At 32.6% G+C, this 144,179-nt stretch overlaps 2 protein-coding genes and 1 long non-coding RNA gene across 5 annotated transcripts; 2 read left to right on the forward strand and 1 right to left on the reverse strand.

Moving 5' to 3' along the window:
- Nucleotides 1-32,351: 32,351 nt before the first annotated feature.
- LOC127708223 (WAP four-disulfide core domain protein 6A-like) lies at nt 32,352-48,722 on the forward strand (the record flags this gene model as incomplete). The annotated part of the gene is made up of 6 exons (XM_052213067.1): nt 32,352-32,456; nt 39,378-39,480; nt 40,873-40,922; nt 42,445-42,478; nt 47,755-47,919; nt 48,556-48,722. Coding segments are annotated over exons 1-6 (588 nt in total), but the record flags the coding sequence as incomplete, so codon positions are not given.
- Nucleotides 48,723-55,646: 6,924 nt separating this feature from the next.
- LOC127708339 (kielin/chordin-like protein) lies at nt 55,647-108,050 on the forward strand. Of its 3 annotated transcripts, XM_052213192.1 has the most exons (20): nt 55,647-55,775; nt 57,080-57,191; nt 59,441-59,499; nt 61,106-61,135; nt 61,536-61,571; nt 70,998-71,019; nt 71,615-71,704; nt 73,168-73,284; nt 74,199-74,510; nt 77,411-77,586; nt 88,848-88,917; nt 90,190-90,282; nt 92,606-92,689; nt 94,436-94,747; nt 97,734-97,889; nt 100,712-100,890; nt 103,146-103,212; nt 104,149-104,205; nt 105,944-106,063; nt 107,826-108,050. In XM_052213192.1, exons 1-20 carry the CDS (start codon nt 55,728-55,730, stop codon nt 107,999-108,001), a joined length of 2,316 nt encoding a protein of 771 aa, XP_052069152.1. In that variant the 5' UTR covers nt 55,647-55,727; the 3' UTR covers nt 108,002-108,050. The 3 variants fall into 3 exon arrangements, with proteins under 3 accessions (XP_052069152.1, XP_052069153.1, XP_052069154.1); XM_052213193.1 differs by lacking the exon at nt 92,606-92,689; XM_052213194.1 differs by lacking the exon at nt 90,190-90,282.
- Nucleotides 108,051-128,188: 20,138 nt separating this feature from the next.
- LOC127708354 (uncharacterized) lies at nt 128,189-134,253 on the reverse strand. The gene is made up of 3 exons (XR_007985249.1): nt 133,946-134,253; nt 133,494-133,593; nt 128,189-128,320 (listed from the first exon to the last, which is right to left on the reverse strand). It is a non-coding gene; the product is annotated as an uncharacterized LOC127708354 (long non-coding RNA).
- Between the last annotated feature and the right edge of the window lie 9,926 nt (nt 134,254-144,179).

Consider the following 144,179-nt stretch of genomic DNA (forward strand, 5'->3'; position numbering starts at 1 on the left):
AAAATGAGCGAGACCGGGTGCGCAGACATTGTTAACGTCTCCTGCTACGCATGTATTACCCTCCATTTAAATCCACGCTCAGTCAAAATGCCACAATCGGGAATAGGACACAATCAACAAAAACATAGATTAGACATTTATTCCTGTATCTAAAGATCTAAAAATATCTAATAGATATAAGAAGATGTGGTATGAGTGCCAATGAGACAACTCTCCATCCAAGTCAAAATTTATAAAAATAAACCATTATAGGTCAAAGTACGGCCTTCAACACGGAGTCTTGGCTCTCACCGAACAACAAGCTAGAAAGGGCCCCAAAATGACTAGTGTAAAACCATTCAAACAGGAAAACTAACGGTCTAATCTAAATTAAAAAGAGAAACGAGAAACACTTATGAACCACATCAACAAACGACAACTACTGAACGTCAAGACTGCTAATGAGTTGAAACACAGACATAGTTTATTATTAGCTATAAAACCAGTTTTATTCCACCATTTTCTACATTAGAAAATGCCTTTACCAAGTCAGGGATGTGACAATTGATTTCCATTTATTTGATGTGTTTGAGCTTTTGATTCTGATGGAGCAGTGTATGTTTAGGAAGTACACCCCTGCTAATATGGAGCAGTGTATGTTAATGGAGAACATCCCTGCTAATATGGAGCAGAATATGTTTAAGGAACACTCCCCTGCTAATATAGTCCGTACATTGTCCTGAATAATTCAACTTTACTCACGAATATCGACTGTTGTATTATCTTTTTATCGATATTTGTTTTTCTTTTGTCTTGGCATTGTCTTTTTTTTTCTACTTATAAATTAGAATGTCGTTTTGGTATCATCTGCTTTCCTTTTTTCACCAGAAAGCACAACACAACAAATCAGGATGTTCCTAGTTTAGACAGCTTTTTGGACAAGTTTATAAAACTCTATGTCATTGATTTGATTAAATCTATTCTTCATGTAGATACTTATGACAAGAGTACCATAATGCTATCAATTCAGAGGTTTTGAAATCTGAGTGTAAACGGACGAACATGAGTGTCGCAGTCACAACTATTTCACAGATGATATCGGATATGTTCCTTATGTCGTAACTACAATACCCTCCCTTTTCACGAATGTGACTTACCGAATTAGACTATTTACCGGATTTGTAATAACATAAGAAAAACGACGGGTGCCATATGTGGAGCAGGATCTGCTTACCCTTCCGGAGCACCTGAGATCACCCCCAGTTTTTGGTGGGGTTCGTGTTGCTTAGTCTTTGGTTTTCTATGTTGTGTCATCTGTACTATTATTTGTCTGTTTGTCTTTTTATTTTTGGCCATGGCGTTGTCAGTTTGTTTTCGATCTATGAATTTGACTGTCCATCTGGTATGTTTCGTCCCTCTTTCAAAGTTATACCAGATGCTTAAAGAGAAACAATTGCTTTGATCAAATGATTGATATAAGTATGTTTAACCGCATAAATTAAACACAAACTGTTGTTAGAATTTGTATAGGGCATTGCATCTTCAAACCTTTCAAACCTTTAAAACTAATATCTTAAGACTCTGATGAAAACGTTTTTTCCATACCCTAAGCGATATTATATACATTGGCTACAGCAGAAGTGAGAAAACCATCAATGAGACAGCAATCATGCAACGGATATGACAATAGGATATTGTTCGTCAGCATTCTGTCTGCAATAAGTAGATGAACAATATGCTTAGATTTACATCGCCTCGGACAAATTAAATTAGAATTAACAGTGTGCCTTTCAACGATCTACCACCATCAATGAGTTTTATCAAATCAAAAGCAATTAGATCGGAGAAAAGATAAAAATGAACCTGTTACACTACTGTCCTAGGTTAAGGGAAGGGTTGAACGCTCCCAAACATGTTTAATCCCGCCACATTCTGTATGTGCCTTTTTCAAGTCGGGTGACTGTAGTTCAGTGGTTGTCGTTGGTTCATGTTCGTTATATTTGTTTTTCGTAAATTGTTTTTTTTTATAGAAAATAGGCCTTTAGTTTTCTCAATTGAATTGTTTCACATTTTTCATCTCGGGGCCTTTTATAGCCACCTATAGGTAGGGTGTTTTTCTTAATGTTGAATGCCGTCAGTTGCCTATAATTGCTCACATTCAATTTATTTGAACTTTGGTGGATAGTTGTCTCATTGGCAATGAAACCATATCTCCTTATAGTTATATTCTAGATTCGTGCTTATAATATTTTGCATGACATCATATTCGTATTGTATTTTTGTTTTGTAGATCTTTCCCCAGGAATATAGAAAAATGAACGCAACGGAAGGACAAACGCTAACAGCTACTGCTATAGTTTTGTATGTGTCAGTTTCCACAGTATCATTGGGTTTAAATATACTCACTATTGTAATCCTTATTAAATCAAAAGAATCACGGAAGCAGAAATGAAAGAGCCTCACATTATGTCTAAGCATTAGTAACATCATAACTAGTATATCCGTTATTGTGCCTGGAATTTATACAGTTCTGAATTTACTAAATATATATATTCAATTTATTTGTTCCGTTTTTGTTTTACTTTCATCGACAGCACATACATTCGCTCTGGTGCAAGTCCTTTTCATCTGTATTGAGCGATTCCTAGCCATCCGTTCTACACGAGAAACGAGCAATTGGAGAAAGAGACTAACGTTCTCATATATAGGCTCTTTTGTATTGATTGCTACTTACAATGATATTATTTTCGGTTTATATGGCAAACCGGAATCAACATCATACAAACTTGACACTATTTTCACTGATAAACCCTGGATATATTAACTCTCAATGGCCACCTGTAGACGTTGTACATATATATGTATCGTTGTTTTTTATGGCATCGTTATGTTCAGATTAAAAAATAAATTGACCACGGTTCACCATCAAAATGCATCAGCCGAACTTTCAATCTTGTCAAATCACATGAAACAATACAAGCGATCAATTATCACGCTAGTTATACTGATAATAGTACTTACAGTAGTTGTCTTATCTTCTGTTGTGACAAATATAATATTGGCTAGTAACGACGACATAGAACTACCGCAATTTCAACATTTTACAAATATAGTCTCCTTGATTAATCCACTCGTAGAACCTGTCTTATACGTCCTGCGAATAAAGAGTACCGCAAGGCAATTGTGAGCAAATTTTAAAAATCAGTTCAGAGAAAATGACAACTTGGTATATCATTCATTTAAAAACAAAGTGTACACAAATGAACAACTTTGGACAATTGCTCCTGTCAATTAGCTAAAAGAAAGCACACAAATTTCATATAAATTTGGAACCATATCACAATCCCTTACGTTATATCATTACGCAAAGTGAGAAATAAATGCTTGATGTATTGATAGTTGAATGAAGATTAATCGAATGAAGATATTTCCTTTCCTTCACCATAAGTAGCAGAGTTAAAAAGAGAGAGAGAGAGAGAGAAGAAGAAGATAGCTAGGGTGGATAACACATACGTCAGTGAAAGGAGAAGAAAAGACTTCACGTAGTAATAGTCGAAAGACGATTGGTCGAATGAAGTCATTTCCTTTCCTCCCCCATAAATAGCAGAGTTAAAAGAAACAGAAAAAGATAGCAATATCTAGAGACGATAAAACATATCTCAATAACAAAAGAGAAGAAGAAAAGGCTTGATGTATTAATAGTCGAATTAGGACTGGTCGAATGCAGACATTTGCTTTCTTCCCAACAAATAACAAAGTTAACAAAGAGAAAAATATAGCGATAGCTAGGGATGATAAAAACATACGTCAGGTGAACATCGTGAATTTCTATTTGTTGTAGCACAAGATTATATAAGAGATACAATGTATAGTTTCTTGTATATTATGCTTATAAATATCCGACACTTTGACAGCAATGTAGGGATATAGATTAAGTGGGTAGTTGCAAACGTATGATATCATTGTACATTTGTGCTTAAGTTGATCACGTTGTTCTTGCATATCTTAAAATGTAACGATTGCATTGCAAAATAGAATCGCTTATCCCTCTATGTAAATTTGTTATGAAAGTTGAATTGAGCTTCATTATAAAATGTACTAAACTAAATGTGAGGAATAGATATTGGTCAGAAAATTTCAGATACCATAATTTTTCAAACCTTGAAAAAGTCAATCTCATACTATGTACATGTATTTATGATTAGAACGTCTGTAAAGGTTACATAAAAGGCATTTGGTCGATGTACAAATTCAGATATCCATTTACTTAATGAATTGAATTACATAGCATTTAAATATATATATATAGATACATATAAAGATTGAATATTGTAAAATACTGAGAAATAGTAAAAGAAACAAATAGGAATAAGATTGTGCTGGGTGTCTTTAAATAAGTATATACTTTATTCGTACAAATGTACCAATCTGGATAAGTAGTTATACTGATATGTGGGGCATTCGTCCATTTTTGTTTTGTAAATATCACCAGCCAAGATTCAATTTTACCAGATATAAGACGATTTCATCAGCTAAAATATAAATTTCCAAGTCATGTTTGTACATAGGTTTGAAATGATGATGATTATGATTCAGTTAATCAGATGTTTAATGTGTAAAAACAATGGAAGTGAAATTCATTTTTCATTTGTTTACATTTGTTGTTCTGGTGTCACGGCAGGAAATGTGGGCAAATTGTCATAGCTTACCTTTTTCGTTTTAAATTAACAATCATATCTCGTAGTGAGAATTATTTTTGAAACCAAACATCAACTTTTCATCACCTTGATGATTATGAACAACGACTAAACAAATAAATACAGCTCTTCACTGACCGGCGATTATGCCATCTGCCATCTTGTGGGGGAATAAAACGTCAATTTGTATCTCTCTTAATATCAATTCGTACCCTTGATCATTGATGTATTATTGCAGTTTTAATACAAACAACAGATTTTATATTTTATAGTTATACCTTGACGTACACAAATATATTATTAATATTTAGATTGAGGTGATGAACTATGTTGTATATAATTTACCTATGCATATATACTTGCGCATATCGTCTGCTAAATCAATGCGCACGCAGTAGTGTCCGATTGCTTTGTTTATTGATTGACAAGTTATTTATTGATATTATGAGCTCTATTGCTTAGTTTAAATATTTTCTGTTAAAGACAATACACTCATCATAGATACCAGAACTGCAATTATGTACGCCAGACGAGCGTTTCGTCTTCAAAAGACTCGATAGTGACGCTGGAAAAAAAAAATTTAAAAGGCCAAGAAAAAATAGTACTACGAAGTTGAACAGCATTTAGAACCCAAAATGTCGAAAGGTTTTGCCAAATAAAGCTAATGTTATCTATTCCTGGGGTAGAAAATCCTTATTCATGTCAACACTGAAGTGCTGACTACTCGGCTAATGATACAATCAGAGCACAACTCGAAATGATTTCAATTCTATGATTTTCAATATCTTAATAATGTATAGTCCGGATTCAAGGAAAGGACAAGTAACCATTTGAACAAGTATTTCACGTGACACTACCAATTTTGAATATAAACGGGCGAGCACTTAGTAATGGTAGATAGCCTTAAGTTCTGCTGGCGGCAAGATAAAAAAGAGAACATAACGCAAACCTCAATAAAATTGTAAACAAAGCATTACCAAGCATCCAGAAGGACATTCAACATATACGACATACACTTAGCACAGGGTTTATAACCTCTTCAAGAAAACCCGTTGTTATTGATGCTCTACAGTATCTCCACGGTGAATGTGTTGTTGTACCAGTAGACAAAGCCTCTAACAACATTAAAAAACTTGATGTTCACAACAACACTGGGAATTACACATAAACTTTATATCTTTCCTGAACTAGGAGATTTGTGAAAATCACAAATCATACCTTCTTCCATTTGATATTAACATAGAAAAGGACAAATCGGCTTTTCATGAGCGTGTCAGTGCAATCAATATAATGTGAAGGATTTTATTTTATATTAATTTTATGAACCAACCCTTTTTATAATAGCTGTGTATTCCCTTACATCGGATATTGTCGACAGTGTACTGTAGATTGGAATCAATGTAGATACTGAATCGAGTGTCAAAGTAATGCACCTGGATTTTGATAATGATTTTGTCTTTGTATATTGCTAAGTGACATCAAAACACCTGAGATCAACCCCCTTTCCCCACCACTCGTTTGCTGGAGCTCGTATTGCTCAGTCTTTTGTTGTCTATGTTGGGTTTTGTGTACTGATGTTTGTCTGTTTTTCTTTTTCTTTTTAAGCCATGGCGTTGTCAGTTTATTTTCGATTATGAGATTGAATGTTCCTATGGTATCTTTCGCCCATATTTGACAAACTGCATTACTGTATTATTGTTCCGTTGTTGCGAGTGTCTTGTTGCTCAGTCTTTAGTTTTCTATATTGGGTTTTGTGTACTGTTGTTTATATTTGTTTTTCTTTTTTAGCCATGGCGTTGTCAGTTTATTTTTGACTATGTGTTTGAATGTTTCTTTGGTATCTTTCGCCCCTATTTTACAAACTGCATTAATATATTATTGCCCAAAGTTGCAAGTGTCGTGTTCCTAATGTATGTACTTATGTGCGTTGCAAAAAAATAGAAGATATTGTCCATAATCACTTAAACCATACGTTTTGTTTTTGGAATCCAGATATAACGCAATCATGCGTACCATAGATAATAAAACTGCAATCATTAATAATTTTGTTGATATTTGTCGCTCAGTTTAATTACTTTGTCATAAACATGATAAATGATTCATATATTATGTAGGAGTGTCCGATCATTTAACTTCACATTCAGATATATTGATGATGATGATGACTACAGACACGACTTCCTCTGCCTCATTTTTAGACTTTGAGCCTCGAATTTGACATAATCGGTTATTTGAGTACCATAATCTATGACAAACGAGACGATTTTATTTTTGAAATTATAAATTTCCCCCACCTTAGCAGTAATATACCAGCTGCACCTGCATAGGGGATACACACTTCCCAACTCATTCGGTATTCAAGAGCTTGCAGCTGCTTCTCAGACTTTATAAAACGTCATCATTGTCTGAGCAGAAATTTGATGAACCAGAGTTATGTCAAAGAACGTCTCGTTTTTTTCTAAAAACGTTCATCGGAAGATACTAAGACCTTGTTGATAAATATTCCGTATCAAATTCACAAATAATACATGATGGTCTTGAAGTATAGATACTAGGTACTGACGTTGTTTATCATCTTAATCAGGTGTTATAGTGTTTTTTTTATTTGTATTTGTATATTTTTAACCTTAACTATTTAGACATTTTTTTGGGTAATATCATTTTGGCGTGGCTCGGTGTTTATGCATCCCGCCATTGTGTTATTGTCATATTGTCATTTTTTGTATCCTTGTCTTTCATTTTTGCTTATGTACGTTGGCTATAGAGTGTCTATATGCAATTTTGTTTTTCTTTGTTGATATGTTTTATAGTGATAAAGATTATGACGCAATGTTGACTGCTGTAACCCAATTTTAGTCATTTCTACCTATAATGTCTGATTGTTTGGCTCACACATTGTTGTCAATAAAATGGAATTCGATGGACCTGTTTTACAAGTGAGAGGTCTAGCTAGCTATAAAACAGGTTTAAATCACCAGATTCTATACAAGGAAATGCTTGTACCAAGTCAGGAATACGACAGTTGTATTCCATTTGTTTGAAGTGTTTGATCTTATGATTTTGCCATTTGGTAAGGGACAATCCGTTTTGAATTTTTCTCGGAGTTCGGTATTTTTGTTATTTTAAATTTTTCTGCAAGATTAAACTTGACGTCAGACCAAATACGCGCACGATGTGTTTTCAGTTTGAATTGTCGAAAGGGTAAGGTTTTGTAAGTTAACTTACTTGATATGACTCATCAACGAATGTGATCAGGAGTAAAATGACCGTTGTCACTAGTGAAACAAGAACATGCAGCTGAACCTTTCGGAACACAGCAATTATGTATGCTAAATATTTAGTTTTTCTGCGTAGTGTTTTGTTGTCTATTGTATTTTTGAGCAATATTCTTCAGCATAAATCATAGATACCTCCCTATCTCAAAGATTAGTCTATACCTATCATTACTTATACCTCTACCGAACGCATTGCAAATACAATTTTCAATTACAAAACGTATTGAAGGATCTCAATATTGACTTTTTCACGTCTAAACTTCCAGATTGCACCTGTGCTAGTTTCCCGTTTATATATAATCCGATTGGCCGCGTTATCACTGGTGATCTACACAATGTCAATAACACTTCTCTGTGTTATTCAAAGGCCCAAAATATCGTGAGTCTTAGTCCATGAATTGGAAACACAACTTTAAAATATTGAAGGCTTCAGTCGAGGATTATGCCAGGCATTTGCTAAACGCGAGAAAGGAGACGTTGGTACTCTTTACGAATGGACTAAGGCTGTGAGGTCGTTGATACAAATCAGAATTTAAAAAAAATGGGTCTATGAATACACATGCTACACCTATCTTTAAAGACCCAAATATTGCAAAGAATCTGGTCTACTTCTATGATAAATTTGCTTTTCCCCCGCAGATAAAGCCCGAAACAACATTGTTTTTGTGTGCAAATCACATTACATAAACTGCTTAATAAATGAAATAGGTATTGACAATAAACTTGGAAACTAAAAATATACCCCAACGACACTTACCGAGGATAAGCATATATCAGTTCCTTTAGAATTGCACAAAGATGAAGAACTGAATCTTCCTTCACTGTATTGCATACCTAAATTAAATAAGTGTCCTTTCAAACAATGTTATATTGCTGGGTCTATCGAATGCTCCACAAAACATCTTTTTAACTTATCAACATTAATTTCATCAGCAATCAAAGCCGGGCTTCACAGGTATTGTGAAACTACATATTCTAGAGGCGGTGTAAATAAGAGGTGGATATTGCAAAATTCCAAATGTTTGTTAGACTCTAATACTTTAATATAAAGACTCTTTCATCCTGCAATATTATAAAACATTTGACTGATCTTCATTATACACAAGTATTCCCCATTCCAAACTAAAAGACAAATTGAAAGAGTTGGTTCTGCATTATTTCTTAAAAAACAAATAGCCAAGTTGAACGTAGATTCAGGTATCTTGTCAAAGTGAGGGGTAAATTGTACTTTATAAAAAACCATTCTGATATAAAACAAAAACAAAACAAAATCTCTGAAACTAACGTATCAAGACGCTTGATTTCTTGATCGACGACATATTTGTAAGATTTGGAGGAACATTCCAGCAGCGCCTGCATATAGAGTATATATCTCCCAATTGATATAATATTCCAGGGCTTGTGTTTCCTTTCATGATATAATTTATGTCAATCTTTTAAATTCAAATGGAATCCAACATCCACGTATTTCAAAATTTTTAAATAATTCATGTCAACCATTTCATGTGTTAGTGGTGCGAGTTTGTAGTATTTTTATTTCGAGTGGTGCGAGTTCTGTCTCTGTGTGACACGGGTGCTCCGAGAAGAAGAAAACAATCTAAGGATTAAACACATTTCTTCGAGTTTGTTATATTTTTTTTTTTTTTTGAATGGTGCGAGTTTGATGCAAGTTATAAAAATTAGTGAGAGTGTTTGAGTTTGGCGAGTTGGCCGTGTGCCGAGTTGTCATAAATTGAAAACGGTAAGGAACCAGCTACGGAACTTTATTTGGGGTTAAATTAATTAAGCTACGCTAATTAAAGCAATTACTACATGAAGCTATAAAGTACATTACATACACTAACTATTTATTATCATATTATACTTCAGACGATCGTCGGCTCGGAAATAAACCGGCTAACAAATTTTGGTCTCCAAATGTAATAGTATATAGATTCTTCGAGTTTGTTATATTTCTTTTTTTCTTTTTTTTTTGTGGTGCGAGTTTGATAAAGTGATGCAAGTTGTAATAATTAGTGAGTGTTTGAGTTGGGCGAGTTGGCCGTGGGCCGAGTTGTCATAAATTCAAAACAAATTGAATGCAAAACCATTTCCGCCTGCTTACAAAATGTAGACGGTAAGGAACCAGCTACGGAACTTTATTTGGGGTTTAATTAATTAAGCTACGCTAATTAAAGCATTTACTATATGACGTTATAAAGTACATTACGTACACGAACTATTTATTATTATATAATACTTCAGACGATCGTCGGCTCGGAGATACACCGGTTAAAAAATTTTGATCTCTAAATTTGACAGTATAGAAACACGCTTTCCTGTCGTGGTATCCATATTAACAAATTGACGTTTTTTTAAATTTTTGTATAAATATTACAACCGTGCATGGCCTTAAAAGAGTATTGATTGAGAAGAAATCTACACATACCATGTCTATTGTTGGGGGAAAAAATCACATATGGAGACGTACCAGTCTACATGCCTGGCAATCTTAGTATTAATGTACAAAATGCATGTGTTACTTTTCTGACATTTTACCGTTTTATTAAGCCAATTAAGGTTTTAACCAAATCTTAATAAAACTCAGTGTATAGCAAGGTATTGATTTGGCTTGGTCACACTGAGAATCATATTTCTTTATTTTTCTATATTTTTTTTTTGTTCTGTTCCTTTGCTTTTAGTGAACGCCCGTCAATTTAAAGGGAACAAAAACTAAAATATTTGAAAATAAGATGAACCGATGCAAAAACATTAAATTTTGAACGGAAACAATTGTTTGAGAGAAAAACACTGCCATTGCCTGATGTCTACAGCATATATACTGAAACTTTTTTGTGTTTCTGGGATAAACTCATCTGTTTCAATAAAATCAAATCGCCCCGGTCACAACCGGTAACGTTAACAAAGGTTCCTCACATATTCCTTTCGAGGATATAACCTACCATTTCCCTTTTCCATGAGCCAACATGGGAAGTGAAAATCTAAGCGCATATGCCTATATCTACAACCTAACGCAATGAGAAACAAACTGTTTGCTGCTCTCTATAAAAAGTAAAATCACAAAAATACTGAACTCCGAGGAAAATTCAAAAAAGGAAAGTCCCTAATCAAATGGCAAAATCAAAAGCTCAAACACATCAAACGAATGGATAACAACTGTCATATTCCTGACTTGGTACAGGCATTTTCTTATGCAGAAAGTGGTGGATTGAACCTGGCTTAATAGCTAGCTAAACCTCTCACTTGTATGACAGTCACATCAAATTCCATTATATTGACAACGATGCGGGAACAAAACAAACAGACACAATAGGTAAAAAAGTCAAAAATAGGGGTACAGCAGTCAACATTGTGTTATCATCTTAATCACTATAAAAATAAACAAATGTAACAAAGAAGCACAAAACGACATACATCAAATTTAACATCCTCATTTTGCTTTTTTATTATACGACTTTATTTATCTATGTAAAATCCACCCATAAAGGATGGAAGGTTTTTTAAGTACTGGCGTAGAATTGCGCGTTTGACGTCACACAGGTAGAGCTGAATTAATGTTGTCGTTCAAATTATGACGGGATACATATGTACAGAGTCACATCAACTGGATATCACAAAAAACAGACTAAACAGTAAAAGTAATATTAATAAAATAAAAATAATTTTGTCGTTCAAAGCATGCCGGGATACATAAGTACAGAGTCACGTCAAATGGATATCACAAAAAAAAAAACCAGACTTAACAGTAAAAGTAATATTAATAAAGACAAATAAAAGAATCAATTTCTCTGCGTTTCAATTTCAAATATTCGCTCCGGTCGCAACTGGTCACCGTAACGAAAGTACCTCACATATTCCTCTATTTTCTATGATATTACCTACCAATTATCAAGTGCAGCGCCATACAGGTGAGGCGAAAATCTTTGTTTAAAGCAAAATTGGGTTCAATAGAATTTGCATTCTTACATTTCTTTAAACCCTCATAACTGTCATTTGTTAGTCGATTTTCACTGTAGTTAGACGATATACTTTCGAATTTTGCGTCAAATGATATTGCACAATAAAAACACATTTAAACTTATTAGTATAGATAATTACACCTGTATTTTAATGACCCAGTCACCGATTAGAATTACGTGACTATAGCGATTCTCCTAATCACACGGACTGTTCGCGGTAACAACCTAGTACTTCAGAGAGCCACATCCAGTGGGTGATAAACATGTCGATTTCTTTATATTTTTATCATTTTTCTCTGTTCGAATTGCTATCCTGGGGATGCTAATTTTATATCAAGCAGAGTGTTCACTCTCCTTCTCATATAACCTCCTTGGTCTGCCTAACAACATAATCGTTTAAAATACATCCTTGGTATACCTCAGCTGGGGTGTAGGTCTAAATTTAATCGAATAACTATGCAGCAACGGATAGAGACTTTAAGGCCTTTTATGTTCAAGGATGTATGAACAATATTCTTTAACTGCTATAAATGTCAATGTTTTTTAAATGCGAACTAACGAAATATTAACAAATATGTGTGCCATATATTCCACAGAGATCGAATACAAATTCCCGTCATTATGGGACATAATCTTCAATGATATAGTTTTTCAAAAAAAAAAGTAAAAAGACAATATATATTTTGTGTAAAAGTCATTTTCGATCACAAATAAATCTTTCTATGAGAAAATTTGCTCTTTTTTTTATGATTGCAATAGAGTACCTTTGATATCAAAATATGAAAAAAATCGATCTTTTTCAATATTTAAAATTGCCAAACGGAAGCTGAAATCGTACTATGTGCCCGTATTCTTTGCACACAGCACCTAGGCTGTCGTTCCTCCTCTGGTACGTGTCGAAAAAAACTTACACATGTACATAGCTTTATAGATCTGAATTAAAAAAAAAAATTTAGTGATAACAAACAAGATTTTCTTTTCAATAGTGAACATTCATTTTGAAGTTGAATCAAATTCTATGTTCAGGGGGGCATTTTGTTTTGTGTTCGGAGTTCCCCTTTTGATGATAAGCCCACAGTAGCAACAACATCATTTTTCTATACATTGTAAACAAAAAAAATTATTACAATGTCATTGCAAGTATTCAAGCATCATCGACCACCGGTTGCTGATTGGAGAAAAGTGACAGATAGCCACGCCTACATTAAACTAATGTCCGATCAACTGCCTTAAGAAACATAGATTACATAAATCAAACATTGATAAAGTTACAGAGATTTGGTTGCGTATTCAATATTAGAAAACAAAAGATAATTTAGTTATCATTGTGTAATAAAATGTCCAAAGTTAATTGTGGGAAATTGTTGTGTATACCCCCGACCCCCCAAACCTTTTTTTTTAGACTCTTTATTTTAACTGATAAATACAAAATCTGACCGTACTGCAATTTTCGCGATTTTACAAAAGAAATTTTATACATCGACGTGTAAATCTCAAGATCGTCATTTTTAAAGATTTGGCAGAGCTAGATAATAACATTTCCACCTACCTTGTGCAGAACAAAATCAAAAAAATTTGGAATTTGGAACAAATTTGGAATAGTTCTATATCCGTACCAGAGTCATATAATACAATTTGTATCTATACATTGTAAACACAAAAATTGTGTAAATCCCAAGATCGTCATTTTTAAAGATTTGACAGAGCTAGATAATAACAGTTCCACCTACCTTGTGCAGAACAAAATCAAAAACATTTGGAATTTGGAACAAATTTGGAATAGTTCTATATCCGTACCAGAGTCATATAATACAATTTGTATTGTATTTCTCTAACTGTTCAAAAACACCAGCAGTTATTTTAAATATTAAAAATCAAATAGTTCTTTTACCTGTATATGCAATCTAAAAACAAATCCTGCAAGTCTTTGATTTAGTTTCAAAAGACGAATAATGCTCTTTCAAACAGTAAATTATCAAAAGACAACCTGAAGACAGCTCAAGGGTAACATAGGGTGTCTTTTATACTATCCTCCAGGGGAAATAAGTTTTCCATAAAGTATTTAATCCTTTATTAACATCCGTACTTGTACGTGCAAAACTCTGGAATCATTCTTGATATTTACCTGAGAGATCATAAAAGACAAATCTAACAAGACTTTTAAAGGTGTTTGCGAAAATGAAACATAAAATTATTTTTTTTTGGGGGTACACAAGAAACAAATTGAAGTAGGAAATTTGATCGAATGAATGAAATTAACTTTTAAAAAAAACAGTGCCCATTTTTCTAAGTAAAGTAGCCAATAACACGCATATCGAGTTACGTAGATGCAAAAAAATAGTTATATTGAAAATAATTATAATTTCAATTTCATAAATTCAAGGATTGAAGCTAGAAAACGACCTAAAATACGGTTCATGATTTCCCATGTACATAAATTCATACAGATTTATCATATTTTTATCTATAAATTACAATCCGAAATACACAGACTAAGTCTCCGCTCTGATCGTTGGCTGTTCAGCGAACAATATTACATGAAATGCAGAATAATATCAATCGAAAGAAATCAAGAAAGATTTAATGTGTAGAATCAGAGCATCCCTTAAATTCAACAATCAAGTTATTTTTGGAAAACAGCAGCATACATATTTTGATTTATAAATACGACTTATGTATTTTTCCTAACAAATAGTAATGGTTGTCTTGGCAGCTTTCTCTTCCCGAGGATAGCATGCCCTAGATAAATAAAATTCAAATGCATTTTATGCTTTAGAAAATAAAAAAAAATTAACTGGATGTTGCAGTGCACTTTTTTAGTTCCTACAAAAGGTGTCAAGTTGGGAAAGAGGTAATAATTGAAGTGAACTGTATTGGTTGACATGGACAATAGAGGGAGAATAGATACTTGACAATAATTGGAAATTTAAACTGTGTCACTGAGTGGACCGTATCAGGTGAAACTCAACTGTTTGTCAATTTTATCTTCTTCTGCAAGGATGAAAAAAGTGCACAGCAAAATTCAGATAAGTTTTTAATTTTCTAAAATATTAAATGCATTTAAATTTTATTTACCTAGAGCATGCTATGCCTTTAAACTTTTCCAGATGCACAGGTTTGTCTGTACTCAGAGTAAATTTTGAGATGAAAACGCAGCTGTTTTAGCCGAAGGGTCCACATGGACCGTAAACAGTTATGCTATTGACAGTATTATACTTACAGATATATATATCTGGGTAAACTGTTCTACGATAACGATTACATATAGCAAGTAAAAGCCCAAAACACGAATGAATAATGTAATGTGTAATTTAGATTATTTACAATAAAGTATTTGTATATGGGTTTCTATTGTATACACTTAATTTCAGTTCACCCATCAACTACTACTGGACCTATTCTGGTAAAATCAACACAAGACATTAACACACAACAGTCCACAGCAACACGAATACATGAATTGTGTGCAATGCATGACAGTACTTAATCACAATATGTGTCGACTACAGATCAACAGTTCTATCAAGACGAATTGAATTACAATTTGATTGTTATCACAGAATTTGTGTTGACCAGATGTAGCTAGGTCACATATATAAAATGTGTCCAGGATTTATTTTTTTTTATTATTATTATTTTGTTTTATTCATATTTTCTATTCTATTATTACATGTCTCTAATTTTTTTTTATGTGCATTGAAAAAATTAATTTCTGGAAACTAATTGACAGTTTTCTGACAGAATATCTGTCTAAAAGTTGTTGGTAAACTTTGGTCGATAGATTTTGTTTTTCAAATTATAATAGTTATTTCAAATTTCTGCTTAAATATTGTTTTTCTCTTTTTTGTCGTGTACAGTGTTAATTACGATAAAGATTCAAAATACTGTTAAATTGAATTGCAGAGCAACTGCAAAGCTACAAATTCACGAAAGCAGGAGACGAAAGAAGACCGCGCAAAAATAATCTGATCAGTACATCGAAATTACTATTAAAACAAAGTGTATGGGCTTGCTAGAATCGTCAAGAATGAACATATGGTCCTTCTGCTGCCATGGAAAATTTCAAATGCAGCAACTCGCAAAACAGTTTGAACTTGGGAGTTTGATAAATTCTCTTAGACTGAATGTATTTAAGACACTGTATATTTCTGTTGTCTTATTTTAGTTGTTACATGTATTTAGCTTATTTTAGTTGTTACATGTATTTAGTTTATTTGAAATATTGAGTATACTAAACTTGATCTTACCTCCTATAGATTTCTGTGGATATGATTGGTTAAAGGACTACACTTGGTGACTACATATATTTGATATAGGGTATCCTAAAAAATATGGGGGTAGTTACCATATGGGGTTAGTAAGGAGTTACTTCCTTTTCAAAAGAAAAAAGAAATTTGAAAGGTTTCAACAGACGAAGATATTGATAATGAACGATTGAAATAAATTCATAAAACAAATTTAAAGCTAACAAAATTAAGTTGTTATTGTTGGCATTTGTTTTTGTATAGACAAATGGAAGTACATGTAGGTTCTTAAGACTCAGTATTGAAGACTTGATAACTTTGATAGGCCACTAGTCTTAATACCACACGTTAAGTAAGTCGGTAAGGTGGGGTTTACTTATTAAGAATTTTGTGTTGTGGGCTGATCTTTGATAATTTCTGTTAATTTTACTCACAAATGTGTAAGACTTAGGGCAATAATGGTCAACAATAAAACACCGTAACAAAGAATGATCGCAGTTCATAGTACTTATCCTGGCATGCAAATGATATTAAAATAATTTCCATTTGCTCTAAATTCTGTGGCTGGTATTCGTAGATGATTTTATTCAGCCACTTCAAAAGCAAAATATGAATTGACGGCACCATTGTTACAAGAACAAAGTTGCAGAACTGCATTGTAAAAAATGTGTATATATAGAAACAGCTTAGTTTCGTTTGTAACTATAAATTGTTCACCCCAAGTGGCACAAGACGCATTTTTTTAAAGAATGACAGAATATCTTCTACATAACATTTTGTTCGTTCTAGGGTATATAATTGGCACTCTATTGTAACATAAAAAGACCTATTGACATGTAATAAACGTCAGATTTCAACCTTCCAATTGTGAAGTATACATGTCTTTGAAGCAACAATTGTGCACGTCATTACTTTGATTTAGGGTGACGATGCTACCAGTTTAAGGACAAGGGCTAAACGCAGTTTTTATCTAGATCTAAGACACAGTCGTCATGTCCTTTTTCTTCTATTGTGACACCCCCTGGTGGGACTTATTCTCGGGTTTTACAACACGACGGATGCCACTAGTAGAAAATTAAATGTTTACCCTTCCGGAGTAACCTAGCTAATTTAACGTTTTTTGTGGTATTTTTGTTTACTTTTCTTTAATTCATTGTGTTCTCTTATCAATACCTTTGTGACTTTCATTAACTTTTTTTAAACTCTTGAAACTATAGTTTAGGACAAAACAAGAAATCCTGACATAAAGGCTGAATGTTTGGTAAACATAATTGATCGATCAGTAAATGTCATTCCCTTTAATAATGTAGGCGGTGTTTTGTATCATTTAATAAAGAATAGTACATGCGCTTTTTACTCTTCATTACCAACATTTTCTTCAACATACAAAATGACTTAAGATGGCCAATAGTAGAGTTTGACATATTGCATAGAACCTTTGTCTATTGTTAAAATGTCTTTTGATTTTGACGTTTGGTAGCTGTCTTATTGAAATATATATCCCACATCTTTTGTTCAAACTAAGAAGTGATAACCTGAAAGTGAAGTAATATTTTCATTTGACATTTCTAGGAAATTCTTATTTTATTTTGATTATAATTGAACAGTACATTTCAAAAGAAGGCTTTTATTGAAAAAAGAGACATTTTATAGTAAGAATTTGAATATCTTAAAAAAAAGAGTTCAATAAAGACTTTGGTCATGTCTTCTTTGACTGTCCATGACGTTAAAATACTAAATCCCTGGGATGTGTTTTAGTTGATTTTATTATTAATTGTTTTTGGCTTTTAACTAGCTGTTAGTAACTCAAATCGTACTTTCTTGTTTATTTGACCTGTTGATACTGATTGTAATGCTTTTTTGTTATTTAATGTTATTCAGGGTTATATCTGGTCTATATACCAGCTTTGACAAGTGTTTGGTATTACTATAATTTTTCACTTCTTCGTACTATGAACATCAAAATTATTTATTTTGTAAAAATATTTACTTTCTCCATTTTAACTGTACACGTATACCTAACAATAAAATTATTTTCATTCACCTGTGTTAAAAGTAATTGCAAATGGCTCATATTTTTGTTCAAGCATACTGTTTTTCTTAAATTGTTTAACATTTCACAGCGGTATAACATGTTACTCTAATTATTCTTCCCTTAGTTTATTTATTTTGTATTTACATTGTATCATAGATCAAATTTATTTGTTCAGTGTATGTTCACTGGTGTTAATATGTCTTTTCATTGAGTTAAGTCAATTCAATTGATATTTTATAGTGTGTCGTTCTATGTTGTGATGTTACACTATTGTTTCAGATAAGGGTGAAGGTTTGGTACCATTAAAACGTTTAAACCCGCTGCAAATGTTTGCACCTTTCCAAAGTCAGGAATCTGATGTTCAGTAGTTGTCGTTTGTTGATGTGGTTCATACGTGTTTCTCGTTTTTATATAGATTAGACCGTTGGTTTTCCCGTTTGAATGGTTTTACACTAGTAATTTTTAGGGCCCTTTATAGCTTGCTGTTCGGTGTGAGCCAAGGCTCCGTGTTGAAGACCGTACTTTGACCTATAATGGTTTACTTTTATAAATTTTGACTTGGATGGAGAGTTGTCTCATTGGCACTCCATACCACATCTTCTTATATCTATTTGATAATTAAATAATTGATTATTTTTTAGATCAATTTAGAATAAATTGTTGTCAATCAATGAAACTCAGTGCTTGGTTCATTTACAGACGGAGTTATCTCTATTGTCGATGTGATCGGTCAACCTATGTCCACCATCTTCCAGAGAAAAGGTTATAGCCTGATGACTTATGTACACAGCGGCCCCATCTAAAACAAAAGAGATATCATGAATTTAATGTCCCCATTTTCAACAAAAATAATTATCACTTGTTACGACTCATTTCGACTTCCGAAGACTACGTTTTCCAAATGAATGCATTAAATTTGAGTTGCAAAGTGAAAAGAGTGTTCCCAATGTACATATATGTGCATATAACTTCTTTCCTTATAACATGCAGCTGTTTTCGTCAACCGTTTGGCTTTTAAAAATTAAACATCGTCGATTTTAATTCTTAAAGTATTCAGAGCGACTAGAAAGTTATTGAACTTCTCTTCTCTTCTACCTTTTTTCATCCCAACATTCGAAATTTGGCTGACTGAAATAGATTGTCAGGACAGAAAGAAATACGGAATCTGTTTTTCTATGTCTTTGGGTTCAATGTGTACAAACACATTTTGTAGTCCAATTTTTTTCAAAAGACACAACAACTTCGTCATTATATAACAGATACATGTCAGTTGCAATTAAATTACAACAACATTGTTGTGCATAGATTCTTGCAACGTTCATCTCTTGTTAGATATTATTAAGTAAGTTTACCATTAAAACAATATATATCATACCGCGTTCTGGACAGAGCGAGCGTAAATTTAGACGGGTAAAGAATATAGGTTGATAGAACGTAAGGTACTTATAATGACAATGAAATTGTGAGGAACATTGTGGGTGGTGCATGTATAAAACTTTGGAACCACTGACGTTAATCTGTGAACTTGAGATACATAAAAACGAGAATAAACTTTCAAAGACACCTTTATAATGAAATCCCTATTTCTTACTACAAAAGCAAAACGAAAATGGTGGTGTGCTCTTCATTTAAATGTGGGTACATTATCTGTGAATATATGATAACAACTACATTGCTCACAACTCGTGTTTTGTCATAATCTTCATGACGTGCGCTTCTAAATTGTGTCATATATAAAAATTACTCCCCTACTTTTTTTAAATTCTAAGGTGATCTAAATAACCATAAATGGAACAATAAACCATATTATTATAGCTCGGTAACCGGCTCTTGACGAACCAACCTTTCGACACTCCATTAAAAAACTAAATTTTCAGGAATCACTACATCTCCTTATTTATACATGCATTAACATTCCAAAATCACTAAAATTCTTAAATTAATTATAAAATTTAAATATAACATAAGAAGTAATGATGTCACATGGTTACTTACATTTTAAGCGAACATTTCGTTTCCTTTTTATGCATTTTGGGTGCAGCACATTGAAGTACGAAATGCCCACAGCGATTGCATCATTCTTTAGACTTCCATCTACTGATTTAAGACAGTTTAAAAACACATCGTCACAATCACAAGAGCTCCTGTGGAAATTAAATGATTTAACAGCTTACATTTGTGAATACCAATGAATGTGTACTTGTTGCTGTTTATTGTCTTCAAGATGTGTTTAATATTTTGTAGTTGTTGTTGTCTCAATTGTTTTCTGGTTGTGTTTAATTTTGCTTTAATTGTGACTGTTTTGATGTTTTAAAAATGTGCTTAGTTTTCTGCAGTTGTTGCTGTTTTATTTTTCGCAAGACGTCTTTTTCTTAATAAATGAATAATCTCTTCATAGATAACAGGATTAAAAGTTTGTACGCCAGATGCCCGTTTCGTCTACCAAAAAGTCATCGGTGAGGCTCGAATCAAAAAAGTTAATAAACAGCTGCGCCATGAGCGCATGATACGCCCGTCGTCTTGTGTGTGAATTTTTATGCAATAAGCATAAATAGTTTCTGACATACGGCGTGACATGCGAAAACCCCCCTTTTTTTTTACAATAAACTCAATATCTCTAAAATAAAATTTTGAATCAAAACCAAAAAGTATACAGATCTTTAGAATACTATAACTAAGAAGTGTGTAAAATTTTAAGCAATAATCATAAATCGTGTTTGAGATACGGCGCGACATGTGAAAACCCCCCTTTAAAAAAAAAAATCAATATCTCAAAAATAAAATTTTGAATCAAAACCAAAAAGTATACAGGTCTTTAGAATAATATAACTAAGAAGTGTGTAAAATTTTAAGCAATAATCATAAATCGTTTTTGAGATACGGCGTGACATGTGAAAACCCCCCTTTAAAAAAAAAATCAATATCTCAAAAATAAAATTTTGAATCAAAACCAAAAAGTATACAGGTCTTTAGATTAATATAACTAAGAAGTGTGTAAAATTTTGAGCAATAATCATAAATCGTTTTTGAGATACGGCGCGACATGTGAAAAACCCCTCCCCCTTTTTTAACAAAATACTCAATATCTCTAAAATAAAATTTTGAATCATCACCAAAAATGTATACAGATCTTAAGGTTAATATAACTAAGAAGTGTGTAAAGTTTTAAGCAATAATCATAAACTGTTTTTGAGATACGGCGCGACATGTGAAAAACCCCTCCCCCTTTTTTATCAAAATACTCAATATCTCTAAAATAAAATTTTGAATCATCACCTAAAAGTATACAGATCTTAAGATTAATATAACTAAGAAGTGTGTAAAGTTTTAAGCAATAATCATAAATTGTTTTTGAGATACGGCGCGACATGTGAAAAAAAAAAACACACACCTGTTTTAGTTACTAAGTCCCGTAACTCAAAAGTTTTAATCTTATTTTCACCAAAAAGTATACAGATCGTTTGACCATCATAAGAAACAACTATGTTAAGTTTCATGAAATTTGGATAAGTCATTCTCAAGTTACGGTGCGACATGTTTACGCCGGACAGACGGACGGACAGACGGACGGACGCCGGACATTTGTATACCATAATACGTCCCGTTAAAAATTTGACGGGCGTATAAAAATGCCAAATAAAGTACGAAATTGAAGAGCATCGAGGACCCAAAGTTATGACAGGTTTTGCCATATAAATAGCGGAATAGTATTGTTAACATGTTTTAACGAAAAGTGACTACCAACTCACAATTTACATGTTACCTAGTGAAGAATGACTTTTTATGATTGCGCCAATGTTCGCAAATATTTTTTAGATTTCCCATATCAAACTTAATTTGACTGTGGTTGGACTCTGGTTTGGATGATACCTTTCGGCCATATAGCTCCTCAAGTATTCGGGAATAGATTTATTTATACATCCTTAGCTGTAATTTGTTTTTTGGAGGGGTTATAACTTTGAGTATTCCTGATGAAGGTAAACACGATAAGCGCTCGGACGCACCAAATTTGTAAAGTGTTATTTTCAATAACTTCAAATTTTGCATCTGACATTTTGACAAATGCCTTAAAATCTTTTCTTGGTTGCTATTGCAAACTTAAGGTAGTAAACAAAACTGTAAGTACAATTGTTTTTTCACGGATGCGTAAAATGCCTTTCTAACTACTTTCGCGGCAATTTATTTTCGCTACTTTCGGAAGTTGTCACTGTGTATTTATATTTAGAATACAAAAACTCTTCAAAGATATCAGGCCTATAATTTTGTACGCCTACGGCGCATTTCGTGTTCTACAAACACATCAATGACGCCTCGAATAAAATAACATAAAAGGCCAAACAAAGTACGAAGTGGAAGAGTAAAGAGGACCCAAAATGTCCATAAGGTTTTGCTAAATAAATTTAAGGTGAGCAGAGAATATCAAAGTTTGACATTTTCACGACAGTTTATATTTCCAACGTTATTTTCCTTCCGCAAAAAGTTTCTAAAATTAATAGGTCGTGAAATGAATCGGTTTATGGTAATACAAGTTAATACTTTACTTTACACTTACACTCTAGAAATTCCTATATTCAATATTCCATATTTCGACCGATTTAAAAGATATAGGACAATAGTCATGAGTTCTGCAGCAGCTGTTTAACTGTTCCAAACTTCGAAGATTATCATAGTTGTTGGCCCTGTCTCCTTTGCCACACCATTTAGTGTCTGAAACAACACCAATTGTATTTTTTAAATGCATGCAGTACATAAACACTACAATTAAAAAAAAAATATAACGCGACATAACTCTCGAGACTTAAGCTTTGAAATTGAAACATTTAGTTATATTTATATTTCTAAATTTAAATTAAAATTTAAAAGAATAGCCTTTAGGAAGAATTAAACATTGATAGGTTGTGTCGTACATAAGAAAATCCTGACATAAGTATTTTAAAAATTGTAGATGGAAATGAACTCTCATGCCTTAATTTTCCCTTCTTCGATTTGAAATTGTTTTTAATTTCCTTCAAAATTATTAACGCAATTACAACTATCTTTTAGGCGTGACAGGTTTTTTTGCCTTCTTAATTTTAGTTAGTCACATTACGACCTTCAACATTGAGCAAAACCCATACCATCAAGTACGCTATACCAGTTATGTACTTACATGATCAAAACGACAGTGCAACTTGTGGAGCAGGATCTGCTCACCCATCAGGAAAACCAAAAATCACCACGGTTTTATTGGGGTTTGTGTGCTAAGTCATTTGAATTGTAAACTGTTATATGTCTTTTGATCGTTTTTCGTTTTTATGCTATTACATTGTCAGTTAGTTTAAACGACTTGCACCAAAAACAAATGTCTGGTGAAGTATTGTGAGGTTTATTTTTTATTTTAAGATGTTTTATACAGTTATCATTCATTCTTCATCACACAGTTTATTTTTCAAGTGCTTGTATGTTTAAAATATGACACGAATATATCTGTACTTTACGTCTTTTGCGATATTGTTTTGGTTATACATTAATTATACATGTAGCACTGATCGTTATTTCAGAATATTTCCATTTATTACATACTTGGATGAATTACGTCCCATGATGCATTGGACGCAGTGAAAAGGCACACTGTTAGAATAGTTGAGAAAATGTTTACCATTTCCTATCAATATTCTTTTACCAATGTAAATTTGCTCTGTAAATCTGTGTATACATACATTTGTACTATAAAGCTTTCGCTGAAGACCGAGTTTGATTCAAGCAATTACAATTTTAGGATTGTTACTGTTCAGTTGATTTTCCATTGCCCATGCTGGACATTAAGAGTAGGAAAAACATATTAGAATGCGGTATTAAATATGTGCTGCAACTCATAAATCAAGTTTTTTATGGAGATGATTGAATGAGCATACACAAAAGAAATACATGATAGTCAGCTAATAACAAGAACAGTTAACTCCCTTTGCATGGATGTTCAAGTTTTTATCATTAAAAAGAATAACAGAATTATGCTACAAATACAACTTCTATGTATAATCCTTTTTTGTTAAGATATATTTTTGTTAAAAGACAGATTGCTGCTTGATATCAAATCAATAAAAAAATAATACGTTTAGCGCAGTAGATCAATTTAATAGCTCAGCAGGCCACTTTTCATTCGTAGTTCAGAAATTTATATGTTTTAATTGATATGCCATAATTATATTTCATATATACTTTAGTTTAAACTTATTAGTCTCTTACTGTATAAACAGTCAGGAACCTGTAATTCAGTGGTTACCATATCTCTTAATTTTTGTATGTTACGTCAGTTTGGATACACACAAAACATAAAGATCTTAGAATTTACATGGGACTTTCAATAAAAATATAGCCAGGTGACTTACTTCACAGGTACCCTTTTGTTTTCATCCTAAAATAGAGTTATATAAAATGTACTTACTGCAGGAACAAAAAAATCAAATTCTAAACTTAACAGTTTCATGAAAAGTAAAATGTGGGCCAATCTGATTCTACCATAAATAAACACATTGATCATGTTGCACCCACCTAACATACGGCTAAATCATATACCATTCGAAAGCACATAATCTGCACTACCTTTTTTGCCCGGTCGTCAAAAATTCGTATGGTGCAGTTTCTGTCAAATCACAACGAAAGGTCAAGGACGGACAACTTCTAATTTTACAAGAAGTCAGCATTTTTTGCATATTCTGTCTTCTGAATAATGATATTTTGTATGGACATATGGAAATCTGTTAGAACAGATGTTAATAGCAACTTATCAAAAGCACTTTGAAATATTAATGTCGGATTTTTAATAAATAGCGCTGTTTTCCAGAAATTCCATTGAAAATGACAAAAATGCATGAAAATCAAATTTCATGTCTGTGATTCAACTGTTATTCACCATAAAACCAAATAACATATTTTATTTAGTGCTAAGGATGCTTTTGACATCATTAAATTACTGCAATTACGCTTCTTGTTAATGAAACAGCCAATTATAACAACAATGCAGTTGCCCAAAATACCGCCATCTGCAAGAAAATAGCTTTTTTAGCTGTTCTTTGTTAAAACAATTTGTATGTAGTCGATATTATGTTGAAAAACAACAAATTTTAAAACTGCAAAAATGTTAAAGGATAGAATACACAGAAAGTTCGTGCATATAGGGAAAAAGTTTGGGAGCGAAACTTTGATAAATCAATATTTCAATATTTGTATGTTTTCTTGGTTGCTTATACTGCATCTTGCATTGAATGAGGAAGTAACAACTATTATAAGCTAGCCACGGAAATGTTCTTCATGCCTGGCCAATATATTTAATCCTATCCAACTATGTAATTTCTTGTAAATAAATTGAAACCCTCGCAATTATATTTACTTACATTAATGTTTGAATTGGGAAATCTAGCAATTCGCAAAAACAATACATACATTTCCATTAATCAAATTTACTCCCTGAATAGTTTACATATAAATACATTTTAATATAAAGATGATTGATTGATTGTTGGTGCATGTTTGACGCAATTTTCGGTTTAGCACTTTTGGCTTCTAAAGTATTTTGCGGCGATCAGTTTTAAATGATGTAGGCCCATGGAATGCCCAAGGAACCACCGACCTTCGGAAGGAAAACTTGCAATCCCCATCAACAATACATTAGTTATAGCTATTAGTATCAAGGACGAAGTTACTGTGTAGGTGTCACAAAACAAATATACCAATCAGCATTGATCACCTTTTGTAAAAGTAGGAAACCTCTAACCAAACACAGCAGTGTTAATGTTGATGTTTACTTTAGCTAAATGTTACAAGTAAAGTTTCTTAATAGAAACAAACATATAAATGCATTTGAACCACTTTCATTTCAAATTTAATTGGCATGATTTTGCATTAAAATCTCAATGTAGATTTGCCACATAATATTTTCATTTTAGGCATATTCTAAAATATCTATACAATTGTGAGAAATATAAAAAATTGTGGTTGAATTTATCCAGTTTTTTTAATTGGTATTAAGTCATCTGATCTTAAATTATGTTCGTGGATATTTATTGTGCACTGAACCCTCTGTTATTGATCTGACAGCGACTTTTTGCGATTTTCTCACTTTATTTTCATATTTTTCGGTTCAAGTTTCTAATGGTGCGAATTTCTCACAACAATAATAAGTGATATAAGTTGACATGAAAAAAAACGTACAAAATGTTATGTATAAGTGTTAAAAACATGGGTTAAAACAATCTGACTAAAATTAAGATCAATCACGACTCGCCTGCTCATATATCGCATGAGAATAACGAAATCAGAGAACTACATTTTAATAAGATTAGGGTTAACTTAATGAGATAGCTTGAAAGCAGGTATGTTCTGGTAAATTTAAAGCGATTACAGTTTTTAGCGCTATTTGAATATGTCTATTATGAAACAAATCTCTTCACGTATAACCTCTATATGTGCATTTTGAACTTCCATAATTCTGCCAAGCAATGTCGAAGGAATATTGCTCATTACAATTTTGAGACTAACATATGGATATGTGAATGGAAAGAAAAAAAGAAAAAAGGACGTAAGGACAAGATGATTCCTACATTTCCGCTATATCATATAAGATAGATAGAGATGGAGAGAGAACTACAAGGTCTATCACAACTGTTTTCCAATCGTTTGATGTGTTTCAGCTTTTGGTTTTGATATGTGATAAGAGACTTTCTGTTTTGAAATTTCACTTGGAGTTCGGTAATTTATGTTGTTTTACTAACTTATTTTTTGCATCAATATCTGAGTTTTAAGTTCTGTTGTCTTTTTTCGCTCAGCTTTGAAATTTATGGTTTTCTTTTCTTTGATTGAAAGAAGGGATAAAATAATATGGAGGCAGTCTCAAACCATGGTCGAAGAAAAACAGATGACAGCATGACCATGGCGAAAAAGTAAGACAGACAAACAAATCTTCTTAAAACACTATACCGAATTGTGTGAACAATACATAAACCAGTATGGTGATTACAGTTATTCATGAAGGTTATTCAATGTTAATTAATTTTAATTATTAATTTTCAGTCATATTTAATAAAACAACTAAAAAAGTATATTATAATGGGTTAACATTAAAAGGAATTCGCCGGATTTGACATTGAAAAGCGCATGGTACAGACAGTTTTCTTTCGAACATTGAACGAGCATAATCTTCGTAACATGTCTTTCCACATCGGGAAACTAATTTTTACCAAATATACTTCTTTTGTTCCTTAAAGTTCTTCCATAACCTTTTTTTAAATATGGTTGATCATTATCTGCCGATATTAGCAATATTATCTAGCAAAAAAAGCTAAATTATCCCTATTGCAGATGGTGTTTTTTGGGGCAACTACACAAGCTTCATTAGAAGGCTGCATCTGGACCTACATCATATTCATTGCAGTTTAAAATGATGAAAAAATTCCCTCGGTCCATAAACAATAAATCTATTCTATTTTTGACATACAAATATTCAAATTTCAGAAAACATTTAGATTTTATTGCAATTTTATCATTTTTGGAAGTTTTTTCAAGAAATGCAATGCTTTGTTAATATAGCGCAATCAACATTTAAGTTTGCACTTGATTTGAAATCATGGTAATAATATTTTATAAGTTTTAGACCAATTTTAGGGAATAAAATGCCATACAAGTAACTGAAAATGGCATTTTGTGTAATTATAGCAAACATTTGGAATGCTCAGTTTAGACCTTTGACCTTGACTTAACGAAAATTGCACCGTACGAATTATTGACGACCGGGCAAAAATGAAAGTACAGGTAATAAGCTTTCGAATGATATATAATATAGCCGTATGTTAGGTGGGTGCATTAAAGTCGTTAACTAAGCGTCTTTTTGAAAATTGTCACTCGCCTATTAGGGATTGTGATAATCTCTTATCTATGCACCTGGCCATGAACTACATGTATGTGACCTTCATATTATGGTATATGGTCAATCTATCTAAACACCTTAACACAAAAAATGAATATTATATTACTCTAGGATTATTTGTTTCTAAGACTGCGCACGAGCAAGACGCTTGGTTATCCAAACAGTTCGAATCGCTTTCGTATAGCAAATGTAAAAACTATAATTTGATATGCTTGAGTTATGATTTCTCTAGTTTATATTTGTTTTAAAAAAATTCTTATCTACAGTATGTAGTGTGTGTATGTGAATTGATCACTATCATCGTCATTACTATTGCCGTCGTCGTCGTTTTAATCATCGTTGTCGTCTGACTATTATCATCATCATTAAAAATATAACACGACAATAGTTTTACACATGACGACGGATATGTTCCTAATGTCGTAACAACAATCCCGTCTTCTTTTCTCCGAATGTGACCTACCTAATTAGACATATCACCGGGTTTGTACTTGCACGAGCAACACGACGGGTGCACTTGTGGAGCAGAATCTGCTTACCCTTCCGGAGCAGCACACGAGATCAACCCCGGTTTTTTGCTGACTTCGTGTTTCTAAGTCTTTAGTTTTTATGTTGTGTTTTGTAAACTGTTGTTTGTCTTTTGGTCTTTTCCGTTGGGGTTTTTTTTTGTCGCCATTGCATTGTCAGTTTGTTTTTGACTTATGTTTTGGAAGATTCCTTTGGTTTCTTCCGTCTCTCTTTAATCAATTATATAGGTCAATTTGAATATAGTAACTTAATAGAAAAACAAAGGGTATGGAGTATCCATCCATGACACAAAATCAGTACATGCACAGCAAAAAAAAAAAAAAAAAAAAAACACAAAAAGCAAAGAAATAGCGCTTTTATTACTGTTCTTCATATCAAAGTCACAGTGAGGCCTTGAATATAGTAACTTGCATGAATTGTTGAGTAATAGTTTAAAAGAACTCGGGTATCGCGTCTGAAAGAAAACAAAATAAAAAAACCTACCTGTTAAACTAATCTCCTACAGGTATATTGAAATCTAATACCTTTATGTTCAAATATCGTAGTTACAGTTAATAATATATAACTAATCATTGATCCGTGCTTCGTATAAAAATACTTTCTTAACACTTCTGTCATCCATGCAAGATATGCATGATATAACTAAAACGGGATAATGTATTTTTTACTAAAATTGATAAGAAATTAAAGTACAAAATGTATGTTAAAACATTTTAAATTGTAATAAAACACATTTTATTTACTTCAATATACATAATGTATTTTATTTTTTTTACTATAATTATATTAATACGAACTTCAAATATTAGATTATAACATTTAGGATTTAGACTTTTACTTTTTTGCACTATGATATAATTATGTCTTTTTCGTTAAACAAGTTTACATTGTTGTTTAGGGGTTAGCTGAAGCCCGACTGCGGATGTGGGATTTTTTCGATGCGTTGAAGACCCATTGGTGGCCTCGGGCTGTTTCTTCTCTTTGGCCAGATTGTTATCTCATTAGGACATTCCCCGTTTATATTCTCTGTTCTGTACTTTATAAATGTAGAATACCGAGTTAAATTCACTGATGAATATTGAGTCTAACATACGGTGCACTGTCTATCTCCGTTAACTATAGACAAATGATAGGGTTGAATTCACTGATGAATAGTGAGTCTAACATACGGTGCGCTTTCTATCTCGGTTAGATACCGAGTTGAATTCACTGATGAATATTGAGTTCAACATATGGTGCACTTTCTATCTCCGTTAACTACCGAGTTGAATTCACTGATGAATATTGAGTCTAACATACGGTTCACTTTCTATCTCTGTTATCTGCAGAGTTGAATTCACTGAAGAATATTAAGTCTAACATATGGTCCACGTTCTATCTCGGTTAACTATAGAGTTGAATTCACTGATAAATATTGAATCTAAAATACTTTGCACATTCTATCTCAGTTAAATACACAGTTGAATTCATTGATGAATATTGAGTCTAACATACGGTGCAATTTCTATCTCGGTTAACTATAAGAGTTGAATTCACTGATGAATATTGAGTCTAACATACGGTGCACTTTCTATCTCTGTTGTCTACAGAGTTGAATTCACTGATGAATATTGAGTCTAACATATGGTGCACGTTCTATCTCAGTTATCTACAGAGTTGAATTCACTGATGAATATTGAGTCTAACATACGGTGCACTTTCTATCTCTGTTATCTACAGAGTTGAATTCACTGATGAATAGTGAGTCTAACATTCGGTGCTCGTTCTATCTCGGTTAACTATCGAATTAAATTCACTGATGATTATTGAGTCTAACATACGGTGCACTTTCTATCTCGTTTAACTATTGAGTTGAATTCAGTGATGAATATTGAGTCGAACATACGGTGCACTTTCTATCTCGGTTAACTATAGAATTGAATTCACTGATGAATATTGAGTCTTACATACGGTGCACTTTCTATCTCTGTTATCTACAGAGTTGAATTCACTGATGAGTAGTGAGTCTAACTTACGATGCACTTTCTATCTCGGTTTACTATGCTACCGAGTAGAATTCACTGATGAATATTTAGTCTAACATACGGTGCACTTTCTATTTCCGTTAACTATCGAGTTGAATACACTGATGAATATTGAGTCTAACATACGGTGCACTTTCTATCTCTGTTATCTACAGAGTTGAATTCACTGATGAATATTGAGTGTAACATACGGTTCACTTTCTATTTCCGTTAACTACCGAGTTGAATTCACTGATGAATTTTGAGTCTAACATATGGTGCACATTCTATCTCTGTTAACATTCATTAATTTTTATGATCTGGATTCCTTTTAAAGAGAGGCGGAAGATTCTAAAGGAGAACCAATGCTTATAAATCAAAAGAGAGGCGGAAGATAATAAAGGGAGGACCAATACTCATAAATCAAATATAGACTGACAAAATCAGGACAACAAACGACGAAAAGACAAAAAATAGTTGATTGTGTGCTGATTGATACTTTAGTCTTAGACGTGTTAGATACATGAATTTTTATTATTATTTGTTACTGGTTTTGAACTAATTGTCAATAACAGCGAGTACTCTCAGATCTGTACTTAGTATCTTTTTGTTGTTGAAGGGATGCACAAGTAAACTGCCACGCCCGGTCTGTGTTCTTCTGTTTTGTATCGATCTGATGAGTTAGGCCCTAGCAACTGATTTTTATAGTTTGTACATATGTTGTACTGTTACACCACTGTCCAACGTTGGGGCGAGGGGTAGACGCCCACGGGGAGGGTTGGACGCCCGCAAACATGTTTGAACCCGCCACGTTATCAATGTGCCTATCCCAAGTCAGGAGCCTGTAAATCAGTAGTTGTCGTTTGTTGCTGTATATGATATTTGTAGTTCGTTCATTGTTGTTTTTACTAAAATCAGGCCGTTAGTTTTCTCGTTTGAATTGATTTACATTTGTCATTTCGGGACTTTATATAGCTGAATACGCGGTATGGGTTTTTCTCATTGTTGAAGTCCATACGGTGACCTATAGTTGTTAACTTCTATGCCATTTGGTCTCTGGAGGAGAGTTGCTTCATTGGCAATTATACCTTATCTTCTTATTTTTATATTTTCTCTAAATTGTTACTGTATTTGGAGAATTGTGTTTTCGATGCACATTGTACGAGTACGTGCACAGCATGTATGTGTCTCTTTATTCCAAACTTCGAATTTCATTTTTGGGAATTTCTACTATAAGTGCCATTAAAATAATACGTTCAGATGATGGTATTGTCATTGACGGGTTGAAACTGTTTATTGAACCTCTATGTAGAAGTTTAATGTCCTACATTGTACGAGTAAAGTTATGTTAATTTGTACCAGCTAATATTTAAATATATTGACAAAAAGTAATGAATTATGATACGTAAGTATGTTTAAGTACGCCTAAGTACGTCTAAGTACGCCATAAAAAAGTTCTGTGACACCTTATAATCATGATTATCCATATCAACCTTGACTAAATGGTTATTTTTTCCCATATTGCAGATTAATATTTCAATATTTTAACAACATTTTCTAATTTATCATGCACACAATTGGTAATGGCAACTAGTTAAATAGAAAATAAAGTGATATAATTGTTTGAACTTACCATTATTGCCAAACATTATATGCATTAATCGGATAAATTTGTACGGACTGGATAAATAATGTGTTACCTCTTTTGATGAACATTGTGTGTTTAAAGGACCATTCTATGCAGTTTATTGCTCCATCTAAACAATATGGGTCCGAGGAGAGCTTGGGCAATACTGTTCAATGCATTGGTGTTCTGTGCACTTCAATATGCACAGGTAAGTGACTTTTAAGGAAACATAAGTCTGACTTAAATCACCGACACGTTTTCGTTATCTATTTTCATAAACATATTCTAAGCTTCTAAGTTACTAAGCTTATTTTTATTCTGTTTCATTCGAATGTTTAAAAATCATTATAGAAACTGACTTTTACAAACGATTTTTTGATATAACGAGTTATGTCTCATAACACATTATATACCCCTTAACTAGTTGTCCTAAAAGGTACCTAATACAGCACATTATCAATTAACTTTCCAAGTTCAGTTACTGATCATTAGGAAGGACACATTCAACCGAGTATGCTGAATACTAGGGATAAAAAAAACAACCCAGACTGAGACGTCGACAAGCTTACTGAAAATTACAATATCACAGCTTTATACGTTTAATTTGAAGTTCTTACCAAATAATTTTAAATTTATGAAGTTGATTATGCAGGTTGACCTTCAAAATTGCAACAAAGAGGAAATAACTCTTGTTCAAAATAAGTAAAATGAACATAATATATTTGACGTTAATAATGAAAATGCCCAATTCACGTGTATAACGATAGAAGTAAACATTCGACTATCTCATATACTATAAGAACACTGAAAGACCCCTTTTCAATTATTCAGCATGCTTTAAAAAGGTATATATCTGAAAAATGCAAAGACACCAACAAGGCCACACAATGAATGTATTACATTGAGTTTAGTACGTACGTGCTGTAACCTTTATCAATACAAACTGTCTCGATGTATGTTCTCTTGGTAGCGTGTTCGCCTCGAGTACGGGAGGTCGTGGGTTCGAACTCCGACCGGGTCAAACCAAAGACTTTAGAATTAGTATTAACTGCTTCTCCGCTAACCACGCGGCATTAAGGAGTAAGAGCAAAGACTGGTGGGCTCGGAGTCAGAATAATGTGTCCGAGTTAGGTGACATTTCTTCCTGCGGACTGTTACATTGTTAACTAGCAAGGAAAAAAATTAGGCTCAGCGTGTCGGTTTAGTACAAAGCAGGATTAATATATATATTACATTAACATGTTCTCGTCCTGAAAATGCATATTAATTTGACAGTGGACGTTAAGCAGCCATCCATCATCATCATCTTTATCAATAAAAACGTAAGTCTTGGGAGATAATCTAATAATCTATAATAATCTAGAGAAATGCAACATAGATAAAAGTGAAAAAGACGACGTAAAAGTTCCCCGACCTTACATTCTGTCTCAACATCATAGCAAAAACTCTACGGAAACTCATTCGCCACGTCACAAACAAAGTTTTATACGGTAATTCACTGTACAGATCAACATGTTTACTGTCAATGAATTAACATTTCGCAAATTGCACAGTTGCATTTTAATTTTGATCATTTTTGCTTTCCAGCTTTACGATTCATAGCGTTATAAAGTTGTTGTGCATACTGAAATCGATGCCATACATTTATTTGATGGCCATATTATTATCTCTACGTCGCCCGCTTTAAACAAAACAATGTTTAATTGTTCACTCGTTATTACATTTTGATGGACGGATGGATGTTTGGTGTTTAACACCATTATCAACACTGTTGGGTTTTTTCGTGGCGGTCAGATTTTATGGGTGAAGTAAGACGGAGTTCCCGAATAGAACCACCGACCTACGGTAGAAAAAACTGACAGTCCTTGTCATTGAAGATTGTAGTCGAATGCACCTACAACGTACAGGGCTCGAACTCACAAACTCAGTGTTAACACGCTAGTGGTACAGTAGTTCACTTTCAAATATTCGGCTTTGAGCGTTCCTGATGAAGGTTTTGTGTTTTCACCAGACAAAAATTTTATTAACTTAAAAGTTGATTTTAAGTGTTCTAAAATTACGCTCATATTGCAGTGGAAATCTACCTAAATCAAAGTAGACACATTTGAGGTCGTTCTTTTGACACTTAATGACATTTTTCAGTAGTCTAAATGGACCTTTTCTATCATAGGAGATTTGTGTACTCCCCATATATCGCACCAATACATTAATATACTACTAACATAAGTATCATACAGACTAAGCACTATAAAAATATTTAAACATAGAAATGAAGTAGTTCTCCTCATACCGAACATATCTTTTCTACCTTGTTCTGCACAATGTTTCTGTGTATTAAGAAATTTGCAATTATAAGGCAGTAATACATGTACATCTAAATAACAAAATTGTTCCACAATATCCATTGTTTGATTGTTATAGACCCATGTCTCATTAGGCCGTACAATCCCACCCTTCCGAAATACAACAATTTTTTGTTTTCATTGTATTAACAGACAAGCCCCATTTTTCTGTGAAAAATTGACAAAGTATTCAACATTTCCAGTAAACCTTCTACTGTTTCAGACATCAAAATCATATCATCAGCATACATCAACAAAAATTATGTTATATCTTAAAACTCTAAGGCACAATTGCCATTAGCAATAAATTCATTTTCAAAATCATTCACATAGAAAGAAAATAAAATAGGAGAAAGGACTTCCCCTTGCATTAAACCAAGGTTGTTACAAAAGTAATCAGAGTTTAGCCCATTGAATCTAATACAGGTTCTAACATTACTATACATAGATTTTAAAACAGTTAATAGGTTTCCCCTGATACCTTATTTGGAAATTTTGTACCATAAACATAAACGATCAATTGAATCAAAAGCTTTTAAGTAGTCACAAAGCAACAATATAATCTTTTATTTTTTTTACAGAGTGTATTTTGAATAACAGAGTATAAACAAAAAACAGCATCAACTGTACTATAACCATCATGAAAACCAAACGGTGCTTCAGATAATATATCATTAAGAGTTGCACAATTTAACAATGTTTTATTTAGTATTGTGGTGTAAAGGTTGCTGACAAGGCTTATATCACGATAGTTTGCTTCACCAGATTTGAAAATTGGTACCAAGATAGCATCTGACCATGCTGATTGGAAATATCCACTATTTAATACGGCGTTAAAAATAGTACATAAATGAGGCATAATAAAATCATTGTATTCAATGAAAAATTCATTCAGCAAACAGTCTGGATCATGGTTTTTGTCACTTTTAAGTTCATGAATTGCCTTTAAAATTTCATCAGCAGTAATATCTGCATCTAACTCATCAAAACACAGTCGTTTTTAATCATTTCAAGTCTATTGTTGCTAATCGGCACACTTGATACAAGTTCTTTGAAATATTCAAAAAAGTCAGTAATGTTTAAATCACATTTCCTCTGATTTTTTTTTCCTAAATAATGCATAAAATTTTCTTGGATTGTCTTTCTTTAGTTTACACAACATATAGCCTTCCTGTCGTTTGTAACTACGTTTGAGCGTACATTCATAATTCTTATAACCTTTTTTGGCACTGTGCAAATCAATATGACTATTATATGTGTTTTTACAGTTAAAAGTATGTAATCTTTTACAGTATTCAGCATATAGCTCTTTACACTTCTGGTAAAACCATGGTTTATCAGTATTTATTCTCTGTGTTTGGCACTTGCGCTTTAAGTTCGATTTTACTTTTGGCATTTGTTTAAAGAAAGGAGCTGTCACATTTGCTAAGCACTGAGTGAAGTTATTTACGCACAAGTCCATACCATCCTGAGACAATATGTCCATGTTATCTATTGTTGAACTAAAATCATCCGCATTAACTAGTAGGGCATTATAACATTAGTCCCTAAATTCATTATTCCATTTATAAAATTGAGATTCTTCACCATTAAATGTGAATTGATATCATTGCATTGCATAGAAAAGTCAGTTTTAAATTGAACATGTAGGGGTGCATGATCACTGTATGTGGTAAAATTACTTGTAATAAATTTTAAAACTTTTCCAATGTTATTTGGCTTAGCTAACAAGTAGTCGTTTACACTCATACCTCTTGTGCCGCTGTATGTAAAATCATCTGAAAGTCCATCAGGGTGACGCCCATTTATAATTCTAAGTCCACTGCTCTTACACAAATTTGGTAGTTTTGTTCCATAGTCGTTAGTTCCTGCATCTGGGTTATTACGGCATGACAAAGCCTCGTCAGCAACATATGTAAACAAATCACCAACCCTATCTAAAATACTATCATGTAATTTATCAATTTGTACAAAATCATTCATATTAGTAGTTCTAGCATTGAAATCACCAACAACAAAAACATTTGGACATTCAGCTAAGTAATGTATCATTTGAGATTCAAGCTCACAAAATAAATCACAATTATGAATCCTATAAAAGGATGAGTTCTGTGGTGGTATATATAGATTTGCAATTAAATAGTCACTTTCACATCCAGTCATTTCTTTAGCTATCTTTATCCAAATCAGTGTTTCATATGAAATGTCAATTATTTTAACATATGGTGATAATATTTTTCTTATCATTACATACATACCACACCCTTGATTATACTTTTTTCTAGATAAAGGGATAGATTTACACACAAAATCATCAATTTCAATATCACATGTATTATTGATCCAACATTCTGATAAAAACATAATATAATAAGTACAAATAAAATTTTTAAATTTCTCATCTTTAATTTTTTCTTCAAAACCACCATTTATTTTCCAAGATAAACATTAAATTTGTAATTAAAAATCCGACGATTCCATTTTCATTCATGACATCGGCACCATCATGATTTTAACTTTTATGTAAAACATTTCCTGTATCACTAGATACATTTAATTTTTCCCTTTTCGCATTTTCAATAGCAACATCTATTGGGCCACCTGAATAGAATACACCTCCAATAAACAATTTATCCATAATAAGCACTGCTTTTACATCTGAATCACGAGCTTTATTAAGATAGGGAGTGATTTCCTCTTTCCCACAACAGATTTTAGATATTGATCCGTAATTGAAATAGTCGAACCTTTCAACTTGTAACTCCTTTTACGAACACCGCCCCGTTTCTGTCTATCACTGAATTTTACCAATATAGGCCGTATACTTTCCTGGCCCTCATTTTGACTCACTACCTCATTGTTTTACCTAGACGAAAGGCAGTTTTATGTTTAATTCATCATCAATTTCTAGATTGTTTTCACAATGTTTTTAATGATAATAACACAATCTCTTTCACTTTCCTTTATTCCATGAAAAAAGTAAATTATCGCGCATGGATTCACACTTGATAGATTCAAGATCATTGTTGAGTTTTTCATTTGCTTTGACAATTTTCTGAAGGTTGACCTTTGAATCTGACAAGTTTTTAGAGTCACACTTAATGGATATCATATCATTGCGCAAGGCTTCACACTCTGATGCAAGTTTTTTAATATCAAATTCTATCTTTTTGTTTGTTTTCTCATGCATTTTAACGTTTTCATTAAATGATTTGGCTATACAGTTTTGGCTTGTTTATACATCAAGTGCACGTTTGGAAAGTTTATTTATATAACCTTTCATTTCACTCAATTGATAATCAACACTGCTAACTGCGCATTTTATTTCGATCATCAATACTATTCATTTTAACTGACATAACTTCGAATCTCGATAACAGTTTGGTAGCCCATTGTGGGGTTGCCGGGACCGCTTGCGTTGGTGTGGGGCAGAGCATATATTGCCCGTTTTGGAATTGCTGCGTGGGCGAAGTTACAAAAGCCGATGACATCATAGGCATGGACCTGTTGTAAAAATTAGTGTTATTGTTCATGTAAGGTTGACCATTCATATTATTGCTTAATGGAAATGTTTGTTGTGAATTTGTAATGTCGGACAAATCAAACGCACCCAGACTTGGCTCGTCTTTGTTTTTACTTTTTGTAATCTACCTGTGTATCAGTTTTAGTTTTAAAGCATGGCATTAATAGATAATTAAATTTCATGTAACAGTTTATATTTCAGAAAATTTAAAACGTAACTTGATTTTGAGATCCCTTTTTTCGTTTCAACAGGAGTGCCAAAATATACAAACACCTGAATTTCATTTGATACGGTCCACTTATTTACACAGTTTAACTCACTTCTTTTGTGCAGGTATCTATTGTTCATCTATTGTCCATGTCAATTTAAACAACTCACTTAAATTATTACACAAGGGAGCATCTCAAACATTTTTCCATACTTAGTTTATTTTTGCACCTTTTTGGGAAAGGAAAAGAAGTTATCTCAAAATCAATAAAAGATTATAATTTTCTGAATTATAAAATACATTTAAGAATTGATTATCTAGTTCCTGTCATGCCTTAAAACTTTACCAGATGCACAGTTTTGTCTGTACACTGAATACAATTTGTGTTGTAAATACGGCCATATTTGCCAAAAGGTAATGATGAACCTTAAAGAAATATAATCGTGAATTTTCTTTGAGCTATGTTCGAAACCCTCTTCAAATGATTGGCATAGGTTTGCATTCTATATGGTTTAAAGCCTTGTACAAATGAAATTTATTTGTAAGACAATTTGTGTTTTTCTATACCTATGAATATACGAAAAATCTTTACACAACGGGCCCCGACATTCATGTTTAGTTTGTTTATGAAAATTAATGACCCGATAAGGCAAAATTAAAAGAAAAATGCACGATAAAAACCAAACAGGAAAATGTTTGATTTTACACATTCAGAAATTTTAATAGATATAAGTTATGAAATGTTTACAGTTACTGACTGTGATTTCATGAACCCAATTAATTAGAGGAAGAACTATTATGTATTTGTAGTACGGTGGATGCGAATTTATAGTGTACTTTTATATATATATATGCATGTGTTCGAATCCCGGCCAGGGAAATTTTCAGATCTAACATTGTTGGGCTGTTATTTAGACGAATTATATATCAGACAAGCGAAAGGTCAAATCATATTCAAATTAACTTTATAATTTGATACAGAAATAAAAAAGAATGCTTAGTACACTTAAACAAACGAGTTTTTAAAACAATAATAAACACAATATGTATTTTTAGGCATCTTATGGTAGAAGTAAGAGCAGATGTCCAGCTTTAAATCCAGATATCAGATGCATACATCATTTTAATCAATGCCACCAAGATCATGAATGTGGAAAAGGTAGGTATAATTAATAAATATGTTTCTCTAATTCTTTGACAATTTATACCTTTCTGCACTCATTGTATAAACAAATTTAATCAACGTGTGGTTGCCGGTGATCTCAGAAGATGATTGGATGAGTTTAAGGGTCATAACCTTAATCAGCTAACTGAATGAATCAAAATATGCTAACAGGTGTTAATGAAATTGACAACTTTGTGAAATGTGGAAGGCACTCGAAGGGGATTTTCGTATAAAAAACATTAAAATTTAATTTTTTAATCATTAGAGAAACAGATTCTTACATAGTTACTCGTGGATTATCGGATTTATTCAATCTCGATAGTTAAATTATAAATTTTAAAGTCCTCGCCGAGGCTCGGACTTTAAAATTGATAATTTAACTATTTCGATTGGATAAATCCGATAATCCACTGGTATCAATGTAAGAATCTATATATATATACGTGTATTTATAAAGTAACTACTAGTATATGAAGACAAACAAACAAACATTATAAGTGATCTCATCATGGAAATCTTCAAACCAAAGTTAGATCGGAACAAGAACGACAACTGATTATTTTTAAAAACTGCATGTACACGTTATATATATAACATGTCGTCTTGTTGTTTTTGTCGTTCAGTAACGGTCTGACGTGTACTCAACTCATTTTAATCACAAAATGAAAACTCACCCGATAAAATTAATGTGTCAGCAGCGCTTTTTTGGATTAACTTTCATCAGTTAGGCTGAAAACAAAACCAATTGAAAGCCGCGGATGTTGGTGTAGAAATATGAAAAAAACGACGTATACAGCTTTGCGCAAGGGAGTATTATCCATAGTTTCGAATTCTAAACAATTGCATACTTTATCAACAGAAAAGTTACGAATGTAATCTTTATAGATCATGCCATTCATAGCTGTGGACATCCTCGGGAAATAACTGTCCACCAGCAGCGGTATCCACAGTACTGGGAAATGAATCTTTAAACGCTCAAAAACTTAACATTTGAAAGCCGGTGATCATCAGTATATATGTCAATCGCATTTATATCAGCACAAAGAAAATGATGTGTCTAATAAAGGTATACGAGACAGCTTTGATAAACTTATTAGTTAACGAACGCCCGATCTTTTTAGTCTATTACTATTGCTTGTACGCTTTGTATTCACAAAATGTGTTATTTTTATCCAGCAATGTTAACAGAATATTCTCGGATCTTTTGTTACGAAAACAAAATACTGTGACTAGTGCATTGTAGTGTTCTGGTGTACATTTTACTGCACACATGATCGAGTATAGTTTTTCATATTGACAACATCAAAACTAATAAAAAAAAAAACATGCTTACGCTAATTTGTTGATTTTGATATTTTCTTTATTCGTTATAAATTTATTTTCAAGGTCAGATTTGCTGCACAAAAGAATGCGGAAATGAATGTGTTAACATTGTTGTAAGTTTGTTTGTTGACCTAATTCTATGCTGGAAAGTTTACGATGTAAATTTATATTAAGGTTTATTTTGGTTTTGACAACCCCAGTTTTCAAAATGCCAGTAGACAAAGGTGCAATGTTATGAAAAAAAAAAAGACCAAAAGACAAACAACAGCATGCAACAGTATACAAAACACAACGTAAAAATATGAAGACTAAGCAACACGAACCCCACTTAAAGCCAATTCAGTTCATTTCGCCAGTGTTTCAGAAAGATTCAAATGAGACTTGATGACACACTTTTTTTTCAAAATGTGCAACTGTACCAATCTTTGGTTGCAAAAACCACAAGCAAATCAGACCATGAACGGTTTTGTCTGAATTGTTCATGAGATTTCTATGTTGTCTTTTTTATTAATTTTAAGTGTTGTATTTCTAAATTTTAGCCCAGGTCGCAATAATGAATTTTTGAATTATTCATTTTGAATGATAACACTTATGTCTTTTGTATTAGGAATCTTCGTTTTGTATGATAGAAATAAGAAGATGTGGTATGAATGCCAATGAGACAACACTCCATCCAAGTCACAATGTATAAAAAGTTAACAATTAAAGGTCAAAGTACGACCTTCAACACGGAGCCTTGGCTCACACTGAACAGCAAGCTATAAATTGCTCCAAAATGACTATTGTAAAACAATTCAAACAGGAAAACCATCGGTTTAATCTATATACGAGAAACACTTATGAACCACACCAACAAACGACAACCACTGAAACAGGTTCCTGACTAAGACTGAGTGCGCATCTACTATCGCCTTTTTCTAATGAATAAATGATGCTTCTAATAAGATTTTTGGAACTACAAAACAAATTGGCATATATGCACCTTAATGGTACTTCAGTCTGTAGATACCTTTATTTTGGCATTGCACAAGGTCATGTTTTTTCTCTGAATGTTAATGACGTCTTTACACTAAATCCATTGGATGTTGGATGTGTACTGATTGATATTTTAGTCTTAGATACATGTGTTTATGTTTGATGTTTTTCTTCTTTGTATCGATCTGAGGAGTTAAACCTTTTTCAACTGATTTTTATAATGTGTTCTTATGTTGCACTGTTACACCGTTGTCTCAGGTTAGGGGGAGGGTTGAGCACTCACAAACATGTTTAACCCCGCTACATTTTTTATGTGCCTGTCCTAAGTCAGGAGCCTGTAGTTCAGTGGTTGTCGTTGGTTCATGTCTGTCATATTTGTTTGTCGTTAATTGTTTTGCTATAAATTACACCGTTAGTTTTTTCAAATCAATTTTTTCATAATTTTCGTGTCAGGTCCTTTTATAGCCGACTATACGGTATCAGTTTTTCTCATTGTTGAAGACTGTACGGTTGCCTATAATTGCTTACATCCACTTTATTTTAACCTTGGTGGATAGTTGTCTCATTGGCAATCATACCCCATCTCCTTATTTTTATATGAGTATTATTGCATACATAAATATTGTTTATCTAAATGAAATATCTCCTTTTCAAACACAGAAACACAGACCCGAAAGACACGAGATTGCACCCGGTAAGTATAAAATTGCAGCAAAATGGGATATTGATTATATCAAATAGTTAAGATTCTTTTGAATTGCTCTTGATTTAGATCCCGTCTTAAAGCCTGCAAGGTAAAATTTAACTGTGGGTGGATGGGATCGCCATCATTTATTTGACGTCTAGCTTTGTATATTGTTTTTATCTTACATTTTTTGTTAAAAGGCAGGAATAGATTTGCAATTTGCAATATACAAAATTACAGTGATTGAAATAAATTATATAAAATAGTCAGATTTTGAAACACAATCTAATGTTTAAGTACCAGTCTGCCTAAGGAGTACCATATCCATCCTTTCCTCTCAGGCATATCCCTAGGTTGTATGGGTGTTTAAACAAACGAAGTATGATTGTGTAAGGTACAATAACTTAATTAAAATACTGCATCGCCAGAAAAGGTTGAAAGACTACATATTTCATTGTCTGACAACATGCATGACATCCAATAAAAAAACACGAGCCAGAAGCTTACATCTGAAATTTGTATTTGTATAAAATTGAGAATGGAAATGGGGAATGTGTCAAAGAGACAACAACCCGACCATAGAACAGACAACAGCAGAAGGTCACCAACAGGTCTTCAATGCAGCGAGAAATTCCCGCACCCGGAGGCGTCCTTAAGCTGGCCCCTAAACAAATATATATACTAGTTCAGTGATAATGAACGCCATACTAAACTCCAAATTGTACACAAGAAACTAAAATTAAAAATAATACACGACTAACAAAGGCTAGAGGCTCCTGACTTGGGACAGGCGCAAAAATGCGGCGGGGCTAAACATGTTTATGAGATCTCAACCCTCCCCCTATACCTCTAGCCAATGTAGAAAAGTAAACGCATAACAATACGCACATTAAAATTCAGTTCAAGAGAAGTCCGAGTCTGATGTCAGAAGATGTAACCAAAGAAAATAAACAAAATGACAATAATACATAAATAACAACAGACTACTAGCAGTTAACTGACATGCCAGCTCCAGATTTCAATTAAACTGATTGAAAGATTATGTCTTCATCATATGAATATCAGGCACAATCCTTCCCGTTAGGGGTTTAGTATCATACCATCATAACATATATGAGAAGAACATAACCCGTGTCATGCCAACAACTGGTTTTTAAATAAATGTGTTTAGTGCCGATGCAAAGACCCTATAAGTGAATCAATATTAACACCAAAATATGCAATCTTTAATGACCTGACAACAGTATCGTAACTATATCCCTTCTTAATAAGTCTATTTAAAGGTTTTGTTAGCTTCAGAGGTGAATACTGACATTTTTGTGCTTTATAAAGAATATTTCCATAAAAAATTGGATGTGAAATACCTGAACGTATAAGAAGTCTGCATGTTGAGCTATATTTACGAATGATGTCCTTATACCGATGATAAAATTTAGTAAATGTTTTGACTAGTTTGTGATATCGAAAACCCTGGTGTAATAATTTTTCAGTAATACATAAATTTCTCTCGTTAAAATCTAAAACATTGTTAAATACACGAGCGAATCGTACAAGTTGAGATATATAAACACCGTAAGATGGTGACAAGGGAACGTCACCATCTTAAAATGGATAATTAACGATAGGAAATGAAAAATCATCTCTTTTATCATATATTTTAGTATTAAGCTTTCCATTAATGATATAGATATCAAGATCGAGGAAAGAGCAGTGGTCATTGTTAGTATTAGCATTATTTAAAGTAAGTTCAACAGGATAAATTTCTTTAGTATACATACTGAAGTCGTCATTATTGAGAGCCAAAATATCATCCAAATATCTAAAAGTATTATTAAATTTGTTTATCAGATGTTGTTTCGATGGGTCTTTGCTGGTTTTTGTCATAAATTGTAACTCATAGCAATACAAAAAAAGGTCCGCAATAAGTGGTGCACAGTTAGTCCCAATTGGAATTCCGATAACCTGACGATATACGGAATCTCCAAAGCGAGCAAAAATGTTATCTAGTAAAAATTCAAGGGCATATATAGTATCAAAGCATGTCCAATTGACATAGTTTTTTTGTTTATTGCTACTAAAAAATGACCTAAAAGAGTTTGAACATATATATTCACATTCTGACTTTTTAAATGCCCATTTAAATAGGTGTGTGAATTTTTTCTTAATGAGAAAGTGAGACTTCCAACGAGTTCTTGACACTCCAAAAGTAATTAATTCCACTATTTTCGAAGGCCTTATTTGAACAATTTATCATCAGGTTTTTGATTGTACCAAGTGTACTGGTAAGAAGAATAGACAATGTAGTAGTGGAACAATGGCTTGAAGACGAAATGAATCTATATTTGTAAGGTGTTTTGTGTAGCTTCGGAAGCCAATACATAGTTGGGACTTTCATTGTATTTGGTTCTGCTTGTAGAGCGGTAGCTAAAAGTTTATGTTTGTTACAGATGTCGTTTTCTGAAAATGGAGTCGGTTGGAATGTTGGTGAATTGGTGATTTCTTTTTTCAGAACCTCAATGTAAAATTTACGTCAAACAATAATAATATTATTAGCAGCTTTATCGGCCGGGACAAAAACAAATTCCTTGGCTAGTTCTTTTAGTTTATGTTTGATACGAGAAATAGGTTTATTGTAGTTATTGTTAAGAGTAAAATGTTCTTTAAAATGTTGAATACGTATATCAACTATGTTCATTACTGATTTAAAAAAAGAGTCCAAAGATTTTTTGTCAGCTTTTTCCCGTTTTATCCATTTCAAACAGTAAGTATGGAGTGAGTCGTGGATGATATTACGACACTCATTCCAATTTATAATTGACGGGGGACGATATTTAGGTCCTTTACTGAGGAATGATTTTAACTCTCGGTCTTGAACGATGTTAAGATCTCCTGTTAAAACATGGGAAATGGGTCCATAAATGTATTCGGAATTACTGCAATTACATGAAGTAGGTGTATTTTCACTGATATTAACATTTTTACACAATTGGCTATAATTAAACACAAATTTCCGAGTAGATTTCTTGTAAATATAACAAATAAGAGGGAGCTCAGTATTATCAAAATATCCCGGAATTTGTTCTCTAACAGAATGGTCGTTAAAAATACCGGCAATATTTACAAAATCAAAACCTTTATTGACAGACTTTATTTTAATAAACTGTTTTTTATGATCTTCAGGGCGATCAATTTTGGGAAACAGTTTAGAATAACAATATGCCATTATAATTTGAACGATTTCATACTTATGACTGCTATATGAAATTGTGTTGCAATCCTCTAAAATATTTTTTAACTTATTAACCGGTAATGAACAGAGCTTTGTTAACAGATAATGTCTGCCGTTGTTTTTTGAAATAGAAATTAGGTCCGAAATATTGGTATGATTGGTCCGAAATTTTCTTTGATTGCGATTTTTTCTACGACCATGAGAACGGTTTTTACGAACAGTTTTAAAAACTATATCTAAAATGTTAACAGAATCGGTTCTTGATATATTACCAATTCCCATGATATTATCATTAAGACCGAGAGGGTAGACTGTCTGTAATTTTTTAATCCAATTTAATTCAATTATTTTCCGCGATCGTACAAACTTTGAATGAGATTCACCAGGCTGCTTATTTACTACTTCTAAAGGTTGAACAGCTAAATATTTAATAGGATGATTGTGCTTCTTAAGGTGTTGATAAATGATACTTTTGAATTTATTGGGTCTTTTAAAACGATACAGATGTTCTTGAGTGCGTTTAGATAAATATCGTCCAGTTTCACCTACGTACTGAATACCGCATCCCGGTTTGTTTCATGTGAGTAAATAAATTATACTGTTTGTTTTTCAAGTTATATCAGTTTTAAAATTTAAAGAAAATGTGCGACCATTAAACGTGGACCTTACCGTAATGTTGGTGGAAAGACGGGGACATGTAAGTCATTTTTTGGCATGACACTTATCGATAAAAGGGTAACCACGATTTTTATTGTTAAAAATGTTAGCGATGGTAGTATTTTTAGATAAGCGATTTTGAAGATTGAGACGTGTAGATACCCTTTGAACGAGTTTAGTATTTAATATTTTTCCATTTCTAAGCTTCATATTTGTTTTTTGTTTGTGAATTATATTAGAAAGGAGCAAAGACTGGCGTCCAGAATATGAACCAGCATACAATGAATTAAATTATGTAAAAATGATAAATCTGTTCGGCTAAATATGTCAAACGCTATCGTATTTATCTTTACAATCATTGTGATTGTGCTTTTCTGGTAAAATAAATGCAAATTAATTGCAATGGAAATTGGCTGAATTTACAAAGAATATATAATAAAACAAATAGAACATCGAAGTGCCAATACATTTTACTGCAATAATTTTAAACAAATGTAATTATACATTTCAATTTTTATTGACTAAAGACATTTTATTTTGTGGATGAGATGAATACTCCAAACATGTTATGATTTGGAAATTTAGGAATTTGCCTGTTTCTTAAACACACTGCCAATTAATTTTAAATGTATTAACTGTGAAATCTCATCTGTGATAGAAAATGCTTAGTGTATACATTTAAGTTTTTTTCCACAATAGATAGAGAGACAAAGGATACAAAAGAGACATTCAAACTGATAATTCAAAAATAAACTGACATGGCTAAAAAAGAAAAAGACAAACAGACAAACAACAGTACACAAAACAACACAAAAAAAAAAAACCAAAGACTGAGCAACACGGACCCACCAAAAACTGGGGGTGATCTCAGGTGCTCCGGAAGGTTTAGCAGATCCTGCTCCACAAGTGGCACCCGTCGTGTCATCTCTATTTACCAAAATGCAAATCTTATTGTCTTCATACAGATCTTGTGTCCACACTTTGCAACTTTGCACAGTTCTACTTTCTGTTTCAAAGCTCATTCGAAATCATCTGGTTTTGTCGTAATGATGATCACATTCAAAATTTGATGCTTAAAATTGCATTTGCAGCATTAATCATTTCCAGAACAGAAAGTAAAATGAAGAGATGTCAGATCACTGGAAGCAATGCGTGGACACTGGATCTGGATCAAAATTTTTTCTGATTTAAAGGTTTCAATAAAGTCAAACAATATTAAAACAAATTAGGTAAAAAGAGAAACAGGAGAAACTAATGGGATATCAAAGCTCATAAGTCGCAGACAAACCTACAACAGCATGGCAATAAAACGGAAAACAATTAAGTAAATGACATATTACATAATTATACCCGGCCATCTTTAAAATTGCAATAACAATGCTTATGCTTTCACCTGCAGTGTGTATCCTGCCTAAAGATCTAGGACCTTGTAGAGGAATCTACGTTCGATATTATTACGATTTAAACTCGGGAAAATGTTTAGAGTTTGCATATGGTGGTTGCCGAGGTAATGGAAATAGGTTCAATACCCAGGAAGAATGTATTAGCACGTGCACAAAAGGAGGTATTTCATATATAAATTTAACGTAACAGAAACTAATCGCATTGTTAAAATAACTATAAACATCATAAAAAGGTCAAAGGAGATATATACCTCAATGATACAACACCAATGATACATTACACGTGAACTACAAAGACACCACGAGGTTACCATAAGATGTTCATCTGTAAAAAATAAACATCAAAACGACACGTAGTGGTAGTATGTAAATGACACAACATCCATGAGACACTACAGGTTTATCAAAGAGACATCACCAGGTCGCCATATTAGACCGTTGGTTTTCCTGTTTGAATTGTTTTACACTAGTCATTTGGGGCCCGTTAAAGCTTGCTGTTCGGTGTTAACAAAGGCTCCGTGTTGAAGGCCGTACTTTGACCTATAATGGTTTACTTTTACAGATTGTGACTTAGATGGAGAGTTGTCTCATTGGCACTCATACCACAACTTCTTATTTCTATATATGAAGTCCACAATAAGAAATCACCGAGCAGTTTAACATTTTATAAACAAGTTGAAAAAGTCAAATACAACTGTGAGTTTACATATTTTAACTATTAAAGATAAGATAATTATGGCTTCTATTTTGTAATGCACTGATTTTAAGTCTTATACTAGTACATGCTTTTTATCCAGTGACTATACCCTCAAAGTGTCCAATAGACAGATTTCCGCATTGTTATGGAAAATTAAACAGAAACTGCCAGGATGACTCATCGTGTCATGCCGGCAAAAAATGCTGTAAGCTTGGATGCTACTATGGCTGTGTTAAACCTGTTAAACAACGACGACGACAACAACAACAACAGCAACAACAAATAAAAAAACAAAAAGTATCCTATGGATAAAAACAACAACAACAACAAAAAGTATCCTATGGATCTTATAAGCTATACAACTGATTAAATATTAAATTATCAGATTATGCGTTGAACTTTTCTATTGAATAGTCTATTTGCCTATTCGGTAAATGACACTGTAATTAGAGATTCATTTTAAAGTTACTCAACTTAGGATAAAACATGAATTTTCATTGACAATAATTATAAAAGAGCTAGCGAGAAGACCAAATTTATCTGTGTGTAATGAGTGTTACCTTGAAGTTTTTCAATGTTTTATTCCGTCTAATTTTTAATTCAGCTAAAAACTTTTGATATAAATAGTTTAAAAGAAATATAATTTAAAATTGGTTAACCTTTTCTCTGCCTAACTTGAAATTTGAACGGAAAACTCATAAAGAAGCGTAACAATGCAATGCGTCATGCAATTGTTTTCGTATTGGAACTCTTCTGTTTCGACGGTCGGCGTTTGTCGATTAGATTTCTTTATGCTCATGCTTTCCAAAAGTTCTTCCAACATGTTTGTTTGTAACAAAATACTTTCGCCAACTCTAAAAGAACAGTCAATAAAAGCAAATTATTGGCGACCAGTTTATATTTAGCATTCTTATTGCTAATATATATATATTATATATATATATATATATATGTAGAAAGTAAAATAACAAAAATACCGAACTCCAAGAAAAATTCTAAACGGAAAGTCCCTTATTAAATGGCAAAATTAAAAGCTCAAACACATCAAACGTATGGAAAATAACTGTCATATTCCTGACTTGGTACAGGCATTTCCTTATGTAGAAAATGGTGGATTAAACCTGGTTCTATAGCTAGCTAAATCTCTCACTTGCATGACAGTCGCATGAAATTCCGAGTAGTCGTAACAAAACGTATCGACAAAGGCTTCTTTCGACTCCTATTGCATCGTCACTTTCGGACTGAGAATTTGTTATTGCTTTTTATCAGGCAGGGAATGCAGATTCTTTCTGCTTCGTATGTGGTACCCGTTGTGTTGCTCATCCCTAACACAAAAATTCTTAAACGATACATAAAATCGTGATGCATGTACAATTGATAATGAGAGCCATTAACTTACATTTAGAGAACATTGTAAACTGCTACCTTTTATCAAACAATTGATGGTAAGAAAAGACACCATATAATACGGTCTTAAAATGGGTATGTGTACTCAAAATGCAGGTGCATCTAAAATATTGCTTCACATAAATCAAATTTTCTCAAATGGGAAATTAAAATGATATACATATTGCGGAAAATCAATTTATAATCCGTTCCTTATGAACTTCGAGATGTAAATCAAGATATAAAACATGCTGTGTTTGTTGTTTCCTTTTTTTGGAGTTGCGATAGAAGCGATCAGAATAATAACCATACAAACATACTTTATGAGACTGTCATACAAGTGAGAGGTTTAGCCCTATAAAACCAGGTTCAATCCACCATTTTCTACATTTGAAAATGCCTGTACCAAATCAGGAATATAACATTTGTTATCCATTCGTTTGATGTGTTTTATCATTTGATTTTGCAAACTTATTAGGGACTTACCGTTTTGAATTTTCAGTTCAGTATTTTTGTGATTTTACTTTTTTCTTACTTTTTATTGAGGTATTATGCTGCACAGGTTTAGTTAAAAAAACAGACTATAAAACTGTGTAACACACTTTACATAGAAAAGGTTGAAAGTAAGATATTTATCTTATGCTTATAATGCAATAAATAATCCAATTAGATAGCAAGAAATACAATTAATAAAGTAGGAATTTAGTTTAAAGTTAACATTTCCACATGTTGGCTACCGAAATTAACAAATGTATTACTTTGTAAGTCAATAATAAATAAAAGGTTACATTCCACATCACCATTCTTCTGAATTAAGCATGTTAAATTTCACATTTGTCGCACGATCAAACAATCACAAAATGTCAGTTATTTTGAAGAGAATAACGTATTTGATTTTAGAATATTTTTCATAACTAAAAAAATATATCAATAAATGGTTGGTGCCCTATTACTTCATTACGCGTAAACCATGATTATGCTATCACTGTCGAAGGTTAGTTTTAAACAAAAGGTTAATTCACACTTTACATTATGTAGCGAATCTCGATATAAAAGATATAAAACTTTAAAAGGAAAAGCTGTATTGATGTTAAAATTGAGTTAGATATAGTTTGTATTTAAGTAATATAAGTAATACATGATCTGAAAATCAATCATGTCATAAAACTCAAATTAAGACATGTTAAATAAATAAGGACGTAAATAAAAAAAATATTCTAATTAAGAAATCTATCAACGAAAGTTATGATCATGATGATAGAAATATTATATGGAAATTGATTTTAAAGGTCGGGAATTTTAAAGGTCAGAAATTTTAAAGGTCAGAAATGAAATAAAACAAACACTTATCATTTTAAATATTATAAAAAAAAAAAAACAAACACAACATAAAAAACGAAAAAGGAGACGGAAATATATACAAAAAAGAAAGTTTAATGAGATGAGAAGAAAAAAATGTATTGAATAATGTAATTCAATCTTTTAAAAGAATGTGTTGAGACAAAATAAAAAAAAAGAAGATACGAGCAGCTGTACATCAAGGTTAATCGGAAGGAATTGGCAAGTATAACCGTGTTTAAATCACACAATTTACTCTGAGTTCAGGCAAATATGTTTACTTAAAAAAGTATGGAGGCATGGCAGAATCTAGATTCATAAAAGTTATATATGTGTGTTTTTGAAAAGTAAACACTTTTTTGGCGGTTTTGAGATTCCTAAATTCTATTTCACACAGTTTATAGTACCTTTCTCTTTGTATTTCAACCAAAGATGATGAAGAACTTGATCTTCCTTCACTCTCGTGGGTACAAAAATGCACAATTATCCTTACAAACAACGTTATAATGCTAAGTCTTGTCACTTGATCTACGAAACCTCTTTACCAAATATTGACATCCATTCAGCAAATAAAGCCAGGTTTTAAAGTCACATTACAATTGAGTATTCTGGAAGCCATGTAAATCAGATGTAGATACTAAAAACGGTTTTTAGAGTACATACAACATGTACAACCTTCATCTCTTTCCTCTTGCAAAATTATCACCCCATTTGACACCTCTGTCATTTACACTATAGAATTCCAAATTTTGAACTGAAAGACTGAAAGAGAGAACAATATCCGACGAAGATACAAATATCTTGTTTTGGGTGGAATAAATCATACTTTGTAAAATAAAACACTCTCATTCAAACAAAAAATTCATTGAAACTGACATTACAAAGATGCTTTATTTCTTTTTATTGGCACCATGTTTGTTAGATAACGTGCTTTTCAACAAACTATCAGTATTTCTATGATAACAAAATGTGATCCTCTTCTTGCCGACTTATTCCTTTATTCTTATGGGACAAATTTCATAACGTAGCTTCAGAGGAAGAAAGATATGTAGCTAGCTTTATCCTTTGCTTTACCATGTTTACGTATAGATGAGGTGTTCTCACTTCATTATTCAAAGTTTGACGACTATGTTGAATGCATCTAATCCAGCAAACTTGGAATAAAGGATTCCATAGATACAGTTAAGGATGCCTAATTTCTTGAAAAAACTTTACGATAAAATGGAGGATTTAAGCTTCCAACTCTTGAACGTAACATCTCCGGAGATAAAACAACATTCCCACATATTGTGTATTGACCTCCCAGTTGAAATGATATTTCAGAGCTTGGGTTTCCTATCATGATGTTCTTGATAGAGGATTGCTGCTTAAACAGAATCTACTGACCCAGTGGTTCCAAATGGTAAATTTGTCCCTACGAACGGCTAACAGACGCGATCACGAGTTGGCTGATCGTTTTGCAATATATTTGTCACTGATGATCATATGATCGTATCTACAATCGTTTCATATTTTCCTTGCTTATGACATCACCGAACGAGACTCGTACCGAGATGGACCCATCCTGGAATTGTTGTTTACAATGACTGGAAAAACTAGTGAGGAAGTATCTGCTTACCCTTCCTAACCCAAGTTTTTGGTTTCGTTCGTATTGCTTTGTCTTTATCTTTTACCAGTAGTATTTTATGGACTTTTCTCCATTTCTGTCGTCTTTCGTTTTTTTTTCCATGGATTTTCGTTGTTTTTCCATGGAGTTGTAAGTTTCTCTTCGACTAATGAGTTTTAAATATCCCCTTAGAATTATGGGTTTTTTATATGATAGACCCCGAAAGTAAGATAATTTGGATTTATATAACAATAAACAATTATAATTTACCAGTTAAGGCAATACAGTTTATTTTTTTATGTGGCCTTAAATATTGTATCAAAAGTATAATCTATAAATCAGATTCAGGTATTAATTCAATCAAATGTAAAGGTGAACAACCATAAAACAAGATGTTGCAATGCAAATGCATTTCCGCATTTTCTCTTGATATGTAGGTGTACTTTTTATATTTTGTATTTGGTCAGCAGATGTATATGACAGTTGTTTTTCATTCGTTTGGTGTGTTTGAGCTTTTGATTTTGCAAATTTAAAAAGGACTTTCCGTTTTGAATTTCCCTTGGAGTTCGGTATTTTTGTTATTTTACTTTTTTCATCAAAATATTAAAAGTCATATTTGAAAAATGATGTTGCTGTAAAGATTTAAAAAGATGCAAGTGGTCACATTTGCTTTATTTCTCTACACTATTTCGGGGTTGGGATGACATTCATGTTATATGGCTATGTGAGTCAAGACGAAATATAATTGTGTAAAGTTATATAACTGAAGGAAAAAATTCAAACAGAAAATTATACAGATTTCTCAGATAATCTGTAATGGTACCTTAATTTTTTTTCAGTGAGTGACTAAAGTAGAATTTCCATTGCCTTTTGTTTTTTAAAAGAAGTAGCATATCCTATACAAAAGTGAAGATACCAATTCGATATTTGCATTCAAAGCCTTCCCAGAATTCTAAGGGGACATTTAACTCATTAGTCAAATTATTGTTTATATTTCCAGTAGACTTCCCAATGAAAACATGTAAAAAGCACGACCTTGCATGGACAAAACAATTTTTCATTTCTATAAATTTAAAAAATTGATAACAAACTAACAATTCCATGACAAAAAAAACCCCGATAAACAACGAAAAAACAAACAACAGTATACAAAACACAACATAGAAAAATGGGACTGAGATACACGAACCCCACAAAAAACCAGGGGTGTGAACTCTTGTTTTTCAGAATGGTACGCCGATCCTGTTTCACATGTAGTGCCCCTAATGTTGCTCATGTATGTACAAATCCGTCTATAAGTCCAATTAGGTAAGTCACATAATTGAGAAGTGTATGAATGCTATATGAAAAATAGTCATTAGATGCATAAAACTAATCACGTGCTGTTTTCATTTACGGGGAAGGCTTTAAATGCAAATATCGAAATGATACGCTACATCTTTAAGAATACAAAGTCATATGAAATACTTCTTTAGTCACTCACTGACAAAAAAAAATTAAAGTACCATCACAGTGTATTATTGATTTTTCTTATTTGTCATTACAATTTTTAAGTCGGTTTCAATCTTAGAATTTTATCTAAATCCCACAATCATTATCTAATCACATCAGGGAAAAATTTTGAAAAATATGCTAATAGAAGTCCATAGTTTTTATTGTAGGCTATTGTATCTACTAAGCATCTGTTGAAACTAAGCTTAAGGGATCAGCTGTTAATTTCTGGTCATTAAATTAAATACTGTTGTCCTATCTAATTGTGTTGCTACCAGTAGTAAGTTATATAACGATGGAGGTAAATAAACTCATCATAGATAACAGGCCTACAATTTTGTACGATAGACGCTCGTTAAGTTTACAGAAGACTAATCAGTGACGCTCGAATAAAAACAAATTGAAAAGGCCGAATACAGTACTAAATTGAAGAGCATTGATGACCTGAAATTCCCTAAAGAAATATAAGAGAATATTATTAAGCTTCCATGCCATAGTTTATGACACAATATATTTCTTCTTAAATATTCACAAAGCGCTTCGAAGTTAGGATGATTCTAAATATGGATTACATGCAGCTAAATGTTCCTGTTACAGTCATATCTTAGATTATCTTGACAGAGGATGATGTTTGAATAGAAAAATATCAAACTATTATGCTACCTGATTGATAATAATACGTTGCCAATAAAAGGAGGAAAGGACATATTTTGGTAAACGTGATTTCGAATAAAACAAATTATGGTATGACCCAATTAAAATTGAACACTGTGCTTCTTTTAATATCATAACTATAAACCAGTAAGTGTGAGTTATAAAAAAAGTATACAAACGCAGAATCGCGATAAATTATTATACTGAGGAAATATAATACTTTTATACACGAGCATGGTCAACATTACCAATCGTATTTTGAAAGTTGAAATCATAAGATTAATGTACTGAACAACCTTCTTATTTCTACTAAAAGCGGTATTGTTGGACGTTTATTTTTACATTATGCTTTATTTGGTATTATATCATACATACAAATAGGCAACCGGTGCAATAAGTTCTATGTAAGGATTTATCAACTTTCGTAAAATTCATAATAATTAAATCAACATGCCATGGCATATTTCAAAATCTGCTTGATACGTCCCCTTTTTCCTGCATAGTCGATTTGTATATTGTTAAATAATTATATATAAGTACTTTGTGCATAGTTTTCTGCTTTAATATATTTAATCTCCGTGTAATTTTACAAGTATTTTTTACATTTGATCAAATACAGATATTATTTAACAAATATTATTATGCATCGAATGGTACAATTAAATATGAAACTGTTGAACAAAATGCGATCGAAATATACAATTTTATAACGTCAGTAGAACGTCGGTTAACTCTTAAATAAGGACTTTTACACCATTAGAAAAAAACAACGGACTGTTGTCGAACCAAACAAAACCATGTTGCCATCTTTAATATTGTTGATTTGTTTGTTAACTGGAACACAGGTTAGTAAAAACATTTCTTTTCAAAATACAAAAGCTACAACATGAGTATATGTTTGGAACTGGTAATGACTATGTTTGTTTTATTTGTTAGTTTATATTGGGAACTACAGGATGTTATTATTCAGGGCCGAGAATTTCTACATGTATACGCAATTGGCAAAACCTAGGAAACAACGCTTTTATTTCTTCCATCTCAAAGTCAAAACTAGGTTTTCAAAAACAAAAAAAGAAATAAAGCTCACGATCCACAGTTTGATTTTGTTTGTGTTTATGTGTTCCTTTTTTCTATAAATTTAGGTTGGAAGGGGTGCATTATAAGAAAAACGATTTTGGACGAACATCTCAAATGTTTAATTTATAGATAGTAGAACACATCATTAAAAACGATACGTGAATCATCGGGATGAATTCCGCAATTTATCGCACGTGTTGGAAATAAATTGTGAACATAGTGTAGTATTTTGTAAAACCCGTTTATTTATATAGGTATTTGTTTATTAGGGATGACAAAGAGTATACCTAACTATTACTAGTATGTTACCGACTACTTAGATATAATGTGTATGTTTCATAGACATTTTATTTATTTGACATTTACAAATAAAATAAAAACTGACTAATTCGATCTTTAAAAAAAAATTTTGTTATTCTGTTAAGACCACTTTGGCTTTATGGCCTCTCACGTATACACGCACTAATATATCATTGGCTTTCATGTGTATCGATTTGCCGTCCGTTGCTGATTAAAATTAATTAAAGAAAGCACTTCGAACGAACGGATTTCTAAAGTGCTGTTTTCATCCTCTACCACAAGCATGACTGCACCATCCAGCTGGTTTGATAAGATGATGTCATTAGTATTTGTATTCAGTTTCAACAGTTTGGTGATTTTTCCACTGACTGATGTTAAAACATCAATAAAACAGACTAGGAAAACATATGTGCAATGAAAATACATAACGTACATGTAGAAATCGTAGCAGCAAAGGTCATACAATATGACACAACACAGCACATTCTTTAAATGTCCCCAATGATCAAAATCTTCAATTCAATCAAGTACAACAAAAACTACATTTTCGGACAATTTGACAGTTAATTACCCCTCATTTGTATTCTCAAATGAACTTATGTAGAGTCCTCGATATGTAGAAATGATCGAGGAAGCAAATGAAACCTTCTGAATCCGATGATACTCGCCGTTTTGAACTAGTGGAGGTGAGATGATTTGCTCCGTTAATTATTACTCACTGTAACTTTGAGATGAAAAGCAATTATTATTATCATTTTTATTATTATTACAGCAAAGCCATGTAGATTTGATTTGTCCAGCAGCTCCTGCTCCGTTTGACCCAGTTATGTGTTCAAAAATAACCATAGTTTCAAATTGCCTGACAGACGCTGATTGTACTGGTGGTAAGATATAACGCAAAGTAGTATGAAAGCTCTGTTAGATATAACATACGTGTTTTAAGCTCACCTGGCCCGAAAGGCCAAGTGAGCTTTTCTCATCACTTGGCGTCCGTCGACCATCGTCCGTCGTCGTCGTTGTCGTCGTTAACTTTTATATTTTGAACTTCAGCTAGAGAACCACTGAATGGAATGAAACTAAACATGTCATGAATGTTCCTGATGAGCAGCTGACCAAGTGTTGTTACTTTGTAGCCAATCAATCATCTAAGATGGCTGCCAGCGGGTAACTTAGTTTTACATAGGACCCTATGGCCAATACATACAAATGTCTTCTTTTAGAGAGCATATAAATGGAATGAAACTAAACATGGCATGAATGCTCCTTATGAGGTGCTGATCAAGTGTTGTTTCTTTGTAGCCAATCAATCATCCAAGATGGCTGCCAGCGGGGAACTTAGTATAACAAAGGACCCTTTGTGAAATACACAAAAAGTCTTCTTTAGAAGAACCACAGAATGGAATGAAACCAAACATGGCGTGAATGTTTCTTTTGAGGTGCTTACCAATAGGTGTTACTTTGTAGCAAATCCATCAAGCAAGATGGCTGCCAACAGGGTACTTAGTTTTACAAACCCTATGGGAAATATACACAAATGTTTTCTTCTAGAAAACCGCTTAATAGATTGAAACCAAACATGGTATGAATGTTTCTTTTGAGGTGCTGACCAAGTGTTGTTTCTTTGTAGCCGAACCATCATCCAAGATGGCCGCCAGCAGGGGACTTAGTTTAACATGAGATTCTATGGGACATACATACAAATGCTTCTTCTAGAGGAGCACTGAATGGAAAGAAACCAAACATGGCATAAATGCTCCTAATGAGGTGCTGATGAAGACCTTAATAAACGTATCTTAATAGATTTAGATATACTGTCAACTGTAAAAATATCAAGAAAAGAAGAACTACACATAAGTCAACATGAGCAAAGGTGTGAATTGACATCTTGTTGGAGTAATTGTCCTTATAAAGTCGTTTTCTACAATGTCAATGAATTTATTGATATTTTCTGTAAACTTTACAAAAGTCTTCTGTTTTTGATTAAATTACGGGGCCAATAATATTAAACCAAATTTGGCCTCAATCATTATAAGGATATCTGTTGTGAATTTAATCTATTTTTACATGATTTCCAAAACCAAAGTAGAATCAGGCGAGCGACACAGGCTCTTGAGAGCAATTAGTTATGATGCCATTCATATTTAATAACTCTAATGCTAGGTGATTTAAATGCAATGTCATTTTAAGACGTTTCATCTATCAACTATTGTTTGAACAGCTGTATATTTTATCAACATTATGCAAAAGAAAAAAACTCACAATCGAGAGTGTCGCTTTAGATGGATTTGGCTATTTGTTAGATCTTTTTGGTTTATGCTCTGCAACGTTTTCGGTCCTTATACATTCTTTACTTTCAAATATTCGGCTTTGGGCGTTCCTGATTAAGGCATATCCAGAAAAGCGTTTCGGACGAATCAAATTTATAACGTGCTGTTTTCATCTGATACGATCGCGAAAATCATACAACTTATATTTCATTCTTATGTCGGACCCGATAGTCAATACATGAGGATATGTGGAAGTATTGTCATTGACTATTGGAGATCATACTGCCGTCAACGATGTTATCAGTAAGTACATTTTAGTCTTTTTTTGAATGTACAAACAGTGAGAAAATCCTGTGACAATCGGATACGAGTATTCTAAAATATTGCTCCTAATTTGCAAATGTGTATGTAGAACCGCTCTTGTATAAGAAACAACAAAGATATAAGATATATATATATAGAGAAACAAAATGTTAGTTTACCAGCGAAAGTTTATATATATACTTGAAATTGATTATGTAGATGTGTATTTAGATTTCATATATTGAAAACTGCACTTATACTAGTAATCAAGATGTTCAAAACCATTTGAAGAATACCGGAAGGTAGAAAAGAAATTAAAGAGTAAAAGACAACAACACCATCAAAACTACAATAATATTTAAAAATAGAATTGTTGTAATAAAGTAGTTATGTGGTTTTACTTTCTGTGTTATTGCCTTTATTGTATCTTTAATCTTTGTTTAAAAACCTTCGTGAAAACGAAATTCCTGATTGTACAAAATTACATTTGTTCCCGATTATATCCAATTGCATTTGTCAGAACTTGCTATAGCTTTTAATGTTTCTTTTGGAATAATTCACAGAACACCAGAAATGCTGCCTTAGAGAGTGCAATGTCCTCCAATGTATAACCTTTTCATTTGTAAGTATATCTTCATGTTACACAATTTGATATTTACATATACGTCTTTACATGAATTAATCACAATGCTTTAAATTAAGTTCATTTTTAAATTATCAATCGTTAATGAACGTTTGGCTTTCAATGTCTATAGTGTTTAGAAAACAATTTGAAGGGTAATTTAAACTCACGTACCATTCTCAATAAGAGAGGTATCGTAGGTACATACATTATTACTTTGAATTGCTTTTGGGTGGTCAAATTAAAAAATATGTCACGAAAACGACAGTGGCAGACCTAACAAATACCATAAATTATCTGGAAAGAAAACTATATAGTTCTCTTAATGACAAAATAAAACACTTCATACACATGATGCACTTGTTGCGACAGTAGCGCACAATTCTAATAATTTGAAAGACAAAATATGTAAACGTGCATGTACCTGAACACGTGAAGAGCTAAAGATGACCGTTAGGGAATAACAAGAATGTAACAATCCATATTAGGTCCCCTTTGCCTGATGGTGTTGGTTTTTCGATGATTGATGTCATTGTCAAGTATTTGTTTCGCCATTTCTTTCGCCTAAACCATTTTTATTTGGCCACTCTCAATTTGTTTTTTCGACAACTAACATAAATATTTTTTTGTTAAGAACTTATTTTGCCTTCTTGCATACAAGAAGATTCAGATTACATCATTGTTGTCTCATTTATTTTGATTTTACGTCTTCATCTTCAATCAGTTTATTGGATACTTCATTTCTTGAACAAATAATAAAGCAAAAGATTTTTCTCACGTATGAACCCTGTCTTCAAAACAACAGTTTTCTTTTTCGTACCATCATTGAAAGTAAAAGTTTATCGTTTGAATATGATTAAAACAGGTACGCCACTAATACGATTGTGAATTACAAACTTCAAAACAATTATGTTTATCAAAATTGTAAACCAATCCTTTAGTTGACACGTGACGCTATTTAACAATACATCTTAATTCAACAAAACAATTAAAACCTTTATCAGTTAGTTCATTGTTGCCTATTGCTATCACATGCACTCAGCTGATTATTGATTTTTCTGTCAAAATCGATACGCATGACGAATTCAAGTTGACATCAGAGTATTGTCATATCAGGGAAAAAGTCCGCGAAACTTGAATAAGAATTAACAAGATGGGAGAAGTCGAACTGTTATATTTCTTTCGCCAATCATGATTTTTAATCCCCACATTTTTTCTTTTTTTTGCAAAATGCGAATTGGCGACCGTCAACGGAAACCCGGATTGATGTTATCATTCACGTTACTAATTTTTCTGCACAGATTTACATTTCGACTTTTTATTTCTCTTCCGATACTCGATGCCAAAATCTGTGAGATTAAAAATCTAATACAAACGTTGAAGAACTGCCATACCTTACATCACACTAAAGCTCTATAATGCACACAACAAATCATTAAAAAATTAGAAAATCAAACATTATCAGTTAGCGGAACGAATGAAAACAACTGCATATTCCTGACTTGGAACAGGCATTTTCTAGGGGTTATAGCTTTCTTTAAAGAAAAGATGTAAATGGGAGGGCAAATGACATTGCTAATAATATGCATTTCCTGTACTATTTTAGGAACCGGGAGTTGGAGAACCAGGTCCAGGGGTATGTAAACATATTCTTATGAAGACTTTTCTTCAATTAAATGTTATTTCATGTCTGTTCATATCGCGTATATGTTATTTTAGTTTGGTAACTTCATATAGAATTAATTGATTCTGAAACCTTGATACTACTATCAAACTGCAGATTGTCTGTTTTATTTCATAATTATACTGAACATGTGAACTAGCTATACAACTATTATTGTACGTCACCATACATTGTATTGTTTCTTATTTCTGCTTAAATTACATTTTTTATTTTATTTTTCAAAAGCGCATTTTTACACATAGAAGTACAAGATTTTTACAGCGCTCTTGTTTTTTTGCAATAATCCCACACCATGCTTTTTTCAATTTTATTATAGTAACACACATAATGTGTATCAAATGTATTCTTTCAGGATCCAGCCCCAGCTCCAGTACCACCACCACCACGGGTATATCATTAAATTCTTAATTTAGGATGAGATATATCGGTATCGTAAACGGTACTCATTTGTACTTTTTATCAATAGAATACTGTTCTTACTTGGTCAGCTCATTTTGATTAGATAGTTTCAATGTCTCGTATACGTTTTAAATTCATAAAATGGACATTTACAGAGTGATTGTTTTAGCTTGTATTAATAGGAAAGTGTAGCATCAATGTTACGTATTTTCTTGTAAACAACGGTAAATTGGTATTGAATAATAATATAAAAAAATTGTACTTGATTCAGTTCCGAATTATCTATGCTTGAGAAAGAGTTTCATTTATAAAACAAATCAATCACAATGGGCGATAACTATTTATAAAATATAACAAAGCAAATATAAAAAGTAAAATAACAAAAATACCGGACTCCAAGGAAAATTCAAAACGGAAAGTCCCTTATCAAATGGCAAAATCAAAAGATCAAACACATTAAACGAATGGAAAACAACTGTCATATTCCTGACTTGGTACGGACATTTCCTTAATGTGTAGAAAATGATGGATTAAACCTGGTTTATAGCTAGCTAAACATGCTAAACATCTCACTTGTATGATAGTCGTATATAATTCCCTTATATTGCCAAATTTTTTGAACAAAATCAACAGACATACTAGTATAAGGTAAATATGTCAATAATATCGAAAAACGTAAACGTATTTACTCTATTAATGACCGACAGATCTACACCATTCGTACATGTACACCATGTACGCTTTCCATGATTAATATACAAATTAAATACAAAATCAAGTGTGCCGACTAGCCCGTCAAGTACGCTAGAAAACTTACAAATATAGGGGAACCGGAACGAAAAGCAAAAATATATTTACAACCCTAAATGCTTGGTCACCTGCAGCCTTTTTTCGACTGAATCCACAACGTAACCATCCTTGCTACTGTCACTTTTCCAACGACCGTGCCGTTTCCATACCCTATCATTGACATCTGAATTTGCTACAGCAGTAGCCCTACCTGACCGCATTGAATGCAATCCAAGCTTCAGGTCTTTTGAAACTAGTTTCAGTCTAGCAATAATGCTTTCTCTGGCTGTAGTATAACTAAGTTTTTGGTTTTCATATATAAGTTTACAAATACTTTTAGAACGGAAAATCTGTCTAAAAAGGAAAAAAAAAATGATTCCAAATTGACACCTGAAAGATTCATATATCTCAGAAACATCTCATATGGACAAAAAACGGTATCCCCTTTGGAAATTAAAACCTCATTACCATTACGATACTGGTCGGTCTTACTCTTCTCTATATACAAAATTAAATAATTTGATTTAACTTTAACATTTTAACACAAAAGAGAGCTAATCTCATCGTAACGCAAAAACCCAGCAAAACATAATAAAATCATCGCTAAATCACGAACAACAAGTAAATCTTGGCTATATGAAAACACGCTGCACAATTGCAATAACATATCTATTGAAACAGGGTCATTCTTATGCTTCTTAACCATGTTAACAGTAGCCACCCTCTTAGCAGATCCTTGTAAAGAATGTAAATATGAATTTTTTGTTGGATCTGCAAAATTACTCATTTCATGCGCCCATTTTATACTATAACAGCAGAATTAATTGTACTACATGTAGCACCTGAGTCAAGCAAATAAGTTATATATAAAGCAAAATGAACTGGCTATGCTGGTATACCTTGAAAACTATCTATTTAAATGAATGTTTCCCAACGTTTAAATGCATAAAAGTACGATTTTGCTGTGTTATCGCTTCTACTGTTCACAATGTAACTGGACATATGTTCTGCATAGATAAAAAGTTCAGATTCCTCGTCTACTCCGGCTTCCTTCAAATCTTCCTTTATTTTGTCTCTCAAACATATTCCTGGAAAACAGAAATGAAATCAATAAATCTTACAAGCTAAACTTTAACACGCATAGCAACAAAATTTAAATTTTGTTTAAACATACCGAAAATCCCGTTTCGCCCTCTTCCTCTATGAGTTATCATTGAACCCGGAAAAATCTTATGTTTTGTAACAAAATATTTAAATCCGTTACCCTCTGAAAATACCGGCCAATAAACAGCCGACTTCTATTCGGGTATAACTATCGTACCAACTGCACTATCTTTCAACATCTTAAACTAACTGTAACTAACGAAGGTGGTGGGACTAACCAGTTGTTTTCTTTATCCCAATGCTGTTTGAAAGCATCAACGCCGCTTATTCCCTGACACCAAAACTTGGAATTGAACTTATCACATTTTTTGTTAAATGAAGACACAAAGCGATCCACTGAATGACGACCCCACTCTCTATATACGAAACAGCCATGTTTGTACACCCCAGTCATCGCAATAGTTTAACCTACTAAATGTGTCTGCTGCATATGTGTTATTTTCTATCGGTATCCATTTCGCAAAAAACGAAACATTGTTTTGTTCACATGAATTTTGAATTTCCATGTGTACATCTTGCAAGTGAGTCTTTTTAGTACCTTCAAAATAGTTTCAACATTTTTATTATCACTATGTATTTTTACACTTTGCCCATTCAATGTAGGCAAATTAGTTTTCAAAACCATATGAACAGCCTCAAGTTCTCTCCAAGTAGAACTCTTACTTGTTTCATGTGCATCCCGAGCACCAAACATTTCTACCGTTTTGCTGTTCTTTGCCTAAATAGCTATATATACTCCATAGCCTTCATCTGAGGAATCCCAAACATTTAACACCTTTCCTCGTTTGTCAACTGACTAAATAATGCACCATCTGCATTTCACCTTTCTATATTTGATAACCAAAACTTTAGTTCTACCCCCGCTTCTGGAGTAACCTAGACCGATGCTTCCCATGATGTTCTATCCTGAACAAAGTCATAGGCATACCGAGCCCTTAACCTTACAGTTGTACCCAACACACCCTGTGTAAATATTAACTGACCAATAACTAAAGCTAATAATGTTACTGATATCACCCGTTTGTCTTGTAACCTGTTACACATACAGGATATGCATTTCATTATCCTGTCAATTATCTCTTTTGTTATTCTAATTATACCTTCAGAGGTATCCCATACCATTCCCAAAAAAATTATCACTTAAACGGGGTTCCAGTCACACTTTTCCTCAGCAATAGTAAAACCAAGATCGATTAAATATGTCCTTATTTATGTTATTCTTTGACTAACCGTAGTGCATTCATCATAATTGTTAGCACCACCCAAACCATCGTCAAGATACATAAGGATCCTAATATTGTTAGATCTGCAATACTTCATATTCTCTCTTAAGACTTTTGAAAATATAAAACCTGCTGTAGCCAAACCGAAACACAAAACATTAAGTAATATGTAAAATTTAGATTTTCACTCAAATCCCAAATATGTTCCATTTTCCTGCTGTACCATTATATGACGATAAGCTGACTTCAGATCAAAGGAAAACAGATAATCACCTTTAGAAAACAATCTTCTTTCCACAGTTGCATCCTGATATTAATATCGTAACTGATATAAATGTGGGTTGATGTGACGACAGTGAAGCACTAATCTAAGTTGTGACTTGTAACCGTTAATGGATTAACGACCTTAGGCTTTTTAAATACTTCTGATATACACCCTTTAGATTAATTTCTCGATTTCATCTTTTACAAATGTTTTGTTGTATTTGGCTGATCTGTTATTATCTAATTAAACGTTCTCAGGTAAAGTCTTTAACGGTAACATATAACCTTTGTCAATAACATTTAAAATGATGGTGATTAAATTGTATCAACATTTATACATAAATTATCTGCGTGTGCTTTTAAATAACACCTACTTAGAGTATTAAGATTACTTCTCTTATAACTTTTTCTTTGCCGTTGAATCTCAGGACATTCTTGTTTCCAGTGCCCTTTCACACCACAATTGAAACATCTGTCTGGTTTTCTTGCCATAGCTGCTTTTTCTGATGGTTGGACGTAGGGATGGATTCGTCTAGCTTTCTTGGTCTTTTCAGCCTTCGCCTTTCCTTCTGCTCTGTTTGCAGCCTTATACAATTTCCTTTCATCCTCCGAATCCTCTGCAAGTGGGTTGGTTTCATATTTGTGCAAGACTCACCAGCCGAGCTCGGATGATTCAGCAATACGTATCAACTTTTTCCTATAGTTCATTAAAGCCATACCTTCCGACAACTTTTCCTTGACTTTGCATACGGTGTCCGGTGTTGAATTGTTGCCGTCTTAAAGACTGTGTGCTTCTTTCATTTTGCTCAGCACCTTCATGTTTTGCTTAAACTACTCTTCATTCCCTCGCTTTTTGAATTTGGGCTGTGTTTCTGCAATCTGTTGTTGTTGCACATGCAACTTTCCAATTTCGTTGGAAATAATTGACTTCATTCGGTTCATCATGTCATTTTGATTTACCGTCAAAATATTTGAAACTTTAATTCTGACTTGGTCTTGACGTTGGCTTCCATTTTGATGTGAACTCTTCAAAGGACGGCTAGAAAGTGAGATACCTTTACATGTACACCTTTTACCTGCAATCAATTTTGATTACAAAAAAATCCTGATTGGACGATACCTTTTTTTACAAACCGTTAATACAGACATTTTCCCGCTATGACTAGCCGGAACCCGGAAAAATTCATATTTGTTGTTAAACTATTGTAACATTAGCATCAAACAAAAGATCAAAATGAAAAACAGTTTGCAGTGGAAAGTTCGTGCATAGCTTCTCTTGTAGTATGCTATTGGGGGTTTGCTTTTCTTAAATAATTTAAAATCCTATTTCAAATTACAATAGATTATAATTACAACTTTAAATACATTGTTTACTATTCATGACCTGATGTTTTTATGTATAATGAAGGAATAGATCATAAAGTCCGATTTCACTCAAGAAATTGTGGTAATTAAAATTCTTTGAAAAAAAACCAACGGTTGAATATGACGCTGTTTTGAGATACATTCATTGCATCTAGAGATATTTAAGGAAGTGTGTTTTAAATTATGATATAACAGAACAGAATTCGTCAAAAGTAAAAGACGTACTCTGACTAATATCTAGAAGTGGAATCGTTCTATAATTTATGAATACAATATATTTTTCAACATCGCAGGGACATAAGAAACGGTATATATCATTACACGTGAATATGCATTTTCAGTGTTTATTTTAACTTGTTATTATAAAATTTATGTTTAAGTAATCTCAGTTCACACAATGAAATGCTGCACTCGTATTCATCTGATATTACCGGGAATGTGCCGCTTATCTTCAAAATCGAAAGGTTCATAAATGATGAGTTCGAATGTAAATCATTGAGTCTTCTCGGTCGTCAATATGAATTTTCAAATTTTAGTATTTTTCATGTACTGATTATTTTTCTGAATCGCACCAAAATGGGCGGCCAATTGGCCATCCAATGCGAATAAAAATGCACATATTGGGTCAAAAGGTTAAATCTGAGGCAGCTTGTAGAGAGAATGTGTCTTGTAAAATCCCTTTGTGGGTACGTAAGTGGCCGAAAGAAAAGCTAGATTTCTGCCCTCATCAAATATATTTGACATATCCTGCAGAACGTATCTTTTGTATCAATAGTTAATGGTTCTTCAGCCATTGGATGTTAAGCCAGCAACGATTAACGATACCAATTTTTCTGCACCAGATGATATTGTATAAGTTACGGGTACTAATATCACCTTATTTCTGAGAGCGAAATTTGATAAACTTAAACTTAAACCATACATTACTTACATACATCTCATTTGAACTTTGGTGGACAGTTCTCGCAATGACATTCGTACCACATCTCCTTATTTTTATATTGACACTTTCATTTTCTAAAAGTTCATTTACACAGTCATGTAGTATATAAGAGTAAAATCTGATATCGAAATGTCAACAGAAGGGGCGTGTCTTCATTAAATTTACCGTTTTCTAAATTTCAAATTTGGAATAGTCAATCATCCGAGTCGTTGGATGCATTTCGCCGTACTCTAGTCAAATATACTTGTGTATCATTTTAACATTCCCATATAATCGGGAGGTTTGGCTAGCCTTTTAAACCAGGTTCAACCCACTATTTTATCTTAGAATATTTTGTACCAGGAATATGGCAGTTGTTATCAAATAGTCCGTTTCTATGTGTGTTGGCGTTGTTTTTGTAGCAGTTCAGTGTTTCTGTTGTTCCGTTTTTTTCCTCTTATAGTTGATGTGTTTCCCTCGGTTTTGGTTTTTGATCCGGATTTGTTTTTGCTTAATCGATTGATGAATACTGAACAGCCGTATACCACTGTTGCCTTAATATAAATATAGACAAGACCAAGGTTTTGGGGATTGGGAAACAAACATTTTAGCCAGAATACTTTGTGTGTGAAAAGGGGATTGAAGTGGGGAAGCAGGCAACCAACGGATCCCTTAAAGAAATGATGTAAGAGTGTTTTAACAAGCAGGAAGTGTGGCACTTTCTTCACACATGGCATCGGATTAAACATTTCCATTCTGACCAGTCTCAGCTGCGTACTTGTACACCACCAAAGGTTAACGGACGCCCCACTATGGCAAGAATGTTATTACTGGTCAGAAAAACACCTTAGTGATCAAATTCTTATTCCCCAGTCAACCTTTTGGTGGATCATAATTAAATTAAAAATTCAAACTATGATCTAAAGATGAAAGAAATCGAACATACTATAACAACTTGGACAAACGAAATAATCTCCCCAACGGAAAAATAACAATAATGAAAACACTAAACAAAAACATCAAAACTAAATTATCTATTCCTATCAATATCGAGTCCAACCAATACTAAGCTTAAAAACGAACAACATATTGTCCTTATCTGTGATAACCAACCAGATAAAGTTAAAAGAGATCCTTCTTGGGAAAAATCATTTGACATGATTAATGCTTGCAATTACCTTCAAAACATACAAGACAAATAAGCACATGCATTTTATGGAAGAATGATGAAATGCAGATTAGTAATCAATCATTTGTATAAAAATATTGAACTAAAAAGGAATTTGGCTGATTAGTGAATTATATGAATGTTGAAAATGCATGCCATTCGATAACTTAACTAGTGAAAAGTCAAATATAAAACAAAATTGTGAAAAAAAATGGTCCTCACTTCTCCATACAAACTATAATTGGAAACATATCCATGTATTGACCTTTTATATTAACAAGAACTCAAAAGTGCAGTGGTTTCAATACAGAATAAAAACATCGAATTTAACATGTTTAATGCATTCATGAATTTCTCATCAAAATAAAAGTGAAAGATTCAAATACAGTTTTGTGTGTGGTTGGTCGTAACGATACATATGTAGAACATATGTCAAAATTGTTTAAAACCTTACCTCCTGAATATTGAAAACAAAATGTAAACAGAACTAACTTGAAGCATATATTTTGTTTTATTTGGTTTTCTAACAAAAGCCGATAAAATTGACAGAAGAAACGTAATAATTCTGTTAATAATCAATATATTTATAGAAGCAAATTATCATTGGAACAAACCAATATGATTGCACTAAACAAATATTTAAAAAAGAAAATGTGTTAATAAAAACGTTTATTTTTATAAGAATAAAAGACACAGTAGGGCGTAGAACTGATGGAACCCATATACACCTTTATTATAACAACAAGTTAACAACAGACACGATATGTTGTATACATTAACAATATACAATTATAGCCTTTGTGTGTGGTCGATACGATGATATGTCGACCTTAGAGAAGCATATTGACTGAGCTCGAAGTCCAAGGTCGATTTAACTTCGAATTCACCTTAACCAAAAAGGCTACAATTGTTTTATTATTCATCAACAAATATTGCATGAAAAATGAAAAATTTAGATTTCTAGAATGTATTTTAGTAATATGTATGTCCTGTGAATATGTTTGACCTACGAAAAGCTTAACACAACAGCATTGTCGTGCAACCTGAGTAATAACAAATGTAAACTAGTTTTAACGAATCATAAATTTCTAAAAATATTCAATTAATAATGTCATGTACCATGTATTCTATAAACGTTTGTCCTTAATCTTATTCTGTTTTCCCACTAATCGAATGTACCATGATAATTTTCGAATACTAATATATGGGGAACTTGTTTTTACTTCAATAACGACAGGGTATTTGTCTATTTATTTCACTTTTTTGTTCTTATTTGGAACTAACTATTTCTTTCCATTTTCCATGAATAAAGTATTGTGTTAGTCCAAATAATTATAACGTCGTCACATCATTTATTCAAAATAGCCTTTCAATACCGTCATAGTCATGATAAATGTTTGGACAAGTATTGTGAAAAGAATTGTATGGATTTCAAGATTATATATTCGTTACAAAAATACGTCACTGTTTAGGATGTCCTGTGCTGTCGTTAATGGAAGATGTTCTTTGCTATTCTGCAGTTTGACTGCCCCTCTGGTATCTTTCGTCCCTCTTTTACATGTTGTAACGACTATTATATTATTTATTTGTGCGTTTCTCTGTGTGGAGTTATCCTGAGTTTGTTTGTGCTGTATTTCTATCACGTAGTGTTGTCATTTAAGCGATATTTTGTAACATTGCCATCTTAGCGGGAGGTTTGGCTAGCCAAAAAACCAGGTTCAACCCACCATTTTTTTCTTAAAATGTCACCAAGTCAGGAATTTCGCAGTTGTTATCAAATAATTTGTTTCTATGTATGTTGGCGTTTGTTTTTGTTGCACCTAAGTGTTTCTGTTGTTCCGTTGTTTTCCTCTTATAGTTTATGTCTATCCATCGGTTTTGTATATAAATAAGAAGATGTGGTATGAGTGCCAATGAGACAACTATCCATCCAAGTCACAATGTGTAAAAAGAAAACAATTATAAGTCATAGTACGGCCTTCAACACGGAGCCTTGGCTCACACCGAACAGCAAGCTATAAAGAGCCGCAAAAAGACTAGTGTAAAACAATTCAAACAGGAAAACCAACGGTTTAATCTATATAAAAGAAGAGAAACACTTATGAACCACACCAAAAAAAAAAAACGACAAGCACTGAACAACAGGCTCCGGACTTAGGAATTTAGTTTGTAACCCGGATTTGTTTATCATTCGATTTATGACTTTTGAACAGCGGTATACTACTATTGCCTTTATTTACAATTGTTCGAGGAAGTTATTAATTACGTCAAGATTTAGTGTTTATAATCATATCAAAATCACTGCACTTAATATTACTCCAATATCACTACCATGACTACGTTGCTCATTGTTAATAGTGGGTTTTAATTTATGTATGAAATTAGAATTTCCCACTACACAATTACGTTCTCATTCTTAACGTACAAAAATTGTCATATGTCATTCTGTCATGCATGTCAAATGAAAACAACTCAATGTATAAGGTAACATATTTGCATATGTATTTTTGTCTATTTAAGGATGGAAGTCAAACGACACCAGGTGAGTGTTGTAAAACTTGTAAAATAGCTTTTACATTTTATTTGTTCAAAGAAAACATTATGTAATTTCCTTCTCATTTCGGTTGGAACGTTTACCTTGATGGAAAGCTTCAGTGCCTTTTTATCATTGTATCTTTTTAATTCTCTGGGCAATATGCTTGTAGTAGATTGTATATTCAGTCAAATATTTTATCCCCTGATTTCGAATTAAAAAAGTATCTATGATATAGCAAATAACATTCTTCAAATTTTCAAAATATGGTCCGTCAAACATTTGACTACAAATATGTTCATGATAATTTTAAACAAAAGCTATTAAAAAAATACTCAAATTTCAACATTTAATAATGTCCGAGTGGCATACTCGATACAATTTTAAATATAAAGGCTTTTAACATAATACTTCCTGGTATGATATAAGTTTGTGTTATAGCACTTTTTCCTCGGCCATATAAGAAATCTTGAAAATGAAAATTTTAATTTTAAAACGACACATTTGTCAAATATGGACAAAAACTATGGACCAAGCATTTTTATAATGCATCATAGATTTGTGAAGAGGTAGATTAAAGAACGTAGTTATTGTCTCTTTTCAGCTTGCCCCCTTTTAGACTGTCGAAATAGTGGGTGCCAGTTCGGCTTCGAAACAGACAGAAATGGTTGTGATACATGCATTTGTAAAAATAGTAAGCGAAAAATTATATACTGACCATTAAAACAATAATAATAAAAAATATATATTCGGTTTGAGCGTTCCTGATGAAGCTAAATCCAGAAAAGCGCTTCGAACGCATGCAATTTATAACGTGTTGTTTTCATTTTTTTTGTAATGGCAATTATAAATAAAATTTATTTACTAATGGAATATTTATACAAGGAACGGAACGATGCATGTCATAAGCTATGAGGAATACATTTAATTGTAAGTATATTTATAGTATTAAAATATAAATCATTCGTAAATTCAGTTCCACTTTTTAAATCGTAAATACTGTGGATTTATTAAGTTTCGTGGATACTAATTTTCTTTGATAAAGTAAAAATATTTTTTTCGTTAAAATTTTATTGTTTTACAAAATTCTGCAAGTCAATTTACAATTTGTATTTTATTTAACATTTAAATTCACGGTTCACCTGTACCAACAAATCCACAAAAATTGGTATCCAAGGATATAAAATAAATCTACTGAATTCCAAAAAAAACGTTTCTAAATAAAACCATTTAGAAACATACAGATTAAACCAAAGGGCAATCAAATCTCATAAGTAATGAATCTATGTAAAACACAAAATCTCATAATACATGAATCTATGAAAAACACAAAATCTCATATTACATGAATTATATTTGCATGTTTTGTTAAAGGGGCATTAGCTACGAGATATAAAAAAATTATAATGAAAGTGAATTAGTGAAATAATAATTCGATTTTAGTATGTTGACAGCTAGTTGGTTTAATTTTTGTTAACATAAGCTACGAAACATTGCTGATGAATTATCCACTTGCAAGAGAATAACTCGACCTCATTGACTCCGTATTCATGTGACCTTTAGTTTAACCCCTTACCTAAAGATGGATTACGCAAAAACTAGGCGTGTTCAGCTATTAAAAGGAACAGAATGTCAATATTGAAAGTTAATCATGTTAAACAAAGGTAAACTATTCAGTTGACTGATTCGATCCACAAAAACTCATTCTTATACAATTAAAAACGATCATCAATATATTGTTTAACCCAAAATATGACATCAAACAGACCTAGACAGATCAAATTGCACGTGTTCGTTGTCTATTTGTATCTATATTCATGTTTATAGAGGGTTGTATGACCGTCGGCAGTCTATGGAGGTCACATCGGTGGTTAATTAGATGGCGTCTAAACTAAAACACATACGAAATGTTGATACATATTATCGAGTCCATGCATCATAAATTGCTTATTGTTGACTTTATATAATTTGGATATACGTTTTAGTATGTTATAAAACAAATATGAGCATTATAGTCAAATCGGTGAACATGAATTTGACAGCTAATGCCCCTTTAAGTTGTTGTTTGGTTCATATTCACAGGAAATATCCATTTAGTCACATATTCATATTGTCTTATTTTTGCATAATATTTAATAATAATTCTAACACTCTTAGGTCCCTGTCCTCAGTATGGACCCCCTCCACCAGGTTATTGTTCCAGACCAGGTGAAATATTCATAAAAGATGGAGTTAAATGTAACAGACCCCCTATACTATTTCCTTGTAATGGAGGTAATTTGTGAATTATATGTGATTCAATGTTTTTAGAGGTACCAAAAATTTCTTTGAACATTGTACTTTTATTTCAAAATAAGGGATCAGGTTTCCAAAGTATAAAGATATAACTTTTGTTTTTATTTTTTGTAAATGTAAGAAGACATTAGATAACGTTTTTTGTCATCGATGACATCTGCGTCCAAAAGCATAAATGAAACAGTGTAGTACAATGTATGCAGAATGCTTAAAGTCAATAATAAAACCGTTCTTACAAATATAATGTACTGTTTATTATTATATATTTCTACATTAATTTGTTTTTATATGTAAATCAGTAACGATCTATATTTGCTAGTATTGCATGAATTATGTATGTATATAGTATGTATCTAATAGAGTTGTTCCAATCTGAAAGAGGAAACACATACGTGACATGAAATTAGGGAACATTAGTTTTTGAATGATTAAGAAGATACATATCAAGGTGTTATACAAATACTGAGCTAAGCAAATGTAATTTAAAAGGAGCAAAACCAGGGGTGTCGGTAGGGTAATCATCTACTGCTATGGCTGCCTAAAACGCATCAAACGCCATGCGAATCTACACTCAGTCATCTCCAATATCGTGAATAGGACAATCGAAAAAATTACCAAACAGACGACTTGATAAGTATCTTAAGTATCTTAAGATCTTAGATCGCCAAAACATGTGGTAAGTGAGTTTAGACGCATACACATTGTATCATTCGTGATGTTGAGGTTATGAAAACGACATGGTATTGGTAGAATATTTGCATTGTTTTGACGTCTACTTTAGGATAAGTTTAAAGATAAGATTCGTTTATTATGACAAAATTTGTCACCTGTTTTACCCAATCACTATCATATTGTAAAAGGTTCACACAGTAAAAATGTTTGTTTTAATACAGGAAATCCTCACAAGCCTGGAAAGTGTCCACCAGTCAACCTAGCTGCTTTAACTTGTCTAGCAGGGGAACTTCCGAGGAAATGCAATACTGATCTCAGTTGTCCAGGAATACAGAAATGCTGCAGAAGATTATGTGAATTTGTTTGTTTAAATCCTACTCCAGTTAGTAAACCTGGCAAGTGTCCATTTGTTAATTTGGCTCTTGTAGATTGTTTCGCCGGTCCCTTGCATAGGGAATGTAATGATGATGGAAGTTGCCCAGGTACACAGAAATGCTGCAGAAGAGGATGTGCATTCGTTTGTAGAGATCCAGGTAATATTTTTGAGGCAGTTTCAATCAATATAACCTCTTGAACCTTTGTTTGACCAGTCTAAGACAGTCAGTCAGCATAGGAGTTATCACTTAACTGCAATTTACAAGACGAAAAAAGATATGTCTGTATTTTTTTTGTAAAGTAAAAATGAAACCCTCAGGCCTTCCCTAAAAATATCAATCATATTAAAATATCAATGTCTGATTTGCAGTAATAAAATGTTTATTTGTATATGGGATTTTTTTAAAGAGTAAAAGCAATCAAGTGGTCAATACGATTCAGAAAATTTAAAAGTTTCTGCTTTTGACATTTGATTTTCAGACAAATGTTGGAGCGACAATGAACGCACAATCACGTTTCTTGATAAGCATAAAACACACCATATTGTTTTCTATGCATACATTTAAAGCTTACATTTTAAGAAGGAATCTAATTTCCAAAAAATGTATGTCAAATAAGTATTTATGCGTTTTGTCATAATTCGTTATACGGTTGATTATCAATATACATTTCCTCAGATAGAATTTTCTTATACTTTGCTTAAACGTAGGTTTTCCCATACTTTTTCAAAAATTATTGGTCACCGTGCTAATGTTTAAGGTACAAGTCTACCAAAATTGACAAATTTGGCATTGATTATTCATGAAAAAATACATTTTTCTTGCAGTAAAAGAAATTCGTGAGATAAAAAATTTTGAAATAAAATAAGATGCTTTAAGAAATAAAAAAAAAAAACGGTGTCACCTAACTCGTATAAATAGTATCCTGAAAGAGTTATCTCCCCTTATATAATTCACGGAAAAGTTGAATATACAAACACAAATATTTGGTATTTGTTAACAGTCTTATACTCTTAGATCACTTATTTTTCTTATTTGAAAAAAAATCCCTAATCTATCTCAAAACTTGCAGATTTAAGCGAAGAGCAAGACCAATTGTATACTGCTACTTTACAATCAAAGAATGTGGTATAAATCTATCTTATATTACTCATGACGTGAATTTAGTTGATGTGGACATTTGAAGGAAATGCAAAATAATTATGAAGAATTTAGTTGATGTGGACATTTGAAGGAAATGTAAAATAATTATGAATGTAGCAGCCTTTTAAATGTTTCACGGCGTTGTTCGCTCCCAAAATTAGTGAAAATACAACATGTTCTACTTGAAAATAAAAAAATCAGGATCGGGATATGATATTCATAGAGGATTACATATGATGTTCATCAAACGAGTACATAATTTGTATGATAATAAAACAAACACATCTGTTATCAAAACTAAACTAATTAAAAGTGATATAGAAAATCGACAACCATTGACAAATTACGATAATGTTGAACGTTTTCGTCCATGTTATACTATGCGAAGGGGATACATATTGTTTTATAAGTATTCACTTGTCATTCTTCACCTAAACAATTCCATAGCCTACAGTTCAAATATAAAGTGTGTTTTCTGACATGGATAGTTCTCATCGGCCTGGTGTATGTCTAGCAGTTAACGTAGCTTCTATAATATGAGCAGCAGATGAACGCATGTGAAATGAATTAATATAACGCTCAGTGAAACAATATGGAAAAATACAGTGTCCGTTAATGTTGAAATGAGCATAGTGAACAGCACTCATTAATACAAAACAATTGAAATAGATTTATAAATGCTAGTATGAAATACCAAAATCCATATCCATTATCATCTTTAAATAAGATTTTCTAAAAACAGAGGAAAATAAAATAACAGTTGTTATTAAATAACAAGGTAATGTTGGACAATCTTAACTGTTAGATAAATGAGTAAATCTGAGTTTAACAACAATCATTCACCAGACATAGTTTTGAATGAAGTCTCTTTCGAGCATGCATGCTTCAAAACGAGCACATAGGTATGTCAACTATTTCCATGTCTCTTCTATTCCGTATCTACTTCACAAATAATAAATCATTGTCTTGAAGTATAGAGCCTAGGTACTGGTGTTGTTTATGTTGTTTATCATCTTAATTACGTGCTATAGTGTTCTTTTTTTATTTTTCTTACTCTATTTTCAACCTTGACTGTTTAGTCCTTTTGGGTAATATCCTATTGGCATGGCTGTAATTATATACCCCGCCATTGTGTTATTGTGTAATGGTCATTTTTTTGTAATCTTGTCTTTCATTTTTGTCGTATGTTTATTGTCTGTAGCGTGTCTATATGCCATTTTGTTGTTTTCTTTGTTGTTGTTGACATAGTTGTGCGTGTTTATAGGGATTAAGATATAACACAATGTTGACTGATATACCCCAATTTTTGCATTGTTAACCTATTATGTCTGTTTGATTTGCTCACACATTACGGTCAATATGAAGGAATTCTATTCAATTGTCATACAAGTGAGAGTTAAGCTAGCTATGAAACCAAGTTTAATCAACTATTTTCTACATAAGTAAATGCCTGTACCAAATCAGGAATATGAATTGTTGTGTTTGCGCTAGCTTTTGATTTTGACATTTGATAAAGGACTTTATGATTTGATTTTTCATTGAAATTCGGTATTTTTGTTATTTTACTTTTTTCTAGACATAAGACTTTCCTGATTTTAAAAACATGTTATAGCTTAATGTTCGGTGTGAGCCAAGGCTCCGTGTTGAAGGCAGTACTTTGACCAATAATTGTTTACTTTTTACACATTGTGACTTGGATGGATAGTTGTCTCATTGGCACTCATGCCACATCTTCTTATTTATATTTACTCTAATTTGTTTATGTAGGTTTATTATACAAGATTCAATGGGTTAATGTAATGTTTTATGTGAATATACTTTGTCTTTTAACACGCACATACTAATACAACAGGTGTTTTGGAAAATACTGTTATGAACTCCTCCCAAAATTGGTTATCTTTATTAATGAATTTTAGGAAATCCTTGTCCACCAGAACCAGTGTGTCCCACCTCACCTATTAGCCGAGGTCAATGTGAACCAAGCTGTAAATTTGATTATGAGACTTTAGACGGAGTCAGATGTAAGATTAGATGCACGCGGGGTCCACGGGGGCCTCCACTTGTGCCAGGACAGCCTTGTCCCCCAACAGGGGTAAGTAAGTACAGTCACAAGATAACTAAAGTAATTTAGCAATTGTTATCACATAGTCCGTTTTTATGTATGTTGACGTTTGTTTTTGTGGCAGTTCAATGTTTCTTTTGTTCTGTTTTGTTTCCACTTATAGTTGGTGTGGTTCCCTCAGTTTTGGTTTGTGACCCAGATTTGCTTCAGTCAAATCGATTTATGACTATTGAAAAGCGGTATACTACTATTGCCTTTATTTAATGAATTCTATTGTTCATTGTACAATATCTTTTTCTCATCAATATGCGCAAAAGTAAAAGTGTTGTAAACAAACAAATAATACATTGTAGGCCAAATTGACTTGAAACAAGGACGACACAATCTGTCGTAAATTTCGTGTATAAGCGTAAAGTTAATATTGAATATGAAATTTTTATATCTACATTATCGCTCATTCGATGCGTTTTTTGAATATTGAAGTAACTTTTACTTTTGCAGTTGTGCTGATCTTGATGTTGTTTTTTTTTTTATTTACTTAACATCACCATGTTTCTCTGTATCCTTGATTACTACATGTAAAATTTATTTATACTTACTTAGAAACAAATAACATAATTAAAGTATATACAATATAGGTGAAGAAACGAACGGCAGTCCGGTAATCATTTGACTCATTAAAACTGTTTAAATGCCTCTTCCATCTTCTCAAACATCAATTTGTACAAAAATATTTAAATGAAAATACGAAATATTTATTAATGAAATGCAAAAAAAAAAAAATAATGTATATACTTGCTTTGTATATTGAAATTAAAAAAAAAAGAAAAAATGAACAGAAAAGGTGAAAAATATATTATGATTAAACTCATAATAATCTTGTAATTGACCTTTATGATACTTTAGTGTCCTTTGTTTGGGCCTCCATCTGAACCTAGACCTACAGAACCAGAACCACCGGCACCGGCACCTCCACCACCACCACGTAAGTCAGATATTACAATTCATATCTTACATGTGTAACTTCTATTTCAATCAAAGATCATAAAAGATGTTAAGTTCAACATATTTATAAATACATTGTTATCAGAAAGAAAACATTTCAAGATATTTCAAAAACTGATTGAAATTATTTGAAATTGCTGAAGTGAAATTGAATACAGTTTCTTTATTCAAGTTCTACCAATTTCGCTTTGCCCAAAGACAAGCCACTCGTGCATAAGTAATGTCACGTAGTTTTTGGTTAGTTTGTGATACCGTAAATTGGGAAATTTTGGCGTCGGGATATTTTGGCGGTTTTCTATCTAAAGGCATGTGTTTTATTTATGTGTGTGTAATTTTGGTGCCTCGTCTAATTGATATGTTTAATTTTGGAACAACAGTAGTGAACAAGCTCATTCATATTTGCCTTTATTTACTCGTTTATTGACAAAATATCATTGTATTTCTCAAACTAGAAACACGACAAAGTTAACTTAATGAAGGAAGCGGATACGGATGAAATTGCAAATAATTCCGTATATCCCGGTTCAAAGCTGAAAGAAAATATGAAAGAAAATCTTAAACATTAAAAGAACGTTTTGAATAGATTATTTATTTTTTACAAATATCATATGAAACAAATTTTAATCATCTCTATTGCAGTACAGGTTAATCTATTGGCGATCAAAGATTTAAATTTTAATCCTTATGCCTCTGGAAGTACACGTTAATTAATTGAAGATAAAGGATTACAAGGAGTTTTGATATTCTAACTACCAATAACGGCGTCTAATCAGCAATAGCCTGGCATATTAACATGACATGTGTGAATAAAAATTCATGTTGTGTTTTCTTAACAATTTAAGAATATGTTGTTGTCCCCGCAGATAAAGCCCCAAACAACATCGTTTTTGTGTGTAAATATCATTACATAAATTGCTTGATAAATGAATTAGGTATTGACAATTCACTTGGAAACTCAACATATACCCTCACGACACTTACCAAAGAGGAAATCCTAGATAATCATAGGTCTGTTCTATGTTCCTTTGGAATTTCAACCAAAGACGAAGAACTGGATCTTCCATCACTGTATTGGATACCTAAACTACATAAGTGTCCTTACAAACAACGGTATATTGCTGGGTCTTCCAAGTGCTCCACGAAACCTCTTTCTAAATTATTAACATCTATTTTGTCAGCAATCAAAGCCGGGCTCCAAAGTTATTGTGAAACGGCCTATTCTAGAGGTGGCGTGAATCAGATGTGGATACTAAAAAATTCCAAAGATCTTTTAGAGTACATACAATCTAAGACTCTCTCATCTTGCAATAGTATTAAAACATTTGACTTTTCTACACTTTACACAAGTATTCCCCATTCCAAACTAAAAGACAAATTGAAAGAGTTGGTATTACTTTGTTTCATTAAAAAGAATGGCGAACGTAGATACAAGTATCTTGTCTTGGGGAGGGATAAATCCTACTTTGTAAAGAATCACTCTGATTCAAACAAAAAATTCTCTGAAACTGACATTATCAAGATGCTTCATTTCTTGATTGACAACATATTTGTTACGTTTGGAGGACGTGTTTTTCAACAGACTGTCGGAATTCCAATGGGAACCAATTGTGCCCCTCTTCTTGCCGACTTGTTTCTTTATTATTATGAGGCTGACTTTATACAGGAGCTTCTTAAGAAGAGAGATAAGAAGTTAGCAATATCCTTTAACTCTACGTTCCGCTATATAGATGATGTTCTCTCACTAAATAATACAAAATTTGGTGACTATGTTGAACGAATCTATCCCATCGAACTAGAGATAAAGGATACTACAGATACAGTTAAGTCTGCCTCATATCTTGACTTACATCTAGAAATTGACAATGAGGGTCGGTTGAAAACAAAACTTTACGACAAAAGAGATGATTTCAGCTTCCCAATTGTGAACTTTCCATTTCTATGTAGCAACATTCCAGCAGCGCCTGCATACGGAGTATATATCTCCCAATTGATACGATATTCCCGGGCTTGTGTTTCTTATCATGATTTCCTTGATAGAGGATTGCTGCTCACAAGGAAGCTATTAAACCAAGAGTTCCAAATGGTGAAGTTGAAGTCATCCCTTCGTAAATTTTACGGACGCCATCACGAGTTGGTTGACCGTTATGGAATAACCGTTTCACAGATGATATCGGATATGTTCCTTATGTCGTAACTACAATACCCTTCCCTTTTCACGAATGTGACTTACCGAATTAGAATTTTTACCGGATTTGTAATAACATAAGCAACTCGACGGGTGCCACATGTGGAGCAGGATGCTTACTCTTCCGGAGCACCTGAGATCACCCCCAGTTTTTGGTGGGATTCGTGTTGCTTAGTCTTTAGTTTTCTATGTTGTGTCATCTGTACTATTATTTGTCTGATTGTCTTTTTATTTTTGGCCATGACGTTGTCAGTTTGTTTCCGATCTATGAATTTGACTGTCCCTCTGGTATCTTTCGTCCCTCTTTTTTAAGAAAATTGACAATAAAGTAAAAACTATATAGTGTTGTTGTCAAATTATACCAGCTATTTATTTGCAGATTTAACTATGTATAGAATTGTAGAAAATATACGGAAGATATAATAACAAAAAATATTTTCCTCAACAATTAACATTACGATATAGTCGTACCGGTAAGCGAATTTGGCGTTTCAAAATTTAGTTTTTGCTTTATTTTCGTGTGTTTAATTTTGGCACTTTTATTGGAAGCACCAAATAAACCAAAATAAAACTATAACCAAAATAACTTAATTTATGGTATGTACAAATAGACGCAAAGCTGAAAACATTAAATTCTTTAAACATGTTAAACATAGAGGCAACCATGAGTTTGAACTGCTCACTTTGATGTAGATTGGCCGTAAAGAAAATATATTATTTTCATGTAAATCAAAGTAATAATATATGGGACATTGTAAATACATTGAAACACGATATCTGTATTGTCTTGTTTCATCTCCTTTCATCTGTTCTTAATTATCTTTCTTTACAGACCATCACATTACACTATTTCAAGTATCGTTTCAATTGTTTATATGAATATGCGGAAACGTTATGAGGTATATGACCAAACGAGACCTAACAAGATATTCTAAGGTCAACCCTTCCTGACGGAGATTGGAACACAGTGGCGAATTTAAAAAATGAGCTGATATACCCCCGGGGACAAACGGTCAACCTGATCTGATATCGACCCAGTCATAAAAAATGAAAATAATGATAATTTATACCTTTTGATGCATTCAAAGATCTTATCTAGATTTACCTCCATCGTAAACGTTGAAAGTTGGCAATCAATAAAATCGGTTTTTATAAGTATTACAATGCATTGATATTATTATCATTATTATTATAAAAACCGTATAAATATCCTGGTTGCGACATTGATTATGATCATTATTTCATTATGAATTGGATTGGATCCCAAAATATATATGAGGAATATGCATGATCAAGACAAGTTAAATAAAGACAGACATGCATAAATAAATGACACCCGAAATAAATCTTACTTGAATATCTGTGTTTATTTTAATTTTATACGTTCATAAATTAAAACAATAATCATGGTAGTTTGTCGATTTAAATCTCATAAACACATTAAGAAGACAATGCAAAGTAACAAACACAAACTGTATTGTATTAATGATAAACACAGAATCAGACTTGTATTGATCTATGTCATGTTTATATTTAAATTAATATAGCTCCTGCGGACAAACCTGGTGAATGTCCGTATTTTAACCCAGCGTCTACATCGTGTACACCTACTCGTCCGCCTTTATGTGGAAATGATGGAGATTGTCCAGGAGAAAAGAAGTGCTGTAAGGCATGTGGAATCGGCTGCCTAAATCCAGGTATTTAAAAGCATACATACATCCATCTCAATTTGTCTTTTAGTATTATTTATTTAAATGAACATATTGTACAATATAAAATCAACTATTTATTTCTCAAATAATGTGATTAGCTTTCTTTTTTTATGTCTAACCAACGAATTTCTATAGTAGGAATAGTTATCAACGGTACCAGGCTTATAACTTATAATAATTCTATCGTCGGAAGGATAAAATCCCGTCGTATCATACTATACCAAGTGCATGCGATATGTAAACACAATATGATAGGACAGAGGGGATGTTACTGCTGAAAATGGGAAATTGACAATTGGAACGTTAAAATCTTCGTGTTTGTTATATATGCTAGCTTGGTCCATCTGTTTGAATACAGAGAAAAAGATCAAGATATAGAGACATTTAAGTTGCAGAAGTATCGGTTATCTCAAGTTGGGATATTTGAGTTGTAACCACTCACTAAAATGCAGCTGCTAAAATGTGGATTTTTGAGCGACAGGACATCATCAATATAAAATTGGTGAAAACAGGTTCATTGTTGTAATCATATATACATTGTATGTTACACTTTATTGTTTTTTTTCAACTTTCCTGCGTTTCCAATGACGCAATATGACAATTAACATTTGATTGTTCACATAATTATGTCAGTATAACGGAACTATAAACAAATTTATACACAACTCTAATCTTGCAACACCTTTCCGTAGACAAAAGAAAGGCTACTGGACTCGAAATTTGAGAACTGCGACACCATATGGTTGGAATGACAAAATTGATGGTATGGGTTTTCTATTTACTCCTTCCGGTAGCTCAGTGAATGTGATCAACATTTTTAACTGTACTCCTCGACGTAGACGCAGTCATGGTCATCGTCACCTAATCTCCATGCTGCTATTTATACAAAAGCCGTTGGGTATTCATCACATTCGCAATAACCATTATTCATTACCCCATTCAGAACTTCATAACCTGTACAACGTATGTTTTTAGAGAACACTGTTAGAAACCCACATTCAGATGAATACGAACTGGAATCTTCGATATTGGCAGTCACAGACTTTTCAAACCAATTCACATTCGAAAAGATGAAGAGGAGAAATTTTACTTTCTGAAAGTGCCCTAATCATGCTTTTCTAACAAGGGGTTCTAGGCCATCAACTTGGGCAATATCCTGCATCGTAAATTAATTCACTCGAAAACATCTTAAAGACCAGTATGTACCGTTCATGTCTTATACTATTACCAATTGCAACTAAAATTTCAATTACAAACTCGTGTTGCAGGATCTCAATATTGACGACTTCAAGTATAAACTTCCGGATTTTACCTTTGCTAGTTCCCCATTCATATACCATCCGACTGGCCACTTTTTTACTGGTAATATTACCATTTTTAATCAATATCACTTCTCTCAAAATGTGTTATCCAAACGCCCGAAATATCGTGAGCCTAATTCCATCATTTGGAAACACTACTTCAAAATATTAATGCATTCAGTCGAGGATTATGCCAGGCAATGGAGTAAACGCGTTAATGAACTGAATGGGTCTATAAATACACATTCGACATCATGCTACAGACCCAAATGTGTCAAAACAACTATCCTACCTCCATGACAAATATATTGTTGTTCCCGCAGATAAAACCAAAAACAACAAAATTCTTGTTTATAAATCACATTACATAAACTGCTTTTAAAAATGAATAAGGTATTCGCAATTCGCTTGGAAACTCAACATATATCACCATGTCACTTACATATGGAAGAAATCCTGGATACTCATAGTTCTAATTTCCCTTTGAATTTCAAAGATGAAGAACTGGATCTTCCTTTACAAAATTTGATACCTCAATGACATTAGTGTCGGAACCAACAACGTTATATAACTAAATCTTTCAAGTGCTTCACGAAAACTCCTTCTAAACTATTAACATCAAGTGTTTCATCAATCAAAGCCGGGTTCAAAAGGTATTGTGACACTAACTATTCTAGCGGTGGCACCAACCGTGATCGTCTTCTTGCCGACTTGATCCTTTATTCATATGAGGCTGACTTCATACATGAGCTTCTTAAGAAAAAAGAAAAAAATGGCATTATCCGTCAACTTCACTTTCCGCTATATATATTATGTTCTCTCACTAAAAATTTCCAATTTTGGTGGATGACTATGTTGACCGCATCTATCCCATCGATCTTGAGAAAGAGGATACAACAGATACATTTAAGGCTTTCTGATAACTTGACTTACATCTAGAAAACAAGAGGCTCTTAAGAGCCTGTGTCGCACACCTTGGTCTATGTGCATATTAAACAAAGGACACAGATGGATTCATGACAGAATTGCGTTTTGGTGATGGTGATGTGTTTGTAGATCTTACTTTACTGAACATTCTTGATGCTTACAATTATCTCTATCTATAATGAACTTGGCCCAGTAGTTTCAGTGGAAATTATTTTGTAAAAATTTACAAAATTTATGAAAATTGTTAAAAATTGATTATAAAGGACAATAACTCCTTAAGGGGTCAATTGACCATTTTGATCATGTTGACTTATTTGTAGGTCTTACTTTGCTGTACATTATTGCTGTTTACAGTTTATCTCTATCTATAATAATATTCAAGATAATAACCAATAGCTGAAAAAAATTCTAAAAATTACCAATTCAGGGGCAGCAACCCAACAATGGATTGCCTGAATGGTCTGAAAATTTAAGGGCAGATAAATCTTGACCTAATGAACAATTTTGTTTTTGAAAGGTTTGCTTGAAATGCTTTGGGTTTAGATATATAAGCCAAAAACTGCATTTTACCCTATGTACTATTATTAGCCATGTCGGCCATCTCGGTTCGCGGGCGGGGTCAATAATTCAAGATAATAACCAATAGCTGAAAAAAATTCTAAAATTTACCAATTCAGGGGCAGCAACCCAACAATGGATTGCCTGAATGGTCTGAAAATTTAAGGGCAGATAGATCTTGACCTAATGAACAATTTTGTTTTTGAAAGGTTTGCTTGAAATGCTTTGGGTTTAGATATATAAGCCAAAAACTGCATTTTACCCTATGTACTATTATTAGCCATGTCGGCCATCTCGGTTCGCGGGCGGGGTCAATAATTCAAGATAATAACCAATAGCTGAAAAAAATTCTAAAAATTACCAATTCAGGGGCAGCAACCCAACAATGGATTGCCTGAATGGTCTGAAAATTTAAGGGCAGATAGATCTTGACCTAATGAACAATTTTGTTTTTGAAAGGTTTGCTTGAAATGCTTTGTGTTTAGATATATAAGCCAAAAACTGCATTTTACCCTATGTACTATTATTAGCCATGTCGGCCATCTCGGTTCGCGGGCGGGGTCAATAATTCAAGATAATAACCAATAGCTGAAAAAAATTCTAAAAATTACCAATTCAGGGGCAGCAACCCAACAATGGATTGCCTGAATGGTCTGAAAATTTAAGGGCAGATAGATCTTGACCTAATAAACAATTTTGTTTTTGAAAGGTTTGCTTGAAATGCTTTGGGTTTAGATATATAAGCCAAAAACTGCATTTTACCCTATGTACTATTATTAGCCATGTCGGCCATCTCGGTTCGCGGGCGGGGTCAATAATTCAAGATAATAACCAATAGCTGAAAAAAATTCTAAAAATTACCAATTCAGGGGCAGCAACCCAACAATGGATTGCCTGAATGGTCTGAAAATTTAAGGGCAGATAGATCTTGACCTAATGAACAATTTTGTTTTTGAAAGGTTTGCTTGAAATGCTTTGGGTTTAGATATATAAGCCAAAAACTGCATTTTACCCTATGTACTATTATTAGCCATGTCGGCCATCTCGGTTCGCGGGCGGGGTCATCAGACACAATTTTTAAACTACATAACCTGATGATGATTGTTTACAACTTGGTTAAATTCATTTTAGTAGTAGTGTAGAGGAAAAGATTTTTGTAAAAAATAACAAAAATTTACGAAAAAATGTTAAACATTTACTATAAAAGGGCAATAACTCCTTAAGGGGTCAACTAACCATTTTGGTCATGTTCACTTATTTGTAGAACTTACTATGCTGAACATTATTGCTGTTTACAGTTTATCTCTACCTATAATATTATTCAAGATAATAACCAAATACGGCAAAATTTCCTTAAAATTACTAATTCAGAGGCAGCAACCTAACAATGGGTTGTCCGATTCATCTGAAAATTTCAGAGCAGATAGATTTTGACCTGATAAACATTTTTACCCCATGTCAGATTTGCTCTCAATGCTTTGGTTTCAGATATATAAGCCAAAATCTACATTATACCCCTATGTTCTATTTTTAGCCATGGCGGCCATCTTGGTTGATTGGCCGGGTTTCCGGACACATTTTTTAAAAAAGATACCCTAATGATGATTGTGGTCAAGTTTGGTTAAATTTGGCCGAGTAGTTTCAGAGGAGAAGATTTTTGTAAAAGTTTACGGACGACGGACGACGGACGCCAAGTGATGAGAAAAGCTCAGTTGGCCCTGTGGGCCAGGTGAGCTAAAAATGAAAACAACACGTTATAAATTTCATGCGTCCGAAGCGCTTTTCTGGATTCACCTTCATCAGGAACGCCCAAAGCGAAATTGACAATGAGGGTTGGTTAAAAACTCAACGACACAAAAAAATCATTTTAGCTTCCCCATTGTAAACTGTCCATTTCTAAATAGCAACAATCTAGCAGCACCTGCATATGGTGTATATACCTACCAGTTGATACGATATTCCAGGACTTGTATTTCCTATCATACTTTCCTTGATAAGGAAGATATTAAACCAAGACTTCCAAGTAGTGAAGTTAAAAATCACTTCGTAAATTTTACGCACGCCATCACGAGCTCGTGACCGTTATAGAATATCTGTTTCACAGATGACGATGGGTAGGTTCCAATTGTCGTAACCACAATCCCGTCCTTTTTTCCACGAATGTGACCTACCGAATTAGAATTATCACCGGGTCTGTATTTATATGAGCAACACGATGGGTGCCACACGTGGAGCATGAATTGCTCACCCATCGAGAGCACCTGAGATCGGCCCTGGTTTTGGGTTGGATTCGTGTTTCTCAGTCTCGACTTTTCGACTTGTGAGTTTGTATGTCCCTTTGGTATCTTTCGCCTCTCTTTTGTTATTTAACGAAAAATAAAAGAATACAATAAAAGGTTACAATACACTTTGATAAACTGTTCAGGAAACGGTAATGTTAGCAAATTGTTGTATTTTGAGGAAATCCTTGTCCACGAGAACCAGTATGTCCAGCAGCAGCTGTCATACCAGGTCAATGTGAACCGATGTGTGTGTTCGAGTATGAGACTACTGTGAATGGAGTCAGATGTAAGGTTAGATGCACACGAGGTCCCCGGGGTCCTCCACCTGGGCCAGGACAGCCTTGTCCCCCAACAGGGGTGAGTAAATACAGTCACAATTTACTGATGGTAATTTGTTGCATTAATTGTAGATAAATGGAAACACAAAACAAATATATTTATAGAAGATATACGTAAAATTCACTGGACACAAGGATTTCAAAATCTTGTGAATAACCACGATTGTTTTGATATTATTATTTTTTTAAACTAAGGGTTATCAAAAAATCTCACTTCCGATCATTTTGATCCGTATTTGGAAAATTTAAGTATTTTGTACTTGTGATAGTTTTGATTTTCTGTTGTACTAAATATGATCATGGCTTAGAGTATTCAAGAATACATGTATATCAAGAAATGCTTTTTTCTTTATAAACAGTTAATTATATTATGTAGTTGAAGAAACATGAACTGTTTCGGTAAAATGTGACTCTGTAAAACTGTTTTAATGTATAAAAGTAATACGTTAATTGTACTTTTTGAATGTTTTACTTGATACTGAATTACTTATATAAAGGGATATATAATTGAAGCTGTATATCAAATAAATTATTTGCAGAAAAAGAACAATAAAATATTTGAATTTGAGATAAAAAAAAATTGCAAAAGGAGAGTTAAATAGATAAAAGTTGCACATCACTCCGAGTTTGCGGTGTGGTTCGTGTTTCACATTCTTTATTTGTTTTTGATGTACTATACTGTAAACTGTTGTTTTTCTATTCGTCGTTTTTCGTTTTTGTCATGATAAGCTCAGTCTTTCATCGACTAAGGAGTATGGTTTCTCTCTTTGTTATCTTCAAATGTTTTTTTTGTGTATATTTCGTTTGTATTTCTATTCATGTTGAGTTTTGGTATAATGTTATTTTAACAGTTGCCTGTGAGTTGTGTTTTTTCCATCAACGTGTTACTTTAATTCAGAGACATTACTTTCATGATATTATATTGAAAAGAAAATGAACGGATATATATAATGTTCATGATATTGAACTCTGTGATATTCTAGTGTCCTTTGATTGGTCCTCCAACCGGTCCTATAAGTAGACCGCCTGCACCTGCACCTGCACCTGTACCACGTAAGTCAAAACACCACAATGTATAGCTCACATGTATCACTTTAAGAGCGACTACATGTTCTCATTAAACAGTAAAAATAGGAATCAAAGAGAATGAAAGATATCAAGGGGGCAACTCAAAATGAGATTTTCTAAGAAAACAGCCGTGGTAACAGCGTGATTACAAATGATAACGACAAAACATAACAAAACACAGGAAAACTTAAGATTGAGATTTTATACAAACTTCCTTAAAGAGAAAAAGAAAATCATCTTTCAATGGTCTTCATTTTACTTTGAATATTTTGATAACGTCATTGTCATATTTACGCGTTGAGTGCTTGCATCACAAATATCCCATTAAACTTGAAATTAAGATTACTGGCAACATTAGATGAATTGTTTCAAATTGGCGTGTTCTTCTTGATATTGAAAAAGATGGAAAATTTCTAACAATTGCCAATGAGTAGACTTATATGGCAATTTTAGCTGCCCATTTTCAAAATCGCATTTCTCACCAGTAACATTCGCTGTTCCTCACATGAAGGCGTTTTCATATTTCATCTGAAGCGTAAAATACACGTGCATGTTCAGTTTTTAAGTTAATAACGTTAGTTTGTTTTATCTTATCATGCATGAATACTAGAATTTTATTTATTTTTTTTGGAATGCATTCGAATGCAAAACTTTGCTTTCATATTGTGGTTTGAGCGTTCCTGGCTAAAGTAAATTTAGCAACACACTTTGATCTGTAAAGTATGTACACTCAATGCAATTTTAGAAACAATGGTTTGCAATATGTGTAAACATGGCGAAAACACCAAAGAAACACAATTAAATAATATTAGAACGGAAATGAAATATTATCATCTGAAAGGATTATAACACCTATCATTTTCGAAGAATGCGCACACCGCCAGATTGAAAAAAATGTGGGAAAAGGAACTATAGCATGAATAATGTTATGTAGATATAAGAAGATGTGGTATGAGTGCCAATGAGACAACTCTCTATCCAAGTCAAAATTTATAAAAGTAAACTATTATAGGTCAAAGTACGGTCTTCAACACGGAGCCTTGGCTCACACCGAACAGCAAGCTATAAAGGGCCCCCAAAAAAACTGGTGTAAAACCATTTAAACGGGAAAACCAACGGTCTAATCTATATAAAAAAACGAGAAACGAGAAACACTTATGAACCACATCAACAAACGACAACTACTAAACATCAGATTCTTATGTCGTTTTTTATTTCAAGTAAGGTGATTTCAATGTTAATTTTTCCTTTACTCAGCTTCAACAGAGTGTCCACCTGTCTGTGCCATATTTTGTCCATATGGTAATGTGCTGGATAAGAATAATTGTCCAATATGTGAATGTAAAACAGGTAACCCTTTATATATTTGATATATGATTGAGATTTAAAACAAAATTTTGGAATGTTTTGTGAGTGTTGTCCACCAATCAAAAATACGGAATATATATGCATGTATGTTCTTTTGCTTTTGGTGTGTCTTTGCTGTGTATGTCATGGATGGATACCCCTTATCGTTTGTTTTTTCTATTATGTAAAATAATTATTTTTTTCAGAATTTCGTAATCTAATATTAGGTTGCAAAAGCTGCTCCCTCAATTTGTTTTCATGCACATTTATATGTCTAAAAAGAACCATAACTGGAATTTTTAAAACTTGGCTGAGGTACAGTTATTAAGGATATGAGGTACAAGTTTTTGATTGTCAATCAGACTATCCCTCATTCCAAAGAAAAATACCTTCTACAGTTTTGCGTGATTTGTTTTCATGTCAAAACACCAAGTAGGCTTTTAATTTAGATTGAAGTTACAACACTAGGTAAGTCTCTTCGAAGGAAGTTTCATTTAAGGAATACACTAAATTTTGAGTTAAACATATCAGCACTTGAATCAGATGATTTAAAATTAATCACTCAGTAGAAAGAAAGATATTAAATATGTAATCTTTGTTTGAAAATTAAACTTCAATACTCCAAAACTATGCTGAACATTTTTAAACCAGATATTAACCATGAAAACCATAGAACATATTGTAAATGGGGTCCTTTATAAGTATCACCTTACTTTGGGTATTTAAAAATGAAAACAACAAGTTTATGAGTCCGAAGCGCTTTTTTTAAATGTCAAACGTCAAACAGAAGCGGGAACATGGTGTTATGAAATAAAGAATACTTATTCAAACAATAAAAACGTATTATTTTCTCTCATGTTCTTCACTAGAATAGTTCAAGGGACATTTGAATTTTCTTCAGAACAGAATCGGATAATGACTTCCAATCCTTTATTGCAATATAATAAGATGTTTTAAATTCGATTCATATAATGTGCTTTTCGTATATTTAAACAAAATTAAGTGCAATATTAAATTTACCAAGAATTATAATTTAACCGTCGGCTCATATTTTACAGAGCGATAAATCAAATAGCTTTAGAAAATAGTTTTAAAAAACAACTACCTATGCTTGTAGGTTCAGATTTTGGTAGTAAAAATTCCATTCACATAATTTTAACAAAGTGAACTTAATGGTATTTCTTATTTAATTTCATACGCCATCGTCATTTCCTGATCTGTTTCGCCTCACAACGCTAGAGAGGAAAGCAAGTTTAGTTTCCATAGGGTTTCAAGTAAAAGTTATACGTTGGTTAGTGGCAACTTTGACTTTCCAAAACACATTTGTTTATGACCTTTATCGCAACATGTTTGCAAGGAAGGTTTCAATTTTGTCTCAAAATATTTGCTTTCAGGCTGTAATTTTGTGTCAATCTGCACATCCATGCATTTACTGTGAAACTATAATGCCCTTAAGTTTTTGAATTGTAATTATTTCAAGAAGCCTGAAATTTTGCATGCTGTTTCATTTTATCAAGTTACATATGTTTTTGTCTTACCGACAAATCATCTGACAGTTTTGTTTAACTGCAAAATTTAAATTAGAAATAAACGGACTCGGTTCAGAGCAATTCAGGCAATCAAATTTATGTCATAACATGCAGAAAATGAAAAAAAAACCATACGCAGAAAACTAAGACTGACTTTGATGTTTGTAAAAAAACGCAAAGGGCTTTAATTCCAAATTTTACCTTTAATGTCCGATCGACACTAAATACAAGACTTGTGAAAACATTTTAAGGACTATTTTTGTCAAGCCTGGTTTCAACATGGTTCAGTTGTTCTAGTGAACACGTTTTCCCAAGAAGAAAAGAAATGCTCTTATCATTTATGAATACGTTCTAAAATTAAATTTAAAGTTAGATAAAATAATTGTCAGTGACAACAAATAGACTGTTTGGTCGAGTTGTTGTCTCTTTGACACATTCATCATTTCCTTTCTCAATTTTACAATACTTTGCTTTCATTTTTTTTGGTTTGAGCGTTCCAGATCAAAGCACATTTGGCAAAAAACTTTGCTCCGCAAAGTATGTACACTCAACGCAACTTTAGAAACAATGGTTTATAAAACGTGTAAACAAGGTGAAAACATACCAAAGAGACACATTTAAACATAAGTAGAACAGAAAAAAAAATATGATCTCCTGAAAGAATTATAACACCAATAATTTTCTTCATATGCGCAAACCGTCAGTTTGACAAAATGTAGGAAAAGCATTTAATTTTATCTGTATTTTTTTTAATTAAGGAGTTTAATGATAAAGTATCTTTTTCTCATCTTCAACAGAGTGTCCACCTGTTTGTGCCATATTTTGTCCTTTTGGTAATGTGCTGGATAAGAATAACTGTCCAATGTGTGAATGTAAAACAGGTACTAAATTACATATTTGATATTTCAAAGTGATATTACCATTCAAAACAAGCCTTCAGTCGTTTTCCTGTGCATCGTTGTAACGTGGCATCAATGTGGAGCATCTGTAGCACTATTTATATAGCATACGATTGTGTTTCAAATAAGAATTTTCAAATGTTCCTTGAGTGTTGTCAACCAATCAAAATTGCAAAATATACATGTATGCAAAGTTTTTATTTTCTCATAATTTCGTATTCCAATATTAGGCTGCAAAAGCTGCTGTCTCAATTTGTATTCGTGCACTTATATAATATGTATATAAAACACGGCATAACAAGAACTTTTATTACTTGGCTGTGGTAAAGTTTAATATTAAATAAAGGAGATGTGGTCAAATGAATGAATCTCAATGAGACAGCTATCCATCAGAGTCAAAATATCGCAAAACGCAACTGCCGTCATTAATGAGAAAAACCCATACCGTATAGTAATGACATAATGTGTGGCTGACCTTGGTGCTCAAACTCAAATATTTTCACTTCAAACGTTTCCAAAGTTAAAGTGCAACCGACAACCACAATCTTTTATTCGTCCAAACCGCGTTACGAAGCGATGCTGGCCAAGGGTCCCCACAAATTGCTTAGCAAGAACTTTTGTTTAATCCACAATGGAAAGATTTCCACTGGTGGCAGTTGACACTGGTTGTTTCCAATCATAAAGCGACTTAGAGCAATTACGTGTATTTATGAAATAGTAAAAAGCAGGTGACGTGAAGATTGTGTTACGAGTCTTTACCCTATCAACATAGAGAGACAATTTCAGTTATCCGTTCTACATAAAAATAAGGAGATGTAGTATGATTGCCAATGAGAAAACTATCCACCAAAGTTCAAATGAAGTGGATGTCAGCAATTATAGGCAACCGTACGGCCTTCAACAATGAAAAAACTCATACCGTATGGTCGGCTATAAAAGGACCCGACATGAAATTTCAATTGAGAAAACAAACGGCCTAATTTATAACAAAACAATTTACGAAAAACGAATGACAGACATGAACCAACGACAACCACTAAACTACAGGCTCCTGACATGGGACAGGCACATACTGAATGTGGCGGGGTGAAACATGGTTGTAAACGCTCAACCCTCCTCGTTTTTCATCAACTTATTGCAGTTTTAAAGTATGTTCTGTGTGAAAACAATGATTTGTTAACGTATTTATGCAGTTTCTGCTCCACTTAATTGAACATATATCCAAAATAGAATTTGACATTAGCCATCTAATAGAAACCATTAATAATGAAATGATATCATGATGAGACATGCTAAGAAATAAGTCTGTTCATGAATGAATGGCTGAAGGAAGCATTTTAGAAATTCTTCACGAATATTTCTGTAAATACTGGATGGAGCTACATTTTACACTTCCAGACAAAATATACTAAAAGTGCTCTAATTTATCAAGAATGACGCAGTAGGATTGAACGTGACTTCTATCTATAATTGGCGGCCGCAGTTTTGTATTCACAATTTTTAGTGTTTTCTGCCAAGGTGAAAGAGGAGGAGGCCGGATTATAACATTAGACTAACGAAAATGTGATAAACAAAGACAAGTTTCCCTATCTAAGCTCATTCAAACTAACGTGTAATTGAGTTTATAAAGTGTTGTAAATAGTTACGCCCGTTTTAGATCTAGTACAAAATTATGTATTTGATCAGTGTATACCAACATGTAAAAAACAAATATTTGTTTTAATCAAGGTAACCCCCACAAGCCTGGTAAATGTCCTGCAGTTGACCTAGCTTCTATTACCTGTCCTGTAGGTGAAATCCCTAGAAAGTGCAAAAATGACTTAAGTTGTCCTGGGTTACAGAAGTGTTGTCGACAAATTTGTGAATTCGTTTGTGTGGATCCAAATCTAGTTACCAAACCTGGTGAATGTCCTTTGGTAAATTTAACTGCTATTACATGTCCCGACGGGCCATTACCTAGACACTGCATTGATGATGGTAGTTGTCCGATGGATCAAAAGTGTTGCAGACGAAGATGTGCAACCGTTTGTACATATCCAGGTATTTTAAAGCCAACGTGCATTTCGATTCATATCTACATTTATTTGTTTTTTATGACTTAGATTCACTTCTCTCCTGCAGTCCACAGAAGGCCATGTTTGTATTTTTGAATCACGAAATGTAGTAATATATACAAAGTTTAAACTCACCATCGTACATGTAACTAAACAGTAAAATAAATTGTAAAAAAAAATAGAATCAGTAAAATAGAATTCACTTAGTAAAGTAGGCTATATATCTGGTCTATATACCAGCTTTGATAAGTGTTTGATATTACAATAAATTTTCACTTCGCACCATGAACATCAAATTATTTATTTTGTAAAAATATTTCCCTCTTTATCGGAGCTGTACACGTATACCTAACAACAACATTATTTAAATTTACCTGTGTTTAAAGTTATTGCAAATGGCTGATATATTTGTTCGAACATATTGTTTTTCTTAAATTGTTTAACATTTCATACCGATATAACATGTTACTTTTATTATTCTTCCCTTAGTTTATTTATTTTGTATTTACATTGTATCATAGGTCAAATTTATTTGTTCAGTGTTTGTTCACTGGTGTTAATATGTCCTTTGATTGAGTTAAGCTATTTCAGTTGATATTTTATAGTGTGTCTTTCTATGTTGTGATGTTACACTATTGTTTCAAAAAAAGGGTGAAGGTTTGGTACCATTAAAACGTTTAAACCCGCTGCATTTGTTTGCACCTGTCCTAAGTCAGGAATCTGATGTTCAGTAGTTGTCGTTTGTTAATGTAGTTCATAACTGTTTCTCGTTTCTCGTTTTTTAAATAGATTAGACCGTTGGTTTTCCCGTTTGAATGGTCAGTACTGTGACCTATAATGGTTTACTTTTATAAATTTTGACTTGGATGGAGAGTTGTCTCATTGGCACTCATACCACATCTTCTTATATCTATATAGCAGTTTTATGTAAAATGCGAATAAATTCCGAGAGTATCAATTTCAAGTTATATTGCTACTGGTTGTATACATCTGTGGAACATGTAAACTATCTGTAAATATACACAGTTAAATGAGAGACGGTCAAGGAAAAAGCAACCTGGAGTGTTATATAGAAAGATTAACGTTTATATACAAATTTATACTGACCTTACTCTGATATAACAGTTTAATGCGAATGAATCGAAAAGACCCCAAAAAAAAGGTTACCTATATATAGATAAGAAGATGTGGTATGAGTGCCAATGAGACACAATGTGTAAAAAGTAAACAATTATAGGTTTAAGTACGGCTTTAACTTGGAGTCTTGGCTCACACCGAACAGCAAGCTATAAAGGGCCCCAAAATGACTAGTGTAAAACATTTCAAACAGGAAAGCCAACGGTCTAATCTATATAAAAAACGAAAATCTAGAAACACTTATGAACCACATCAACAAACAACAACCACTGAACAACAGGCTCCTGGCTTAGGACAGGTGCATACAGATGCAGCGGGTTTAAACGTTTTAACATGTGCCAACCTTCACCCTAACCTGAAACAGTAATTTAATATTACAACATAGAACGACACACTATAAAATATCAATTGAAATGGCTTAACTCGATCAAAAAGACATATAAACAAAAACAAGGAAACATACACTGAACGAATAAACTAGATCTATTACACAATATAAATCAAATATAGTTGTTAACTTCTATGTCATTGCTGGAGATTTTTTTGATTGGCAATCATACCACATCTTCCTATTTTTATATCATTACAAACGCCATATCCACCCAAGGTCAAATTGGATAAAGGGATCCTTACTTTTAAATAATAAATGTTTAACAGTTGTGGTCGATTCAACAATCCGGCTTTATTAATATATTCGACTCTTTTACGTTTTTTTATTTCTATTTTTATTGTCTCATTAGTATGTATGGCCTCTATTTTATGTCACAAACGCTGATGGCGGATTGCCAGATATCTGGGCAGCTAATGTTTTAGTATCGGCATGTTAAATAATCATATTGTGGGCTGTCTCATTGACGTATAATTCATATATTATACTGAAACATTGCGATCAAGGAATATATTTTTAAAAGAATAACAAAAATCTGTTTCCGTTATTTCCTGATAAATGGACATTTGCATATAATCGTGTTGAATGAATTTCTTTTTAGATATCAATAACTTAGTCAAATCAGCGATATATATCGACACTCGGACAAAAGCTTGTTCATGATCATTGAAATGAAAAAGCATCTGCAGAAAAATATTGATTTTCCCGAATTTTACTGATTGATTATTGTAATTCATGGCAGTAAACATGCCAATTTAATACGGGCAACATCGATCGTATGCAAGACACATTGGTTTTATCAAGTTTTTTTTATATGCTTTTACGAATATTGTGGTCTCATTAGGGATCACGTGGTCAGTTATTTAGGTATTGTATTGATTTCTAAAAAGGAACGATAGCTTTGTGGATGGTCTATGAAAACACAATTCATATACATGAATACATTGATTTAAAAACTTTTAAAAATATTTGTTAAATAATTACATGTAACAGAAACAGATCAAAATTTATATATATACGGTATATAAAAATTGTTGAGTTAGATTGCTGACAAATAACAAATACATTGTGTATTAAATAATAATATAACATCTTCACACGCTTAAAACACATGTCTTATGTCTATCTCTAGATTCGCCTTACGTGACAAGGTAACACTACGACTATTGAAGTTATATTTTTTTATATAGCGGATGTGGTCGTGTGGTCTAGAGCGCTGAACATGAGGCTAAGCGATTGGTGCTGTAGTGTATCAAAGGTGTGAGTTCGAATCCCGTTGAGGGACAAAAATTTGTCAACATAAAAGTCTAATTCTAACACTGTTGGGTGTAATTTTCAGACTTATATATATATATATATATATACCTTAGTTCTCGCTTCAAAAATGGATCAAAGCAGTACATTCTTATGGTACAAGTAATGTGCTTGTGTTTTTTTTTTTATAAAGTTACTCGTGACAAACCCGGTGAATGTCCATATGTGAACCTTGCTGCTATATCATGTCCAGCGAACTCATTTCCTACTAAATGTTTAAACGATGGAAGTTGTCCTGGAAACCAGAAATGCTGCAACCAAGGGTGTTCAATCGATTGTACAGATCCAGGTATTGTTTAAAAGTACTACAATTAGATTGAAAATAAAACATAACATTTAGGCATATTACATTATCATGATTATACGGATTCCTTTAACATGGGGTGCTCCTAACGCAAAACTCACTACAGTATGAGCATCCGTAAAGACGACTTAGATTTACACAGGTTTCTCGGGCACCATCCTACATAGATAAACCGATACGATGTGTCTGTATCTCATCTCACAGAAAAAATGTCTAAACAGTCTGAGATCTTTAGATATCAAAACGATCTGATTCGTCAATTCACCGATTGATCAGTTATTGCTTATTTTGGGGTTCATTCGATTCTTTAAGATTTGTTCTTTTTTTTCTAAATTTGTATACTTAAAATGACTCCACGAGATTTATACATCGGTAAACTATTGTTGCCTCTAAGACATTTTTAATCAGTTTGTCACATAACAACACTTTTGTTATCTCAATAAGGGACATATAACATGTTTTCTATTTCAATAGGATTGAACATGCAAATCGTGTAAATATATTAAAAAAAAACCTTTCCGAATACCATAAAAGATTTTGCAGAAGGATGAACTTGGGGGCTCCTAAAAAATCAGAATTCCTGTTCATATAGTGACACTCGTTGTGTTACTAAAATCATCGATCGATTTCCAGGAATTAGGAATCGTTTAATTTCAGATTGAAACATGCTATCTAAACTTCACATGACAAATAAAAATAGGTACACGAAAATCCTCTTCCCCTTTGGCAAAAACAATATTGAACGTTTGAAAAATACTCTGTTTTCTAGCAAATATCTTATATCAATTGTGATATTTTGATTGACTGTGAATTCACAAGGCTAGTGACGCATGCTTAGGTAGAGACGCTTACCCTGTCGACCCATCCAGTCTTGTTTTATTTGAATTTTCAGAGATTCCCTTAGGCTTTCTAAATATATATTGAGTAACAAAATTACCCCTTTTACATGTTGAAAGATGTTTGCTCCACCCAAAATATACTTTATTAAAATGAAGCCTTGTGGAATTTGACAAACTTTGTTATTGTAATACCTCCACGTTAGGAGTGAGGGGTATAATAAATTCTCCTTGTCTGCCTATCATTTAGTCCTTTCCTCCATTAAATATTGTACTCACACTCAACTACTACAGAACCGTAAATCTGTCAGTCCTTGTTCCTTGTTCCTGCCTACCAATGCTTTGAAAATTCCAATAAACATGATAGATTAAAGAAACGTAACATTTTACGTAACCATTTTTTTCCAATTCTACTGAATAGAACAAGTCATTTTTCAGTCAGCAGCTCGACAGTGATTAGATGTTGACTTTTTTTTTTAATCTATCTGACTCCTACATCATGTTTTACGATAATTTGAATTATGAAAAAAAATTTTACATTGTTTCCGTATTTGTCTGTTTTCTCGGGATCTTTGACTGCTGGTGGACTATCGGTCTCCAAAGGTATCAGCAGCTCAGTAGTCAGGACTTTGGTACTGACATGATTTATGGCAAACCTAATTACCCGCTTATAAATCAATAAATTATAAAGAAACTTAGGTTTCAACTTCCTCAGGGAAGTTGACATCAGATGAATTTTGCTTTGACCTGGCTTTGAAATATTCTGCTTTGAGCCTTCCTGGTAAAGGTTAATCCAGAAAAGCGTTTAATACGGCTGCAATTTATAAAGTGTTGTTTTTTTTTAATTGTGTACCTTTGATACTTACAATTGAGTAGAATATAAATTAGAAAGCTTACAAAACTGGTGTTTTCATGATTATCAATGATTATAATAAATTATTATAATGTGCAAAATCCAAAGTATTGATTGCTTCTCACTGAGTTCGGAACTCTGGCAATTAAGAACTGTCTCAGTCAATGACGGGTGTCCAATATGATGTTTTTTTATACAAAATAGTCTTGACTATATATGCTTTAATTATTACAATAATAAGTCTATGTGTTTAGAGTTCCGATAGTATATGCCTAATGGGTTATCAAAGGCAATTGAACATTAATTTATAAGGAAGGGAAAATCATACTGTTATCCGATTTCAATTTTTTTTTAATTTTTATTATTAAAATCAACATGTTTAAACTAAAAAAGGCAACCAATTTATCCTAAAATCATATCAATAAGATGAACTAAGTTATTTCTTTGATTAAGATCTACTTGATACACCGGTAAATTATCAAATTTTATTGTTTTAACTGTAGGGATGTCTGTAAGTTTTAAAAAGAGAGGCGAAAGATGCCAAGGGGATATTCAAACTCATGAGAAGAACACAAACTAACAGCGCCACGTCAAAAGGCAAAAACAATCAAAATAACAGAACGGTACACACAACACAACAAATAAACCAAAGACTGAGCAACACGAACCACACCAAAAACCAGGAAGAGTACGCCGATCTTGTTCCACATGTGGCAACCGTTGTGTTGCTCGTGTAATTACAAACTTGGTGATAAGTCAAATTCGGTTACCTCACATTCGAGGAAAGATGAATTGTGGTAATGTGAAAGAGATATTGAATAACAGTCAACAAACTCGTAATGGCTTCAACTTCACCACTTGAAAGTATTGTTGTAATAGCTTTTTTGTAAGCAGCAACCCACTGTCACGACAATCACTACAAAATTAAAGGATTTTAGTTAAATATTTGGAAAAAATAAAAATTGAATTACAAGTAGTACGGTTTGACATTTTTTTATGCTTTTAAAGTTATCTATAATTTATCTGAAAAAATAAGTCATTTACCAGACAATGGATGTTTCACAAAACTTGTGCCTGGACTGTTCGTGTATTGATGAACTTCTAGAATTGTATTTCAGGGAATCCTTGTCCGCCAGAACCGGTATGTCCATCTTCATCTGTAGGTCCAAGAGATTGTGAACCGAGATGTATCTTCGAGTATGTGACTAGTACAAATGGCGTCAGATGTAAGGTTGGGTGTACTCGGGGTCCACTGGGTCCTAGACCTGGGCCAGATCACCCTTGTCCACCAACAGAGGTAAGTTTAAACCCAAGATATCGAAAGTTTTTTGATGTTTCTAAATCAAAAGAATTAATCCATTAGTTGGAAATACATAGAAAATATGTTGAATGGCGTAAAGGAATTTAAACTTTAAACCGCAGCACCAATCAGGTAAGCAACACTAATTCATATAGAGTATAACTTTAGAAGTATATAAATTTGCTATTTTTAAACCAGAATTATTGAAATAAAAAAGGAATTTGTTTTGTTTTGTTTTGTGTATAGGACATAATTATATATACACAACCATTTGTTATGATCAAAAATACCTGACAGATCGCAGTAAAACACGGTTAAATATGGCATAATCGAGCATTCAATACGTGTTGGCATTTTTTATGTCTTGTCTCATTTGCTTTTCTTTATTTTTAACAATTAACCCTTTTAAATATAACACTCATTACATTTAAATTATTAATTGAAAAAGAAAATAAATTTTGACATATTAAAGTTGCACATTTAACATTCCACATTGAATTTTAAGTATTTGGTAGAGTAGGAGGGAGTTGATTTGTAAAATTGATATATTTTGGTATTCACATTTTTTCAATGTAAACAGATTTCACCTGTCTTTTTTATTTGATGTCTTTTTCTTAATGTGTTAATATAAAACTAATTTGTCTTAGAATAATGATTATGCCACATTTTTACCTCTAAAGCAAATGATAAAAATATTATAGGAATGATACACTGACTTCAGAAAGCCTTACTTACACATGAATATAAATGTTTCAATAACGAGAGGCGAATATACCGGCGAAATTCAAGCTTATAAGTCAAAGACAAACGGCCAAAGCAAGGGCAAAAATAAAAAAAAACAAGAAAAATACAAGCAAGCAACATAGAAATCTAAATACTAAGCAACACAATTCCCATCAAAAACCGGGGGTAATTACACGTTATCCAGCGAGGTAAGCAGGTCCTGCCCCGCATGTGGCACCAGTCTTGCTGGTCATGTTAGTCCACATTTGGTGATGTCACATTCTAGGAATATAGTCCACATTATAAGAAAAGAGGATAAGATTGACATGACGATAATTAGAACATTTCCGTCGTCATCTGTAAAACAAAATAAACCGAATCAGTCAACCAATAAAAAAAGATCACTTGGAACTCTTTGTTAAAAAGCTTTCTTGCAAGCAGCTATCCTCTATCAAGGAAATATCGCCGCGATATAGCCTTTTTGTGCTGATGCGTCGTAAAGCAATCAACAATCAATCAATCAATAAGCCAAAGAAACAATGATTGGAAACGAGTCTGTTCGTGTAATATCGTATTAAGTGGGAAAATGTATTCCATATGCAGGCGCTACTGGAATGTTTGCTACAACGAAATCGATCGTTAACAATTGTGGACCTGATAACATATTTTGTCGTAAACTTCCTCAACCAGCCTTCATTGACAATGCCGTCCATAGAAATTGTTGTATGGAGTCTCCATAACGCGAATAAATGAACAAATTGGTGATAAGAGGAGCACATTTTGTTCTTCAGTCATAAATCAATCGTAAGTCGATCAATCAATTCAATCATATTTTGTCATAGAAACACTTTAATATGTCGAAGGAGAAGGTATGATCTGGCTAGTGTTTCTGATCCCATAAATTCGAAAATCAAAATATATTGTAAATCCGCCAAATGATATACCTCAGATATTATCAATATTCAGTATTTATCTTTTGTCATTCTTTTTTGCATTAAGACTTTAAACTTCTTGCATTTTACACCACTACAAACATTGTCGAAAACTCATGTTTTCAGTTCATGTCATCGATTCACAAGCCAACACATTAAAACAAAAATATTTTGCATTAAACTTAAAGATATATTTTTTAAGATGTAAATGTGTGTATAATATCTTTTTGGGTAAGGTCTTAGCTCATATATAGTTTATCAAAAACTACGTGTAAAATGGCATTTCTTTGTCAAATAAGTCAATTGGGGCACCACACGTTTTCTTTTTATACTGATGTGTTCAGATTATAACTGCCTGTTCAATTATCAATAAAAAATTTGAAAGACTCGAAAAATTTAACTGCATTTGCAATTACTTGGGCCACATAATGGCTTTTATCATACACCTATCCTTTATATTAGATGTAACAATGAATGGATTATACACTTATTTTATGTACATGTTTCATAGAAATCTGAAATGATTCAAATTAAAAGACAACGAGAAAAAACATGTCAAATGTTTTAATCTTGTTTGTGACATTTGTTTCGTTGTAGTGTCCTTTGAATGGTCCTTCAACGGACCCAGGGGAACCAGGACCGCCATCCCCTGCCCCAGGACCACGTGAGTTGTGTATCTACATTATAATGTTTATCTTAGAGATATGAATTTCATTTAAAAAAACAAATCTTAATATGTTATAAGAAGCTATCGATTTATTTGGTGGCCAATATTTCATAAATACAGTGTAATTACGTTTTTAACGCCTGTCATTTAATACGTTTAACTACTACATACAATATCTGATATCACACAAAGAGTCCCATTTTAATTGATTTGTCTGAAGATTCAAGATTATGGAAAAGATATTTATCACATTTTAAGGAAATATTTAAAAACGGAACATTTGAAAATTCTCTGCAAGCTACATGTACATCCATGTTCATATCCTTCCACTGTAATATTTTCCAACAAATAAAACTATTGTGGTTGAAAATTATAATGTCAACATTAGTTTTTCTTTAATTGTTAATTTTCTTTATTCATTTAACAAATGTTGAATGACGTTATAAAAGCATCTTTTTCGTCTGTTATAAAAAAAAAATTATGGTTGTTAATCTACGAAATTCTACTTTTTTTGTCTGTGCTACATGGGGATACGCGGTTATGGTTATTTTTGTCCTTATTTTAACAAATAATGATAAAGATACTGTATGCAATCTTTAATAATTATTCCTTTATCATTCAAATGTCATACAAGTTGGAGGTTAGCTATACATCCAGGTTTAATCCATCACTTTTTGCATGTACCAAGTCAAGAATATGCCAGCTGTTTCCATTCGTTCAGTTGGTTGATATAGCATGCATAGTCTAACATTTTATGTTGTTAGTTTTTATGGACTTCCTCTTTTTGAATTAACCTTGAAGTTCGCTATTTTTGTTTAAGATTTTTTTTTATCAATTGCTCACTATTTTTTTTTCCAACTTGCAGAAAAAGTTTAATCTTTTTGATGCTCATGTCCGAATTGCCATTCATATTAATCTTTATTTGATTTGTAGAAACCAAACCCTGCGCAAAATGTTGTGGACCTCCACCTTGCTGTAGCTTCTGTATAGGTAATGTAACACTTAAAATTATGAAAGCAACGTTGCTCTTTCCGAATGATCACCATTTTCATTAACATCGAAAACTTAACAATTTGACAGGTGCCGCTAGTCAGGCCGGATAGTGTATACTAACTCTGATCACCTTATACATGTTTTATCTGTTTGCATGTTTTTTTTTATCTGTCCTCCGGTCTCTTTAATTTTCATCTGGTTCCATCGTGGATTGTCATCCTCTAAATTTCAAATCATCGCTAAAATTAATTAATTGGTACAGAGAGCGTCAAGAAAAAAAACATCATAAGACAATCAAAAGAACAACCCAGAAAAGGACAAAAAATACATGTAGCAATGGTGCAATCAAGATCCATTCAAAAAGAATAGAACGATAATAAAATTGAGAATGGAAATGGGGAATATGTCAAAGAGACAACAACCCGACCATAGAGCAGACAACAGCCGAAGGCCACCAATGGGTCTTCAATGTTATACATTTATATAACCACTCCTTTTTGAAATATATGATCGAAACTTATAACTTACAGTTGGATACAAGATCTCCACAATTATTTGAGTATTGTTTCAATGTTCATGCTCGAAGACGTCATATCTATATATCGAATAAGAATGGAGTTAAAATAATACACGATCATACACATGATACATGCATAGAATATATAATGGAAACGGGGAATGTGTCATAGAGACAACAACCCGACCACAGAGCTAAAAATATGTTTGCTAAAGAATAGATGCGATTAATATTGATCGCATATTGTATAACGGACGTCTGTTTCAAAAAAACTATCGGCATTCCCATTGGAACCATCTGTGCTCCCCTTCTTATCGGCTTGTTCCTTTATTAATACGAGGCAGATTTCATACAGGAGCTTCTAAGAAAGAATAAAAAAAATAATCCGGTAACTTCGAGTTTTGAGACATGGATGATGTACGCTTACTAAAAATGCTACAGGAAAATGAAAGTATATTGCATAGGGACAGCAATTCAGCCTTACAGCAGGTCACCTACGGACGCCTCAAAGTGTTGTTTCAAGAGTTTTTAACGTGCAAAAAGCGTTGCACACCTTCTATATCTACACAGGGCATAGGATTTAACATCCCCTTTCTAACCGAACATGATTTTTGATGAATACATTCCGCACATTCAAACAGACGCCCCTCTTTGCCAAGGATTTTGCTGCTTGTCGGCAGAAGACTATACGTCTTTACCTAAATCAACATTTGGCGTGACCTTTACCCAAAACGAAATTTTGATTTTTGACAAAGATGTCAATACTAGTAAAATATCTGTTTGGGTTAGATCATCTATTTGTATCTACTTTTTGTCCAAAATTATACACAAAAGGGACAGAGAAGTTCCCAAACATCAATTTATACGTGTTCATTGCGTTATAGAAACATCACAACTGTAAGTTTTGATCAGAGGTTTAAAGATAAAATCAAATTAATTAGTTGTCAATAGAGCTAACATAATTTGAACCGATTGAAGTATTATTACAGTTTAAGCGATGAAATTATTTTAATAAACCTCCTTCCAGAAAGCAATATTTTGAATATACTCTTGTAAGAGTATTATGTTATCATTTTTTTTTCATTTTTTAATAATTTTTTGTTTTAAAATGATATTTATAAAGGGGGCATATTAAGGTCAACCATATATTTTCATATCAATGTAAAACGTTTCCATCGTGTATACTTGTTAATATATTTAACGTTCACGACATTACAGATTGCGAAATTGGAAATCCTTTGCCGAATCATTACTGTGGGTCGACTGATAAGGTGTGTCCTAAAAGTTACTACTGCAAGACTAATCCAGAAATCGGCAGATTGGGAGTTTGCTGTAAAGGTAAGAAGTATCATCTGTTGTGTTGCTTACAGTAAACATTCGGTATGTCGTATTTATTTCACAGAAGGTAAATCAAGATAATCCGCTCAGATGCACGCATTTGTTTATTTCATTCACTAGCACTAGACCGATACAACTGATGGTGAAGTGTCACAATAAGGGTATTATCAGTGCCTCTGAGCTGACACGATTAATAACATATACTTAAAATACCCCGTTCAAAAATTAAGAAACATTGAGAAAGAAGGTTCAAACTCCTGGCGTACAAAATTTTGGTCTTATTACTATTAAATACACGTATTATGTTGGCGTCTTTCTTAGAAAGATAACTATGCTTGTTCGAATTTTTTATTCAGTTGTGCTGTATATCTGTTATGTATGTTTACTCAGTTTTGACTGCTGGCTTCTTATTATTGTCACATTAATCCATTATATATGTTTGAGTGGTTTACCTTATTGTGTCAATATAACGAAACTATAAACATCTGTCATACAAGCGAAAGGTTTAGCTAACCACGAAACCAGGTTGAACCCACCATTTTCCTCGCACAATTCCTGTACCAAGGCAGGAATATATTTTTCAGTCGTTCCGTTGATTGATAGCGTTTGATTTTGTCAGTTTGTTTGCCTTGGAATTTTTTTTTCTATTTTTCAGACAATGTTGACCTTAAAACGTGAAATTTAGATAAGGTTTATTTCATTTCCTAGTGTCAAAACGAGGAAAAGAGGACAAACTGTGGCTATGACACATTGAATATATTCGATTATGCCAACGACAAGGAAAATCTTATGATATGTCTAATAGGGTTATAATTCATAAACGTCGGAAATACAATAAAAACTATGTTATGATTGTGTTGAATTCTAATTGGATTATCTGCAAAAGAGAACAGAACTGCGGTTATCTGTGACACGGATAATTTATATTGATCTATCAAGTCATAATGGCATCTTAAATACTATCAAACCGTTACCTATTTATAAGATGGTATTTGATTTCAATTATCTTAAAGTAACTGCAAGTACTTCCAGATATGTTATTTGTGTCTTTAGTATTTATTTAGTTATTCTGTTATGTATCGATTTGATTAGTTATTATCAATAAGAAGATGTGGTATGAATGCCAATGAGACAATTCTCCATCCAAGTCACAATGTGTACAAAGTAAACAATTATAGGTCAAAGTACGGCCTTCATCACGGAGCCGTGGCTCACACCGAACAGCAAGCTATAAAGGGCCCCAACGTGATTAGTGTGAAACAATTCAAACTGGAAAACCAACCCTTTTTAACGGATTTCCATAGTAAGTTTAAGCTTATGATGTGCTGTTCCAGGTTTGGAAGAAGGTTCGGAGCCCGCTTAAATGTTTAACCCTGCCACATTCTTTATATACTTGTCCCAAGTCAGTTGCCTGCAATTCAGTTGTTGTAATTTGATGCTGTATATCATATTTGTTTTTCGTTTATTGTTTTGTAAAAACATCAGGCTGTTATTTTTTTTTCTTGTGTGAATTGTACAGTTGTCATTTTGGGGCCAATTAAAGCTTTCTACGCGTTATGGGTTTTGCTCATTATTGAAGCTTAGCGGTACCATATTGTTGCTTATTTGGTCACCAGTGAAGAATTGCCTCGTTGACAATTATACCATTTCTTCTTATTGTTATAATATATAATGAAAATGACATTAAATAAAGAAAACAATTACAACTCAAACAAAAATAAATAAAACATTTATTTTAATCATTTAATATTTATTATTTCAGGTACCAGACCTAATAAATGTCCAGCTGATAAATTTAAGAATACGAAATGTAATGAAAAATCTAAAATAAGATTATGTAAAACCGATGATAACTGTTCGCCAAACAAAAAATGTTGTAAACAGGGTTGTTTCTACTATTGTATAGATCCTGAATGGTACGAGTGGTACAAGTGGTAATCATCCTGGAAAAACTTTATATTGAATTAAATGTCTAATTGTAACATTGCCTGCTTGTATTGAATTTATTTGTTGGCAGTGGAAATATTCACAAAGAGCAACACAGGCCGAATATATGCCTTCATACGGGAAACGCATGTTTTTCTATGTTTCCTGTTGGAAACCACAAAGAAACGCCCCATTGGTTTGACTTGTCCAAATAGTTATCGTAAATTGATGTTATTGTGCTGGTTCTACTTAAATTTACTTTTATTAAATGATCAACTAAAGTCGAAATGGAAAAAAAAAATAAAAATATAAAAAGTTGTTCCTTTGATGTATTGAATCACTGTATGAGGACCAATTTTAAACTGTCAATAATAGTAGCAAAACTCTGATAAGTGATTTAATGAACACTTTGGGATGAAAAAGCGTCTCCTTTTAAGGGAAAATATTGAAAACAGCAGTTGACCATGAGAGGTTTTGAACGGGTGCCACATGTGGAGCATGATTTGCTTACCCTTCCGGAGCACCTGCGATCACCCCCAGTTTTTGACGGGATTCGTGATGCTCAGTCTTTGTTTTCCTATGTTGTGTTTTGTGTACTGTTGTTTGTTTGTTTGTCTTTTTTTTCATTTTTAGCCATGACGTTGTCAGTTTCTTTTCGATTTATGAGTTTGAATGTCCCTTTGGTATCCTCCGCCTCTCTTCTTTAAGTATTCTTTTTAAAATTTATCGTCGGATGTGGTATCCAGATTAATACTTTTAAAAGAAATTCATTTCGGATAATCCCAAACGATGTTTTTTTAGACATTCACATACAATTTACATGGATAAGGCCGAAAACATATTTATCTTCAATTAGACAACCGGCAATTACTAGCTGTTTAATTTTGTTTAAAGCTACGATTCTTTTTGAAGGGAAACTGGAACTCAAGTGCAATCAATTACTACGTTAATGAGTAGTGGTAGGTTTCAAAAATATGTATCATGTGTATGACTATATGGAATTGACATTGAGTTGTGATAAGCTTTAAAATTTAGTAGATTGTTTATACACATAATGTTATTGTGCATGTCCACAGAATTTTTTTTTTAATAAACTGAAAATGCCGGGTATTTGGATTTTGTCTTAATAATACATAATAGGGTTCAGGATAAATTTATTCTGAAGTAAAAATTCATCAAGGTCTTAACCAGTGACAGAATCACAAACATTGGCTCATAATGTTAACAAAATTAGGTTTTCAATAAAAAAAAAAGGATTATTGGATTTTTTGTTTTTTGGACTCAGTTTATAGTAATGTTGAAAATTACAAAAAAAATGCAAACACATTATTCAAATACATCGTTTGTGAACATGTGCAGTACGGTCAAATTGTTACTGACAACTTGAATATCATCATTATATATATTTAATGTTTAAGCAGCAAATAGCATTCAAATGCAGCTCCACGTCAAGATTAAAGTTTAATAAAAATATAAAATATCCACACTAGTACATATCCAACATTACATTTTTGCTTTTAAGCTTGTTTATAAGGTTAACACATTAGGACATTGTGAAGAGATGACCTTCTTACTTATGTTAAAACTTGAATATATAGCTGTAATGCTCCATTTGATATAAATACATCTATTCAATACAGGCACCTGGTGTAATATGTAGTATTTACGGTGCGCCATTTTACTGAAAATGTATGCTAATCGAATAATTTTTCAAGGTGTATTTCAAAATCCGCTTACTTTTTTCTGCATAGTCAATTTGTATATAATTAAATCAATTATATATGATTACTTTGTGCACAATATGCTGCTGTAATATATTTATTCATCGTTTAGTTTTATACTAGGTAATTTTACATTTGATTAACTGCAAATTATGAAAAAAAACACATTTTACTTTACTTTGACCATAAACAAAACTGTTACAAAGTGTGGATATTACATTATATTATAGTTTTTTAGGACGTTAGGTTAATCTAAAGATAAGAATTTCTTCATCGGAAAATTGACTGTTGAGTGACCTTTCACAACCATGTTGTCAGTCTAAGTATTGATGATTGCTTTGTTTACTTGAACACAGGTGAGAAATATTCATTTCTAAATTATATAATTTGAATTTCTATTTCGGTAACACGTTTAAACTTTTTTTTTTTCTTTTTTGTGTATACATATTTGTTTGTTTTTCTTTGTTTCGCGTTTTATATTTGATATTTTTTTATTTCTTAACATTTTGAGAAGCTATTGTTAAAATAAATCTTCAATCAATCTAATGACATATAAATCTTTTTAATACGTACGGAAGAAAAATGTTACCTAAAACGTCGCGAACCTTTTTTTCGCATTTCAGTTGTCTTTTTCGACATAAATTGTTCCGAACAAAGTGTTATATAAACAGAAACTCTGGGCTGATCTGATATACTGCGGAATGGCTGTGGATACTGTTCCGAATGCGTCGTAAATTATCGTTTGGTGATGTTACAATCACGGAAAAGACGAGTTGCAATAGCACAAACAGTAAGATGTAGATAGTCTTTCCTAATGGGTTAAGGCTGGGGTCGTTTCAACAAATTAGAATTAGAAACTTAATCGCTTTCTGCTGTTTCATACACTCAAATGTGGCTAGGCACCTGTCCTAACTCCATGATAAATATGTTTGTGTAACACTTTTTTTTTATACTGGATTTAAGTACTTCCAATTTAATTAAAAGACTTAACTTGTACCCTCACAAAACTTAACAATCCTCAATAATCATAGGACTGTTATATGCTACTTTGGAATTTTAACCAACGACTTCATTAGATACCAGAATCAGTTATAAATCTGTCAAGTGCCTGGCAAAACCTCTTTCCAAAGTATTAAAATCAATTTTTATCTGAAATGGAAACTGGGATTCAGAGTTATTGTAATACTACACACTCTACTGGTTGCGTGAATCAAGATATGGGTACTAAAAAATAATGTCAAAGTTCTGATACATACAATCTACTACAGTCTCTTTCGTTTAGCAGAATTAAAAACTAATTTATTATTTTTCTACTCTATAGTATTATGTGCTCAAATCTGTGCAAACTTAAACCTTGAAAAGGCTATGAACGACGAAACGTGTAAAAAATCTACAATTTAGTGATGTTTGGAGACGGAATTTGACATCAGCGCTAACGTAGACCAACCTGAAATTTTTAACCATCAACTGTACTCTTATATATCTTTCATTTAATAAAATATCATGATGGTCTACGTTGGCGTTTATGTCTTAAATTTAAAAATAATCCGATTGTCTACAATTTTGACAAGTCAAATATAATATATAATACGTCAAACGAAACTGTACGGTTACGAGATTATTCCGGGGTCCACAACTTATTAGAATATTACGTACGAATAGCTTTTACGACGTATGCAGTCATCAAGACATGTCACTCTCTTAAATATAATATGTTGTACGTGTAATTAAACCCAGGCAAACAAGTCTACCACAGTGCAGATAACATCGCTTTATTACATAAATACAGAGTGGTGTGCCTTGAAATAGGGTGAATTAATTTCCATTCATTATCATTTTCAAATACTCAATTAAATCTTACAAATGTATTTTATAATAACGTCTTACTACATTTATACTCTTTGTGTAATTCTGAAGTAAATTGTTCATTTCCTCAAACATATTTTGCACTTCAAAATTTTCCATTTAACCATGTACAGAAAAATAGATTTAGATATATTTATTTCCTCTACAACACACACCTTGCGACAAACAATTTTTTTTAGCAATGTAAAGATAAAAACAAAGTAAGGTAAAAAAAACATAATTCCTTATACAGAGCAGTTGATACTGAAATCAAGTTCATGATACTTTACCTGTACTGTAATTTTCATATTGACACCCTGTTTATATATCGGTACATTTTCTTTATATATGAAAGCACTCTTTTGACAAGTTGTATTCATATCTTTTAAAAAATAAAAGTAGCATTTCATTCTCTTAGCTCCTGTTTAGATTTATAAAAATAAACATACACAAAAGGCTTAGTTTCAACATATTTTACTTGCATAAATACAATTTGGATAAGGCCCGTGATTAACAGACATAAAGTCTGTGCTAAGTTTGCGTATAGAAATATGTGTATTTTTTTTTGTCATTTCAAACATTTATAGCTATTTTGTCTAAAGGTCTATCTAAGTGACAATCATTTCATGCCAAACCTATACCTTATCCAGGAGTGCACTGGTTCCTAGAAGTATGGTAGTACAAAACAGGTACTTCTGACCTGATCAATGTACAGGTAAACTATGCACTCTTACTTCAATTTCATATTTGTATGACCCCCCCCCCCCTCCCCCCCCCCCCCCCCCCCCCCCGTGACAAAATGTCGAGCGGGAATATTAATTTAGACCTGTCCGTCCATCCATCCGTCCGTTCGTCTGTTTGTCCGTCCGGATATAGATACATGATATGTCTGGCTATCTCCTCCTACAGTTTGTGAGCTACATCTTCAATATTTTGTAGGGTGTATCTACACATAATAGAGGTGTGTATGTCCACAGGATTTTGATTTATTTTTCAAATATTCTTAAAATGACAGGTATTTGGGCTTAGTAATTTTTTGGTACTATAGCTGCATAAAGAGATCATGTTTTTTTCACGGCCATCTTCTAAAGTTTTTGAGCTACAGCTTAAATATTTAGTAGATTTATTGTACACATAATGGAAGCGTGCATGTCCACAGGATTTTTTTAAATACTCCCAGGATGCCAGGTATTTGGACTTAGTCATTTCTTCTTTTGGTACTAAAAGTCAGCAAGGGGTGGTTGTTAGATATTCACAAAAAAAATTGTCGTTGAACCTGTTTTCCTTCTCACTAGCTATACAATTGAAAACATGATTTGCACTACTACAGTTTAATGTCCCTAATGCAATAAATAAGATTTTGTAGTACTTTCAAATATTTATTCAAAATGTAGAAGTCCACATAAAAATTGACAAAAATGCCAGCAAAAAGTCACGCTAAAGAGTCATGTGAAAAAAAGAGCATAAAAGCACAAACAAATAAAATGAAAACTGTGAATTAATAAAAAGTTCGCAACTTCAGCACCTATTATCTAACGCTCGGGACCATCTTGTATTATTTGTAAAGTATACACCAATCTAATAAAATAAAGATATATAGTACCAATAAAAATCGCCGACCTCTAACGTTTTATACAGATCAGACAGGAATCCGACTAAAAAAATTATTTACGTCAATATATGGTCTTCAACAACATAAACACAATACAAGTGTTAAAACAATATTTCATATTGTTAAGCTTGTACAAAACGAGGTTTGATATCTTTTAACGTTATAATCTCTTCTGTTATTCCTTTGAAACATACACTCATTCCAATCACAAATTTTAAATAAACTTATAGAAGATACCAGACTTATAGTTCGTCTTTCTACAAAAGACAGTGACGCCCGAATCAAAAAAAGTTAAAAGGCCAAATACAGTTCGAAGAGGTGGAGCATTGAGAATAAAACATACCGAAAGGTTTTGCAAATACATCTAATGTAGTATATTTCTGGTGTCGAAAATCCTTAGTATTTCGAACAATTCTAAGTTTTGTAAACAGTAGATTTACTAGTAATACCATATCAATGATATATCGTGTCAACAAGAAAATGCTGACCTCTTACAACGCAGTGTTCAATTCAGCTTGACAATACTAATTGCAATATTTTGACATTGTATAATTTTTTTTTCTATTTGAATGTATGTTTCATAAGCGAAAGTTATAACTATGCCATGCATCACTGTTCCAATATAAAATTAGATTTCTTTCTGAATTGAGGTTTTGATGAATCATACTAGTCATTAGGTACATATAATGCACATCAAAAGTTCCTAAGAAATATTTACCGTGTTCACTGAATTGTTACGTAATAAGTGTTTTTGTGCCGATATTTGGTTGTCTTTAAAACCAATCTAGAAACCATTAATATTTTACCATACGTTACAAACATGTCAATGTTGACAATGAATTAGAATTTCGTTACGTTGTAACATGTCATATCAGTTCCAAGTGATTAGAATCCAGGGTGTTTGCACAACATATACTCTGTAGATGTAGGCAACTAGTAGTCGTCAATGAGCAAATACGAAACCGTATATTAATCTATAAACTGTCCCGACATGTCAAATATAGAATAATTTAAATGAAAAAAACTCTGTGGCCTAATTCATGTACCAAGCTGTACCACAAAACACATATGATAAACAACGACCAATAACAACCACCGAATAACAGGCTCTTGACCTAGGATAGCATAGCATGTGGCGGGTTTCAATATGTTTACGAGCGATCAACCTTCCCTATAAATAGAAAGTGATTTAACAACACAACATAAAAACAAATGGTAAAATCAGTTAACAAAATGACTCATTAGATCGATATAAAGGACAAAGCGAATATATCTACAAAGTTCCAATCTAGGAGTACTCTCTATTAAATTTTCATAAACATTAGTTTCTTTCTTTTTCAACGATGAAGTTTAGGAATATTTCTAACAAGTTATTTTAGTACATATGCACCTAATATTGATCTAATGGATAACAGTCCAAAGACATTAAAAAAATCAACTCAGAGCAAGTGAAAAATATTATATAAAAAATACCGAACTCCATAGAAAATTCAAAACGGGGAAAAGGCAAACTTGAAAGCTTCAACACATTAAACGAATGAAAATATTTCTTACTTAGTACAGGCATTTCCTCATGTAGACAAAAAGTGGATTAAACTTAGTGTTAAAGCTATACATCTCACTTCAATGAAAGTTAAACTGGCTCAATTTCGTGCAGCCGCATCAACTTTCTGAATTGTCTTTCCTCTGCACAATTACTGTAAATTCAGAAATTATTGCGTGCGTTTATCATTGCGATTTTGTCATTTTAGATTTAAAAATCGATTTTAATTTTTACGATTTTGAGAAAAATCCTGTTTTATTCAGGTAAAATATTTTAAAATGCAAAAGGTGTCTACACTTAATAAATGTTTGTCATTGGTAACCTTATATTATCCAGGACTGAGAAATGTCATATTTTACTCCAAGTATAATCTAAATGTATTAATGATCTGTCATGCATTAATTTCATTAAATGACAGTTTAAAGCTCAACCAATTGAAATCATACGACTTTCTAATAACAAGTTTCAAGCTCCATTGAAAATAAAATAAATTTCCAAAAAATTTATGTGATGTTATTGAAATTGAAATTTCAATTAGTGTCTTCTTTCTTTTATCAATTTATAAACTATATAGAATTTAAAAAAAAAACTTATTCATGGCAGTAATCAAAAGAACAATCTATCTTACAATAAAGCGATCACTTTGCTACATCGTCATAGATACACCACATTTGTTTGGTTATTGTGCAAAGGCGATTTACCGTCAAACTAAAAAACACATTCTTAAATGGTATCGGAATATCAATGAATACTATGTTTTGTATATGGACAGCAGCTGTGTTCGCACTTTTTGCAAAACATGTTGAAAGTTTTGATATTAAAACACAGAAGTTTAACACCAACACGAACAGTAGAATAGTTCAAAATGGAGCGCCAGTTCATACAGTGAAAGCAAAATCCCGAATCCAGTGTGCCATAATGTGCACAAGTGATAGTAATTGCTGCTCCAGTACCTATGAACAAATCTTAGAACACTGTTCCTTATTTTTGGCTTGCTGTCCTATGAAGGAACCCTCTACAGGATCATATACAAGTACAAAGACTCCTAAACTAGGTAAGATTGTTTCACAATAAAAATGATCTATTAACTATAAAACTATCTTAATCTATTTCTTCTATTTTTATATCTTCGCACGTTTAGGGATTTGTTGTGATGCAAATGTCCGTCCGTTCGTCTCTTCGTTAGTGACAAGTGTGATGTCCAGATGAGAATAAATTCATCATAGATATCAGGATAAAAATTAGATTTTAAAGTTAACCATGGACACATCCTTTCAAATCTTAAAATATTATGGACTAAAATGTCAAGTCAATTTATATGTTGAATGAGTTAAAAGGAAGAACAGAAATCGGTACAACATTAGTAATACCGTCAACCTTACAAATTGGTTGACGATACGATGTGTCAGTGTCTTAACACACTAGCGATATTATTTGTTTGCGGTCTTATATCTTTAAATTCTATTAAAGTCGTCTGATCTGTACTTTTACCGCTTATGACTGAGTGTGAATTTGCGTGTTTTGAAAAAGATGCTTATCCTGCTGACACATCCAGTCTCCTTCTTTCGTAGTTGATGCATTTCCACAAGTTATTTTGTTTGATATCTTGATTTGCCTGTTCCTAATCAAGTTACAGGAATTTAACACCGGTAATCTACTTTCGCATTAATTTAGTTGTGTCCATTTTGTCCCAAACTTAGTAATAATTGGCAGTTTTCTGTCAAATATGTCAATTGGGACATGTTGATGACATCACACATTAGCATTATGATATACAGTGCACTGGCTATAATAATGTAGTTAATGAAATAAACGTCATCTTATTACTGTACAATCTTTGTTTTAATTTTTGTGTCATCCTCAAAATTAAAAAAAACAGTATGCATTCCTTTACATTGTTTTTAATTTGATTTCGTCCTTTGTTATGTGATTTCAAATACCCATCTGACGATCATACAAAATTCAGTGTTGGTTAATTCGGTTGTATTACATAAATGATATTTGTTTAAAAATATATGTCTTTGTTTTTGTTTTTGTTTGTGGGCGTGTTTATGAGTTTGATCTAAACTTTTGTGTTACTATCCAAGTTCCAATGATTCCATACTCTGGATGAGGGTCATGATTGGAAGGTCTTCATTTTTGTAGTTTTAGGCCTTTTTCTAAGTTTATTCTGGGATATTTGAGCAAACACTTATTCTCTATTCCATAGACCCCATGTATACTCTCATGGGTACAATTTACTAGTAGTTTCATAAACATTGATCAAAGGTCAAATTTAATTATATCCATCACTTCATAAAACTGCTCAAAATGTATGTTTACCTTTGTTGACATTGAAAGACGACATTGTAAGATGTGAGTTTAAATAAATTACTTATTTTGATATCTCGCTTGAATATTATACAACTATTTTTGTAGAATTCAAACACTAGGATATCATTATTTCTTTTAAACCGTATTGCATTATTTAATCGAGACCAATCTATTTTATATTTACAAACTTTCAGATACTTAATATTAATTACAGTTTATAACAAACAGTCCCAGTCAGCTTGATTTTTTAATATTTTCCTCAATATTGACACGGATGAACGACTGCAATATGACACATGTAATGATTTCAACTTGCCGATTGTCATTTTACCAATTTCCAGCATCAAATCAACTAGTTTTTATTTTTAAATCCTATCCTATTTGGATATTGTTTATTTATCTATGTTTACTCAATCTATCTTTACCTCCATTTAAAATAATTAATTAAATATAATCCTTTTGCCTTGTAGTTGCTTACACACTCTACAAGCATGTATAAAAGTAAAATATACTGGTGACATTATGTGTACTTTATTTGATATTGTTTAATATAATTGATTAACCAAGTTTACTGCACAAAATGCAGTTTTTGGCATAGTGTGTCTTCACTGATGTTCAAAATCAGAATATTAGGAAAATAAGACACATGTTACGTTGAAGAGCTCAGATACCCCCCCCCCCCCCCCCCCCCCCCAAAAAAAATAAAACCAATCAAAAAAAAAATCGTACTATTAAAACACAATTGATGTTAACAACTCCATTGAATGTTGTCTACATTACAATGTATGAACACTTATATGTGTATATTTGCTGTGTATTAGCATAATGATTTGATTACAACTATTGCATCATAATACTACAAGTATATAGTTATTTCCTTTTAACCAGTTTTGGTCTTTTCTCCTACACCAACCGACTGCAGCGAATTTCCTCCTGGAACATGTACTGGGGTATATACTATCCAGCCAGAAAACGCACCAACCATTACTGTGTTTTGTGACATGAACACTGATGGTGGAGGGTGGACGGTAAGTTAATTTTTCTGTCAATAAAAAAAGAAATATTATGAAACTGAATTAAATTTATTCATTGAAGGGTAGTTATAGAAACAAAATGTGTTTACACCATGTCTTATACAATGTAATAATAATACATTGTATATTCAATTAATTTCATTCGATATTTTTCTTATACACAATGTTATAGTGTTTGTTTTAGTTTGTTTTTCTTTATTAGAAAATGTCAGGCTTCAAGATATCGTTAAAATGTATTAAAAAGTCAATTAAAATTAATTTAAAACTTAATTAGTAGCTATCTGATTTAAATACAGATTTGATGGCCCTCATTCTATTGCAACGAACTAACACGGATCTATTCTGGTCCGATAATATTACGTTAACAGAGAAAATATATACCTCTGAATTTCTAAAATCTAAACATTAAATGTTAATGATACTCTACAACCCGAGGATTTCGAAAATGTCTTAGATATAGAAATCATAACAGAGTAGTGCCAGATCCTTAAATCAAAGAATGAATTTGTTATGTAGATGTTTTTGTTTTTGAACAGTTACGTTATACCACAGTTATAACTTTGCAATCGTGTACGATGCAAAGCATGTATACATGAGTATGCCTACCATGTCAATGCATCTTGTCTAACATTATTTGAATTTGTTTCGATGCCAATTTCAAAGTTGTTCTACCCCAAGGTAGTGATTGCTTTGTTTCGGCTTTTTAATTTTTTAATAATCTTTAACTTCGTATTTGTTTTGAAATTCCAACTTTTGTGTGTGATCGCTCATGTAGACGAAACGCGTGTTTGGCGTATTAAATTACAAGCCAGTATCTTTAATGAGTTTTTTTCAATACTACCTATTTTTTTTTATGTATCTCTTCTGGTTGTTTAGCAGATGTTGAAACTAAGCCGTGTGTCTTTTATGCATAGAAATTCGGGAACCAAGAAATAACACGAAAAAGCTACCTTCATTAATGACCGTCTAGAAACAAACAATCCTACCCGTTGTCTTTAAACACCAATACCAAGAGAAGGTTTTTTTGTTCTGCCTCTTTTTGTTTTCTACAGAAATTGACCTTGCCAAGTCAGGAATATGTATAACATTTGTTTTTTTCCAGTCGTTCCATATTTTAATATAGTCCAGCGATTGATTTTATCAAGTTTTATGGTCTTTCCCTTTTTTGAATTATTAAATTTTGGATTTTTTTTTTTGTGGTATTTTTTTTTTCTAATATATGATGTGATTATAAAAAATTTAAAATTAATTTTGTCAAAAAGTAGCATATAATAAAAAGAAATAATGAAAGAAAAAGATCGTTTGCAAATAATATAATTGTTTAATCAAACTTTATACCTTGTGATTAGGGACTTTCCGATTGAATATTCCTCGGAGTTCAGTATTTTTGTGATTTAACTTTTTATACATAAGTATACAAATATTTTCATGATATTGGCTTTTAAAATCTTCGTTTATATTCAAAATACTTTGTTATCTGTAGACAATTCAAAGACGATTTGATGGAAGTGTTGATTTCTATAGGGATTGGAAGAATTACAAAACTGGATTTGGGGATATAGCAGGAGAACATTGGCTTGGTAAGATATTTCAATTAGCATTTTGTTTTTATTACTGGTTTGTACTAACATGAGCAACACGACGGGTGCCAAATGTGAAGCAGGATCTGCTTACCCTTCTGGTTCACCTGAGATCACCCCCAGTTTTTAATTGGATTTGTTTTGCTCAGTCTTCATTTTTCTATAAACACAGAGAACGGTGTTGCCCACAACAATCACAGTTTTACAAAAATCATAAAAATAAATCTTAATAGGTAATGTGTTGGTCAGTGGTGCTTTATTATAAATGTTGGTTTTATCCTTTTGTATTGATTGCAGGTGATACTAAATTAAGTAGTGATTTAGTACTGAATCTTGGTAAATCTCGGTAGAAAAAGTAGCTTCCGTATTACATCGTGTTTTATACATTGTTGGAGACTTTTTTGCGTTTAAATGTCTTTTTTGTTTCAGAGGGAACGAAAGGTTGCTCGCCGATTTCTTTTTATTAAAAAAATCTATTTCATTGAACATGAATATCTATGAATTTTTAAGGTTTAAAGCAGTATATCGACAGAATTTGTACCGATAATTATCTGTAAATTATTATCTATTTCAAAGGAAATGACAATCTCCATTATATTCTTCGACAACAAAAGTTCTACCAAGTCCGATTTGATCTTGAAGATATTAATAAGATTACAGCGTGTGCTGTGTACGATACCATATTTGTGGGGAGTGAGATCACTAACTACCAACTCACAATTACAGGTTACAGTGGAACAGCAGGTAATCATAATGATGTTCTTTCCATTAACAATCGAAACTTTTCTGATTGGATTCCATTAATATTTACCCCAGAACTAGAAATTATAGAAACAGCAGTCTCAGCTTCCTCCACCTAATTTTTAGACTTGTAGATCGAGTTTGACATACGCGGTCATCTCAGTACCAGAATCTTTGACAAACGAGATGATTTTGATTATAAATTATCAATTTGCTCCTCCTTAGTAGCAATATACCAATTTCACCTGTATATGGGATATATATTTCCCAATTTATTCGGTATTCAAGAACTTGCAGCTACTACTCAGACTTTGTAAAACGTCACAAGTGTCTGAGTAGAAAGTTGATGAACCAGGGGTATGTCAAAGAATGTCTCCTCCTTTTTCTAAAAACGTTCAACGGAATGTACCAAGACCTTGTTGATAAATATTCCGTATCAACTTCACAAATAATACACGATGGTCTTGAAGTATAGATTCTAGGTACCGACGTTATTCTAGATTCTAGGTACTGACGTTATTCATCATCTTAATAACGTGTTATAGTGTTTTTTTTTTTTTCTTTTTGTCTTTATGATTATTACTTTTGCTGTTTGGTCTGTTTTTGGTGATTTCCATTTGACGTGGCTCTGTACTTGTGCATCCCGTCATTGTGTTGTTGTGTTATGGTAAATTTCTGTGTTCTTGTCTTTCATTTTTGCTAATGTGTTTTATCTATATGACTGTTTGTGTTACTTTATTACATATGACGTGGCTCTGTACTTATACACCCCGTCATTGTGTTATTGTGCTATGGTACATTTTTGTATTCATGTCTTTCATTTTTGCTAATGTGCTTTGTCTTTATGCCTTTTTGTGTTTCTTTGTTACATATTTGTTTGTTTTAAAGTGATTAAGATTATAACACAATGTTGACTGCTGTACCCCCATTTTTGACATTTTTACCTATTATCATGATTATGTCTGTTTGTTTTGTTCATACATCGCTGTCAGTATAATGGAATTGTATGCGACTGCCATACAAATGAGAGGTTTAGCTAGCTACAAAAACCAGGTTTAATCCGCTATTTTTCTACATAAGAAAATGCCTGTACCAAATATAATAGTTGTTATCCATTCGTTTGATGTGTTTGATCTTTTGATATTTACATTTGAATACGGACTATCTGTTTAGAATTTTCACCGTATTTTACTTTTCAAACTAATAATTGCACAGGATTAAGTCCACTTGTAAAGTTGTCATTTAAATGTAACCTGAAAATTGATATTGAAAACTGTTATGATAGACTTTGCATGGTAAAGAAATGGAATGTGTATTATTTATAAGTTTACCTTTTAATGCCTGTAAAATGAATCGTATACATTTAAAAAAAGGTTGGGCACAAATTTAATGGTTTTTTATGCGGAAATGTAAGGGCAATGCTTGCAAACGTAATGTACCGATCGTTGATAATTAAATAGGGACCTATTATGTGGAGGTGTAAAACTGAAGGGTTAACTCTCAATAGTATGCTGAATTTTTGCTACTCTGTCGCCAAATTCCAAATGATTTGTCATCCATTATTATTATCATATTAAAACCTATAGCCACCTTATGTTAATTCAAAGTATGCCTTCGTTCATGTTTACTCCCTTCTCTGCATGAAAAACCACTAAAAAGGATCAACATGAAGAACCAACTACTGTGATTGTACTTATAAAAAAGAGCATGCGGTATGATTGCCAATGAAACAACTCTCCACAAGAGACCAAATGACACACAAATTAACAGCTTTAGGTCAATGTACGGCCTTCAACAATGAGCAAAGCCCATACCGCATAGTCAGCTATAAAAGGCCCCGAAATGACAAAACCTAATTGTAAATGTAAAACAATGAACGAAAAACAAATATGCAACACAGCGACACATGACAACCATTGACTTACAGGCTCCTGACTTGGGACAGACAAATACATACAGAATGTGGCGAGGTTAAACATGTTATCGGGATCCCTCCTCCTAACCCGAGACAGTGTTGTAACAGTACAACATAAGAACGAACCATAAAAAATCAGTTGAAAAAGGCTTAACTAATCAGATGTATACAAAATAGAAATAGGTATAACAAAAACACACAGTGGACGTGACCTGGTACTTGTACATCCCAACAACAAAAAGACAGTAGGTACAGATCTGAGAGTACTCGCAGTTACTGACAGCTAGTTCAAAGCCAATAGCAACTAATCAAACAAATCATGCATCTAAGACTAAATAGCATTGATATGGTCCTTGTTTTCTTGATTGATCACGAACCTAGATGCATGCGTTATAATCGAAAATCTCAACTGTTTCTTGTTTTTTTATTAGTCGGGTCTTTTTAAGACTGAGTAAACAATCAAATGAAAAATAAGTATATTTGTATGCTTGGGCAAATATTCAATTAGCACTACCAATTCAGTAATTGTTATTTTGGAAAATAAAAATGAAAGTAAATGTTGGTGACACTCCCCTGTAAAATGAATGGGTCCGGCCTTGTCAATGATACCGGTACGTAATGCGACGGGAATAAACTTGCTTGCAATTCAATTATATGCCTAATCTAAGACAGTGGTGTAAAACACAAGATGAGAATAAAAACATTTTGAAAAGACTTGACTCGTCATCTAATGCATTTGGCAAACATTTTTCAACGAGATTCTCTGTCCGTTTGCGACTAGGTGAACTTGGACCAACATCTGCATTCAAACATGTAAAAATTGTGAAAGGTAAAAAATATTGAAGTTATGTTTGCTGCAATCTTTTTATAACATTATTTCATCTGGAATAACGTGGAATTTCCAATTTTCTTTTAAAAAAAATGCTGTCAGATGTGCTTTGGATAAAACATTTTAATTATGGTTGTGGATGACTGATAATTTGATGGTTTACATGTACCTTTCGTTAAAGTTTACAGATAAAGAGTTACAATAATACATTTGTGACCGACTTGTCAACAAACTATACAGCGATTATTTGTCAGAAAGCAACGAACTTGATATATATTTTGTGAAACAAACGAAAGAGTAAAAATGAAATAATTCAGCATGACTGCGTAATCCACAGATACAAATTTGCGAAAATATTTACGATAACTCACGAAAAATCCAAAAAAGAACGACAACCGGAAAGAAGTTTTCCGCAATGTTATTGAAGATTAACAGAACGAAATTGGTATTGATTCAAATTGACTCGTCAACCATTCTGATAAAAACAACTTTAAAATTCACTGAACTTTATCTTCAAGCTTCTCCAATAAAACTAATTTCAAATCATGAAATAATATTGTAGAATTAATAGCAACATTACTGTTAATTGCTATTGGGTAATCTGGCAACAATTATGTTTTTAGCAGGCTTTTTAATGCAAGTAATATACGAATATTATTCCATATTGATAGAACTTTAGGTTTTCCTATATGTATTAAATTTTGAATGAATAAGCATATTCACCTGTGGACAAAAGTATATTCACCGCGCAAAACGTCGCGTGCGTTTACGTGTATAATTATGTTGAAATCGTTTAGTGTACAATTGGTTTTTGTTATTAAAGAATTTTAACTTTTAGCCATGTCACATTTATGTTCATTTACAATCTTCACATATTTTCTAAATTTATTGAAACATTCTTACGAATATTCACAATATAATACTATTGTGTTCCTCTTCTATATATAAACAAATTTTGGTGTCATTTGCTTCCTTTGCAAATCAATCATAGACTCTTCATTGGGCTGGGTATTATTTTGTGGTCTTTACTGTTGCTAGGATGATCTATGATTGTATTATATTCTGATATCAAACTATTCGTGTATTTACCAGTCATTAAGGAACGATTCGAGCATTATCATTGCTCTTGTATATGCTTCGTCCATTAGTTTTCATATTTTGACCAGAATCTACATGACAGTAAAATGAATATAAACAATCGTTTCCTAAAAACATTGAGAAATAATTACATGTAACTGAATCGAACATGGCCGTTTGCGAAGATAATGACATTGTCATTGCTATAATGATTTGAATGTTATGTTAACGTGAAATAAGTCATGTCTGATGTTAAGAGAATATCTTTTTTCGATAAGTGTTTTTGATTACGCAGATATATGTTTAAAAATTATCCAACCAAAGTATTGCGCTGTTGTGTCCTGACATATTTTAACATCGGTAAATTACTGTTGCCTTAATTTACATATCTTACATTTACATTTACAGGTGATTCAATGATCGATGGTAATAACATTCCCTCGAATGGTATGATGTTTTCTACTCGTGACAGGGAAAACGACATAAATCGATCTATACATTGTTCTATCTTCAAGAAGAGTGGTTGGTGGCATGCAAGATGTACTCATGCCAATATCAACGGTGTGTTCGGATCAGATCCTAAAGCCAACATTCAATGGAAATCGTGGCGCATAGACGGGATAACAAAGACAAGCATGATGATAAGGCCAAGAAATTAAAAACATACGGAAAGTATGTAACTGTTTAAAAAATAAGGTGTTATAAGAACCATTCAAAACGAACCAACATTCATTTTTTTGAATGTCCAAAATTAATCAAAGTCTTACAAATGAACATCTATATGTGCACTTGACTTAGGTCAATTTCTATCCGATGCAGCTAATATATATATACATGTATATATCTAGAGTAGAATTTATATTAAGAATTTAAGTAATATGTATCCCTTGTTTCAGGTTATTGTTTTCTACAATAATATCAAAGATAATTTTTTCTACTTAATAAACTTGTCACATTCCATTGTATTTTTTCTTTTCATCGATGATGAAGTTCAATTAGCTCCTTTGTTTAGTGTGAACATAAACTGTTAGTTCAGTATGCGCTTGCTTACATTAACATCTTGGATTTCAATCAACATAATATATACTTTTTTCAAATCATAGTATGTGGGGGGATGAGAGTACTAACTACCAATTAACGATCACTGATTACAGTAGTACAGAAGGTAATCTTAATGAAAACTGATATTTACACAAGATTGGGTCAAATCTATTCTTATGATTTGTTTTACTGACATGCCTTTAGAAGAGGGGGGAAAAATGCCAACGGGAAATTCAAACTCATAAGTCGAAAATAAACTGACAAAGCAATGCCTAAAAAAGAAAAATACAAACAGAGAAACAATAGTACACAAAACACAAGATGGCAAACTAAAGACTTAGCAACACAAAGCCCCAACAAAACTGGGGGTGATCTCAGGTGCTGCAGTAAGCAGATCCTGCTCCACATGTGGCACCTGTAGTGTTTCTTATGTCAGTATAACTCTAAATCAGTACGTCACATTTGGAAAAAACGAGACGGGATTGTAGTTACGACATTTAGAACATATCCACTATCATCTGTGAAACGGATATTCCATATCGGTCAACCAACTCTAGATGGCGTCCGTAAAATTTATGAAGGGATGATTTCAACTTCACCACTTAGAACTCTTGGTTTAAAAGCTTCCTTGTGAGCAGCAACCCTCTATCAAGGAAGTCGTGAGATGAAACACAAGCCCTGGCATATCGTATAAACTGGGAGATATAAACTCAATATATGCAGGTGCTGCTTGAATGTTGCTACATAGAAATGGAACGTTTACAATTGGGAAGCTCAAATAATATCTTTTGTCGTAAAGTTTTTGTTTTCAACCGATCATCATTGTCAATTTATTGATGCAAGTTAAGATATGAGGCGGACTTAACTGTATCTGTTGTATCCATTATCTCCAGTTCGATGGGATAGATGCGTTCAACATAGTCACCACATTTTGAAATTATTTATTGAACAACATATATATAGCGGGAAGTGAAGTTAAAGGATACTGATAACTTCTTTTTTTTCTCCTAAGAAATTCCTGTATGAAGTCAGCCTTATATGAATAAAGGAAGATATTACTCTGAACTCCTTTTTTTTTTCAAATTCAATATAACAAAAATACAAAAATACGGATTTTTTATCTTTGTTTTATAGCATATTGAAATCTTGAAATAGAATATTTTTTTTAAATTGGTTGAAAACAGTTTTTTTCTTGATGCCAAAACACGCCTTACTAAGCTTCGACTATTCAACATCGATTATGTCAATTCTGCTTTATCTAGTTTGTAACTTGATAAAGATTTGTATTTGTCTATACCCTTATAATGACTTTGCTGGTATTTTTGGTAATTTCACCTTCCATACCCAACCTGGTTAATTTAGGAAAATGGACATAAAAAGATAGATGATACCACCTGACCACGGGAACTTACAAAGCTCACATGTCAAAGAGAAAATGACAACACAATGGAAAAAAGTCAACGACAGACAAATAAAAACTTTGTTAATTGTATGCGTCATAAGCGCGTTTTTGAGTAACCTTCACTAAAAGCATAGTACATGACTACTGAAACAGCTATATGAGCTATATGACCAAAAGGGACCTACCAATAACATCCGAATCCATCTAAGGTCATCTTTGTTCATTGGAAACTTTTGTTTGTCAAAAGTTCATCCAATAGTACCAAGACCTGATAGACAAATATTCAGTGTCTACTTCATATATAATGAAAGATGGTCTTTGGTTATTGTTTCTGAGTGCTGAAGTTGTGTATCTTTATTTTAAAAGATTATTTGTTCTTCAAGCTGATATGTTTCCTTTGGTCGTATGACTATTAACGTGACTCGGTATTTATGCACCCCGCTATTGGTTTTATGATTTTTGGCGTTCCTGGTGCATGTGTGTGTTGCGGTGTAAATCGGACACAATAGGATATTACATCATATAGAGAAAATGTATCATGTCAAAAACGCCAAAATTAAGCAGTGACAACAATAATTAACTTAAAGAAAAATAAAAATGTCAGTAACACATAGATCATGTGAAGTTAGATTTCCGTTACACAAGGTAATCTTTAAAATACAAAGAGTATAATGCGAACATTTATTTCTTTAAATGATCAGGATAAGGTTCTAGATGTGAATCATGCTGTTTTATATACATCAATAGAGACACCACCTGAAAACGTAACCGATAAATCACTGCTGAAGGTGATGAAAAAAGTAGTTTCATTTGACCATATATTATCTGGAAGATTGTGTCCAGTCAAACTGTATAGCTCTGTTCCATTTTGTCTATCATAAATCAGAAAAATAAAACCGGTATGAAATTTTCTTTTATCTTGAATCAGCAAGGAATGGTTAACACTATCATGAGCATGTAATTCGGCGGTTGTCATTAGTTACTGTGTGTCATATTTGTTTTTAGTTCATTATTTTTGTTTGAATCGTTTTATAGCTGAGTCTATGGTTTGTGTTTTGCTCACTGTTTAATTCCTACATTGACCTATACTTTTGTTGCTTACATTTGAGTCATTTCGACTCTTGGGGATAGTTGTCTCATTTCGCAATCACACTAAATCTCTATAATTTACGTATCATTATGTTAAAAAAAATATAACCAACTAATGCAGTTTATTTATTGTGTATTAATTTTTTGATTGATTTTGTTTTTCTTTATAATACTGTCGACATCAGTTTTGTAAAATGGTTTCTCTGTTGTCTACTCTTTCAAAAGTCAGAGTAGTCATCATGACACCATTATTATTTCTTTTCGTTTTTTTACATATGATATGGATTATTTGTTTTAATTGCGTAGTTTGCATTGCAATAAGAAAACAACAGCAGAAATTGATTTTTCGAAGTCTTTTAGTTATTTGTTTGCTTGCTGATAATTTATTCATAATGATTTACCAAAATTTTGAATATGATACATGATTTATAGTATTTTTATCTTTAATTACCTTCAGGATGTCGTTACATGTCTCCAGATCAAAGGCTTTAAATTTGAGAACCAGTCTGGAGTTACGTTCTATTTTGCACATCGTAGTTAGGATACTCCCCAGGGTAATTTGTCGACGTTATGGTTTTCATGAAAAGTACTGTAATTTAACACAAAAAAATATAGTGTAAAATAATAACTTTGTAAATCATAATAAAAATCGCAATACAGATCATTTTTGTAAAAGACATATGGTCACTTATTCATCCTATGCAACGAAGGGGTCTCCATATTTTAATGTGTGAAATGCATCAATAAAGTATACCAAAATACCAGAAGCAAAGGCAACTTAAAAAAGGTCAATTTATTAGAGACTTCTTAAACTGAAAAATAGCTTAATAAATTTATTAATCAGGGATTTATAAATACATTCATGACAGCCTGAAGCATTGCCCTTATTCAACAGACACATTTTAGTGATAATAAAGGAAGGATTTCAATATCCATTGGCAAATATTATATGAATATTTCGGACAATAAGATGTTTATTATTATTTGTTTTTTGTGATAAAACGTAAACAAATAATATCTAGTCAATAATATCTGGAGTATAAAAAAAACCAAAAAACTTTCTTTTAATAGTCCTTTTAATTCCTTCATGTCCTTTGACAATTGACTACACTACATTTCTACAAAATCTTATCAAATAGAAAAATTTCTTAATAAATCAAACTAAAAAATGACGTAGATGGCTACATTACACAACACTGTGTAGTTTACATACATTGCCTATCTTAACTGCGATTTATCGTAAAACGTTTTCGTTTTTTTTACCGTTCTTTACATTTGGTACAAAGGTTGTAACACTCAAAAACGTGTCATTCTTCATTAACGTGCCCGATCCCCTCAAACACGCCAATAGATATAAAAAGATGTGGTATGAGTGCCAATGTGACAACTCTCCATCCAAATCACAAATTGTAAAAGTAAACCATTATAAGTCAAAGTACGGCCTTCATCACAGAGCCTCGGGTCACACCGAACAGCAGGCTATAAAGGGCCCCCAAAAAAGTTGATATCACTGTACACCCAAACATCCATACAAGTACACTCAATTTTATTTTTTTAACGCCCATGAATGTCAACATCTTTGAAAGGCAAATTCCTTTCTCTAGAAAAAAAATCCAGTAAATAACATAGCACTCAGACTGCTTATTTGTAATTATCTAAATATCTTCAATTAAAGATACAAGGGATGTTATTTGTCAATTGATTTATGATAATTTCCGAAGGCACTTAAAATTTACATTTTATTTAATGAAAGCTGTACAAGGTGCGTTGCTTTATTCAACACAACAGAATTCACGTTTCTTCTCTTTTTCAAGTGTACTATACAAAATTGGAGACAACTAAACGTCATTTGGAAATTTTGCTAACAGTCCCCGACGGTATTGGCAGCGTAGTAGTCATTAGTTCGGTACTGACATGATTTAAAACAAGCCTTTCTAAGATGTCCGTTTATAAATTTTGATACTATCAAAAAAAAAAGGTTTCGAGCCGCTCAGGCAAAGTTGACTTTAGATAGATTTGACTATTTTTAGGTCCTTTTGGTCATATAGCCCTTCAACTGTTCCGGTTCTCATACATCCTTGGCTTTAAAATATTCGGCTTGGAACGTTTAAATGAAGGTAAATCAAGAAAAGTGCTTCGGATGCATTTAATTTACAACATGTTATTTTCATTTTTTTAGAGGTATATATATATGCTGACAAACTGTTACTGTTGATTTTGATTCGTCGACTTCAAAAAAATGTTAAAACTGCTCTTGATAATTTTGTTCATTTAGTGATAGTAGTAATAGCTTTGTCCGGATTTGGCTTTCTGTTTTCGTTTTTTTTTTTTTTTTTTTTTTTTTTTTTTTATCAGAGCTTCGCCGTTTGTATTAGGTTTTGTCTTTCAGTTTGTTTGCCTTAGAGCATCCCTGCATTTACTGTCTGAATGCGCATATATTTGGTACGGTTAATGTTTTGGTACGGTAAATATTGTCATTCAGCATAAATAAAAGGGATGCTGGGTAAATCTTAATCAACAACCATCAAAAGACATAATCATGTCCAGCTCGAAGTTCCTTAAGGGCATCCGATACAGTTTCTCGATATAATGTCATTTTTATAATTTTGAAATATGTTGTAGGCCTTGGCGAGTTATTAAATAAAACACAAAATAAAACATAGGTCACCATGCTTGTTTTCGAGAAAATTGAGGCTGAAAATTGGGGATTTGTGCAATTTTGTAAAAAAGTTAGGCAATGTTATAAAATTTTTGGAGCAGATATTCTTCGTCGTAAATTATTAAGATCGGGTTCAATTTGAAGCTGTGATAAGACACAATAAGGAAAAAAATAAATCCCTACACGAATGACTATACAATTATGCAAGCCTTGCTTGACATTGCGGACCAGATGCTCAAAGTGGTATTTTTTTAACCTAAAAATAGGGAAATAAAGTGTTTCTGAAAATGTCATTTTTATCATTTTTCTACATAAACTGCATTTTGCCATGCTTTCTCCAAATCTCAAAAAAAAAATATATGTCACCGTGCTGGATTCCATGATAAACGCGAGTTATCCTAAAAATTGAGTCCCCCCTTTGGAACCTCAACGTTAGCGCTATAATGCACGACGTCGCTGGCAGACAACTTCGACGTTATCTCTGCAAGTTACCGGCGACATTTTTTAGATGTATAAATATTGCTTGTAAATAGCTACCTATAAATTGGTCAAATTGTTTTCGGAAATAAAATCATGTGAATCATAAAATACCTGTCTCTGTTTGTGGTCTAAGTGAGAAACATCGCAAGAAAAGTTATTACGGACTGTTAATAATTTTACGGCTTTTAGAATTAAAGACTCGGCAATTTAGAACATGACATACAGGTACATGTACTGTAAACTTTAATTATGGTCAATGATTGCAATTGAATAAAATTTATAGGCTTCTGAACAGTTTTAAAGTTCACTTGATATACTTATTTCCACTGGATCACAGCACAAAGGTTACTTACATGAGGTCTTTTCCTGCAAACGGAACTTCTTTTTTGTACATAAATTAGGCCGCTAGTTTTCTTGTCTGGATTGTTTTACATTGTTATTTCGGGGCATTCTATAGCTGACTATGCGGTATGGGCTTTGCTCATTGTTGAAGACCGTACGATGAACAATAGTTGTTAATTTCTGTGTCATGTTTGTCTCTTGTGGAAAGTTGTCTTATCGGCAATTTGCTAAAGGATGCTTTTGTCCAGACAGAGAAACTAAACCATAATTTTGAAATTTTTGATTTGGCAAAACGATTGAATTAATAGCGAAAGGACTGGACATATTACCTATTCCCCCACCCACCCCCAGCTTTGGGTTTGTTTCTGTTCCTCTCCCAACTTTCCACACTATACCCACCTAAATTACGATTGCAAAGCAAGTCAGTGGCGGATCCAGAAATTTTCATAAGTGGGGCCCACTGACTGCATAAGAGGGGGCCCGCTCTCGTCACGCTTCAGTAATTCTCTATATAACCAACCAAAATTTTTCCTCAAAAGGGGGGCCTGAGCCTTCCCCCCCCCCCCCCCCCCCCCCTAAATCCGCCTCTGCAGGTCACTTTTATAATCTTGTACTATTATATACTTTCTCTTCAGTTTTTAATGCTGTTTTTTTAGGGGGAAGAGGGGAGAGAGTTGGAGAGGGTGGCAAGTTGCGATTAAAATCCAAATTTTATTGGTAAATAACTATATATATTTTTTCACCACAGCGCGACGCATTGCGGGGTACATAAAATATCACACGCCCATTCCTCTGTCTGTCCTTTATGTCCTTCTGGTTAATAGATTTTTCAAGTGTACAATTCTTTCCAAATTTTTATAAAACTAATATCGTATGGACACGTTCGAAAATCAGAGCATATCAACTATTCTTTAAAAGAGTTATGCCATTTGGAAATATTAATTATATTGGAAATTGCATTGTATTTGATGTCAATCCGTCATTTCTCTAATATATTTGTAAAAAAAAAACAAAGAACAAAATAAACAGCTGCGCTACGAGCGCATGATACGCCCATCGTCTTATGAAAAAAACCCATAATAAATGTTTTTAAAATAACACGGGGGTTGTACAGGAATTCATGCTAAGTATATCCTGACTCATTCCTTATTCTTTCTCAGTAGGAAGTTTATATATCACATCATGTGTTATATGATATCAAATTGAAGCTCAATAAAAATTCAAGAACTCAAAAATGAATTAAAGAATCATCACGAAATGTATACAGATCTTTAGATTAATTTATGTAACAAGTATGTGAAGTTTTATGCAATAATTATAAATAGTTTCTGAGGTACGGCGCGACATGTTAAAACCCCCTCTTTTTTCATAAACTCAATAACTATAAAATAAAATTTTTAATCATCCCCAAAAAGTATACAGATCTTCAGATTAATATAACTAAGAAGTGTATAAAGTTTGAAGCAATAATCATAAATCGTTTTTGAGAATATTGTTGACTATTGCCTTTTGTTAGATAAAATACGTGTAACGTGGAAGAAATAGGAACTTTGTTCTTTTATTATTTGTATCATTGTTAATATTAGCGGCATACCATTATTTATTTTAGTAAATTGTTCAGTTAGGAAATTTACTTCTTCGTGTACCTAAATTTTCGGTATTAGTTTTAAAATATCATTGGTTTTCTGTGCTGTAATAAAATGTCAGAAAATCGGATTCGGACCAAATCATGGATGATGAATGATAATAAAAATGATAATTGACATGCATTATATTAGTAACACCAAAAGGGTCAGTCGTCTTGAGATTGCTCACTACACGATACTTTTTTGAAGATCTCACAGAAACAGTAATGTGTTTTATTTCTTCTGATTTTATTAGACTGTTATCCTGTTAGAATCAAATGCACTAATATTAATGGTTTAGAAGTTAGCATGCGGGAGAAACAGAAATTGAAGCATCGAAAATCCACATTACGTTTCTTATTACGAAAAGTTACACGCATTACGTCCCGCAAAAAGTGACGTTTTGCGGGAATTCAAACACATAACGTCGCGCCAAGAGTTAACTCCCTTGAAACTGTATCGGATGCCCTTAAGTCTTAGAACTAATTAATATATTTAACAGAGATAATAAAAACACTCAATTCCTCTGAATATGCAGGACATATGCACATAAAACAATAGAAAATGAACCAAACTTGATAAAAACAAATCCAAATTTTATAAAAGACAACCAGAAACGACTTGAAATATGCAAACAAATTATGTTATTTACTCACATTCACCAACTGTAGTTATACAAAATGCTTTATTTTGTCTGGAAACAATACATTTGTTGTTTTGAGAGCAAGGATTCGGCCAGCATGCAGCTGCATTTATCTGAAAAATATAGTGATAACTAAAGTTAATTTTTCTTGTACACACATCGATCAATGACCTTGTCGTATGTATATATAAGTCGTGCCATCCCTTGCATTAAAAGTGCTTCTTGATAACATTCAATGAAAGTTTTAGTAATTTATAGGAGTTAATATTGAGAAAAAATTGGATCAGTGTCTAAATTCATCTGAATTTTATAACACAACTACCGGAAGGTCAGATACATTCCTGCATTTGTATTCCTTTCATTTTATATTTTACTTGAGCACTTGTGTTCTGAAATGATAGATACTGAAATAATACATTTTCTCAAAACAATTTTCATAAAACTATATTTAATTTTGTTACTTACCGGTTCCAAAGAAGACATAGCAGCAAACATGGAACCAGCTTTTTCAGATGTGTCGTCTGTGGTCGGGTTAATTCGTAATAACTCACAAGTCAGTTGTTGATCAAAATAAACACCATTACACCCGTACAAACTTTTACACTTATTGGTACAGATCGTTGGTCCAATGTTACTTATCAAGCTAATTACTTCTGCTTTCATGTACTTGTTTCCTTCAAATTGTCCAAAAGTCAGACTGCTACAAAAAAGCACTATGAAAATCCTTATGTAGACACTACAATGCAAAACTATTTGAATAAGACATACACACTTGTTGTAAACTGACATTTTCCTGAATTCATAATGTCAACTGCATAGCATACTTTATATAATCATTTAAATTATCAAACCATATACAAGCCTCATATTGTAACATAAACTTATAAATGTGTCATACGAATTTGTTCGGTTAATACAATTCACATATGTATAAACACTTAAGACCCTATTAGAACACAAACTAATCAATGCAACTCAGAAAGATGAACCGGAAATAAACTCGTTGGCATTCTGATTTACAATGTTTACCATATCTGGTGTCATACATGACATTGGACACAGTAATTGTCCTTGTTCGTGATATTGCTGTAAGGAGAAACATAAACAATCATCTGTAGCCGCCAAAATTCAAAGTTATTGGTATATGATACAAAAACGTTATTTGAACCAACGTTTTTCCGGGGTTCATTCTATTTTACTGCATGAATAAAGATATCATTCAATTGATTTAAATTACTGACATCAAAAATTTATATTTTTTCATACGATACGATTTGATGATTTCAAACAAATTCAGTTTAGAAAAAAAAACTTGTATTAAAGGAGTCCTTTTATTTTTATTTTATTTTTTAATTTTCTTATTCAAATGAAAATTAGGATGCACAGAAATAGAAAATTAATTATGATATTAAAACTCATGAATGTTACCATTAAGTGGGAATTTGTTATGCTAAGTGCATACCGTAATGCAATGTATTGTGCTACGCTAACACGCAGTGGTGATTTTTTAACCTGACTCCCATGGTCAATCCCAGATGTGGCAGCCAATGTACTTCTGCAAAACAGAAATTTAGCTTACTAAACATTATGTAAAATACTTTAAAATATTGAAAGTAGAACGGATATAGAGTGATTTGATTTGAAACATAAGATACATTTTTGAAACTTTTTATCAAAGAAAACAGCTTTGCAGTGGCAGTGAAAACTGATAATTTCTTCAGGGGCAACTTTGTATTTTTGCTTCTTCAAAATTTCTTTATTTGTACATGTAATACTTCCCAGATTGAAATAGGTAACTCTGATTTTCTGCCATCTTGGGATCTCTTTTTAAACTATTATTCTACATCTAGAAACTGACAGTGATAGCTATATATATATATAGTCGGTTTAGAACAAGTGGTACGACGAAAGGGATGATTACAGCTTCACGATTGTGAGGTTTCTATTTCTATGTAGCAACTTTTCGGCAACGCCTGCATATGGAGTTATTATCTCCCAGTCTTTGATATTGTAGAGCTTGCACTTCCTATCATGATTAATTTGCTATAGTGTTGGTGCTTACAAGGAAGCTAATAAACAAAGGTTTCCCAGTTGTGAAGTTGAAGTCATCCCTTCGAAAAAGAGAGGCGAAAGATACTAAAGGGAGGTTTACGCACGCCATGACAGATGACAGATGACCACGGATATGTAACAATTGTCGCAACCCTAATCCCATCATTTTTTCCTCGATTTTGACATCACCGAATGGGTTCTTATCACTTGATTTGTACTTGCATGAGCAACACGACGGATGACACATGTCGATCAGGACTTTTGGAGAGTTGTCTCATTGGCAATCATATCCCATCTTATTTTATAATGGTCACCTATCTGGAGCTCCTGAGTCATGTGAGTACAAGTCCAATTTTTGGTGGTGTACGTGTTTCTCAATCTTTTTATCATTAGTTTTTTATGTAGTGTTTTGACGATTTATTTGTCTTTTCATCTTTTCCGTTTTTTGCCATGTCGTTGTCAGTTTTTCTTCAGTCATTCGAATAATTTCCCTTTTACAGCATTAGTGAGAAACATAACATCATACAACAACACGAAAAATTTTACAAAGGAAACTTGTATAAACGATTCAACTGACATTTCTTTTCAATTAAATAACGAATTTTCGAAAGGATTATGATTCTACTTAAAGCAAATGGATATGCTACCCTGTTTGCACAACATTATGCATATTGAAAAACAGTTGATTAAGTATTTCAAATATCAAAAGAACATGAAACAAATGTTCCGTGACATTAGAATAAAACTGCTTTCAAATTACAACGTTGGGAATTAGATAATTAATTGTTAAATTGCTAAACAAAATTAATAAGGTCAAAATGCTATCTTTTTTTTTTAGGAAGAACGTTTTGTTTTTAATATATACTACTATAAGCAAAGTACTGTAAATTCATGGTGTAAATGTTGGTGACCTTATTTTATAATTATTCGTTACTGTTTTATGTTTTTACAATTAAAAAATGTAATCCTTTCCTTAAATCTATATATACGTTGTAATTATTTTTGAAGCGAACAATTTCAAAGTGTAAATTCATTCTTCATAAGAAGCATCAAGCTTACAACTATTGAAAGAGAGGGGAAGGATACCAAAGGGACATTCAAATTCACAAGTCGAAAATAAACTCACAACGGCATGGCATTAAAGAAAAAGTCAAACAAGCAACAGTACACAAAACACAACATAGAAAACCAAAGACTGAGCTACATGAACCCCACCAAAATCTTGGGATGATCTCAAGTGCTCCGAAAGTGTAAGCAGATCCTGCTCCACCTGTGACATCGTGATAGTACAAACCCGGTGATAATTCGATAGGCCACATTCGGGGAAAAGAGGACGGGACTAGAGTTACGACAATTGGAACATATCCGTTGTCATCTGTGAAACGGATATTCCATAACAGTCAACCAACTCGTGAAGGTACGATTTCAACTTTACCACTTGGAACTCTTTATTTAATATCTCCCTTGTGAGCAGCAACCCCCTACCAAGAAAATAATGATAGGAAATACAAGCCCTTGAATATTGCATCAACTGGAAGATATATACTCCGTATGCAGGTGCTGCTGGGATGTTGCTACATAGGAATGAAAAGTTCACAATTGGGAAGCTGAAATAATCACTTTTGTCGTCAAGCTTTGTTTTCAACCGACCATTATTGTCAATTTGTAGATGTAAGTCAAGATGTGAGGCCGACTTAACTGTAGCTGTTGTATCCTTTGTCTGAAGTTCGATGGAATAGATGCGTTCAACATAGTCACCAAATTTTGAATTATTTAGTGAGTCGAAATAGTAGCAATCAACGAAAACAATCAGAAATCAACATAACTCTTCACAAAAATTAACGACAAAAAGGATGATTTTTCTTTCCCTATTGTTAATTTTCCTTTTTCGGACGGTGATGTTCTTCTGGCACCATCGTACGGTGTTTAAATATCCCAAATCGTTCGATATGCCCGTTTCTGTAGTAACGTTTTGGATTTCAATGAGCGTAATCTATGTATTACTGGTATATTATTAAGTAAGGGATTTCGTTACCACAAATTATTAAAACCTTTTCTTAATTCTTCAATAGATACAAAGATTTGGTTACAAATTTGGCTGAACCTGTAAAAAACTTATTTCAGACGGAATAGCACACCCTAAATTTAAGGATAATGTTGCTTACCGAGCCCGGAAATTTATATACGATCCGGGTAAACTTATCAATCCTTTAAATAAACTTATTCTAAAAGGTTACCAATTCAACACTATAATTAGATCTTTGAATATTGTTTTAATTGGTATAAATATTGATTTTGTTATCAGTAAAATAAAATCATACTAATAGTTTTGTTATACACATATGCACTTTGACATTACTACAATCTGTCGATCCTTTATTTTGGCATTGCACAAGGTCATGTTTTTGTCTGACTGTAAATGCTGTCTTTACACTAAATCCATTGGATGTTGGATGTGTACTGATTGATATTTAAGTCTTATATACATGATTTTCTTTAGGTTGCAATTCTGTAAATACAGACAATGCAATTTCCTATAGGAACTCCCTTTGCGGCTAAAACTGTGACACTTTTACTATGAAGTTTCGTGAAAAATAATATCCCAGAACGGAAAGTTTATATGCACTACTATTTTATTCAAAGGTCAAAATATAGGGCTGTGCGGCATATTTTCAACATTTATATGCCCTGAACTTCTAAGAGTTTAAACTTATACTAAAATTCTATACTACCCTTACCTCCATTTTTGGACCTCCTAAGAATTAAAATTTAGCCGCTACCATGTTTATCTATACTGGTTACATTCCCAAGTGATGTCTCTATGAGATGAAACACAGAGATCATCAATGGGAACCAGTACGTTAACAAATTAACATACCTATGAATATTAAATATCTCCCCAAAAGAGGCGTGGTTTGAGAAACAGCTGTATTTACAAAGTGCAACCTATACAAACATTTATTCAAATAGAAAACTCTCTAAAAACACTTTTTCTCACAACAATACTTATTTATCAGAATTATAGCCTTAAAGAAATCACTGCATATACTCTAAGTCTCCTTTTACAGTACATTTTATACCCCTACCCCTGTTTCAATTTTTTAAAGATTTTGAAAACAAGACTCTAATTATTGCCAGCTTACCCTATATGCATGTTTTCTGACATGAACTGTCTAAAACCTGTTTGAAACTATTCTGATAACAAATTGAAAGCATTTTAGAATACTATAAATGTTTTGTTTAGTAGTTAAGCATTCCAACATTCAAGATTATACAAAGTATCCAATCCTGCCTGTGTCTCCAGTCCACACCTTACTGTATGCCTATTTGTCAATGAAAGTTCACAATTTCTGCCTCAAATGGTCAGTTTAGAATTCTTGTCACAACAGTATCATCCCTAACCATATATCTAACATAAGTTAGTTAATATATGTCCTAGAAGTGTTTAAACAAAGGCATATTTGCAAAAGTTGTATTTATGAAGATATCAGTCTGGTGCATAAATTCACTAAAAGTTTGATTGAAATGACTGCTTACATCTGATTTTTACATAACTTCCTAGCACAGTTATTGTTTACTTTATAAAAGACCTTTAAAATAAAAAAATCATAGCATTTACAAGTTAAATTATCTGTTTTATGACTCAGGGGTAGGCATTTTCCTCTGTTTTTTGCCCCTGGGGCCTCACATTTCCTAATTGTTTTCCCTGTTTCTAGCAATGTGAAATATTTACTACATATTTAGGATAGAACACACTATTGTAAGTTTTACTGAGGTCTTTTTGTAATTCTAGCTTGTACTTTTTTATGCCGCAGTCACAAAAAAGCACATTTAGGCGTTACGGCTTACTTTTGGGTTATCGACAGGACAAAAACACCCCACCAGAAATATTTAGGAAGGATCAATGAGTTGTAATTACTGTGAAGAGTAAATATAAGCACTTCTAAACAATTTAAATTACAAATAGGCATATATTATGAATTTATTTTGAATTCAGGGCTTTAAGGTTCATCATAACAAATGGACAAATACGGCCGTATTTTCACCTCAAAAACTACTCTGTGTACAGACTTACCTGTTTAGTTTGAAAAGTTTTAAGGCCTGGCATCCACTAGATATATAAAAGTTAAATGTATTTTGCATATCAGAAAGATAAAATCTTTTTTGGATTTTAATGGGCATTTTTTTTCGTTCCTGCAGAAGGTGTAAAAATAAACTAAGTTGGGATACAACTTTGAGATGCTTCCTCTCAGGTAACAACTGGTTTGTATTGCATTGATTGTCCTTGATTGGCATAGACAATAGACAGACAATAGATATTTACACATCTATAGATGAGTTAAAGGTAGTAACTGAGTGGACAGTATCAAATGCAATTCAGGTGTTTGTTTATTTTTACACCTTCTGCAGGAAGGAAAAAAAATGCCCATCAAAATCCAAAAACGATTACATCTTTCTGAAACACAAAATGCATTTAAATTTTATATATCTAGTGGATGCCAGGCCTTAAAACTTTTCAAACTGTACAGGTAAGTCTGTACACAGAGTAGTTTTTGGGGTGAAAATACTTTTACTATGCAGTTTCGTGAAAAATAATATCCCAGAACGGAAAGTTAATATGCACTACTATTTTATTCAAAGGTCAAAATATAGGGCTGTGCGGCATATTTTCAACATTTATATGCCCTGAACTTCTAAGAGTTTAAACTTATACTAAAATTCTATACTACCCTTACCTCCATTTTTGGACCTCCTAAGAATTAAAATTTAGCCGCTACCATGTTTATCTATACTGGTTACATTCCCAAGTGATGTCTCTATGAGACGAAACACAGAGATCATCAATGGGAACCAGTACGTTAACAAATTAACATACCTATGAATATTAAATATCTCCACAAAAGAGGCGTGGTTTGAGAAACAGCTGTATTTACAAAGTGCAACCTTTATTAGTTGTTATTGGCTTTGAACTAGCTGTCAGTAACTGCGAGTCCTCTCAGATCTGTATTTAGTGTCTTTTTTGCTGTTAGGGATGATGGATGGATAAATACCCTGCCACGTCTGGTCTGTTTTTATGTTTGATGTTTTCTGCTTTGTATCGATCTGATGAGTAAAGCTTTTTTCGACTGATTTTTATAGGTTGTTCTTATGTCGTGCTGTTGCACCACTGTCCCGGGTTAGGGGGAGGGTTGAGCGCTTACAAACATGTTTAACCCCGCCTCATTCTTTATGTGCCTGTCCCAAGTCAGGAGCCCAGTTCAGTGGTTGTCGTTGGTTCATGTCTGATATATTTGTTTTTCGTTTCTTTTATTTTGTTAATAATAAGGTCATTAGATTTCATATATGATATATAAATTGTTTCATATTTTTCATGTCGGGGCCTTTTATAGCCGACTATACGGTATGGGTTTTTCTTATAGTTGAAGGCCGTACGATTGCCTATAATTGCTTACATCCACTTTATTTGAACTTTGGTGGATAGTTGTCTCATTGGCAATCTAAATCATCTCCTTATTTTTATATTAATAGTAATCACTGTCATTCTTGGTTTAAACGATTCGACATTTCGTATCAAAACGGACATTTACAAATTGTGGACAGTGAAGATTTTCAAACGACTAAATGCACACCTCGTATTGCTACAATTAATGCCTTTCCAGCTGACTGTGCCTTTGTTACAATTTTATGGATTTATATATGTTCCGTTACCTTTTGTTGTTATTGAATTACATTTTGGATTCATCAATAGAATTGTTTCATGTGAATAACTTACTCTTAAAACACATTTTCCGTCTGTGTCCCGTGTTGAAACTAACACTATGACAGTCCTTCTTCCATTAAGCCGGAACTATCATTCTTGTTTTCAATGCAAATGAATGAAGCTGCTATACAGTTTATGCGAGCTTGCAACACTTACCTTATTGTAGATGTAATATATTTTCATTATGTATATCTTTCGGTTAAAGCTCTAAAGAGCTTACGATATAAAAATTAGAAGATGTGGTATGATTGCTAATGAGAAAACTCTCCACAAGAGACCAAATGCCAAAATGACACAAAAATTAACAACTATAGGTCACCGTACGGCCTTCAACAATGAGTAAAACCTATACAGCATAGTCAGTAAAAAGCCCCGAAATAACAAAGGTAAAACAATTCAAACAAGAAAACTGACGGCCTGTTTTATGTACAAAATAAAGAACGAAAAACAAATAAAATATGATATACAGCAACTAACGACACCACTGAATTACAGGCTCCTGATTTGCGACAAGCACATACAGAATGTGGTGGGGTTAAACTAGTTTGAAGGTGTGATAATCCTCCCCCTAACCTGGGACAGTGGTGTAACAGTACAACATAAGAACAAACTATAAAAATCAGTTGAAAAGGGCTTAACTCATCAGATCGACATTTTTATATCCCAGTTCTCGATAAAACAAATGAATTTAATTATATAATTATATAAAAATATTCAACGATTTAAGAAGAAACTGTATTTACAGCTACAGTTGACAAAGTTTGAGATATTGTGGTAATATTTATTTATGATGTGATGAGTATGTGTTTAACGTTCACTAGTAAATGTGAAGTGAATATCTGAACTGGAACAGATGCATGTGATATGAATAGGAGCCCTGTTTTGTATCAGACCAATACAATGAGTCTTCTTTTAACGTGCTGGCTCATAAGTTAACGGTCCACAAGAAAACATGACTGCCCCCTTCCCCCTCAGGATCTTTGCTCTAACTCCTAAAATTAAGCGTTGAAGCAGCGAATAACGAATTCTTAGTCTTTGGTAGAACATGACGGGTATTAGAAAAATTTGACGAGAAAACGTAATAAAAAATATCGCTTGTTATCTTTTGGAACCATTCCTGGAATGCAAAAAATCTGAAAAAGCAATGATAAATCTCGCATATATATATATATATATATATATATATAAATTCCCTAAATTTATTCTGAATTTACTCTTTTTGATCTGGTCATTTAAAACGCCTCACCCGTAAGTTGATTAGATACAAAATGTCTTTTACAAAGATGTTGATATAAGTAGAATGTACAAGAAGGTGTGTTTCTAACATTAAATCTTACAAAACAGCATAGCCATTTGGTTCGTATATATATAATAATTAAGGTGAATATATAACGTAACTAAACTTATATTTTATAAATTTCGTATGCCTGAATGAGAGAATGATAAAATTGGAATACATTTTATCAGGAACGCTCAATCCTTATCATATGACAGCCAGGAATGTAAAAATACGTAGCCATGTTAGAAACTATATGACATAAACAGAATAGTCAAATTCATCTTAGGTGAACTTTGCCTGTGGGTGTTGGAACCTTAGTTTCTAAATAAATTCTTATTTTATCAACAGTGAATTTCTAAATGTTTGTTATAAATCACATCAGTACCGAAGTAATGATTACTGAGCTGATGATACCATTGGGGACTTAGAGTACACCAGCAGAGATATCGAAACAGGGCTAGAAGATGAAAATAACCTATTAAAATGTAATACGTTCGAAATGCTTCTCTGAATTTACCTTCAGCAGGAACGCTGACGCCTTAACATTTGAAAGCCAGGGATGTAAAATCACGCAGTCTTGTAAGAAACTATATGTCAAAGAGGAACATAACAAGAATAGTCAAATTCATCTGAGGTCAAATTTTCCCTAATGAGTCAGCCAAAGGTGACCTAAAATTACTTTGACTATTCTTTTATGTCATTTTTGATAATGTAGCTCTGTTTAAACATCCTGGCATTCAAATGATAAGCGTTTTGGACGCGCGAAATGTATAAGGTAATATTTCAACTTAGTAGCACTGTGTCGATATCACTGCTGTTGAACAATCAATTCCCGAGTGTTTCATCAGCTTATTTGTCACTGGCCTAGGGCTGTTTCCCGTTCTTTGGTCGGGTTGTTGTCTCTTCTTGATTTTATAGATCTTAACATCTCTAAATATTTGAATATAATCTTGATTTCAACTGTTGTAGTTTTCTGCGTTCCTGAATAAGGCAAATCCACAAAATTCAAAGCACTGTTGACGTGCGAAATATATTAAATATCATTTCATTTGTATAATTTATCAGTATAGTTTTAGTGGGGTTTGTGTTGCTCAGTCTTTCGTTTAATTTTTGGTCAGTAATTTATTGAAAACATTGCTATTTGATTAGACAAAAGGTTTGCTGTCAGTGTGTTGTATCAGATATTACAGCTGGATTTAACGGAAAAAAGGTCTTTTTTAATGTGGTGTTGTTTAATTCTTATTTGCATAAAAGCAAAACATATAAATGTTTGATATAGGCAAAAAAAGATCTACAAATAAGTCTAGATTATCAAAATTTTCGATTGAATTTTTATAGAAGTTACTGCTCCTTAACTATGATGAAAGAGGAGACACCAATTGGACAAAATGATTTTAGTTGAAACCTATAATCAGTCGGCAAAATATGAATTCATTACGAAAAGATGAACTTATTTTCATATACCAATATAATAACCATAAAATGGGTAACAGATCCGTAAAATTAAACCATGGATATATAATAACTTTTGAACTGTAAGTGTCTGAGTCTGTTTAGTCTACAAAATTTATTTTCCCGGGTAATTTTGAATGAAAATAACTGTAACA

The sequence above is a fragment of the Mytilus californianus genome, unplaced genomic scaffold (genome assembly GCF_021869535.1).
Source record: "Mytilus californianus isolate M0D057914Y unplaced genomic scaffold, xbMytCali1.0.p SCAF_7, whole genome shotgun sequence".
Taxonomy (NCBI): Eukaryota; Metazoa; Mollusca; class Bivalvia; order Mytilida; family Mytilidae; genus Mytilus; species Mytilus californianus.

Coding starts and splice junctions, on each gene's coding strand:
- LOC127708339 (XM_052213192.1), top strand. CDS start 55,728: ATGTTGCCATCTTTAATATTGTTGATTTGTTTGTTAACTGGAACACAG. Junction 71,705..73,167: donor TACATGCATTTGTAAAAATA/GTAAGCGAAAAA, acceptor TAACACTCTTAG/GTCCCTGTCCTCAGTATGGA. Junction 104,206..105,943: donor TTGCTGTAGCTTCTGTATAG/GTAATGTAACAC, acceptor ACGACATTACAG/ATTGCGAAATTGGAAATCCT.